General features: G+C 42.2%; 9 protein-coding genes and 1 non-coding gene across 15 annotated transcripts in view; 3 read left to right on the forward strand and 7 right to left on the reverse strand.

Annotated features, from left to right (window-relative positions):
• LOC139331555 (F-BAR and double SH3 domains protein 1-like) overlaps positions 1-12,662 on the reverse strand; it is a 15,997-nt gene extending 3,335 nt beyond the window's left edge. The window contains exons 1-13 of the mRNA XM_070963059.1: positions 12,573-12,662; positions 11,874-11,971; positions 11,700-11,745; positions 10,421-10,494; positions 9,542-9,686; positions 9,215-9,351; positions 7,170-7,233; positions 5,747-5,875; positions 4,434-4,556; positions 3,441-3,536; positions 2,834-2,950; positions 1,923-2,027; positions 737-892 (exon numbers count right to left, since the gene is read on the reverse strand). Of these exons, the coding sequence (XP_070819160.1) occupies positions 737-892; positions 1,923-2,027; positions 2,834-2,950; positions 3,441-3,536; positions 4,434-4,556; positions 5,747-5,875; positions 7,170-7,233; positions 9,215-9,351; positions 9,542-9,686; positions 10,421-10,494; positions 11,700-11,745; positions 11,874-11,971; positions 12,573-12,593 (1,311 nt within the window). The 5' untranslated portion in view covers positions 12,594-12,662. The remainder of the gene's footprint in view (positions 1-736; positions 893-1,922; positions 2,028-2,833; positions 2,951-3,440; positions 3,537-4,433; positions 4,557-5,746; positions 5,876-7,169; positions 7,234-9,214; positions 9,352-9,541; positions 9,687-10,420; positions 10,495-11,699; positions 11,746-11,873; positions 11,972-12,572) is intronic.
• Positions 12,663-38,929: 26,267 nt separating this feature from the next.
• mmp17b (matrix metallopeptidase 17b) lies at positions 38,930-51,100 on the reverse strand. Of its 2 annotated transcripts, none has more exons than XM_070962947.1 (12): positions 51,081-51,100; positions 47,592-47,812; positions 46,710-46,842; positions 46,407-46,560; positions 45,935-46,043; positions 45,620-45,797; positions 44,273-44,449; positions 41,971-42,064; positions 41,012-41,085; positions 40,759-40,908; positions 40,212-40,484; positions 38,930-39,370 (listed from the first exon to the last, which is right to left on the reverse strand). In XM_070962947.1, the coding sequence occupies exons 2-12, from the start codon at positions 47,739-47,741 to the stop codon at positions 38,985-38,987; spliced, it is 1,878 nt and encodes a 625-aa protein (XP_070819048.1). In that variant the 5' UTR covers positions 47,742-47,812; positions 51,081-51,100; the 3' UTR covers positions 38,930-38,984. The 2 variants fall into 2 exon arrangements, with proteins under 2 accessions (XP_070819048.1, XP_070819049.1); XM_070962948.1 differs by having other exon boundaries at positions 39,065-39,195.
• A 4,006-nt stretch (positions 51,101-55,106) lies between these two features.
• Positions 55,107-55,178, reverse strand: trnaa-ugc (transfer RNA alanine (anticodon UGC)). The gene has a single exon. It is a non-coding gene; the product is annotated as a tRNA-Ala (tRNA).
• Positions 55,179-56,026: 848 nt separating this feature from the next.
• LOC139331060 (alpha-1,3-mannosyl-glycoprotein 4-beta-N-acetylglucosaminyltransferase B) lies at positions 56,027-81,748 on the forward strand. The gene is made up of 15 exons (XM_070962337.1): positions 56,027-56,268; positions 62,405-62,578; positions 62,726-62,860; positions 63,803-63,936; positions 65,856-65,902; positions 67,280-67,393; positions 67,706-67,781; positions 68,344-68,458; positions 69,000-69,130; positions 69,371-69,478; positions 72,233-72,426; positions 75,092-75,170; positions 78,818-78,893; positions 79,823-79,935; positions 81,601-81,748. The coding sequence occupies exons 1-15, from the start codon at positions 56,178-56,180 to the stop codon at positions 81,616-81,618; spliced, it is 1,605 nt and encodes a 534-aa protein (XP_070818438.1). The 5' UTR covers positions 56,027-56,177; the 3' UTR covers positions 81,619-81,748.
• A 189-nt stretch (positions 81,749-81,937) lies between these two features.
• On the reverse strand, positions 81,938-87,737 carry LOC139331062 (short coiled-coil protein B). 3 transcript variants are annotated; one of them, XM_070962340.1, is made up of 5 exons: positions 87,586-87,721; positions 86,843-86,911; positions 86,609-86,689; positions 85,433-85,571; positions 81,938-83,191 (listed from the first exon to the last, which is right to left on the reverse strand). In XM_070962340.1, exons 2-5 carry the CDS (start codon positions 86,856-86,858, stop codon positions 83,161-83,163), a joined length of 267 nt encoding a protein of 88 aa, XP_070818441.1. In that variant the 5' UTR covers positions 86,859-86,911; positions 87,586-87,721; the 3' UTR covers positions 81,938-83,160. The 3 variants fall into 3 exon arrangements, with proteins under 3 accessions (XP_070818441.1, XP_070818443.1, XP_070818442.1); XM_070962342.1 differs by lacking the exon at positions 81,938-83,191 and having other exon boundaries at positions 85,166-85,571; positions 87,586-87,737; XM_070962341.1 differs by lacking the exons at positions 81,938-83,191; positions 87,586-87,721 and having other exon boundaries at positions 85,166-85,571; positions 86,843-87,000.
• Positions 87,738-87,757: 20 nt separating this feature from the next.
• On the reverse strand, positions 87,758-93,102 carry mgst2 (microsomal glutathione S-transferase 2). The gene is made up of 4 exons (XM_070962339.1): positions 92,861-93,102; positions 91,763-91,862; positions 90,780-90,932; positions 87,758-90,691 (listed from the first exon to the last, which is right to left on the reverse strand). Exons 1-4 carry the CDS (start codon positions 92,919-92,921, stop codon positions 90,583-90,585), a joined length of 423 nt encoding a protein of 140 aa, XP_070818440.1. The 5' UTR covers positions 92,922-93,102; the 3' UTR covers positions 87,758-90,582.
• A 1,651-nt stretch (positions 93,103-94,753) lies between these two features.
• On the forward strand, positions 94,754-101,892 carry setd7 (SET domain containing 7, histone lysine methyltransferase). Of its 2 annotated transcripts, none has more exons than XR_011602192.1 (9): positions 94,754-94,860; positions 95,179-95,338; positions 96,295-96,424; positions 97,555-97,756; positions 98,024-98,235; positions 100,106-100,187; positions 100,287-100,404; positions 100,657-100,814; positions 101,114-101,892. XR_011602192.1 is itself a non-coding variant. In XM_070963328.1 (9 exons), the coding sequence occupies exons 2-9, from the start codon at positions 95,299-95,301 to the stop codon at positions 101,304-101,306; spliced, it is 1,113 nt and encodes a 370-aa protein (XP_070819429.1). In that variant the 5' UTR covers positions 94,754-94,860; positions 95,179-95,298; the 3' UTR covers positions 101,307-101,892. The 2 variants fall into 2 exon arrangements, 1 of the variants encoding a protein (XP_070819429.1); XM_070963328.1 differs by having other exon boundaries at positions 98,046-98,235.
• A 1,190-nt stretch (positions 101,893-103,082) lies between these two features.
• On the forward strand, positions 103,083-107,259 carry LOC139331561 (uncharacterized). Of its 2 annotated transcripts, none has more exons than XM_070963066.1 (6): positions 103,083-103,247; positions 103,569-103,628; positions 104,714-104,845; positions 105,217-105,363; positions 106,888-106,945; positions 107,056-107,259. In XM_070963066.1, the coding sequence occupies exons 1-6, from the start codon at positions 103,083-103,085 to the stop codon at positions 107,163-107,165; spliced, it is 672 nt and encodes a 223-aa protein (XP_070819167.1). In that variant the 3' UTR covers positions 107,166-107,259. The 2 variants fall into 2 exon arrangements, with proteins under 2 accessions (XP_070819167.1, XP_070819168.1); XM_070963067.1 differs by having other exon boundaries at positions 107,059-107,259.
• Positions 107,260-107,523: 264 nt separating this feature from the next.
• On the reverse strand, positions 107,524-113,116 carry rab33ba (RAB33B, member RAS oncogene family a). Its single transcript, XM_070963065.1, has 2 exons — positions 112,620-113,116; positions 107,524-111,592 (listed from the first exon to the last, which is right to left on the reverse strand). The coding sequence occupies exons 1-2, from the start codon at positions 112,845-112,847 to the stop codon at positions 111,092-111,094; spliced, it is 729 nt and encodes a 242-aa protein (XP_070819166.1). The 5' UTR covers positions 112,848-113,116; the 3' UTR covers positions 107,524-111,091.
• Positions 113,117-133,438: 20,322 nt separating this feature from the next.
• The window catches only part of LOC139331217 (SUN domain-containing protein 1-like), a 12,550-nt gene continuing 3,655 nt past the window's right edge, over positions 133,439-142,333 (reverse strand). The window contains exons 6-20 of the mRNA XM_070962598.1: positions 141,759-141,908; positions 140,755-140,835; positions 139,135-139,210; positions 138,502-138,554; positions 138,239-138,390; positions 137,820-138,068; positions 137,470-137,562; positions 137,318-137,385; positions 137,081-137,225; positions 136,466-136,753; positions 136,175-136,259; positions 135,942-136,057; positions 134,854-135,021; positions 134,688-134,780; positions 133,439-134,301 (exon numbers count right to left, since the gene is read on the reverse strand). Coding sequence (XP_070818699.1) covers positions 134,185-134,301; positions 134,688-134,780; positions 134,854-135,021; positions 135,942-136,057; positions 136,175-136,259; positions 136,466-136,753; positions 137,081-137,225; positions 137,318-137,385; positions 137,470-137,562; positions 137,820-138,068; positions 138,239-138,390; positions 138,502-138,554; positions 139,135-139,210; positions 140,755-140,835; positions 141,759-141,908 — 1,934 coding nt within the window. The 3' untranslated portion in view covers positions 133,439-134,184. The remainder of the gene's footprint in view (positions 134,302-134,687; positions 134,781-134,853; positions 135,022-135,941; positions 136,058-136,174; positions 136,260-136,465; positions 136,754-137,080; positions 137,226-137,317; positions 137,386-137,469; positions 137,563-137,819; positions 138,069-138,238; positions 138,391-138,501; positions 138,555-139,134; positions 139,211-140,754; positions 140,836-141,758; positions 141,909-142,333) is intronic.

Below are 142,333 nucleotides of genomic sequence, written 5' to 3' on the forward strand. Positions count from 1 at the left end.
ATTCTAGGCCTGCCGTGAACATGTGTAGTTTATTTTCACTCAGTCCCACATACACCACCCTGCGGCTGCAAATGCTCACCAGAGCATCAAATGTGGATTTATCCACCACTGAAAAAAGTCGTCCACAAATGGACTATTTCCTCCTGTTTGAGTAACGTTTGATAAAAAACTACAGTGACCAGCTATTTAAGGGAATCACTGACCTTTTATAAAAATCAAACCATGTATTTGTGCTGTTTAAATATTTATGTCGTCAGTTGGTGGGGTTGGGGCTGAAAGCCACAGACTGGATACTTTCACTGGCAATAACAGGGACACAGAATATTGGCAGCCTTATCCTTTATTTGCTCATTTTAATATACAATAAATCACAACATTGGCTGACAGCATTCTATACATCAGGCCTATTCTAATTATATACTTTTATGCCTTTAATGCCTGAGAATCAAGAATAAGTTGACAGGGAGCATTTCCTTCTGAGCTCCTCATCTCAGCTCCTCCTTCACAATGAAGGGAGCTCAGGTACAAAGTGCATGTGCAGCTGTGCACGTGCATTTAGAATGAAGCTAAGGGAACCATGTCACAGCGGGGGAATGGGATGTGACAAAGGTGTCAGGCCCTCATTAGCTCCACCTTAGGCCACTGAGCCACCAGAGCTTCATACGAAATTCTGCAGGGCTGGTTTTGTGTGTGTGTGTGTGTGTGTGTGTGTGTGTGTGTGTGTGTGTTAGCATACTGAAAAGTCCTCGGTAGACTTCCTCTGCTCACTGAGGTGTCTCTCTCTCTCCAGCTCCTCCTCTGCCTGGGTCATGGCATTGTGAAGCCATAGATCAGTTCCTGTGACGCTGTCTGACAGCAGAGTGAGACGGGCCTCGGCCTTCACCCTGCTGAGCTGAGAGGAAGTCAAAACAAGACACTTAGACGCACAGGCAGACATGTGGTAGCTAGGTTTTGTTCTAAGTTTCACATTTTGATCTGTCAAATTAACGGTAGACTAGCAAGTTCAGCACTACGTTATATGAACTCTTTATTTCCTTCTTTTTGCAGATGACCATGTTTTCAGACTATCTGCTGAAAGGAAGCATTTTGTCTGAGGGGCCCCACGAACTGGCTGTATGAGATATCATACTATATCATAAACACCATTTGCATGTTTCACCTTTGACCTCTCACAGGTGAAGGTTTGGATGGGATCCAGTGCTTACACTTTCTGGAAGTAAATACATCATACAACAATGAGAGTAAAACTAAAACTAAACTGTTTGGCAGGAGGGTTGCGGCTATGGAGATTTTCTGTGCCTGGACTTGGAATATTGGTTGAAGTATATATGTTAAACAAAATGATGAGAGATTATAAAAAACTGAAGTCCCTGAAGCTGGTTTGTGATCTGTCTTTTTGTGTTAATCTTTTATTCACATCAGATCAATAATTTGATCTTACAGTTGGAATATTTCTGAAGCAGTGGCCTGTTGCACCAGCTACAGTATATACTGTATATGTTTTCTCTTCAGTGCAATTCAGCTTAACACTTCTGGCTGTAAGTGGAAACTATCCAAAATATTGTTGCAGAAAATGATATTTTCACTTTCTGTGGCCAATCAATGAAATCCATTATTCTTAAAGCAGCGTTTATTACCTGGTTATGTGATAGTGATAGTGATAGTGATAGTGTTCGTGTTCGATAGTGATTTTTCAAGTTAGTTAGTGATAGTTTTCCCTCTTGAAGATACTGTGATTCGATTTGTTGATTGGAAATGTACAAGTTTATAAGCGTTCTTCTGTAATTAAAGACAGGAGAGGCTGAGAGCAGAATAATAACAGATGAAGTAAAGAGGAAAAGCAACACTGGGCCAAACTCACCTGTTTCAATTCTTTACCTGTGGGGGAAAAGCACATTTAAAAACCAATCAAAATCAAGTACCTTGGCTTTCCTGACGCTGTCCTGCACCTCTGCTATCTTCTGCTCCACACTGAGCCCTGTCTCCCCTGATAAAAGCTTCAGCCGACTCTCTAACGTCTGCAGAGCCTGAGGGAGTAACATGGTGGGGATACATCATACAAGACAGTCCTTTCTGGAGAGGTATTTTAAACATGCAACACTTTCATCACTGACTTCAAATTATATCCATCCATCCATCCATCCATCCATTTTCTATACTGCCTATCCCTTTCGGGGTCGCGGGGGGGCTGGAGCCTATCCCAGCTGTCAACAGACGAGAGGCGGGGTACACCCTGGACCGGTCGCCAGTCGATCACAGGGCAACACACAAGACAAACAAACATTCACACTCACACTCACACCTAGGGGCAATTTTACAGTCACCAGTTAACCTAATGAGCATGTTTTTGGTCTGTGGGAGGAAGCCGGAGTACCCGGAGAGAACCCACGCATGCATGGGAAGAACATGCAAACTTCACACAGAAAGGCCCCTCCCGAGGATCGAACCGGCAAACTTCTTGCTGTGAGGCACGCGCACTAACTGCTGCGCACTGTGCCGACATCAAATTATGTCAATAACTACTTTTTACATTCCACAGCTAATAGTTTTGTTTGATCCATTCACAAAAACTGCATTGACACAGAAAGCCTTAAATATTTGGTGGATACCAGAACGCATGATGTGTGACTTCTCTCAACACTGTCAGCACTAGCTTCATCAAAAATAATGGAAAGGTCAATCTGTGAATGGAACCCGATGAAGTAACGTTGTTGCTGCTGATTGTTCAGTGCATTTCAAGATGTAGCTGTAAAATATCTCAATCGAAACTGACCAATACAACCAGTGTCAACATTTCCTCTGATACAAGCGTGAATCAGCTCAGGAGACTCACCCTCTCTCCATGGGTGATGATCTTGTAGTCTTTAGCAGCTTTTGTAGCCCACTTCTTGGCCTCCTTAACCAAACATCCCTCTGCTTCTGAGGCACAAACCTCCTGCAGAGCAGCCATCTGCTCAAAAGAGAGACAAACATCCTCAGTTTTTCACTCTGGAGCTTTCCCTGCGTCATCTCATCTTCATCAGCATAATGCAACTCAATGCAACAGCTTAACGTGTAATGACAGTGTGTCCAGAGAGGTGTTGATTCAACTGTTTAGTCTTTTTTGAGGCTGCAGGTTATGTTGTGCACTAGACTGCACTAATTAAGAATTTTGTCCATGTCCATCCCTGTTTTCTCTTAATGATGAACAATCTTGTGAGTTTTCCCTTTAGCTGTTTTTTACTGACTTAAAACATCTTTCATCACATAAGAGACAGATTAAAAAATCATTTAAATCAATTTCATTGTATGTTTCTCCACATGCCAACATTTAAAACCAGTTCCTGCGCTCCATGAGCTCATACACACAAACACACACACACACACACACACACACACACACACACACACACACACACACACACACACACACACACACACACACACACACACACACACACCTTGTCATGTGGAGCTGGCTGGAAGCTGAATTCAGGTGTTCTGCCGAAGGACACAGATTCTTGAAGAAACTGCAGAACGTTTCTCTCTCTGGTCACCTGACAATGCAGCAACTCATTAATGTTAACCAGGAACAAACAAAGCAAAACATTCCTCAAACTACCCTTTCCAAGACAAAGTTTATCAGACAGGCCATGGGAAAGGTCTGTGTGCAGCACAGTCTGCTGCAGCTTTGGCTTCAGTGTCTTCATGAGTGGTACTGTAGGTGTAGATTCGAGGCAAACAGGATGGTTTCACTGGTGTGCGGTTGAACTTCTTTTGAGCAAAGAAAACACCAAAGAGGTGCAGATGAACAAAACCCCAGTGTTCTCACCTGTGCCAGCTTTGAACCGTCACTAAAATGAAGACCTAGGTGTTAAAATGTTTTCTACCCACTCACATTTAGAAGGAAACAGCTTATGAAGTGTCCACCCTCAGATTCCACTCAGTCGCTACATTCGTTCAGACATTTTGTCTATGTGTTGAATTTCCGTCTGGAAACTGTTCCTTCTAAGACCTAGCTGTCCCAGCAAGCCTCTTCATGACTCCCTCCATTCTTTTTCCATCCAATGCACCTATCTTGACAAACTCTTCTTGCATCTCTCTTTATCCTTACTTTCAAACATGGTCTTCTCATTTGACTTTTTCTCTGTTGTTTCATTTCTTTCTTCATTTCCAACTTTCCACATTCCTGTTTTCTCTCTGTCAGTCCACCTCCCTGTAACCCCTCTGCCCCTACCCACACCCCCACTAGTAACGAAGTGAGAAATGTCTTATGTCTGATCTCTCCCCACTGTGGGACACTTTGCATGTGTAAAACTCAGCCAACAAAAGGTTGATTTTTGGAGGCCTGTCACCAATCTAATACATTTGGAAGGAACCTCAAATGTGGCTGTCAGTGGTTTGGACATTGAGACCAGCAGTTAAGAGAACTCAATACACATACTCACACATACCTTAGCAACACTCTCCCATATGCTGCTGTACTGTTTGTGTGTGGTAAGACAAGTGTCCATCTCTGTCCCACACAGCAGGGTAAAATGTCCTCTCAAATCCTTGTAAATATCACTGTCCATTTGCTAATGAGGGAAGCACAGCACAAGAGTCAGTCCCATACAAAATCATTACAGAGTGACTGTGACTGTGTAACAGCAAATTCTTTTTTTCTGAACATCACAAAAGCCATGAAGTGATTATCAGAATTTGATCAATTCAGTCCAATAATGGACAGTCAAGAGGAGGTGAATCATTAAATGACTTCATGTCATTCTCACATGCAGGGACAGTAAGAACAAGTCAGCCGGCTCAGCCAGCAGAAGTCTGGGATGTTCATGCTCTCACCCAGCACAGTCAGAGAGGGACTGTAGTGGACATGCTCTATGGACCCAAAAACACTGTATGCACTGAGCAAGTATGCACTGAGGAAACAACTTTCATGGGAGTGAATGGACACCATCTTGCAATGCAGGATGCAGTTCTTCTCAGAACACCCACAGTTAAATTATAGCTTCAGAAATGCAAAACACAGCCAGTTTTTCTATGCTGAGATAATACTACCTGACCCCTGGTTTTCTGTGCTGTCAGTTCATTTCTATGTACTGCATGAGCACAACATAAACTCAACTTGTCTTTTGACAAAGAGGTTTAAATTATACTGTAGTGGTGCAAACTAACACATTTGTATTCTTTATAGTGTTATTTTCATTGTGCTGGCATGTAGGCCAGGACTGTCCCAAAAAGGATCCTTTGATTTTATGCAGCTGTAATAGCAAATAAAGACTAAATAAAGATGTACTGTAAAAGTATATTTATTTCAGTTTGGAGGGGTGGATCAGTATCAGTCAGTTTTCTCTCCTGTGAACATTTCTACCTCTTCTAACACAGTATCTGTGAGGACTTCAGTGTTAGTGGGCGACAGCGAATTATGAGGAAAACAAACCAGAGGAAGCTGGTGAGATTTCTTTTTTTTGTTTGTTTGAAAAAAAAAACAGAAAAAAAAAGCAAAAAAAACATCAGAGAGGAAGTGGTGATGACAGCAATTCCATTTCTGCAACACAACTTTACAGAATGAGTGGATAAGCGGAAAATACACTGAGCATGCAGAGCAAACTCATCAGACTGCAAGATGAAACGATGTGGCCAATGTTTTATCAGATACAGCACTGATACAACGTTTTTTAGCTTCCTTCTCTCCAATTTGTATGGTGTGTGTGTGTGTGTGTGTGTGTGTGTGTGGGGGCGTGCGTGCGTGTGTGTGTGTGTGTTTTACCTCCATAATTTGTGGCAAGTCATCAGTGTAGTAGTGTTGGTGGTGGGCATTGACTGCTGCTAACGCCAGCAGATACTCATTCCGAACTTCAGTCAAACGGTCATCACACTCTTTCAATCTGGCTCCGAGCTGTGACGAGTGAAGCATGAAACAGACATCACAAACTTTAACATGAAATATTAGCAATATACATGCAAACATAACATAGTAAATGTTTAGTTTTTTTTAAGTATGTGTTTTTTAAACACACTGTCAGCCTGCAGTTTATGTTTAAAGCTGGAGTGCTGGACTTTTACTTTTAAATGAAATCTAATCTATAAATATATCTGTTACATTCAGGCTCTTACCAAACAAATTCACACAATGGTAATTAAACCTATTCTTGCAGGGGTGGGCAGTATACTGGTTTTGTCACCATCACCAGTGTCACATTCTGCCACAATGTGGATTTTGCAATACCATCTTTACCATGATAAATGTTTTAGCATATTTAAAACAATGTGCTTTAATGTGACTGTAATAACATGCAGGTAGAGAGCTATGCATGCACTCATAGAACTGGAGTTATATCAAGTACCTAGGGTTTTCCTTACTACAGTATCTAACTCATGAAGAAGAGGAAGAGAAGATCCAGTGAATTAACTTGATGGAAATGTCCCCACAACATCCATCCATCCATTTTCTATGCCGCTTATCCCTTTCGGGGTCGCGGGGGGGCCGGAGCCTATCTCGGCTGTCAACAGGCGAGAGGCGGGGTACATACACACAACCATTCACACTCACACTCACACCTAGGGGCAATTTAGAGTCACCAATCAACCTAATGAGCATGTTTTTGGTCTGTGGGAGGAAGCCGGAGTACCCGGCGGAGTACGGGAAGAACATGCAAACTTCACACAGAAAGGCCCGACCCGGGAATCAAACCTGCGACCTTCTTGCAGTGAGGCACGCGCACTACCTGCTGCGCCACCGTGCAGCCCGTCCCCACAACAAGAACTGAAAAACTCTTTGTGTGTGATAATTATTTTACTTTGGACTCCTTTGAGGGCCAATACAAAGCAGGATTTGCTTCAAAACAGAAGCTCAAGGATGGATTGATACCAACTTCAATCTCACAAGCTCTCAGTTTTGCCATTTTTATGTTTGCTGTTTTTTTGCTGGTTGATTTTGTTGTAAGTATGTGTAGTAGATAATGTGGCTAGTTGCATCTATTGTAGTCCACTTGAGCAATGTTGGAGTATTTAATATTGACTATCTTTATCTCCACACTTCACACTGCAATGCAAGCTCAGCTTGCTTTGTTGTTTCACAAAAGCCTCCCAAAAACACTTTTCTTACTTTGGTCTGTAGAAATAGTTAATTTTTGTTTTGTGGTGATGTTGTTATACAGACAATTATAACGTATTTAATTGCAGATTCATACCTTAGCAGCCATCTTATGTGGTCCTGTTTTAAAGTGGAAAATCCCATGTTCACTTTTTCTGGCCCTGGAAGACAAAGGTAAAACATGCTGATAAAAGAAGACATACAGAGTGCTGCCACACATTATACCAATGTTCTGTTCTAAGTATTGACTATGAACTTAATGTTTGCTTTAGAAAGCATTTCATACCACAACTGAATCTGTCAGTATTGCACAATGGGTCTGATACATCAGTTTGATGGTTTATAATAACAATATAACAGAGCTTTTAACGTATTTGATGTTTTGTGGTCAAAATATTGGCTATAGGAAACTTCAATCGGTGTCACAAAAAAGGTGTCAGCCCTGAATAAATCCTCTTAAGACTCCAACAGTCCACAGGCTGCCAGAGTGTGGTCTGCCCGTCTATTGACGCATATGCTATGTATAATTTTGTACTCATTCCATTCTTCATTGGAAATCTAAGACTCTTGTGATTCGCCTGATGCAAGCCATTTCAAGATACAATCACAACAGCAGGTACAATCAAAGGCAACAACAAACAAATAATTAATTATAGAATTGAGGCAACTCAGCAATAAAGTCTCATAGTAATGCACTGATCAGTAACTGACAGAAATGGTCTGGTTACATCGGCAAAAGTCCACACGATCCAGTCCAGTAAAATATTTAGTCCAAATCAGTGTAATAATCAATGGAAAGCTGTTTTTGTAATGTTGAAACAGCCAGCGATGCGCTAATCTTCCATGTTTTCTCCATTCTAACTCCAGTAGGCATGTACACAGAGGCTGTTGGTCTCAAAATGCCTGCTGTGCTCTGACCTTCGATTGACACCTCACTCGACCAATGTTGACCATGACTTGACTTGACAATGTCATGTTCACACCTGACAATAGCCTACAAAAGTCTGCTTTGAGTGGAATGTCTTGTTCTCTTCTTTTGTGTAAAGATCGAGCCAGTTACAACCAGTTGAGCAGATGACTGGCTCTTTGTTTAGCCAATGAAATTCCAAAAATGAGAATTTTTTGTTTCAGTGGGTAATCTACTGCCAAATCAAGGAATTCGACACAAAGCAGGAATGATGAATATAGTCAATGGTCTCAACATAAAGATATATATCCTAAATATAAATATAGATGCCAAAATGTGATGGATAGGTGGCCTAAATACAGATTACCTGAATGTAAATATTGATATTAATTTTGTTAAAAAAAAAAAAAAAATAGCTTTTTTGGAAAATGCTTACTTTTGAAACATTTGAAAAAGTATGTAAAATATTCATTTTCTGTGGAATTATTATCGATTTTTACTGAGCTTGGACTAATGTACGGGTTCGTGCTGTCGTCTCATTATATTTTCTAAATAATAAGTCCCAGATCTACAAGCATTTATTTGCAAAATAAATAAATAAAAATCAGGTGGAAATAAAAACCATCTACTTCAGTGTGTTCAAACTTCTACTACTCAATGCCATATCACTGGAGAACAAGACCATGGAAAAACTACAAATGGTTTAAGAGTAGGTATCAGTTGACTTTGGATATGCTTTGGATAGGCATTTTAGGTTCATTTTACTGGAATGGGGAAGGGGTTAAAAGCATATTAGTTGAAACCTATCATTCACATTTTCAGTGGAAACATGATGCTAAGATCAGATGTTATCTGGGTGCAGCAGGAAGTTCATGTCACAGAAGAATTGGGGCCCATCAATGGTTTTACTGCCCTCATGTCCTCATTAGATTTAACTGGTAACTGCACCATCCTTGTCACTGCTCTCAATCCTAGCCTCAGTCAAAAGATTTGCCTCAGTTTTTTCTGTCCACACATTTTCAGAAGTGTTTTGAAAAGCCTGCTTAGGCCTTGGGATCTTCTACAGAATTCACTATACATCTCAGACCTCTTAACATGAGTTGAGATCCACAAGCCTTGTTAACACATACAGTATTGCTTTAATGTACAAGATGTGCCTTAACGTAAATGAAGCCAATCTTTTTCATACACACACGCAGACACACGCACACACACACACACACACACACACTGACCTGGTCTGTGCATCAGCAGCTTTCTCTCTGGCAACATTGGCGATCTGACTGAGTTGATTGTACCTCTTCTTGAGCCTGTGCAGCTCTCGCAGAGCATCCACCACTTCCCCCTGTATCCTCTGGAGCCTCTCCAGGCCCTAAAACACACACACACACACACACACACACACACACACACACACACACACACACACACACACACACACACACACACACACACACACACACTTCATTCAGCCATCAGTTTCTTCATGTTTCATGGTCACAATATGTTGCAATAATGAAACTGAGAACTGTGTGTGCGTTTACTGTGTGCAGCTCTCTCACTCTCTTAGTTCTAATGTCCTTTGCATTGCGAAGACTTTTGGAGGCTTGTCCAATCAGGTGGCGGTATTCCTCTGCAGCAGCAATTCGTGATGCAGCAGAATGAGCTGTTGCATCTATCACTGACCGCCACATGCCAAACACACTCCTGAAAACAACACCAATCACTGACAATCACTCATTATGTGCACTTTACACTCTGTAAAAGCTAACAGTGCACATCCAAGCAGCTTTCTGTAAATATGTGTGAAACAGATCATGCACATAATACGAATACTAATACATGCTATGAAGACACATTCTTGTATTGTGTTCCTATTATGTCATAAGGTCAATAACCATAATGCACTGAAGAACAAGACATATAAGACATATTCCGGCACATACTGTATGTATACCTCAATTTCTACATGGGAACTATGCATTTGCTCATTGCTCAGCTGTAAATGTATCACTGAAGAACCCTATTGTGGTGCAACTTATGTAATAACTATTCAAATTTCATTTCATTTTTTCAATTTCACTTTTTGCGCTTTATGTAAATGGCTTGCTTACGAGCCACCAAATGGCAACATGTCTCCGATGTAGTCTACAGATCAAGAGGTGTGAGTTAGCTTATCAAATACAACCTCCATTACTATTTATTTCCTTTAAGCTCGTCCAAATACAGGAAAACTTGATGACTCAGGGCCAAACGTTGCTCTTGGAAAAACTATTAAAATGAACTCCACACTGGCTAAAGCAACCTTCTGCCTTCTTGCTGAAAATGACATCAGAGTAGCCAGAAACACAAGTCTAGTGGTTGGTTTTGGAAAATTAAATGACCCTCAAAACAGTGAAACAGAAGGCAGCAGGCTGTGTACAGTATGTGTGTGCAGTTACCCAGAGGCAGTAGCATCTGTATTTCCTCTTTGCCAGTCTCTCTTCTGGTATTGGGCAGCTAATCTCTGAAGAGCCTGAAAATGCAGTTTGTAACTGATCACAACTGAGAAAAGACGGTCAAATGTATTTTACTGAAGACACAATTCAGGTTTAACTGAGAACCAGGTGGGCATTATTTGGTTCATTCATTCATTCATTCATTCATTCATTCATTCATTCATTCATTCATTCATTCATTCATTCATTCATTATCATTTGCCTAGACCCAGTTTAGTGTGACTAAGAACATTTCCCACAATGCCTCATTACAGAGAACATTTGGTTTTCATGTCATTTCATTCTGACCTCATTGTTTCTAAACTTTTATTAAGCTGTACTTAATTAGCATTCATGATAAGAATCCAGTTTTTATTATTGTTATTGTAATTATTTGCTACTTCTTTGACTCGGTATTACACATTGGCCTCGTTTTTCTATCATCAGTTCAAAATTTCAGCTTGTTCAATATTTTGGTTCACAACCAAAAACCAAAACCTGAAGTTTCCATGAGCCTCAGCTGTACTTGGGATAAGTTGGTGCTAATTAGCAAGTGTTAGCGTTTAGCTGAAAGCACAGCTGTACCTAAGCACTGTCTCTTAGAATCACTAGTGTGGCTGAAAAGAGTACCTCCCAATTTTTCTTATATATTCCTCTTTTGTCTCATAGCTCCAACATCTTGTAAAAATGTGGGTTCTAGGGAGCTCTGTCTGCTTGTAATAATGATAAAAATAAAATCTAAAATTATGGATTTTCATCAATGTAAATGATTTAAAGTGCCAGACCTTTTCATGACTCAGTTGGGTCACTGCAAGTATTTTAAAGTAGCTTATAGCTTTTCAGGAAACAGCATGATGCTTTCTTTATTCCTCGCCTATAAGTTTGGGTATGCATTTGTCAGCATTAGTGTGGATGCACATGTATGTGACACATTCTCCACCATGGTGAAAAAAACACATAAAGCTCTCTCCAGAGTTTTGCAGGAAAGGTGGAAAATGGAACATCTAGTCGGAGAGTTCAAAAGAAAGTATGGAAAGAGAAGAAAAACACAGATAAAGGCATCACATCCGAACTGTTCACACATACTGACACACATACTGTACAGAACTGTGTCGCAAGACAGAGCACAGCACAGCACTCAGGTGCTCATGGGACCTCAAATCAATAAAGCATTTCCAGTAAAAAAATGAAAGGTTCCAGTAAGAGGACTAATAGTGGACTAGAATAGCTTCTGTGAACTCACCTGACCATACTCTTTCTCTATAGTTGCTCGCTGCTTACTGAAGGACCTTTTGGAAAACAGGAAAACACGCCATTAACAACATCAGCAGACACATAATTTATGCCAATCGATGAATGCAGCTGGAGGATTTCATGCAGAAATCCACAGTCTGGTGAGGCACAGAGAGGACAGTACCTGATCTCCTCCAGCAGCTCAGTGTCCTGATGTTGTTTGGTCTGCAATTTGCTGAACTGCTCTGAGAATACCTGTTTCACCTGCTGGCTCTCCTTTACCTGGACACACACACGGGCACACATGTGCACACACACGCACAAATGCAGTTTATATCTTGTTAAGTGCTCACTGAAAAAATTACATTTACTTTTAGTGAACGTGTTCAAGCACCATTTTCTGCTACTTCATACTTTTACTCTGCTAAATTTTCAGAAGGAAATGTACTTTTTTTTTTCTAAAGTTGACTGCTCTGACTGGAGAGCAAGATGTAATGTCACAAATGTCTGCAAGGTCCCAAATACCTTAGAATAAACACGCTAAATGATCGTGTCCAGTACATTTAACAAAATTTAACAAATACCTTGAAGAATCAACACGTGTACTATGGAGTAAATTCACACAATGGGCAAAAATACATTTTCAGTACTTGCGGATTTGCAGACTTGTAGAGAGATCTTATCCATCTCCAAGACATATTTGGAAGCATACTATGTGTCATGTCTTTGTTGTTTCAGTGTTTTCACTGAAATGAAAGTAATGTGGTCTACAGGAAGACTGATGGAAGTCGTGGAGTGCAGACTCAAAATGTGAGTAAGCAGTAAACTCTCTTTCTATCAGTGTCATCTCTCTCTCCACATCAGACTCGCAGTGCTACCTTACCTTTCTGGGTGGTGGCTGCATGGCTAGATGCTGATAATGTCCAATATTGTCGCTGTTATTGTGCAAGTTCCTGCTTCCTCACTGTTTTCACATTCTGTATGCACAAGTGCAACTCTCTCTCTCTCTTCCTCTCTCTCTCTCTCCCTCACTGCAGTGCTGTGGTGAAGACAGCCTATAGAGGGCAGCAGACAGTCACAAACTCTAAAAGAGACACTGAAAGAAATGATGTCAAACATTGCATATTACTATGTTGCCTTGAACAGATCACATGTTTAAAGGATACATGAACATTTGTTACATGAAGAGTTTAGGTCTCCTGTCATTGTGCTCATTCTGCCTCAGAGACATCTCCCTCAAAACAGTTTTGATGGAAGTGAATGGAGACAAAATCCACAGTCCTCGTTCAGGGTAAATATGCATTTTATAGTTCAGCTGATTGTAATAAAGCTAAAGGGCCACCTCCAAAGTGACAGTTTAAAATGTTGTTATTTGGTACCTAATCCCCCCTTTGTGTTACTTTCCATCTACCATGACTCAGCAAGGAAATACTGTCCTGTTCAAACTCATTGGTTTGTCTCACTCACTCTGACTGTCGAACATTGATATTAACTGGACTGTGGTTTTAGTTACCATTACTGTGACTGAAATCACTATAGGAAAGGATCTCTGCGCAGTCAGTATGGGCAGATGAAATGATTACATCAATGACTTTTTGAATGTACATGTGGGCAGATGGCCACTCTGTATGGAAAGTGTCCTAAGACAACCTCTGTTGTGAATTGATGCTGTACAAACATATTGAATCAAAATGAATTGAAATGAATGTGTGTTCTGTATTAAGAAAGACTTGAAAAAATGTGAACCTTTTAATGCACCACCTTTTCTGGAGAGCATTCCAGTTGCAAGTCTAAGCAAGACAGGAGCTTCATCAGCACACAGAGTGGATTATATCAGCGCTTTTAGCAATAGCTAAAGCACAGACATCACATTAAATGTAAAGTTTATTCTGTAATCTTGACCATAAATCAGATATGTATGAGAACTATGTGATACTTTTTACTCAAAGTGCTGACATTAATCATTAATCAATGTGTTCGCTGAGATTAGCTATAACACTCTCCTTTATAACATCCATCCATTTTCTATGCCGCCTATCCCTTTCAGGGTTGCGGGGGGGGGGGGGGGGGGGGGGGGCTGGAGCCTATCCCAGCTTCAATGGGCGAGAGGCGGGGTACACCCTGAACCAGTCGCCAGCCGATTGCAGGGCAACATGCAAAGACAGACAACCATTCACACTCACAGCTAGGGGCAATTAAGAGTCACCAATTAACCTAATGAGCATGTTTTTGGTCTGTGGGAGGAAGCCGGAGTACCTGGAGAGAACCCACGCATGCACAGGAAGAACATGCAAACTTCACACAGAAAGGCCCCGCCGAGGGATCGAACCGGCAACCTTCTTGCTGTGAGGCACGCACACTACCTGCTTGCGCCACCGTGCCACCCTTCCTTTATAACATATAAATGCTAATTAGGGTAAGAAGCAATAATAACAACAAACCAACAAAGTGGATTCATAGCAATAATAATTTTATTTGTGTGGCACTGAGTTGACAAAGTACTTCGTAAAACATGAAAAGAAACAGAAATGAGGTCACAGAACAGCCCAGGAGCGTTGACAAAGATGTGGTCATTTGGGTGAGATGTGAACAATGAGTCTTCAAATTGCAGCAAAATCACATCTCTGTGTGTGCGATACTTGTCTTTACAGCACAATTACAATTACCATTTTTCCCTGAAAGGGAAAATACTATGTTTTCCACACCCATATGGAGACAAATAATAATGATTTGGTAAATGAGTTAACATTTATCCTTCACACAATGATAAATCATAAATAAATAAAATAAATAAAAAGTCTAAAACGATACATCTGCAAATGTAAATCTTGCTTCAGCATCAAATGGGTTGAACTCACGTAAAGTACTGCTGTCATCCATCTCAATGTCAATCATGCACCATATCAAGAGATAGTGTCTGATGCTACGTTTGTTTTTGGGTTTCAACAATGACTGACTGATCTGACTGATTAATTGGGTTATTAATAATAGAGTGCATCTGCAAGTGATTATTGATCAAACATATGATGCATGTTCATGAGATAAATTGATCGCATTCAGTTATTGAGATATATTCCTGCAGATAATTGTTACATAATATCGCATCATCCATGGCTTTGTTTGTCTCTGCAGTTTGAAAAGCACCAAATCAAATATATCAGAATATATATGTGGATAAAATATAGCAGAACACTGAATGGAAAACTAAAAGCACAGTGTTGCGTGTTCATAGCTCTTTCTAAGCCATCTAAACAACTGAACAAAAACTGTCCTGGGAAATCATTAAGCAAGTGATTTCAAATCAATTGGACTAAGTTGCCTGCCAGGTTTTCTGACTTTTCTAAAATTGTAATCTTTCTATATTTCTTAATCCATAAATGAAAATCCAGTAAACCTTTCCAGTCTTATCCCAGATGATGCCTACTAAATTGTGAGAACATTTTAACAATGGTGAAATGAATGGCAATGATTCAGCTGCCAGCTACATTTTTGAAATACTGAAAAGAAATCAAACAAATTGACTTGAAGCACAGAGCGATCACACTGGTGGTAGTTAAAATTCTGTCATCGATGCAGGTTCACAGTTCACCACTGATGAACAAAGTTATTGAGTTGCGTTGTGAGGAATGGACATCATCAGCTGGATCATGTGCTGTAGTTTCATATGGAGGCTTTTTGGTGAAATGACAGGTTCATACATCATAGCCTTTGAAGAGACTTTGATCTGTTTCTGCAGGGAGAAACACATGGACATATATATTACACATAATGCTGCATTAATCAGTGTAGTTTTTATTTTTTTTATTTTAACGAAGAATCAAATGACTATGTGTAATGTGAAATGGGTTCCAGTGATGAACCCAGATAAAATCATCACACAACTCTGAAGCTACACAGCAGTTTAGCCTGTTGTAGCTCATTATTTTGCTTTAGTGGATATTTCTACCAAATTTGACAGACACAACAGAATAACAGATGTAGATTTTCACCCATCATTGCATTGAAAGCTCATAAAAAGCTTCTTAATAGCTAATTTGAACACAAGGAATGAATATGTTCTTACGGGCACTTGACTATCATTTTAAGAGAAACTTGAAAAAGGTGACCGTATATTAATATATGAACTTACACTAATATATTCAAATGTAAACAACAGCCTTTTGACTGTGAATAAGTACAGCCTCCTTGAGGCTCTGTCTCTGATATACTAAGCTGACAAAATACTCCTGGGAGCACAGTTAAATGCTAACAACATCACTCTTATTTCTTTGTTATTATATTTACACGCAAACACAAATGATCACCCATGATCATTTACCTCACACGGCTGAGCCATCCGTTCCAGGAAGTTGATCAGCCGTGTGATGGTATCAGGTTTGGAACTAGTGGGGAGCAGGGACTGCAGGCCTGCCTTGAAATAACCAGGAAGAGTATATTCCTGTCCAGAGGAGAGACATAGCAACATTAGTACACTAATACACTCTAAAATTAGGTTTGGTTGATAAAAATTGGTTATTGTGTGGCTTTATTTTAAAAGAAACAGTCCCACAGGTATTATTAAATTGGCACCAGTTTCATCTCTGTGCAGTAATCAGTACTCAAGTGTCTCTTACTTTACAGGGCTGTGGCTACCATGAGGGAACCAGATTATTAATTCCTTCATTCTAACTGAACTCAAATCTGTGTTTTCCCATGAACGTTGAAGTACAGAGCTTGATAAGCAGCTTCTATCTGCTTCCAGTCTTTGTGTTAAGCTAAGTTCAAATTAGACTTCTCTGTGTAGCAGATACTCAGAGATGAAAAAACCCATCCCCTCATCTTACTCTGTGTAGGCTATTCCAAATAGTCAGACAGCTAACACATTCGAAAAAGTCTGAGCAGCACATATTATTTGAAAAACGCTATGTGACAGAATACAAGCAAACCAAGTCAAAGGATCATTTTCCATCACTGGCATCCATTGCAGGCAACCATTTATTTTCCATTACGTTATTAATTCTACTTATCACTGTCGCACACTCAGACACAAAACCAAACTCCACTTACCCCCTGCGACATGCTGAGGTTTAAGCATTTGCATCTGCTATCCTAAGGAGACAAAGAGATCATCCCAAAATGTTATCAAACATTATGTTGAGTTCATTCAACCAGCTCCAGTGTCTGTTTGCTGGAATCAATCTTTTCCACGATCAATATTGCAATGTAACGTTTTTTTGAGAGACAAACTTTAAACCTTAGAACAAATTTTTTGTACAACGAACATGAAAAGAATGAAATTCTGCACACTGTCGAAAGAAAGTGAAGAAATAGAAAAATAATCTACCAGCAATGCAAGAGTAACAGTTCAGATGAGATAACGGCAAAGCAAAGAGGAAGTGGTAAAGATCTCATGGTGCTGACGCTGTCTGTGCACACTGCAAAATAGATCAGCAACAACTGTCATTCATTTTTCACTCTCACACACAGACTTAACAGAGCGAGAAAAATAAAAGAACACTGAAAAAAGAGTGATGGAGCAAAGAAGCAGAGCAGATGAAGAGGTGAGGTAAAGACTGAAGTCGGCGCTAGAGCAACAGAAGATATCACAGGGAAAAGAATGACATCACGGCAGACTTACAGTGATATGAATTGAGCTGCAGTTCGTAGAACAGTTCTGTCAATCCAAACAAGAAATGAAGTCAAATTAATTACACCAGTCTCACCAATATCAGCTAATCAGGACAAACAACAGCTAAAAGGCTGCTTGATTCATATTACAAAGGGGGCCTCTGGATTCACTTCTGACACACACACACACACACACACACACACACACACACACACACACACACTAGACCAAGCTTTACCCTGAACAAACTATAGTACTATACCAAAGTACTATGAACTATTGAATAAGCAAGAAGGAAAATGTGAAAAAAAGAAGAAAAAAAAGATTCAAGGCAAATTTTCTGACTGCTCATTTATTAATTTGCCAGTTGTTAAGCAGGTGATTACTGCATCAGATATCATTAAGTAGATGAAGGGTCAGTAGATGATCCCGACTCAATTAAGAAAAGTAATTCCTGAAACATCTGTGTTTGCCTTATGTTGTGCTTAAAAGGAAATGTACCCCCAAAAGGAATACGTCTGGAAGAACAAAGTTAGTAAATGTAATGATGAAAGTAAAGTACCACCACATCTAATGACTCACAATACTATGCCCTGGCCTGCAGAACACTGTGCTAACCTATGTAACCTATGTAACATACATTCTAATTATTAGAATTATGTCGACTTACCGCCACACTGTCTCCCAGTTTTTCCAAATGTCTGCTGAACTCATGCATACCTTTGCATTTTCCTGCAGACAGATGAAAAGAGATGGAAAGAAGCACCAGCAGGAGAGGCAGCTTCCATGTAGAGGACCCAATCATGGCTAATGGAGAGGTTAGGATTATTATAGAAGTCCTAGTTTACAAAGTGGAGCAAGATTCCAGCAATGTTACTTTGTGCAAATCAATTTCTAATCTCTTGACTTTAGTCTAGGCTGTTTGTCAAGTCCAGATTTGCTTACTGTAAAGGCGCAGTCAGTTATTTCTGCCTACACATGGACTGCTTGACACTTGTCAATGGATGGGTTCGACGGGTTTGCAGCTTTTAATACACCAGGATGTGACATTTCCATACTATTGGGAAATTCCTGCACATTTTGTCCATGGTTTGTCATTGTCAAAATGTTCCCACACAGGACATCTTTACTCAATAGGACCCTGATATGGCGGCAAAAGTGATACAGCATATGTGTGCTCATGTTAGCCACATATCAGTGAGATCTGACTGCTTATGACTGTTGCGGCATTTCCTCACCTCTGTGAAGACCTGGCCGTCACTGCGCAAAGGAAAACAACTCACATGCTTCATCCTCTGCAATTAAATGGCTGCAGACTGAACTCAAGTTATATTTTCATCCAGCCAGTATACATCCATGGCTGGCTGTCCACATAAGCCTTAAGTGTGCCTGATTATTTTAAGTAAGTAAACTTTATTTAAAAAGTGCCTTTGAAAAATGCACTGTGCAAAAGTTAAATTAGTAAAAAAAAAAAAAACTATAAACACATTAAAAACACAAAAGCAATGCACAAAGGAAAACACAGTAGTCACACACACAAGCAATAAATACAGTAAAAAAATATCCTGAAGCCAAATTGCTTATGGAAGATGAAAGATGGTTCCAGAAGGTGGGAACCACAACTGTGTTCAACACCTTTGTTTTTAAGCCTACGTTTCCAGGTCTGATTGCCAATTCAACAACTGTACAACACATGTTTGCTTATGTGAGAAGTTATAGTGGATAGTAGGATATTTAAGTTTAGCATTTTGATTGGCAGTGTATTCCATGTGAACACAAGAGGTATTATCATTATTATTTATAATAAAACCATTAAGTGTGGTTTAGAACTGCAGTCTCAGTGTAAAGCATGAAATGTTCTTGTATTTTCAACACACCCTCATAAGACTGAAAATGTTATGACTTGGTGTTGTGGAGCAAGGAAAAATTAAGGCGTGAACCCAAAGGTGCAGACTTAAACAAAACCAGCGGAGAATGTCAAGGTAATTGATTTAACAAAAAGATCAGGCAAACCAAAATCCACTCAGGACAAGAATAAAGAATACAAAAGATAAGGCCAGCAAAAATCAACTATCCAAAAACCAAAATGGGAAAAACAAGGACTGGGCCAAAATACTCACAGTGAAACCAGGGATAAGAAAACTGCACACAGTGGGAATGATCCCACAAAGACAAAAGAAACACACAGACTTAAATAGAGGGGGAACTAAACAGACACAAGAAGACGCAATCACAAATCACAAAGGAGGGAAACATATAAGAAGTAAAGAGAACTATGACACACAAAGGAAGGCTACCAAAATAAAACAGGAACTCAGGATACAAAAGTAAAACAGGATCCTAACAGAAAATGACTCCCAAAACAACATATATCATTATTCCCAAGAGAGTACCTGTGACAGGTGTACTGGACCTTCATCGTCATGTTTTTAATGTTGTGAAATTTTTTGCGGTTTGTTTAGGTTTAGTTGAACCAGACCTACATCATACCAGACCTTTGTCTTCACGTAGTTAACACTGTGAAACAGCTGCAATTTGGTTTGGTTTAGACAACAAAACTACTTGGTTAGGTTAAGGAAAAGATCATGGTTTGGGTTAAAATAAGCATGTTACTGTTACGTACATGATGTAACTTAACAATGACGTTCAGTTTCACAAAGGACATGGACATTTCACACTATTCCACTGATCTACAGGTGGTGCTCAAAGATATGCAGCAATGCTCCAGCAAAGGTGAGAAAGAAAAAGATCACTCACAAGTAAACATGGACATAAAACAATTCAGGATTTAAAATACTTCAAATTCAGCTTTGCATTTAAAGAATAAGGAAATGCATCTAACATGTTTATTACAGCTGAATGATGCACATAATGCATTTTGGTGAGTATCACTGAATGTAAACAAACTCTGTTTACAAGGAAACTTCACAGGGCACCTTAAAATAACTCTGGTCCATTAGAATCACATTAAAAGTCTGTCAACTCCTTGTAGACCCAATGTGTCATTGATATTGTGTGCTGGTAATGGACCCATGATGGGTTACAGATACTCAGGTGAGCAGTCGTCTTCACGTCTGCCTTTGTCCTATTTCTCTTTACATGTGTGATGATACATAGGCCAAGTCAGGAAAAAAGTGGCATCCATGTGGGCAGAACTGGAGCCCAAAATGGGTTATCTTGGTAATGGCTGCTTGATAATATGTTATTTTAAATAACACACGTGACACCGTCCTGTTAAATAATTCTATTAGATTGTCCCAGAAAGACCAACTAATTCAAAAAGTAACTGTAAGTGTGGGTTCAAACCTCATGCAGGATTCCCCCAACACAATGAAATGAAATTACGTGCTACTTTGTTTTCCAATGTAGCCTTTGTTCTTTGAGATAAGAAGAAAAGTGATCCAGAAACTTGCTCTGTGAAAGAAATGACGAGACTAAAGCTTAGAAAGGTCACTTTACTTCTAGAGGAGACAATACTATTGACCAAAAGAGTGAATGTTACTAATTCCCATATCAAGCAGCACAAACAAAACTGCTAATAGGTCATAAAAACCAGTATTAATCAATATAGGAAGTGGGAGGCTCAGAAAACAGCAGTGATGCAACAGATGAAGAGCTGTGGTGGTTTTCTTAGAGAGTAAAACCACCCTGCCACATCTGAGACATCTGTCACTTTCAGCTCACAAGTATAGTGTAGACAAGACCACTGGAGAGAAGTGTGATATCTTCAGATAAACTGTAACTCAGACCTCAGAATGCACACTTTCCTTGTGAGATTAAGTGTGTGTCTCTAATGGTTCAGTTTTCAGGTTATCTATTAAATCCCTGTGCACATAGACAGTAGCATATCTTTGTAGGATCCTTTATAAAAAACTGAACATGGAGATAGTAAAGGCATCATATCGTACAGGTGTCGCTGTAGCTGTTCTGTACGGGCCATAGACTGTATTTAAATCATGTGGACATAGTGTCCGTGATGTCCCTCACAGCTTTCTGAATAGCCATTGTGAAGCTCAGTGACAGTGGCTACATCAATACCAAACTCCCAGCTAATCCAAAAATTGGCAAAGAGGTGGAGTGCGGGCGACGCTGAGGCTGGTTGACTGAAGCCTGGGTGCTGAAACCTAATGACTAGCTGTCATTCAAAGCGACCACGCCCTTTAACTTTAAGCCTTGATATAACTTAAATGAGCGAGAGAGGACATTTTCTACCAGGCTGTAAACATGTTTATTTCTGAAAAGTTGGGCATTTTAATATGGGGGTCTATGGGGATAAATTCACTTTTGGAGCCAGCTTCATGTGGCCATTCAAGGCACTACATTTTCCAGCTGCTGGCCTCATTTTTCAAACCTGAAGGTTGCTGCTTGGTACAGACCCAGATATTTGCATATACTATTGGTGTAATCCCAGATAGATAGATAGATAGATAGATAGATAGATAGATAGATAGATAGATAGATAGATAGATAGATAGATAGATAGATAGATAGATAGATAGATAGATAACGTTAACGTTCTTTATGACCAGTGAACTTGTAGGTTTTTATAAGCTGTGGCCACTCCTAGTAACGTTAGAAAACTACAGGATCTGATTGTGAACCGGAAACAAAACAATATGCCCCACACACGTTTTTGGTCTTGCCTGCTTGCTAGAAAAGAGTAGGCTACCGGTTTGTGTGGATGTCAAGCGCAAAACGCCAAAATGGATGCGAACAAGATTCTGAATGGAAAGTTTAGTTTCATAAAGTTGCCAGATGGGTCGACTGACAAAACCAAAGTTATCTGTGTGTATTGTCGGTGTGAACTGAGTTATCACCGTAGCACATCCAGTCTGAAATACCACTTGATGGACAAGCACACGGCGAATGCGAATTCTCCGCCGCCTCCTTGTCAAAACCAGGCGACAATGGATGGCTTTCAACAGAGGCATATGGATACCACAACTAAGAACAAGCTTACTGCAGTCATAGCCAAGTAATGTTCATTGTTTCTGGAGAGAAATAAGAGGCTGGGTTGATAAGCCTCTACTCCTAGTTTACAATGATGTGCACTTTGTAACTTTATCTTGTATCACCCTGTTTTGATCCCTTAGAAAGGGTTGTTGAAGGGGCTTTTTTGTAACCAAGTATTTATTTTTTTGTCATCTGTTTATTGACAGTGTTAAATTGTGTGAGATTTGATTCATTCAAATGTGAATGACTGCTCAAAGTGAGAATGTTAGTGTGAAATATAACACTACACATTGTTTTCAATAAAAAACATTTGCACAAAGCAAGCCTATCCACTTTTCCATGTTGATAAGAGTATTAAAATGATAATTAATAGGACATAGAATAGATAAAAATGTGCGATTAATTTGTGATTAATCGCAAGTTAACTATGACATTCATGAGATTAATCACGATTAAATTTTTTCATCGATTGACAGCATATATATACACACACACACACACACACACACACACACACACACACACACACACACACACACACACAACAAAGGGCCAAAATGCATAGAGAAAAACTATATTTAAAAGATACCTGAATACATGTGAATTGATCAGCATGTGATGCACTCACGTCCATAAATCATGACATATTTCTCCTGCATCGTAGTATTATAGACTATTTCTTGGAGTTGTAATGCATTTCTGATTTATGCCAATGAAGGAACAGTACAGAGATTTTGCTTAGTTATATTAGTAGTGAGGCTAAAATGTAAAGTGTGTCCTGAGGGTGCACTTTACAAAAACTGTGGAGTCTTGAAAATCAAACAGGTTTCTCCATAGAGAATAGAGAATATGCTCAGTAAATGTTATGGCAGTATGACAGTCACACTTTTCATGCATGTAAGTAGAAATTTTGGCCTGATTATTGTCCAAATAAAGGTCACATGATCTCTAAAAACATCAGGACTCCACTTCTGGGGTCTATGAGGATTCACAGCTAATTTTATGGTCATTCATTTTTAGACAGTGTTGAGATAGAGATAGTGTTGTGTTATCTGAGTTTCTTACCATCCTAACATAACAGTTACCGTGTCATGGACCAAAGTGATGGTCAAGGTAAGATTTGACCTGATGGTGCTGCTGAAAGAAAGGTGGGGGGAATTTTATCACTGAGGCCAGTAACTGACTTGACATTTTCAGCTCACTGAGGTTAACCTCTCCTTCCAGCAAATGTAAAAATGTTATTACGAAATAAATACAAGTGAAGGAGAAATGAGTAATAAGCAAAATGTGATCTCTACTCCGACATAATTTAACCTCTTGCCCAGAGCCAGAAGATAAGATCAAAGTCACTTTCATCTCAGCGTGTCCAGTAAAGCAGACTGTGGTGATCTCAGTTGGTGTGGAAGCTGAGCCATAGTGTGTCTGCGAAACTGGGTCAGCAGGTGACGACACATCTAGAGGGAGACAACGGAGGGGGCAGCTGTGGCTCAGGAGGTAGAGCGGCCGTCCACTCATCAGAAGGTCATTGGTTTGATCTTCAGCTGTCTACATGTTGAAATATGCTTTGGACAAGATACTGAACCTTGAATTGGTGTGTGAGTGTGTGCAATGCTCTAGCCAGTGAATGGGTGAATGCAGACTTGTGTTGTAGAAAGTGCTTTAAGTGGTTGTCAGACTAGAACAGTGCTAAATAAATACAGTCCATTTACAAACACAAGTGGTAAGCGCATTTAAGTTTAACAAAGTTTAGCATGCCATTCCATTTTTTAAAAAGGGGGGGGGGGCTGGATAGAGAATGCTTCCTTTATTCCTGCTAGGATGTATAGGTAACGTCCACATGAATATACTGCACAGGTCGCTCTACCTATATCAAATGTTAAGTGGTAAATGGACTGTATTTACTGTATTTGTATAACACTTTTCCAGTCTGAAGACCACTCAAAGTGCTTTTAAAACTGAAGTCTGCATTCATCCGTTCACACACACATTCATACGGTAGCCAAGCTAAGCCACCTGCTCATTATGAGCGTTACACATTCACACACCAATGGCATAGCATCAGGGGCAGTTTTGGGGTTCAGTATCTTTTTTTTGTATGCCAGTATAAAAAACTGTAATGATAATATGATTTCACTGAGAATTAAAAAAAAGGTCTAAAAAATATGGTGTGGCTGCAGAAACATAAGACAACAAACCTGTGGTTCAGATCTTTCCAAACTCTGATTACTGATAAAACAATTTTAGTATGAATGTGAATATACATTTTACTCTTTAATCATATATTACAAATTAACAGTGGCATATGATGCTTCTAAACCTCCAAATACTATTATGTACAGTTGTAACTGTGGCACTGAAAGTTCCTTTAGCAAAAGCAAAAACTGAGATGTAACGTAAAATCAAAGACTACTGATTGGCCAAAATGCATAAAGTACAAAGACAAGAGTTTAGACGAAGTGATGTACTTACATATGCTAATATTTATGTTAAACTACCACTACCACCTCCCTGGACTTCTGATTTCTTCACTGGGACAAAGAAACAGTTGGTGGAATGAACATAATGTTATGTCATAATAGTTTATTTTCATCCTTATATTGTCTTTATTTTTTCAATTAAACATCCATCCATTTTCTATGCCGCCTATCCCTCTCGGGGGGCGGGGCTGGAGCCTATCCCAGCTGTCAACGGGCGAGGGTACACCCCTGGACCGGAAACTTCACGCAGAAAGGCCCCGCCCGGGGTTTGAACCAGCAACCTTCTTGCTGTGAGGCACACGCACTACCTGCTGCGCCACCGTGCAGCCCTCAATTAAACATGGATCATGGAATTCTACAACTTAAAAAAAATCAGATGAGCTAGCAAGCACACCTGGCCTCACCTAACTTATTTCCACATTTCTATTTGTTCTTAGATTTAAGCAAGATATAATAAGCAAATAAGTCTGCCTTAGAGATGTTTTAAGGTGGATTTTTCTACTTCACTATTGATACAGCTAGGCTAGCAGTTTCACCATTCTTACAGTCCTTTTGCTAAGCTAAGCTAACCATGTCCCAGACCTATTACAGCTCTGGCCACCCAGAGATAAAGCTGATGTGAGTTGTTTTGTTTGATTCCAGATGTATGTAAAATGTGCAATAAATGCAATGTAAATCATAAATGCTTGTTTATTGTACTTTTTGCCAGTTACAGATTATGGTTTGAGAAATATGATCATATTAGAAATGCAATTTTATAGATGAAAATGTTCAGCCATGATTATATAATGCATTATGAAACATAATCTGAAACATGGAATGAGTCAGCCACCTTAAGCTCCAAAGCAGAAAATGAGATTTATTTGAAATTACTCAGCAATTACAAGGTGAACATTAAAGCAACACATCTTTCATCATTTCTCTTTCCTTTTCCTTTTCCTTTCCTTGGCTCCTCTCACCTCCTCCCATCTTCTTCCTCTCTATTCCAGGAACTCACTTCTCAGACTCCCCTCGCTGTCTGAGAAGTTGATCAGTTCTTCCACCTCATCACACTCCTCATCCTCATCTTCCTCCTCAGCCTCCCGTGATGTCTGTGCCTCCCCCTCTCTTCCGCCCTTCCCTCCCAGCTCCAGGTAGCCCTTGGCAGTTGGATTAACCGCTTCACCGCCTTTTGGTCCACCTCCTGCTCCTCCTCCTCCTGCTCCACCCTCAGCTTTGCTTTTGACGGGCTGAACCATCAGGATGCTGTCATCCAAAATGGGGGTCCCTTCAGGGCTGACTCCCTCCCCTGCATGGCTGGCTCGGTCTGCTCTCAGGGTATGAGCGCTGGGATCTAGGGTGACAGTGGACTTGCTTGTGCAAAGACCCATGATCAGTGCCTTCTTGAACTGACTGGAAGCCCTTCAGAATAAGTCTGAAGTCTGTCAGGTGGCTTGGGTTTGTCAAATCAATTGTTTTGCAGTCAATCAGAATAAAATGAAACTATCCACAAGCAAGAATATAGAAGTTGATTCCTTGCTTGATTCGCAGTTCAAAGGCAGCGAGGCCTGTCACTTCAATTTTTCAGGCTGGCTGATCCAGAAGATTGACAAACTTGGACAGTCCTGGTGAAAATCCTTCATAAGCCTTATACCTTGATGACTGTTAAAGGTAAGTTAGCTGAAAAGCAAAAGAAATATGTTTCCAGGAATCTTCTTAAAGACTGGATTGCAGTTATCAAAGATAATTTGTGAATAAAAGTGAACCTCTTGTTAATCTTCTGCAAATCATTTCCGAGTCCCGAGGCCCATGGCCAGCAGAGATGCTCCCATCCGTACAGTCTGGCTGAATTTGCTCATCTGGTTTGAAGTGACCGTCCTAACTGAGCTGTCGGAGGTAGACTTCTCTTTCCATAGAATAGTCCACAGAATGGAATGGACAGAATGGGCTTTACCTCCGCTGCTGTCTGGAGTTCTGAATAGAGCCAAACCCATCTGGTATATCTGTTCTCGTCATCCTTTGAGCAAGCAATGAGCCACCCTATTGAAGTTGCTGAGTGGTCAACATCAGTAAGACTCCTGTGTGAAGCTCGGCAGATCTGCAAATATCAGATGAACTTGACTGCATGTGAAGTTACCCAAAGTGTGTCTGTAGCCAACATTACATGTCCTTCCTGTTTCCAACCTCTGCCTATGATTGTCTCTGGGTGCTTTGCCACATACGGTTTTAGCAGCCTGCATTGTTCTCTCTGTCTCAGCTGGTCATCTGAGGGTCCTTGATGTTAACCCACAGAGCACACAGACAGCGTCAGAAAAGGACAGTCTGTTTGTGACAGGTTGGCAAATTTTAATGGCCAACAGTGACAGCAAATCACATGAGTAGAGGACAGTCTAGTAGGCTTTGATGAAGATGCCATTTGTCATGACAAAACACTCCACTAAATATGCTGCACTGTCATTTGCTGCTAAAATAAGCTACACAAATAAGAGTTATTTCATTAACGTCACTGGATTGTCCAGGAACTGTGCTGCTATCTGCTTAAGTCAATTTCACTTTGTTTCATGTATGAAATCTTTGACACACTTCATAAAACACTGACAATATTTTACATAGAATCTATTTATCTGTCTACCCAAATGTAATACAGTACAGGCCAAAAGTTTGGACACACCTTCTCATTCAATGCGTTTTCTTTATTTTCATGACTATTTACATTGTAGATTCTCACTGAAGGCATCAAAACTATGAATGCACACATGTGGAGTTATGTACTTAACAAAAAGAAAAAATGAAAACATGTTTTATATTCTAGTTTCTTCAAAATAGCCCCCCTTTGCTCTGATTACTGCTTTGCACACTCTTGGCATTCTCTCGATGAGCTTCAAGAGGTAGTCACCTGAAATGGTTTTCCTACAGTCTTGAAGGAGTTCCCAGAGGTGTTTAGCACTTGTTGGCCCCTTTGCCTTCACTCTGCGGTCCAGCTCACCCCAAAACATCTCGATTGGGTTCAGGTCCAGTGACTGTGGAGGCCAGGTCATCTGCCGCAGCACTCCATCACTCTCCTTCTTGGTCAAATAGCCCTTACACAGCCTGGAGGTGTGTTTGGGGTCATTGTCCTGTTGTGAAAAATACGTAAATGATCGTCCAACTAAACGCAAACTGGATGGGATGGCATGTCGCTGCAGGAAGCTGTGGTAGCCATGCTGGTTCAGTGTGCCTTCAATTTTGAATAAATCCCCAACAGTGTCACCAGGAAAACACCCCCACACCATCACACCTCCTCCTCCATGTTTCACAGTGGGAACCAGGCATGTGGAATCCATCCGTTCACCTTTTCTGCGTCTCACAAAGACACGGCGGTTGGAACCAAAGATCTCAAATTTGGACTCATCAGACCAAAGCACAGATTTCCACTGGTCTAATGTCCATTCCTTGTGTTTCTTGGCCCAAACAAATCTCTTCTGCTTGTTGTCCTAGCAGCTATTTGACCATGAAGGCCTGATTCGCGCAGTCTCCTCTTAACAGTTGTTCTAGAGATGGGTTTGCTGCTAGAACTCTGTGTGGCATTTATCTGGTCTCTGATCTGAGCTGCTGTTAACCTATGATTTCTGAGGCTGGTGACTCGGATGAACTTATCCTCAGAACAGAGGTGACTCTTGGTCTTCCCTCCCTGGGTCGGTCCTCATGTGTGCCAGTTTCGTTGTAGCGCTTGATGGTTTTTGCGACTCCACTTGGGGACACATTTAAAGTTTTTGCAATTTTCCGGAATGACTGACCTTCATTTCTTAAAGCAATGATGGCCACTTGTTTTTCTTTAGCTAGCTGATTGGTTCTTGCCATAATATGAATTTTAACAGTTGTCCAATAGGGCTGTCGGCTGTGTATTAACCTGACTTCTGCACAACACAACTGATGGTCCCAACCCCATTGATAAAGCAAGAAATTCCACTAATTAACCCTGATAAGGCACACCTGTGAAGTGAAAACTATCTCAGGTGACTACCTCCAACTTTTGGCCTGTACTGTATATTCTTCATGCTGCTTTTTATTGATGAATATTTGATTTCACATTCACTGACACAGCCTGGTCATCTGTTGGCCAATCACTGTGAACATAGTGAGGAAGTTCAGTCATGAAACCTGATGTTATCTGTACCTTCTCTTAGCAAAGGAGTTCTCTTTGTGCTGCTGAGCTCCAAAAAAGAAATGTGAAAAGACAAAAAGAAAAGGCTTTGTTCAATTTAGACAGATATGCAATCTGTGGACAGCTGGACAAAGCTGAGAGGGCCAGAGACCATCTTTGAACAGAGGAAAGCAGTCCAATAACACCACAGACGACAGTTTGCACAGCTTTATGTTACTTGGACTCCAGTAAAATACAGTTTGTAGTGAGGATGAGTGAAGCCTTAGCCATCTCACAGAATTATTCATCAAAGTAAAAATGCACTCTTCAGACCCCAGTTTGTTTGAAAGCTCCTGAAGCTTGCATTGGCTGATTATTTTGTTTGTCTTGATTTGCGACCTGGCACATAGGTTGCGTGAGTGAAAGAGCCCTGTAACCCATCCAAAACTTGAGTCAATCTGAAAATTGAAAAAGTGATTTATGTCTCACCCCTGAAATGCTGACTAATTTAAAGGTGCAATGGGATTTATGTGGTCAGCAACAATATGATGGCTGAGATAGGCAGAGAGAAGCAGCTGGCTTGTCTTATCTTTGCTGTGACTGATAGGTCTGAACACAACAGCACAGTTTTCCACCACACTGTCTGTTTATGAAAGGGAAAATTCACGGTGTTCCACTGCATTTCCACAGTTTACTCAATGCCTCTCTTTATGAGAATGACTCTGTCACACAGAGCGATTGGGACTGTTAAGATCTTAGGTGTTTTTATGTCTTATCATTTTATAAGCATCTATAAATAAACTGTAATTACACAGAGAATTGTAAATGCCTTTCAGTCAAGGAGTTTTGGTTTTAGTGGCATAGCTGTGAGGTACAGTATGTTCCATGTTTACCCTGAGCCGCGTTTTTCCTTAATGCTATCTGAAACTACTGAAGGTGAAGTGAGCGTGAAGGAATGCAGCTTATCTTACTACCGGTGTTTCTGTGAGTGTATTGGGGCAACCACAGCAGCCTCTGTGTTGAGCTTGCAGTAAATCACGATGATGATGTGGAATCTGAGGATTCCCCTTTTCAATGCTAGGTAATCCAGCTGGGGGAGTTCCAGTGTGTGAGGGCACAGCTTTGAGACAAACCATTGATCAAAAACGTATGCAGTTTCTTTGATGTACGGAATATTATTAGATTTTTTTTTTCCAGTTTTTAGAATTCAGAATATAATTTATCAGTCATTTCCATCCTTCAACCCCAGGCTCTGACAACTACAACCACGTGATCCAATAAAAACTCATATCTATAGTCTATAGCACACACTGGATGCAATATACAGAAATAAAAAGTTGTTATGATACGTGCCCAGATGTGCCAACCCAGACTTAGATTCAGCAAGCAAATGCGATGAAATTGATGAGTTAACGCTCACTGGGCAGTCTACGCCAGTAGACTGTCGTACTTTAGTATTGCCTACGATGTGTACAACTGGAAACAAATGGTTTAAGGTCAAATCTCTCATTTTTAATTGAGGTTTCAAAAGTGATGGCAGACCGTTGCCAAAACGGTTGCCTTTTGTCGATTAACATTTCAACCAAAGTCATAGATGACTTGATCTCATCCACTGATATTTCCACCTTTATGCAGATGACACACAGATTTATCTAAGCTGTGACCCTGCAAACCACATTAAGAAAACTGCACACAGCACACAGCGCATTCACAGTGAATTATAATTCTCATCATAATAAATCATTATGTATTATGACTACACTCATAATGCTTTATGGTGCACTATATCAACGGTTCTGAATAACTATAAATTTAGCTTAGAATGACTTATAAATCCAAGGGTCTTATGAGTGCCCTTGACATAATGACTTCTGATGCAGCATAGATTCTTTTAAATGCATGCAAATGTGTTACCCTTTACTTAACACCAACAATGAAACATTACAATGAGGTATGCTGCATTACAAATACAACCATATGAACTTCACTTTACTTAAAGCATACATTGATAACTCATGATCGTACATGGAGTAATATAGCATCCTATGAGCCCTTACAACAGTCTATTGTTGAGGTGTGTGTATAGAGGGGTACAAGTAGTCAAAATGTATTATAAGCCCCATCAGTCAGTCTGTAGTTTATAACCTGTCAAGAGCACTCATAAGACCCTTGGATTTATGTCATTATAAGATAGATTTATAGTTATTCATAACTGTTGATATAGTGCACCATAAATCATTATGAGTGTAGTCATAATATATTATGATTTATTATGATGATCATTATAATTCACTATGAATGCGCTCATAATGCACTATAGATGTGGTCTTCATAGAAAGTGTTACCCTAGCTTTTTCATAACAGTTTTTACTGATTTATTTATGCTTCATTGTTCTAATTTAGTTTTATCTGTTGTATTTTTATGTTGTTTGAATTTGTTTTAGCGCAAAGCATCTCATGACTTTCTATTATAAAGTATATTATTTAGAGAATTTCTCCACTGGAGTACTTGCCTTCAAATTATTCAAGTCTTCAAAAGAACATTGTCTTTCTAATCAATGCTTTGTTGCATTGTTGTCACAACAATAACTCCCACAACCTAGGTGATGCACTAACTTGCTAGTAGAACCTGTAGAAAAGGCCTTCTCAAAGTCCAGACCTCGGTCCACATCTGGACCAAACTTTTAAGTCAATCCAGACCCAGCCCATATCGTCAACAGGCGGCCTGCAGGTCACATCCAGCCCGTCACATTCCCATCCAGCTTGCAGAACAGTAATGAATTCAGAAAATGTGTGCATCTAATGTTAGTCACCAGTGGAAGAGATCCAGCCTGTCCTGAGAGTTTTGGTTGATCAGCTTGTCAACCTGTGGCAACGAGCCAAGAAGTCCACAATTCATAGTTCATCCACTTTACGGATAGTCACAGAGAATTACAAAGCTTGTCTATTAGATGCAAGAGGCCTCACATGGGTTTATTTTTATTGGTCAGCTGTTGTATTGTCTTTTGTTGAGATAAGGACTCACACTGACATAGACTCATAAAAACATCATTAATTTTGTTTATGATGAACTGTGATCCTTGGACAAAAGGAGTTGAGGAACCCTAGTTCCACCTGAATAGACTACAATATGTCATTGTCTATTAAAAAAAAAAAAACAAAAAAAAAACATTCTATTGATCTGTATATTTTTAGTGATCCCATCCCCAGATGAATATGGTTTAATGTGACTTTCCCTCTCACTGACATCTTTGTCATTGATATCGAGTGCATGTTGTTGCTGCAGAGTTCACACATTAACATTACAACAGAGAATTTACTATTATTATCCATCCCGACTATCCCTTTTCGGGGTTGCAGGGGGGCTGGAGCCCATCCCAGTTGTCAACGGGCAAGAGGTGGGGTACACCCTGAACCAGTGGCCAGTCGATCGCAGGGCTACATATACACACAGACAACCATTCACGCTCACACTCACACCTACAGTGTAAGTGCAATTTTAGAGTCACCAATCAACCTAATGAGCATGTTTTTGGTCTGTGGGAGGCCCGAACTGGCGACCTTCTTGCTGTGAGGCATGCGCACTACCTGCTGCTCCACTGTGCCGCCCGAATTTACTATTATTATAGTTTTTTACAATTAATTTAGACAAGAAGCATGACTGCTACTTCAGAAGCTGACAGTGGAGAGCCATCTGTTCATATTTTAACACTTGAAACAACTCTGCAAAAAACAGAGAAGAAAATACAGAGAAGACCTTTGGAAGATAATCACACTATCTTGACCATCGATGGTCAAGATAGTTCGAGAGCCTTACTGATGTAACCTTTAAGTCATGGTTTAATAACAATGGGGCACTTGAAAGGTTTGCAAGTCACATTTTAACAGGTTTATCTCAAAGTGAGAGTGTGAGCCTGTCATAAGTATCCACACAATGCTTTAATATTATGGTAGTAAAAACAGTAATAATAGTAATAATCACACTTTGCAGTGTGATAGCACTGTGTCAGACAGTCCAGACCAGTGAGATGACCCACCATGAACATCTGGAAACAGAGTGACTTATCTCTTTCTTTGCAAATAAGTAATTATACTCTCACAATAACAAAATAATAACTAGCCCAATAATCCGTTTTTAACATATTCTCAATTGAAAAGGTACAAAGACAATATTTAATGTTTGACTTCATCAACCTCATTTATTTGTGTAAATATATGCTTATTCTGAATTTGATGCAGCAACATGTGTCAAACACATACAAGTTGGGACAGGAGCATCTAAAGACTGGGAAAGATGTGGAATGCTCCAAAAACACCTGTTTGGAACATTCCACAGGTAAACAGGTTGATTGGTAACAGGTGATAGTGATTGGGTATGAAAGAAACATCCTGGAAAGGTTCAGTTGTTCACAAACAAGGATAGGGAGAGGTAAACCACAGGAGATTACTACAAGGATGCAGGAACACTTTGTAAAACTGTTGGTGGCAAGCACAGTTCATTTACAAATGATTGCATTCTGTTTTTATTTATTTTTCATGGACACACCCTGGTTACAGGACTAAAACTCCATTTCCTAAAAAGTTGAGAAACTGTGTGAAATGTAATTAGAAACGTAACCATGACCATGTTTGCAAAACACTGGAAGCCCGTATTTAATTGAAAGTAGCACAAAGACAACATGTCAAATGTTGAAACACAAATGTCATTGTTTTAAGAAAATGATATCCTCATTTAGAATTTGATGCCACAGCACGTTTCAAAAAAGTTCATGGAACATCACACAATGAATTAGGTGAATTGACAACACGTTAGTAACATTGTTGGGCATAAAAAGAGCCTCCCAGAGAGGCTGAGTCTTTTTGAAGTAAAGATGTGGAGGGCTTCACCGCTCTGTGACAGACTGCACTGGTAAATGGTTCAACAATTTATGAATAATGTTTCTCAATGTAAAATTGATCATCAACATCATGTCATTAAAAGATTGAGAGGATCTGAAGACATCTCTGTACACAAGGGACAAGGCTGAAAACAAATACTGGATGGCTGTGATCTTCAGGCCCTCAGACAGCACTGCATTGAAAACAGACACGATTCTGTAGTGGACATCAATGCATGGGCTCAGGAAGAGTTCCAAAAACCATCGTCTGTGAACATAGAACATCGCTGCATCCACAAATCAAAGCTGAAACTCTACCATCACTCGACCAAACCGCATATAAACCAGTTCCAGAAATGCCCCCAACTTCTCTGGTTCTGAGCTCGTTTAAGATGGACTGAGGTGAAGTGGAAAACTGGCCTCTGGTCTGACGAGTCAAAATTTGAACTTCTTTTTGGAAATCATGGAAGCCGTGTTCCCCAGGCTAAAGAGGAGAGGGACCATCTGACTTGTTATCAGTGCACAGTTCAAAAGCCAGCATCCATGATGGTATGGGGGTGTACTGGTGAATGTGGTATGTATGAAGACACCATTAATGCTAAACGATATATACAGGTTTTGGAGCAAAATATTTCACCGAACAGTTGGTTATTTCAGCAACACAATGCCAAACCACATTCTGCGTGTATTCTAAACAGCATGATTCTGTAGTACTGGCCTGCCTGCAGTCCCAAAATGTAAAACACGACAAAGGAGACCGTGAACTGTTGAGCAGCTGAAATCGTACATCAGGCAAGAACAGGAAAACATTCCACTTTGAAAATGACAGCAAGTGGTCTCCTCAGTACCCAGAAGCTTACAGAGTTTTGTTGGTGATACAACAGAGTGGTAAACATGACCCTGTCCCAACTTTCTTGAAAGATGTTGCTGGCATCAAATTCTAAATGAGGACATAACTTTCAAAAACTGTTCTCAGTTTCAACATTTAATATGTTTTTGTATATTTGTGCTATTTTTATGTATTTCATTTATTTATGGGGTTTCAATTTTGTGTTTGTTAAAGATGTAACAGTATTGATATGTTTTTATGAGTTAAAGCACACATGAATCTCAGAAATCAGTGTCACCAGCAACATGAGAAAGGTTCATGTTTTCTGTTGGATTCCAGAGGATATATCACATTACAGTCTGTCTCACCTGGTGTTACAAGGATAATATTAGCTTCTCCAACAGGCTAAAATCACCTGCATGTGTTAAAGAGCAGGTTATATTTTTCAGGGAATTTACCATCCCCCTTCTACAGCTGCCTCAGCTGTTTGATGGTCATACACGACATTACAATAAATACCCATTAGTTAGAATACATACAGTAATGAATTGATGAATGAATTATTAATTACTGGTAAAATAAATAACCTGAATCAACTGTCCTCTGTCCATGATGACTTAGCTGTCACCAAACAATCGATGTCTCTTCATTTCCTCCACCTAAACCCCTACTAAACAGAAATTCTTCCAATAGGTCCTGATAACTTTTCCTCTGCTGCTAGGAACCATTGTATCATCTCTGATCAGGATATGACTTGTGACCAGCATGTTATAAGCTTGTCCAGTCCTGTTTTCAGCTAAAAAATAAAATAAAACTTAGATGTATGTTATCTTCTACAGATCATGAACTATTGATCCACACTTTCATTTTCTCCCATATTGATTATTGTAATTCCCTCTAAACGTGTCTCAATCAAGCAGCTCTAAACTGTTTACAGTTGGTTCAGAAAGCAGATTAGTAACTAGCCAACAGTCCCACATTGCCCCTGTTCTTGCTTCCCTCCACTGGCTTCCTGTAAAATTCAGAATAAATTGCACAATCCTGTTGATCACCTATAAGGCTCTGCATGACTTTGCCACCAGTTACATTTCTGATCTCCTTGTTCCATATTCCTCTGCTCAGCCACTCTGATCCTCTAATCTCAGCCTTTTATCCATCTCCACCTCCAACTGTAACGAAAAGTGATCATGCCTTTGCTGTTTTGGCCCCAGCCCTCTGGAATCATTTTCCCCATCTATCCCCATGAGTCTGTCTCTCATTGTGCTGTGTTCTATATTGTAAGCTATTTTTATCTTATTTATTTATACTTATCTTTTGTTTCATTTGTGTCTTGTTGTGTGTGTAAAACTGTGTTTTAAAGGTGCTTTATAAATAAAGTTTTACTTACTTACTTACTTACTTACAGTGTAAGATACAGTAGCTTATTCTATTTAAGTTCTTGCATTGCTTCCCCATATTACCTAACAAGTTCCCTTATGCCTGCATGTGTGTGTCAGTACATCCTGTACTGGTACACCGTTCACCACCACCAATCATACTATAGATGTTGTTTGCCATCCTCTAAAGTGTTGCCCATTTTATTTAAGTGAGAGAGATAACAGAAAGTTTCCCAACAAGGTAAACTTGTTTCACTTGTGTCGTCAGCAATAGATTTTCCTTTTCTCTATCCATACCTCCAACCATGTGGTCTTCTTCCAGTTTGATGTGTCCCACCGCCCTGCATGTTTTAGACGTTTCCCTCCTCCAGCACACCTGATTCAAATGATCGGCTCGTCATCAAGCTCTGCAGTGGCCTGATAACGAGCCGCTCATTTGAATCAGGTGTGTTGGAGCAGGAACCATCTAAAACATGCAGGGCAGTGGGGCCCGAGGACCAGAATTGAGAAACACTGCTCTAGAGTACACGTTGAGGTTTCCAGGAAGCATCCAAATCAGACACCTGAACCAGGCTGGATGTTTTCAGCACAAAGGAGCAGCAGTTCTACCCAAAGTGTCTTCTGGATGTCTGAGCTCCTCATTCTTGTTTTGAATGGGCTGGTACTTTGAGAGCTTCACCTGCAGGCTCAGCTCCTTCTTCACAACAACAGGCGGGTCCACGCGTCAATCTCCCGCTCCATCTCACCCTCACTTATGAACAAGACCCCAAACTGTCTGGTGAGCACGTATGCAATTGCATATGAATACCACAATCATTGGATGCCACTGCCATCCATCAATCCATGATTTTGTGTTGGATTCACAGTTAAATGAACATTCAGTGTATAAATTGTGTCACTAAATATGAAAAATCAGATGTTGAACCTAAATGCAGACAGACGTGAAGGCAGGGTTTCCTCAGTGGAAACACTGCGGAAACGCTCTGTGGAGCTGAGGGGAACTGCAGAATCAAGTGGGTTCAACATTATCAACAGTCCTTTTCACATTACAGTCTCTTGATCAGTTTTTAGTTTAAACATATTGATTGGTACAAGTTTTAACATGCATACATTGTCCTCAATTTGTTCTTGTGTGCGCCAAATTGTGGCTGTCATAGAGGAAAATGTAAATACAAAAACACAGGGAACATCCTAAAATAGAGCTAACTGGCTATTAGCTACATCTGACTCCACCTCGAACCCAGAGAGCATCCCGTGTTCTCCTTACTCTCCTGTGAGCATGGCTTTTAACATTATATTGATATCATGACTAAAATGTTTCTCGACCTGATTTTATTAAGGATTGACATTGTATGGACAGACATTTGCACAAAAAAAACAAACATAATATAAATAAAATTATGTGATGTAAACTACCTCTACATGCTAAGAATGTCAGAAAAACAATGGAGCAGATGTTGCTGTATGTATGTATGTATGTATGTATGTATGTATGTATGTATGTATGTATGTATGTATGTATGTGTGTGTGTATGTATGTGTGTATGACTGTGCCTTGGATGCCCTTATGCAACATAAAGAGTGGTGTGACGACATCATGCTTACAATATGCTTGGACAAAAGATCACAAGCTTAAACCTCTTCATCTTAAATCCTTTAAGAGGGCATAGTTCATTATGATCATAACCACCCTTATATCAGATGAAAAGTCCACATATGTACATATCAGCTCTGACCAGCACCACTGAGGTGAACAGAAACATCGTCTTTAGAGATCAAAAATCCCATAAGTATGTGCAGCGTAGTAGGAACTGACTGCGATGCTATCTCTATATCAGCAAGAACTTCTAATAACAAAACATCTTTGTGTGATTCACAATGTGAAAGCACTTTCATCCAAGAAGATCAGTTTCTGAAAAAGCGTTTATCATTGTGATCTAAAAACTTACACATTTTTGATAAAAGGGCTTCATTGGGGCCAGAATAGCTTTAAAATGACACTTCATCACAAATGAGTCTGCTGTTTTTGTGTGCTCAGGCAATCGCAGTGTGGATAAGTTCAGTCATTTTATGTGTGGGGTTCTTACCATACCAGTGACCATACCTAATACTGAAAAAAATTATTGCTCAAAATAATGACAAATATGCTTAATTGCTGTCTTTGAGAAGATGAAAGAAACTGGATATCTTAAACTGGATATGTTAAGTTGCACGGAGGTACGGTGGTAACACTGTCACCTCACAGCTAGAAGGTCCCGGGTTCGATTCCCACTGTGGGTGCCGGGAGCGTGTCCTCCACCATGCCTTCGTTGCCTGCTGCTCAAGGAAAAAGGGGCCTTTCTGTGTGGAGTTTGCATGTTCTCCCCGTGTTCACCTGGGGTATCCTCCATGGGGTATCCACTGTCTGCTGGCAGCCCACCGCTCCTGGTCTGCCGTGGAGGAAGGACTACCAGGATGGGTCAAATGCGGAGAAAATAATTTCACTAAGCATGCCATGTGTGCAGTCTCCCCCCTGTAGCATGTGTTTGCTGTAATTAATAAAGTATATCTTAAATCTTAAGTCTTACAGGGGAACTCCACTGACTTCACACGCAAAATTGTGTCTCCTTGTGTTTGGGAGCTCTACTACATATGTAAAAAGCTGTACGAAGCCTTTGTGTGAGGGAACTGTGTGAAGTCTGATAAATGTCCTCAAGTAGTGTCACTTTTTTCAATGGAGGTTGGGCCTGAAGACTTCATGTTAGAAAATGAAAAAATGAAAATAAGTCTGCTGGTGTGGAGATGGTTAGAAATTAGCATAGCAGACCTCTGTAGCCTGCTCCTCAAATCTGCAAGCTAACACCTGCAGACTCCATACTGAACTGAACCTGTACTGAGCACACAGATGTGAAAGTGGTATTGATCTTCTCTCACTGTCAGAAAGAGAGCAAATAAGGGTAAATGATGAATTATTCCTTTAAAGGGTCAGTATAGTGAATGCACATGGTGAGTGTTTGTAGATGAGTTGCTCTTCTCTTACATCTACCTCTTGATTTATCCTGATCAGACACTTCATTCATTGCCTTGTGCAGCTTTACATAGCCAGCACTGTACATGTAATCAGCAAGACAGCAATTGCAGATGTTGTCCTGCAACCAAGAGCTCCATTCTGGCAGGTGCATTGAGTCCAGATGTGTGAACCTCTGTCCTGTATGTCTTGTTGTCTATTTCCAATTCTGTCCCTCCTCCTTCCTCCTGCTTCCTCCTTTTCTCTTTCCTTCCTCAGTTGATCCCTGAGCTCCTGTCTTCCTACAGGTGGAGACAGAGACAAGGAGAGGTCATCTGCCACAGGGGAGAATGAAGAGGAATCAGAGCAGTCCAGCCAGTCTGCAGCAGAGGACCGTGGGTATCCGTCCTGCAATGAGGAGCCTGGAAATGTAAACTTCCAGTAGGAGTCTCCTCTGAAGAGATAGATGGAGCCTGGAGAAGACGGAGAGAACTTTTCAAAGCCAGCAACTTGCATATTTGTAGATCTTTTGCAGGTCTCTATAACTTGGTTTGTGAGACAGTTAGTATCAGCTACAGGTAGTAACAATAATCCCTTAATCTGTTTTTTTTTTAGCCTTCTGGCTCACTAGCCAGTCCTGATTTGTGATAGCATAGCATCCTACTGATGACTTTCACAGGTTATCTCGTTTATATGTATATCTCATCATTCCTTAAAAATAACGCCTCATCCTCAGTCAGAAGGTTGTGCAAGAGGTAATGTTCTCAGGTGAGATGACAGGTTATTTTTCCTTCATCAAAATGTATAAAGATGTAATGGAAAGATTTGTTCTCTTTCATATGTACCTATCGCTCTTCAACTGATTGACAGGTCTGTTAATACTGTTACACTGGGCCTATTCTCACTTTTAGTGAGCCATGCATATTGTTGCCACCAGTTGGCAGTACAACCACATTATCAGATTGTGTTCAGTTACTCCACATCTTTTTTTTCCACCTGTAATTCCTGTAAACAGCAGCATAAAATAAACAGTATAAGCCAGGGCGTTGTTTCAGTTGTAAACTTGCACTATGTATGTGAATTTAGCTGAAATTTATGGCCAAGAATTAAGGCTTTCGCTAAAGCTCTCAGCCTTAAATAATCTCACCTAATTAACTCTTGCATTCACAAACTGAACCCTTGTCAAAGTGAGAACCAACAGAATGCTCTCACCTTGGAGGATTTTCTTCATCTTTTTATGCTGTACAGGACATGTGGTCATTATAAGGAAGCTGAATCTCACATGACAAATACAAACATGATTCCTGTCCTCACCATCACTGTCTCTGGTGATGCCACTGACACCCTCTCTAAGCAGCTGAGTCCAAGTGTCTTCTTCTTTCTCTTCCTCAGCACCTCCCACCTTGCCCCACACGGGGCCCTCCTCTGGGTCCCAGACCAGGCCCCACCTCCCTGCTGCTGCCTCGAGCTCTTCCTCTTCCTCCTCCTCATCTGTTCCAGCTAAACTCATCCCCATTCTAAGGACAGACAGGGGCTGAGGGTAGCCTTCCTGCAGGGACAGATCTCTGAACAGCCAGAACTGGGAACCTGCAGCAAGATAAGACCTGGAGATGTTAGTTGGTCAGTTTCCCAATTCAGTCCACATTTAGCAAAAAAATTGCTTTGTTTTGTCTGCTTTGAGCCCATATGTAATTTAGTCTCCTTTTATGTCTATTTTCATCTATTCTCATTCTTCTGTTTACATTTATTGATTCATGTCTTTAATGAGGGAGTCTCAAATCTCTAAACTGAAGCTCCAAATGATTGTATATGATGTCAACACAGTTCACATTCATACTGTATTGACATTATTGGAATATACCACTAATAAAGATGATGGCATGATCTGACTGTCTCTCCAGCACAGCGTGAAGAGGACGTAGGTCAGTTGGTAGACCCCTCCACAGCCTCCTGACAGAAGCACCGTGACCGGACACCAAGCCACCGCCGTTGACTCGCCACATCGTCAGACCTGGAGGTATGACACATACAAGATGGAGAAGATAAGGAATGGTTAAGCACCACTGACCATTTTCTGATCTGACATGCCTAATTGAGTTTCTGGTGTCTCAGACCTTTGAAGAAGAAGGTTTCTCCTCGGATCCTTGCCACAGCATCAAAACTGGTGTTACAGCGATTTATGAAGGGACTGAAGTGAGAAAACACAGAAGGAGACTTAGCTAGTCATAGAGTTTCATGTAGGATAAAATCAAAGACAGTATTTAATAAATAATACTATCTCATGCAGTGCTTCCTCAGTAAAAACTGAGTAAATAAATCAATCATTTCCATGGCAAACATGAGTCATTGATGAGATGAAACTGACTTAAAAAAAAGAGGTGATAATCACATGATAGCAACAGATGGTAGGAAAAAACAGATCACCATTTGGACCCACTTCAAAAGTGAGTGCGTCATAATGTTATTGTCGGGAAAGAGGCCCTGTAGCTACAAATTAGCTGGGAAGAAAACCTGTAAATGTCTCAAGGCGTACCATGAAATAGCTGGGGTAGTGTGACGGATAAGATGCTTAATAATGTTAGAATACTTTTTAATTTTGTTAACATAAGCCAACAAAGTTACAAAAGGCAGTGGTGTAGCATTGTGTACTGTATTATTGGCAAATTGCTTGCATGAGGAAGCTGAACTTGAAAGCAAGTAGCCCGGCTGTCTAAATTGGATAACCTCTTGCTTGAGAAAAGTTTGTGTCATTTGGACTGTTTGACATGCTATCCATGCTAAGGTGCACAGTATGAGTGCTACACACATTTGATAAGTTTATCGTCGTTTCTGATAACTTATCTTTTGATGAGGGAAATGCCAACAGCTTTAGTTACCCATCAAAGAGGAAGAAGGTGAGGCTAATTAAATATGACTCAAACTAACATGGACTTTTGACATCAGGGCTAAGACTAAACCTGAAAATAGCTGTAAACAATTTTGTACTGATGTGTTTGGCATTTGTTAAGAGATCGTGTGGCTCCACCCTGAAGATAAAATAGATTATATCTGAATCTTAACTTGTCAGTCATACCCATGTTTGTGATGATGGTGGTGGCTTCTGTGGCGCAACTGAGGCTCTGGAGCAAGGCGAGGAGCATCAGTGGCCACTAGCTGGTTCCTTTTACCTAAATCAAAAATAACATTTAAACCTAATGACAATAAAAGCGGTTAATGACTCTCCAGCTATAAAAGACAAAGTAGATGTGACGGCACAGTCAGATCGTAAAAATATACAGTCACGGATCATCGGGCTCATGAAATGGTACAGTGGGACGCTCAGATGAGACTGCAGACATAACCACAAACAGTTGTGGTTGATTCTTATTGACAACAGTTGCCAAGACCTCCAGCTCTGAAGTATATGCAATGTGCACTGTTTTTTATCCTTTGTAATGCTATAATTATTTCATGATTTCTCCAAACGTCCTATATTTTTCAGTGATCAGTGGATTAGAAGGATTCATAGATTCTGATGTCCTAATCATTCATAATGACACAATCTCAAGATTGCACATTCATTTGGTCACAGTACTGTTGACAACAGCCACTTTTATATGTGAGTGCCAAAATACTTGGCAGAAATCATCTTATGTGTCTACAGATTATTGATGACCAACAGGATCAATTTGTACATATTTATTACAGTTTAGCCAAAGATCGTGAGTTAATGATTATATTATGACAAGAAAACAAAGTTTGTAGTGTTTCTGAGGTAATGGTGGGATCATGAGAGGGGGAAAAAGATCACAAAACAGCTGTTCCTTGATTAACAGAAAGTAAAGTCTGTTATGTTGGGATGACGATACAGTTAAACAAAACTTAACAAGACTCAGAGTCTGCAGCTCTGTGAGGCTATACTGAGTGTGTGACTTGAGCTAAATGCTAACATCAGCATGCGAACATGTTCACAATGACAATGCCAACATGCTGATGTTTAGTAGGTAGAATGTTTACCATGTACAACATCTTCACCATAGTACTGGACAACTTAAAAATGTGACCTGATGATGGCACAAGATGAAAGGTTAAGGGATCATCAGCTTGTGGTGGCACTGAACAAAAAGTTTGGGGATCTCCAAAATCCTTACTGGTCATCCTCTGGGAACTATGAATGTCTGTACAAAAAGTTGGTGCCATTCCATTCGGTAGATGTTAAGATATTTCACTGGATAAGTGAAAAATTTTGACCTGCTGCTATGCTGCTGTCAATAAAAAGTCAGGGATGGGCCATGAAAATAATTCAGGGTATCACTCAAAGTCAGTGTGATTTATCCTCTGGTGACCATGAATATCTGTACAAGACTTCATGGCAATACATCGAATAGCCATTGCGATATTTTTGTCTGGACCAAAGTGGTGGACCAATGGTCCAATAATTACACTCAGTGTCAGCTTCCATAAAGAAGAGCAACTGTGACAAAACACCCTCCAGAAACTGCAACTTGGCCCTGAAGCCAAGTAGGAGTATGTATTAAAATTAACAAATCAGCTGCATGGCCCTTGTGCTGCTGTGACTTTTGAACAGCGGTTTGCATTTCCAAGTCCACAGCTGTCTGTCTGGAGAGCTGTTGATGGGCTGGAGGAAGCATGCATCACATTATGGACAGGCAAAATGAATGAATTATTAACAATGAGTCTTGTTAAATAAAAATGCAGTCACACATTTGATTGCAGATTTCCTGGTTTTCCCCTTTGATTCTTTACAATACAAGGCTTTCACATGAGCATCTGAGCTAATGAAACTGACAACAAATGGCACTTTATATCTGTATTTCCTCAACAACACACCAGAAGTCAGTCCATGCAACTGGTTCACAGCTGTCCTCATTTATTCACAAAAGCTCCACTGTTATGTCTTTTGTGTGAAGATGTTAAGTCATAATAATGAAGCAAACCTGCAATCACTGATCATGTACTGCACATGCACATGGACATGCACATACAGACAAAAGAACAGATACACACAGACAATCATACCCACATGCTCATAAAGACTGCATGCACTCAGACTCATGGACCTTATGCACATACACATACACACATATTTATTACACGTTTGATTTAACTAATGGACTCTTGGTAATGATGATATGACTCTTTTAAGTAGAAAAGCCAAACCAGGGATTAACCATGTTATTTGCATTGTCCCTGACAAGTAAACTCATAAAAGGAGTCTTCTATCTGTGATGATTTTATAATCTATGGTTTGCTTCTTGAACTATATGCATCCTTACATTCCAACAAGGATTAACCCTCATGTAACCAAAACAGATTCCAGCCTAAATTCTCATGAGAGACATTCTGACACACAGGTGGGAGAAAGGGCTGTGTACCGTAGAGCTGGGTGATGTGCTCCAGATCTTGGGGTCCCAAGCTGTACTGGAGAGGGTCTCCAGCAGGACCCTGGTAGTACGGCCTCATCACTGAGTGGCGGGATGAGGAGTGAGCAAGGCCCAGTGCATGGCCAAACTCATGGACAAGCACAGTGAATAGATCAGTGCCTTCAGAGGCTGGGAAGGAAGAAGAGGGACAGGGAGAAGGACAGAGAGCTGATCAGAAGGCACAGTGGTGTCTGATATCCACATTTATCTTTTATTTTTGGTAGGGGTGATTGTGATGGGGGGCAATGTCTGATTTGACCTGAAGCCTTGCAAGCAGCCTCTAAAGCATGCAATGTTCATTTCACATAACAGAGCTGTTGGACAAACCACACAATCACACTCATTGTTGCCTGAACTTGAGTAATTAAACAGAGGCAAACACTCTGAGTTGTGATAATGTGGCATAAATATGCTACTTTCACTATGACTAAGTAAAAGATTTTCAATTGGATAAGCTCAAAGCATGAAGTCAAGAAATTAAATTAAACCTCCTCGCTCAAAATTGTGTTGCCTTAGAATTTTCCCAATGTTTATTATATCATCATTATTATTATTTTTTACAGTAATTTTTATGTTATTTATTATTTGCTGTGTATAGTTAGACAAGAACATCATTTCTGCAAAACCCTGCGTTACATTCAATGACAGTATTTTCTATGTCCAATGGCAACGTTATTTGATGATAATTTCCTCAAAATAGTAAATATGGTATGGCTTGAAAGTACGTGCACAACTAACACGCTCAACCTCCAAACCCTTAATTCCAACTCGCCATAAAGAGTACACAACTCCCTGCACTGTCACTGAACACTGATATGATCATAATGCCTCTAGGAAACTGGAGTGAATGATTAAATGAAGAACAGAGATCATGTAGCCATTATTAGATATTTTCTGTACAAATCAGAAATATGTCCTGAGGACAATAGAGAGATTGCCAAGGAGTCACCAAAATCAGTAGGATTTATCCTCTGGGGACCATGACATAGCAAATGTTATGAAAATCCTGGGATACCTTGCATTGGACCTGAAAGATTGGACAGTAGAGGTATTGCTGTTGTGAGACATGATACAGAATCAGGGAGGTCAGTTATAGAAGGATTTGTTGAAAATGTTTCAATGTTCATTTTTTTTCATTGCTAATAAATCTAATGAAAATAAAAGTGCATGACATCCATCCCATCAGATGTGGAAACAATTACCAGCAGAATGTGTTTAGAGCTTGGAGGTCACTGTTCACTAAACATGTAATAATATTAGATGATGAACTGTACAGATGTTTTCTTAACGTCGTTCCACCTGGCTGTCTGAATGTCCACTCCTCCTCTGCATCCAAATGAACTCCTCCTGCCCGTGCAGGGTCTGATGGGAAAAAAGCGTGGCCGACTGCACCGCCTGCCCCATCAAAGGGATAGCCATCACCGTGGTAACCATGGAGGAAGTCTATCTGTAGGTCAGCTGCCTCTGGACTGCCAACCTGAAGACAGAGGGAAATAGAATAGAGGCATGATGGTGACAAGTATGTGCAGTAAACCATGGCTTTCTACAAGACCTGTAGGACATTCATACTCTATCCCTTATGCCATTAATGCAGCATCAAACAAATGTACCAACCTCATGGAACTCCAGGGGTGTTGGTTCTGCCCACACTCTTAAAGCATAAAAGACCAGTGAGCGTATCATTTCCCGCGACAGATGTGAAGAGGAGGGGTATGAACGCAATCTACAAATATAACAGAGTGTTTGTGTTACACAATTAAATCCATTTCACATACAATTACAATGCAGTCCTGAGATCCCTCCCCCAGCATCTTAACACCCATTCACACCTTGACCCTAATGACTCACATGATGGTTTTGTGGTCAACAACTTACATGTGACCTCAATGACTCTCAAGGTGTGAACAGTCCTGCAAGAGGATAAATGCCTGTGACTCCCCGCCAGTCAATTAGAACTGAAGAGGTCTCTTCGCTTCTCGAAATGTCTTCTAGAACCTCAAGTTGCCTTTTAAAGTACTCAGAAGAAAACCTTTTTGGGGCAACTAAGCCTAAATTCAACATTCTAATTAAAATAATTTCACCCAACCTCCAGTTAATGTTCCTGCGTGCCCACATGGAGATAGCCCTCCTCCTCCTTCTCTTCATGTTTCTCCCTTCTTGATTGGCTGGTGATTTGGATGGTTCATCCTGGTCAGGTAAAGAGCAGCGTGGACTGTTTATCAGCGCGGTTGTCTCCTCATCTGAACACATCAAGGCATGGAAAAACCAGAGGAGAGTCAAGAAGTCACATATAGAATACCAGATTCAAGAGGGAGGAGCTTAAACATCAACTAGTTGGGTCTGACAGCAAAGCATACAGCTTTTCACTGCCACCGTCTGTAATCCCCACCTATAAGTCCAGTGTCTTTGAGGCCTGCAAACCTCTGCATGGCTCTGACAGCGTTTGTGACAGCTGTCCATGCCTGTAGCTGACCAGTGGAGGGGTCCGAGGGTGGGAGGTAGCCATACTTCGTGAGCCAATCCTATGAGCAGAGAAGAGCAGATAGTCATTTTCAAGAGGGTCTTCAAAAATGTCAGTCCTGCATGTAAACTGAGTAGAAAGTAGAGTAAATCCAGCATTACCTGGTAACCATGAGGAAACATATATTGAAAATGTCTGCACTGTTCTGTTCACTGCAAATACAAACTGTAGTTTATGTTTAAGCAACTCAAAGCACAGTTCCAAAACAATCATGGTCCTGAATCCATTCTGGGATAGATGGCTGAGCGTACAAAACACAGGTCTGAACGTAAGTACGTAAGTTACGTAATGGAGGAAAGTACTTATATGAATCCAGACCATGATCTTTTCCTGAATCTAATCAAGTACTTAGCCAAACTGCTTTCCAATGATCATATATTTTGTTTTGTGAACGATCATACAGTATGTGTCGTTGAGGTATGAGGAGGTGTTGACAATGAGAGGAGGCTTATATTATGCCCAACCACAAGTACATACCACAAGCAAGTTGTACTTACATCATCAGGTGAGTTGGAATATCTGAGACCCAAACTCAAAATCCAGACTCAAAATCCTGTAAATAGTCACCCTCTTTACATTTTGTTGCTTGTGCTAGTGCTAATTAGCATAGATCAAGTATATTTAGGCTTGTCCTCTTTAAATGATTTGATATAAATAAGCTCAGCGTCAGATGTGCACACTGATTCACACTGATTCATTTCAGAATTTGCATTCCTTTTCCCTCATAAATGTTAATGCTGTTTATTTTACCACCAGTTGGGCGCTCTCATCTTCAGTGGGTGTCACTGGTGCAGAGGACGGGGTGGGGGTTACATCAGCTGAGGAGGCTGTTTGCATCCATCCGTTGCTCAGGCACAGATAAACAATCCACATCTTCATCTTGGCTGCATGTTTTTGCATGAGATATTCACTCAAGAGAAATCTTCATTGCCGCTTGCAAATCCATTGAAGTCAGAGATGACTTTCTATCCCTGGAGTGAAATTTAAAAAATAAAATACCCTGACATTTGAAAATTAACAGAAAAGATTGCAACAGACTACTGACAGACTACAGCAATAAAAGAGTCTAAAAATGGAAAATGTAGTACTGACTGATTTTAACCATGACCAAATCCTTTCCAAGTAGTGTTTCAGTGGTTATTGCACACTAGCAGAATGGCAATGTCAGTCAGTTAGTAGCTGGGTTCACCACCTCAGTCCAAACTCATATATTTCAATATCTATTGAATGGACTGCCATGGAATTCTGTACTGATTTAGACTTTGGTGATATACTGACTTTTCATCTAGTGCAACAATTAAATCAAATTTCAGTTTGTCTAATACTTTGGTTTACAACCAAAGATGTACAGTTAAATAGTCAGCATAGAATAGAAAATATTGTGGCCTTATGTCCTATAGGATGAAGAGGGACTGCAATAAATTATTCAAATATTTACTCTCTTTTAGCTCTATTTTTGTTCTCCACCAGCTCCTGAGAAAAATATTTGGCTGTTAAGCTGCCAAATGCTCCAGTATGTTCACCAGCTGGTCTCTAAGTGTGTCTGTCTGCTGGTTGGTGCTCAGCAGATAGTGTACAGTCGGTTTTTAGAGCTTCCTCTCTGAAAACTGCTGCCTGCTGTGGCCAAAAACAACACTTTGAGAGTGGTGAGAGTGAACCAAAACAGAAAAGTTGTGGGCCAGACAACTGTGGGTTAACAATGAGCTGAAATTCCATATAAGGCTCCAGAAAACTGAGGAGAGCTGCAGATTCAGGAGATAATTATTTGTGATAGATTGTTAAAATATTGATTACAGTCAAACTGAACCGAATCTTACCGTAGAGGTGGCACATTTCGTAACACCACTGCAAGCTCTCTTAAAAATGTATGTTTTACTGCCTTACAAGTGCAACATTTCAAGCCCCAAATCTGGCCCGAAAATCATTTCTACCCAAATCCTCTCTGGATTTCTGTAAATTCCATTTAACATCCGTCCATCAGTGTCACTAACCCTCTGACACCAAAACACCCGCTGACTCTCCACCATCACCCAATAATACACAGTTTTAACATGTGCAGTCATCACCCAGCGTCACTGTCAACATAAACACCTGCACATTGTAAATTTCATTGTATACATTATTACCTCATCATTCTTTGTCTATATTATTTTTGCACTACTTAACTTATTGTTCAGTCTTTTGGTTTTCTTTTCTTTTTGTCCTTGTTGAGCTGTATGTTCTTTTTTTTATGCAAGTGCAATGAGTGCAATGTTTAGTCAAAATCCTTGTTTGTACACACATAAAGCTGAGGCTGATTCTGATTCTAATTACAAAAAAAATCCTGAATATAGCAGATGCAATTCTAATCAACAATGTGTTCACTGACATTAGCCAAGAAAGAATGCACCAATGAATTTAATGAATGCCTTTAACCTGCTTTGGCTTTTGCTCAAATTATTCCTGACATGACTGAATTCTCTCATTGTAGGATCAGTAAACACACCATGACATCCAATGTCACAACAGCATGAATGAGTTAAAGCGTCAGTGAATGAAGGTGACGGGAAACATCCAAACTGTATTCCCACTGGGGAGACAACATACCAGATGCAATCAGAAGATGGAGGGAAATTACCATGAAATACAGAGGGGAGGGTACCACTGACTGCTGTACAGGACACTGGTGGATGTGAGTGTGTGTGTCCATGTCAGTCAGAAGATGCTTCATTTAATTAAGTTAGAGGGTATACCATTTCACTTAAGGCATGGGGGCAGAGAAGACAGAGTGAAAGGGAGAGATGAATGGATGAGGAGAACAGTGTTAAAGTAATGAGATTAAAGCAGTTAAGAGTAGAGGGAGGAAGCCAAGAGGGGTAGACTGATACAAAACCAACAAACAGTCTCTCTGAAATCAAAGGTAATATGAAACTAATTTGGCGAAATAAATGTTTAAAATACACCATGTTTCTTTTGTGGAAAAACTAGAACATGTGGGTTTTAGACACACACACGAAATAAGTGCATGTTGTCTGGTTGGCCATGACCCCTGACTCACTGCTCTAGAGCTTCATCTGTCACTAAGTCACTGAAAACAAAAACTGGTGAATCTCACATGGAGGTACTTCTATGTAAGCATTGCTGAATGGGATTTATTACATGAAATCTTTTTGATAGTTAATAGAGATTTTATTTCTTAAACAAAGTAGGTGTTACAGTGAGACTGCTTTAGCTGGTGTGTTTCTGACCGCAAACATAAGTTCAGTATTCACTCTTTTAGCTGTTTTTGGAAGAGTGTCTGGCTCATTAGCTGCTAAGCTCCTCGAGGCGCAAACTTTGTCACTGTGCTGTTTAACGCTGAGCAGTGCAGCACATTGTCAGTTTATTAGCTTGATAGTGGTGAGACTGTCCCAAAATAGTAATAGTGTGGTCCATAAAACCAAAACACTTTGCTGAAAGAGGCTAAAATGCTCCATGGAGCTGAGGGGAACTGCAGAGTTTGTGATAATCCTGTCTGGATTCATCACGTTCACGTTACACACAGCCATTTTCTCCACAGTTCACATAAAAATAGAGTTTATTTGTTTATGCAATTAGCTTAAGAAATAATTTACAGAGCAAGAAACGAAAAGAGTAAAAATGTTTTGTTTTGCATTTTGTGTTTTTTCTTGTCCTTCCCATTAATAAAAATGCACCAAATGACTAATAAAAATTGTAGAGGTCATTTTCACTGAATGTGTTGATTCAAAGATTAAAATCACTGTCACGTGGCCATGGCTTGAGGATGCTGACTAGGTTTATGGCAATACAATTAAATAAAAAGGTCCTCACCAGAATTCAAATCTTGGCAATTACCATGGCTACATCTAAAAGATTTCAAGCTTTGTGTAAAATGAAATTTACAGACAAGAATTAAATGACTTATTTTCACCTTCTATTTGGTGTCTGGCCAAATCTTGTGGCACACATTCTAAAACTTTTCCTTTCGCTCTTCCTTTGTGACTAAATAGCTGAACAGAACCCCTGTCGCTACTTCACTGCACGAGGCTGTACAGTAATTCTGATGATACTGACCCTGACACATGCAATATTGTTACCATCTGGCACTGGCCTCCTACATTCAACACCTTTAACTACAGCATACATCAGATAAACTTACATGAAATGTGAAACACATCTAGTCCAACAGATAAACTGCACACAGCATTAAAAAGTTAAAAATTCACTTCACAATAAACAGAAAGATGTTTTCACGCTTACCTTCCTCCTCCTCCTCCTTTACATCCGTCCTCGGCCACTATAGGAACAGATGGATCCTTTCTCTTCTCTTGCTTCTTCCCTCAAAGCCCAGCTCCTAACCCCCACCCTCTACCCCACCCACTGCCACACTGCCATGACAAATGTAGGCTCGCATGTTTGCAGAAATGGCGTCTTCCACTCACTTGAGAAGATTTGGATTCGTGCTTCAGTTCGTTCCCTCTTTGTCACTCTCTTTTCAGCTTCACACCCCAACAAATCTTTAAAACAAATGGAAATGAATGCTTTTAATTCATATGATTCCTCTGTTCTGAGAGTAAAGCAATTAGTTCCAGCACGGCACTCTGAATCTGGAATCCTGTGTTTGATCCAGGGAGGATTACTGTGTGTTACACAGCAAAGATGGGTTTAGATTTTGTGTGTGTGCGTGCCTGTTTGCCCGCAACATCTGCATGTTCATGTGTGTCTTCTCTCATGATGGCATTAACATTTTACACACAATCCTCTTAATGCATGGATTAAAACTAAAATGAAGATGGGGAGATTTGTCTTTCTCGATCTCTCTCTGTGTTTCCTGTCTTTCCTCACATCCTTTCTTTGTGTTTAAGCCATTGGACCATCTGTTAGAGGGTCAACACTACCAACATTTTGACCTCTTTATTTAAGTATAACAAAATCATTCTAGTAAATTCTCGCCATTAAGGCATTCATCCCAATAAATTCTAAGTTAAAAAGCAGCGATCACAATGTGAAATCACCAGTTGGAAAGCTTGACAAGAGCATAACATATGTTGCAATACTTCATGCTTTCCATGTTGCTGCATGCCGATTCATGTCAATAGTAATATTCTTTTTTCTTTGCTGACTCCTGTTCCTATTAGCGGCCAAAGCGATCCCACTGGGATCATTAAGTTCCATCTAATCTCCTCTTTGTCTGAGGAGGGACAATGGCTAATAGTAAAAGCACATGTAGGGCTGATGTGATGTTTTTGCAGGAAACCTGACTCCTCTGAGCTGTTTCTGAACTAGGACAGGCAGATCCAGTGACTGCCTGATGCTCTTCAACAAGCCTTCTCTGAGCTGCTCACATTTGCTACAGCTGTTTGCGTAGATTTACTTCATTTATCACAGGCATTCTGATTAAAAAAAAGGTTTTTGTCCATTTTTGAGTTCTGTGGTTTTACCTTTAGAGTCCAAACACATTAGCATTCATGGTTCATAAGAGTGGAATCACTGTGACCAGTGGGTTTGTTCACAGCACTGTGGTCTCCACTCACTCCACTCAGTTCTGGTGTTGTCACTGTGTATTTCTAATAGATTGTTATGGTGATGATGTGTGTGTGTGTGTGTGTGGGGGGGGGGGGGGGGGGGGGGGGTGCCAATGGCCTCCTCTACCTCCAGGGCTTTCCACTTTCACTGTCATACTAACATGCTTTTGAACATGGGGGATCATTCTTGACCTTGCAGACTGTATGTGTGACAAAATCTCAACCCACTACCACTACTACCTTTTCAAAGCTTTCAGCCACATCTCGCAGTCTTCCTCAGTGAATGACGCTAGCTCGGGTGTCATTACCAAGCAATTCAAGGTGCTTTACATGAACCTTAAAAGCCATTAAGAAATTCAATGGACTATAAAAAGAGTATAGAAAATAAGTTATAGAATAGCAAATAAATGCTAATGTTGCTCCGTGTCTATTACATGTTCAAGGCAATTGTTCACCAACAAGTTCACTACATCACCATCATAATGTGATATTATGTTAGCATTGTGTTTCGGGCTCATTCTACTATCTCCATGTGGCATAAGAACAATCTGTGAATGCAGCTTTAAGTGTCTCTCTACTAATCAAGAAATTACTATCAATGGATTAAATGACTATTTGTAATGTGAAAAGGGTCATGAGGACTACAGAAAATCATCAACTGACTCTACCGGTCTATGGAACTTTAGTCTTGTTTGCTCATTGTGTAGGCTGTATGGCTCACGGACTCGTGCCCTTCAACACCTGTCCAGCTTCTGTAGGCAGCTGTCTTTATTGTAAGTCTCCAATAAACCTACCAAGAGGAAGAAGAAGACTGCAAGCGAGTAAATGTGCATTTAAACAATGCAGGTTTCAAACCCGCAAGGAGAAAAATCTACTTTACTGACGGAAATGTATTTATCACATTTGTTAGACCTTAAATATACACACAATGCATTTTGGTCAGTAATACTAAATGTAAACATAACGTCTTTTTGTGTACTAGGAAACTCTGCAGGGCATCTTTAACAAGCAGCAGCAAGTGGGGCAGTTTCTAAGTTCCTGGGGCAAATGGAGATTAAATGTTTCCTATGTCACTGTGACAACAGGCTGCTTCCTCATGAATGCAGCTGCTGGGACAGGTCAAAGGTCACTCTGGGTAACGGATGATGGATGCTGGGTTGGTGACTTGGGAGGGGATCTTGGTAAATATATGAATGGAGCTGTGTGTCTGGGACTGTGTCTGTGGGCCTCATCGTGCTGTTGTCCAGAGCAACATAAATGCCCTTTTTAGACTGCATGGTGTCTCTGTTTCTCAGATTGACCCTCTCTGAAGTACTGCACCCATGGGTGCACATCCATCTGTACGCATCTGCATGGCAATACAGATCAGATATTTTGAGGTTGGAGCTGCTCTGACGAAGCTTTTTTTTTTTTTTTTTTTTTTTTTGCCCTGATGCTGGTTGATGAGGCTGACCTGTGGTGGCTGGTGATCAGATGGTAGTAAACCACAAAAAGGGCATTGGGTGGAGGAGAGGAAAGGTTGAGGCTCCAGGTCCACAAAGAGATCAGTGTAATACTATGATTACTAATGTGGATGTCATAGCTGAGAGGACAGTGATGATGCACACTGGTGGGGTCTTCTTTATGTCAATGCTCAGTTCTCAGAGAAGAATTACTTAAAATGGAATTTGGTCATTCGGCCTTATGATCAAATGCCATCTTATTTAGTGATTTAAGTAGAAACCCACACAGTGCTTACGTAGAAAATGAAAAACTACGATGTTTTTGTCTTGGCATTTGATAAAAAGAAAGATTCAATGGGTATTTCACTCAAATTACTTACCTTTAGTGGCTGTTCACTGGGTAATGATTGAAGTAGAACAGACAATCCAAAGAAAAAGACAGCCCACATTTTCCACGGACACATGTCCACTGACCACAGACATCACTGTCAACAGAGGTAGCTGGGCAGCAGTAGATGAAGTAGTTATGGGATAATAATACAACACGTGTTTCAGTAATGGTCAAGCTAACCTTGCTTTGTTACAGTTAGACTGTCTACAGACTGCTTATACAGAGTTACCCACACCCCTCTTCATATGTCCAATACTGGAAATTATAGTGATGAATGCCACAGACATTTCTTTTGCAACACATTTTGCACCAAATTACTTTGTGACTCTACAGCTGAATTACATGGTGTACAGCTCAAATTCAAATTCAAATGCTTTAAATGTATGAATGCTATAATATAAAAATACTACATTACAAATAAAAGTATTGCATTGAAAATGACACTTTGATTAAAAAAAAGTGAAAAGTATTATCTACTAATTAGAGTATCAAAAGTATGCCAATTATGCAGAATGGTCTATTTTCAGAATGTTATATTGCTATAGGCCCATATTAGCCTGCATTAGTGCATTAATGTGGAAGTGGCCTGGTCAATGTAAGGTCAGTTTTTAACTACTTTATATACTGTTGGGCAGTATAGTATCACATATACGTATTTTCTATGCATGTATGTAAAATCTTAAACTGCAAACTAACTGCAAACCACTAACTACTGCTGTCAGATCAATGTTTTCCCTCTAAAATTTTGGCTGAAAAGAAACGTGCTAATCGGGGAGAAGCAGAAAGTATCAGAAAATTGAAAAAGAAATGCAAACTCTGGAGAGAGTATGATACTTTAAGTAGGCTACTATGTAAGCTGGCTTTTGGTGGATAGCTAATAGCGAAAAATAAAAGTCGATATGAAAGCATGAAGTGATTGGTCAAAACGTGGAGATGCCGGGGATTGAACCCGGGGCCTCATACATGCAAAGCATGCGCTCTACCACTGAGCTACATCCCCTGGCGGTGAAAGCGCGGATACTAGTATATTTATATAGGCTAAATATTCATATTGTTACAGATCATTTTTGTTCAAGGTAAATCGTGCTGTAACCACAACCCTGTGGAATCTTGTTTTCATCACAACTTGAAGTTATGTTATGGTATTTAATACAATTTTTTTTTTTGTTATTGTTTTCAAAAAACGAGCATCTCACCAGTGCTTTTTGCTATTAGGTTTAGGTATTTACGATTATTCACCGGTATAACTTCATTAACAAGTTCATGTTCTTGTTATATTATAGACAATATAGACAATATTTCAATATTTCTGTGCAATATAATTATGGAGGGATGGTTTTTAATTACCTCTTATTTGTGCAATAACCCCCCCCCCCCCCCCCCCCCCCAGCTGCTATAATGTTTCTGTTTCCACAGTTTACATACTGGTTATTCTGGTTTTCTGGTTATTCTGTTTTTGCTTCATTTGCTTCATTGCTTTATTCTGTTTTATTCTGTTTTCTGTTTTTTCAGTTTACATACTGGTTATTCTGTTTTTACACTACATTGTTTACACTGTTTATATACTGGTTATTCTGTTTTGCACTATTTATTTATTCTGCTGTTTACATTCTGTTTATCTATTCTTTCTCTATTGCACTCATTATTATTTAGCTCTTGTTTTCTTTAGTCTTGTACACCTTAACGGGACAAGCGTTTACTCATTTCACCAGCAGATGTCGCTATTGCTCACACATGAATATTGCACCTTGCTGTCACTCAGAGTGCGTTTAAATGAGCTGTCATGATGTGACCGTGTGCCCCAGGGTCCCCACAGGCGGAAAACGTATAGCCAGGCATGCTTTTGTTTTGTTTATTTTGACGTATGGTGGAGTCACAACTGTTAACCTATAGCGGAACATTACCTGCGCTTCACCTGAACCGCCCACACCCACCTGCTGCCTGTGAACCGGCGGCAAGTCGGTAGACAAAAACAGACGGACTGTGAGTGAGCAATGAAATGAGGTTTTTCTCCTTCAGATTTGGATGTCTTCTTGCTTTCGCTTGTCTTGCGTCGGTCACTTGGTTTAAATCGATCCCCAGTGATGAAGGTAAGTTGTCAGTGTTAACCTGATGTTACTACCGAGAAAAGTAGAACTTTAGACTAAGACTAAGTGAATTTAGGCTTAATTGACATGCTGCTGGAAAAGAGAAACTAACGTCAGTGCGTTTATAGCTTGTTTGTGCCAGTTGACGGTGGAGCTCCTTGTAAAATGTAAATATTGTCACATTTTATTTGACCTACGCAGAAACTATTATTTGTCAGTGCACGCGAATGTGTAGTTTGCACGCGACACATTTGCTGCTGTATGAATACATGCTCAGGGCCACTTTTTAACCATGTGACAGCTTAGTTGAACTGAAGCTACTGGAAGAAAAAGCAGCCTATGTAAATCATACAGGTGAGCCTACCTGCTGTGGCTAACTGAGCTCAACACCAGAGGCCTGTACCATAAAGCTTGATTAACCTAGCCGGGCTTCCTCTTACTTATCGGGCTTCACTTAACGAGACATCCGCCCTCCGGATTTTCGGTACCATAAAGCCGGCTATCAACTCACTAATTCAATTCAGGCTTGTCCAATCTGGATCTGTGCGTGCTCACATTAAAAGGGCGGAGTTTGCTGCATGCGACCAATCGCAAACATGGAAAAATCAGCCCGAGCCGCATATTTCACTACGGAGGAGCAAACAATAATAATTAATAAATACGAGGAATACAAATCAATAATCCAGGCAAAAAGCAACACAGTTGCAGCTGCCAAACGGCGCAAGGATTGCTGGCAAAAAATCACAGACTGTGTCAATGCGTAAGTTAGTGTCATTATAATATTACTTCCCCACTATGACTGCACTTGTATATCTGACTACAGTAACATTTGTGTGTTCCGTAAATGTATGTATGTATGAAATTTTTCGTTATGGCATGTGATCGTAGCCTTATTATTTCAGATGCAACCCGAGTGGAGCAAAGAGAACATGGGAGCAAATCAAACATAAGTATAAAAATATACTTCAAAGTGGTCAGTACGCTTACTATATCTTATACATGTAGCATATGTATATGTAGGCCTACATGTTAGAGGCTATATACAATACAATAAACAACGGCAAACATCCCAGGGCTTAGTCTACATTATGCAAATTACACATCAACCTTGCTTACCTGCGATGTCATAAAAGCCCTCTTTGATGCACTGCGTGGGCAGGTGGCCGGGAAACACCACGAATGCATCGGCAAGCTCAGTCAGGGCCCCCGCGACTTTATGAATAGCTCTACATACTGTGTTTTTCCCGAGGTTTTCGGCATCGCCAACAGAATACATAAAAGTACCTATGAATGAATGAATCAATCCATGATTTACTTAAACAAATAATTGATTAATGGCATTTTATCTGTGGCTTGCTTGTAACCCATCCAACGAGGGATTTAAAGACATCATGATAATTACAAACATCACTAAGAAATATATTACCTGTGGCAAAAAACCTCAGTGCAATGCACACTGTCTGCGGGACTGTCAGCGCGTGGTTGCGGTGCGTTACATTACTGATGTAAGGCTCCAGCAGCTGACAGATGTATTGTAACCCCTCTCCCGAAAACCTGTACCTTTCGTACAGTGATTGTTCAGACAGTTCGAACGGATTACAGCGATCTCTAAATAGTCTCTCGCGCCTGAGTGCTCTTCACACAAGCTGTGCACCAAGATCCACCGGGTTCTCATCAAACAGACAGGCCATTCTCCAAGAGAACTGATTGGTCAGTAGGTGGGGCTTTTATACCTGCTGAGCTCTTATCCTGAACTTATCCTGCTCCGGAGCAGGTTAGGTGTTCAGCATAGGTTACCACGGCAACGTAGCCCGATATAAAGTAAGCCACCTTTATGGTACTGAAAAGCCAGGGTTAAGCCTGAAGTTATCTCGCTAAGCCGTAATCCAGCTTTATGGTACAGGCCTCTGGAGTTATTCATGGAACAGCATCCGTTTATCTCAAGGTAAACATCATCGAAGAAGCCCTGGGAAAAACTTTCTGAGGAACATCTGGGAAAGGTCATCAGAATTCCTATTATACAGGTGTAGCCTCATACTGTCAGCCAAACATTATGAACTCAGATGAATGGAGAAGTTTCCTTTGGTCTGCCAGCTTCAGCTGTGTTTATTGGCAGCAGATTTGTGGCCCTACATGATCTATTCATCAGCTTCAGGCGCCCGCGATTGATTTTGCCATAAAGCAGGTGCAGCATGTTGAACTTTGAGATCATCAGATATCTTAAGCATCCTTGCATGACGACTGCAAAGGAACAGCTCATCTAAATAATGTAGTATTGTGACATACTGAGGCATTCCGTGCATGTTTTACACAGGTTGAATGGATGGTCAATAATGGGATTTTTTTAAAACAATTTTTAAAGTTGAGAAATGATAGCAGGACATATGATGGCCCAACACTGGCTGAAACCACAATGAAACCAAAACAAGCTGAAACAATTAAAACTCCAGACTCTCAGAATCAACTTTTGTTTCCACGATGACACTCAATATCTATTGACAATAAAACATATAATAACAATAAACATAACAGGTAGCATTACAATCAGGATCACTGTCTTTGTAAAAGAAGCTTTTATTTATTTATCAGGACTCCGAGACAGCCGTGGTTGGAGGCGTTATGTTTTGGTTTGTCTGTCCGCCTATCCCATTGAATGAGAAGTCTCAGGAATGGACACTTGGATTCAATGATGAGCTAGAACTTTAGGGTCAAAGGTCACTGTGACCTCACAAAATATGTTTTTGGCCATAACTCAATAATCCCTTTGCTAGCTAATTATGACAGATTTCCTGACAAATGTCTCAGGATGAAATGATGAAGTGATGACATTTTCTAACCAAAGGTCAACAAAAGGGCAGATTGTGACCATTTTTCACATTTAATCAGATATTGAATTGGTGACGCTAATCTTGGGTTTCCACCTTGAAACTGTGCACAGTGTGCCGATCTTCTGTGCTGTTGGGTTGAAGATGTGTGTGTTTTATAGTTTTGCAGCTTCTTTGCATTCATTGGTTCTGCTGATATTGAGCTTATTGTTGCACCATGTGAGCAAGCAGCTCTTTATCAGTCCTCTGCACTCCTCTGGAAAAACAGTCTGTAAGTGAAGACAGCATGTTTCTCACTGGAAATGATTCACTGGAATCATCCGTGTCAACATAGGGAGAACTTCAATTTAAACAAAAATGCGCCTTTAATACCTTTTTTTTAAAAGGCAATCTGAGTCTTCACTACATATGTAAGTCTGGACAGACGGCATGTAAACTGCATCTTGACTGGTTGGTGGAGGCCAGTTAGTTTACCTATTTAGCATAAACCACAAGCTTAGTTCAGCAAAAAGAAGGCCACTTGTTGCATGGATTGTGTTACCTTACAGAGTATGCCTCAGAAATGGTGCAGTATAGGCTTCTTCTTTTTTTGCCAGTTTTTGCACACTGACTCAAAGTGCACAAAATGAAACTATGTAAACAGAAAAATGAAGTGTAAATATCAGTGACGGCCCAGTTCTGTAATAAGAGGCTTCTCTCTCAGCTCCCAAACCGCTCTTCAGTTAGAATCACCTCTGGCTTTTACAATTCAACCAAATGTAACAATGTAAGTTTTACTATACCTTTTACTGTTTCTGGTCTACAACAAAATGTTATAGGATCCTTTATTATTCTGTCTTATTGGCTCCTATACAGCCAACTGGTTCACAAAGGACTCATCACTTGTAAAAACACAGAGCTTTGGTGGAGGTTGATTTAAGAGAGAAAATGATTCATGAGTTTTTGAGAAGTGTGGTCACTGAATGCATTCCGTGTAAAAGCAATGAAAAGTGATCCACAGCTTAGCCCCCGTTGACTCTGCTGTGCTGACTGTGGAGACTCGTCAAAAAGTGATCTCTTATAGAGAAACGTGACTTTGAATTATTGTTGAATTTTAAAAGGAAGCGGTCATTATCAAATAATTCTGTCATGGAGGAACTCATTTTCATGAAAACAAAGCAGTACTAAGAATTTGAACTGATGCAGAGGAAGAATGACTTTTGAAAACTTATTTACTGAATACAGCGTGCGGTGTTTCTCAGACGGGAGGAGGACTGTGGCTGTTCCTCACTGCGTCAGTTTGTTGTTTCTGTTCTGCTTCGACCACAGCATTTGTTTTTATTCAAAACACTATCTGAAATATGCCATTATATCTCACATACAGTGAGCTACAGTAATACAGTTTACACTTCTGTACCAAACCACTGGATACACAGCAGCATGTCGACAGCAATCCAAAGGAAAGCAGTTGGACTTCTTCTTGTTTTTTTCCTTTTCTATCAGTACCATCCATCTGACATGTATGTATATATGTTGTAGTACTGTACATTGGACATATATGGTGAGGGTAGTGTTGTTAAAATAAGGAGGAATTCTTGCATTGCTTTATTGAGCTCTGTGCAAAGGAATAAGCACTGAAACTATCTGTATTGTTGTTTTGGTTGCAGTTCAGGAAACAGTGTAGGTCAAAGGAAAACCTGAACATTTTCCCCAAGCATGTTCTGAGCAACAGATAAGATCTCTGCAGTGCTTCCTCCTTTTTTTTTTATATGTGATCAGGTCCAAAGAATGTCTGATAACACCCAAGCTTTATATCTAACAAAGAGTGTCATTTACTGGAAAGCGTCAGACTACTACTTCGGTCTCTATCAAGGAAAGGAAAGTTTTCACTGCTTTATATGCTCTCCCTCTGTTCTTTTCTCATTCAGACACTGTTGTACTCCTCCTTCAGAGGGTAAGAGCGCTTGTCTTCTGCACAAAAGAAAAGAAAGAAATAGACACTGAAAACGTGACTAAGAGCTCAAGGACAGTGGTTTATGGCAGTCAGGGAAGGGTAATGGTATGTGACAGTAAAACATGATGCTAACAGGCCAAGGTCAGATCAGGAGCAGCAAGATAATGTGTCTCCACATGGGAAAGTCACACACCTTGTCAACAAAATTGTAGACGCGGTCATACATTACAACATCAGCAGCCAGACAAACCTCAGGTTTTGCTTCATTTGTATCCGGGAAGTAACTCCTGTGGGTAGATTAATATTAGTGTTAATCTGAGAGCCTCTATGTACAACTTGAATAGGCAAAGTCAAAATTTGAATTTCTTGTAGATTGGGCTTGAATAATTTTCTTTCCCATCCACCTCAATGGGTTGGTTCTATTCGCTAATGCTGTGAGAGACTACCTGGAAAATCATTGCATGCTTTCTGTAAAACTGAAGATTTGTCTGGTGCAGAGACAACTAAGAAAGTGTGCCGAGCAATTTGCAATGCATGTACAAGCAATTAAAGATGTTAGTTGAAATTCACCATTTTAACTCACAACAGTTGTAATTGTAAACAATGTAAACAGGTTGAAGTGTAAATGAAATATTATGTATGCTTCATGTAGGTTGAAGTGCAAGCATTGATAACAGCTGGACTTTGAAGTTTAAACCCCAATCATCAGTTTGTAAACTGTAAATCTGTAAGTAGCCGAACTAGCAGCTCAAGAATAAGATGAAAACAGCAAAAATGTAAGGCGACACATGAGCCCTTAAAGTAATGAAAGAGTATCAGAGATGAAAGCAGTTGAACTGTCATTGGAGGAAGAGGAGGAAGGAACTAGAAATTTCAGTTACAGTCCACACACTGGAGATAGTTGAAGTGTGTGTTCTATAAATAGTGTGTGTTGGTATGGAGTGACAGCAGCTGAAATGTCAGTGTTAAGGGGCAGACGTGCCGGTTGACATGCAGGTACTGAACCATCAATTGTCAGGCAGAGTTGCCAACATGTAGCTCAATCCCGCTTCTAAAATGTGATAAACTGCTGCTTTTGGGGTTTTGGATTGTTGTTGGACAAAACAAGATATTTGAAGATGTTACTATGGGTTTGGGGAAATGGGCTCTAGAAAGGGTTTTTGTTTTTTTGTTTTTTTACAAATTTGTAACATTAATGTAGTCTAAACAATCATGAAACGAGTTTAGTGCCTTGTTGAACTGTGTCTGTAGCATTACTGCTACATACACATGCTGCATACTCAACTCATGCCGATGCTAATGAACAGCAGCCATCTGAAATGCACAGTGAGAATTCTGCTCAATAGTTTCAGCTTGTCTGCGTGTCTTTTAATGTCTCCAGGATCAACAGTACCTCCAGACCTGCAGGGCTTGTATGAGCGTCTGTTGGTGGCTGAGCAGTTGGGAGGGCAGGTCAGCAGGGATCTCACCAGCATCCTGGATCAGCTAAAGAACATTCCTGAAGCCGCCAGCATCAGAGGCCCCACCAGTAACACTACCACCAACATCTCCACAGGTAGTGTTTTTATCTTAGTGAAGAGCATGTGGTGAAATTAGATATGTTTAATGACTTTTGTGGTGAGTTTAATCATTTCTAGTTGTTCTGTTAGACTGTCAACAGCAAACTTATGCATCGACCTCTCCCCTTCCCTCCTGTGGACAGAAACAATACAGCAGCCGAGTAGTGGTCCAGGCCAACAGATCTTCCAGCCCAACATGTACTTCTATATGCCCCACCTCAGACAACATCCTGACAGCCTCCTCCCCAACATAGTCCTGGGAAAGGGACGCCGTGGAGGTATGGAGCACTCATACATGAACACCCCCAGAAAATCCCACACCCCTACTATCATACTATTGAATGAAACTTTTGTGATTCTTTGTATTTCAGCTTTATTTGATGGATTCAGGTTTTCCTTTCAAAACCAAGTTGATAAGAGGAAGTGCTGTGTAAAACATGAAACAGAATGTGATGACTTAATCATCCTTTTGACATATCCTGAATTGAAAACAATGTATTCAATGTTTTACATGATCAACTTCATTGATGTGCTGGTGTCACATGTTCTGGATGTGTTACACGTTTCAAACAAGTTGGGACAGGAGCAACCAAAGACTGGGAAAGTTGTGGAGTGCTCCAAAAACACCTGTTTGGAATATTCCACAGGTAAACAGTTCAGAGAAAACCAACATTGACTGGCCATGACCTTCTGTCCCTCAGACAGCACTGCATTAATATCTGACATGGTTGTATGAAGGACATGACTAAATGGGTTAAGTTAAGAGTCATGTATCAGTAACATCCAGAAACACTGCTGACTCCTCTGGGCCCAAGATGGACTGATGCAAAGTGGAAAAGTGTGCAGTGGTTTGACGAGCATTACAGCTCGTTTCTTAAGTCAAGGGCGTTATGTCCTCCTGATTAAAGAGGACAAGGAAATTAGATATCTTGTCTTTCTACTATATTCAGTTGAAAATAGGTAAAAAAGAATTTGCAAATCATTGCATTCTGTGTTTAATTCTGTTTACACAGTGTCCAAAGTTTTTTGGAATCGGGCTTGTGGATTCCTCCCCAGCAAAAAGACCTCACATCATCAAGAGATAGCAGTCTTATATATGTCCAATGATGGCCATGAAAGCACGCAGAGCGCTGTTCACTGTTCAGTTTTTATTCAATCATTATTTATCTTTACTTATACTGTGTGCGTGCGTGTGTGCGTACGTGCGTGTCCCTCCTCAGTGTCCATAGTGATGGGAATTCCTACAGTAAAGCGGGAGAAGCAGAGCTACCTGGTCAGCACACTCAGCTCTCTGTTCTACAGCCTGACTCCATCACAACAGCAAGAGCTTCTCATAATTGTCTTCGTTGCTGAGGTTGCACACACGCCCCACCCTGCCATTCTGTTTTGTTTGTCACACACACCTCAGAGCCACCTTGCAAAGTTCTTGAGGCCATGTATACTTAATGTTGCACAAGAATGAAAGTTTGAAATGTTTTACCACAGAGAAAATCAAGGGCTGAAGGAACAGTTGGACATTTTGGGAAAGTTGCTTGTTTACTTTCTTGCAAAGAGATGCTTGAGAAGATAAATACCACTCTTATGTTTGTACAAACATTAATGTAGAGCCCGCAGACGGTTAGCTTGGCTTGTTATTTACATTGTTTGGTTTTGTACATATCAGATATAACATGCTAATTAGTAAGCTGTAGGTGTCCCTTTTTTTAACTTTTGTCAGAGACAGGCCAAGTGTTTTCCCCCTGCCTCTAGTCTTTATGCTAAACTAAGCTAAACCTTGCTAACAATAGCTTCATATTAAGCATACAGACATGAGAGTGATCCTATCAGCTAACTCTGAGCAAAAGGGCAAATTAGCACATCTCCCAAAATGTCAAAGCGTTTATCAAGGAGAAACATGACACAGGCAGTATAACCAGATTTGTTTGAGATTTTCTTGCTCAGTGTTGCTTAAATTTCATCCACTGTCATCAAATCTGCCAGAGTAGTTCAAACTGAAAAACTGGGGATGGGATTTACTGCTGTCATAACCTCTTCCTTTGAGGTTGATGTCATAGCCTCACAACACCTCATTACTTTTCCCGTAAATTACTCTTGTGTCTCTTGAACCAGGGATGGGGAACCTTTTTCCTATCAAGGGCCATCTCAGTTTTTCTAACACCCTTCGAGGGCCGTACTGAATTGCTGAGCACATACACTACTCACAAAAAGTTAGGGATATTTGGCTTTCAGGTGAAATTTAGGGAAAATGTAAAAAGTTCATGCTACAGTTTTCACGACAGGTTTTCCTTCATCTCAGTGAATTATTCCAGACAGAATGACACTTCGGAACAGTTTCACTGTGTCCTGTTCTAGCAGCTCCACAGTAGCAACAAAAGACACTTCTTTGCAAATTCTCTGATATCAACCACTTTGTGTGTGTTGCACTCAAAGATCACTTGCCAGAATATGTGAGCCTTTTATTTTAGATTATGTTCATTAGTGCTGAAGAGAAGTAATTGTTTTTATGTATGTATAAATTGCCTCGAAGGCCGGGGGTTTCCCATCCCTGTCTTGCATCATAATCAACAGAAGAAGCCAGGATTAAGTCTTTTCTTCCTCAGCTCCGGCAGAATCAACTTTATTCTCTCTACCTCCCTCTCTCTCTCTCTCCATCACACACTGAAACACACACTCACAGCACACATGCTCATGAATGTGCACTGCAGAGACGGGCACAAAGCTTTCAGACTGGCCAGGTAACTGGATTTATACGTCTTTTGTGAGTTTGCACTGAACACAGTTCACATCAGTCTACTTCATTAAGATAAATGGGGGCATATCGCTGTTCTGTGATCATGTAATGTAATATAATGTAGTCGTTCCAAAACCACCTCACGCAAACAAAAGAAACTCCGTCTAGTGGGAGCAAAAAGGGGACATTTTTACCGTTCAAGACCTGTCCAACTCGTTGCTGTGGTACACAAAAGATTAATTACCCAGGTTGTGTGTGTGCATGCGTGTGCGTTTCAGATTGTGTTTGTGAGGCTAACATCCTCTGGTTTGAGTGAATAACATGATGAAGTGAAATAGTAGAAGCAACATTACTCTCATATCAAATGAAACTGGTTATACAAGGTCAGTCCTTGGAGGGATGAGCACAATGAGGCAGCCTCAAACCATAAGACCTCCATACAATGTGCATTGTTGCAAAAACACTCAGGACCTCCTGTTTGGTGTTAACTAACCGCATCAGAAATCCCCTGCATCACTGTCTCCGTTTTGTCTCCCTCCCAGACCAACTCAGACTATGTGAGCAGCATAGCCGAGACCATCAGGAAGAAGTGAGTGGCACTAGATTGCCTCCCTTGGCGCAGTTTCATTATCACTGTTACTGTTTGCTTTGGTTTCACGTCTTCTGTTATCTGTGGTTTCTGACAGCAGCCAGTTTCTCATGTCTACGCTTTTAAGTAAAAGTGGAAAAGAGGTGTGTTCAGGTACAAAATGATCTCTTTGGTTAAATTTGTAATAGATTAAAGCAGCAGGGTCGTATGTAATCATATTCTTGTCTTATTGGCAGCCTGTATCACAAAGCAGGGCTGCAAATGAGAAGGGCATCTCATCCCACTCGCTTAGAGGTCACGCATTTCCCCTGCATGTGAGACAGAATACCTTCACCAAATTGTGGTGTTGGGAGTTTTATATCAACCGTTAAGAACAAAGCAGAATGTCAAGAAAGACATTTCTATTTCTTTTGCATCTGAAAAGATCATTTCATTGCACATCAATGGAATGTAGCACTGTACTTTAGTACAAATTCAAGGTATTTGTACTTTACTAGAGTACTTCCATTTTATGCAACTTTATGCTTTTTCCGCCACTTTTTCTTTTTTTTTTTCTCTCTTTTTTTTTTTTTGTTAAAATATGAGAAAAGCCCCACCCAGACTGAAACCAGGGTTGTTGCAGTTACATTGTCAGCCTCTTAAGCCTGACAGCCCCCAGGACACCTCATTGAGGATTTGAGGATTTATATTTCTGAAGAATGTGACCAAATGTTTCTGCCTGAGATATGACCACAGAAAAACACCTACGGGTGTATTCTTGCACCTTATGTTTTCCTTCACATGATGAGATATCCAGACGCATCACGATAATATCAGGTGTGAATGCAGTCACAAAGTGAGTTTCACTTTTCATGTAATCTTTACGCCTTGTGTCATGTAATGCATCTGGAAAGTCTGTGGATGTTCACCGTCAAGGAATATCTGATGGAAAAGTTAAAGCAGAACATGAACTCATGGTGATCTGAACTTGACATGAATCAATAGCATGTCTGATTTCTACCTTAGGAAGATGTGAGAAGAGAGAAATGTGTTTTTCAAGATGAGTACAAGAAGTGTGGGGAATGTTGTGTTTTGCCACAACATTAAAAGATTCAAATAGGAAAGACCTTGGTTATTGCAAGGTTAGTATTCACACATCCAAGGTGGATTATAGGAGCTGTAGTTGCTGAGTTAGTCTTTTGTTTTAACAACATATGCAAACTTCACTAATCTACTTCTCCTGCTGCATTCATGTCCTAATAACCCGACAGTTAAAAGCACTAGCTATGTAGGATAGTTTAACTTGGAATGATCTTATATGAGTTAAATGCTGAATTGTTGTGTTTTCCCTTTGTATTATTCTATGAAGTCTGTAGTTAACCAGCTGTTTCTTTGTAGTTTTCCCAAGGAGGTGGAGTCCGGGCTGTTGGAGGTCATCTCTCCTTCACAGTATTACTACCCCGACTTCAACAACCTCAGAGAGACCTTTGGAGACTCCAAGGACCGAGTCAAGTACAATTACCATTTCTGTTGTTACTTGTTTGAAATTATGGAATTATTGGTTGGGTTCATTTAGAAAAATCTACCTTTAATTTTCTTATCATTGTGTCCTGTACTGGTTGCTGCTGCAGTGGGATCCTTTACATTTAATGTAGTCTTCTTTACTGGAGAAGAGAGAGGACTTTGGTATATAGAGAATATAAATAGACAAGATTTTTGAGAAAATGAGTACAAGTGGGTGAACTCAGCTGTCTGGTGAATTAAAGACATAAGTAAAAGACCCTAACAGTCTTGGTTGTGTGTGCGCACCTTGTCTGTCCCTAGATGGCGAACAAAGCAGAATCTGGACTTCAGCTTCCTCATGCTCTATGCTAAAGACAAAGGAACCTATTATGTTCAGGTAGGAGTCTCACACACACACACACACACACACACACACACACACACACACACACACACACACACACAGTATATTTAAATGAAACTAGTTTTCTCCAAATGCAGTTCCTAGGAACCTCTGTTGTCACTTCAGAAGAACGTTTAGTTTTCAACTGTGTTCCAGATCTGTGAAAGGAAAAGAGGAGGGCCAAAAGGGCTGCATTTTACATATCCTGCAGTTTGTTTGGAACAAACAGAGGCACAGCTGGGTAGTTATCATGAGCTGCAGTTCACACCTTGATCAAACAGGCTCACAGATCTCAAACTTCAGCCGAAGACGACGTCACACACCCACACTGTTTAACTGGTAACTGATGACTGACTGGCAAATGCAGAGTGAAACCACAAAGGGAAGGGCACTTAGCACCAGAATGGAGATAACATGACAGAAATGAGGAAAGTGTGTTGCAAGCTTTTGATAATTGTTAAGGATTGTTGTGATGGATTAGTCGCTTGTTCAGACCAAACCATGGCTACTTACTGAAATGAGCTTTGAAAATTAGTTTTTGTGCTGTGTTTTCCAGTTAGAGGATGATGTTATTGCGAAGGCAGACTACTACAACGACATGAAGAACTTCATCATGCAGACAGCTTCCAAGAAATGGCTCTACCTGGAGTTCTCCCAGCTTGGATTCATAGGTGTGTGTGTGTGTGTGTGTGTGTGTGTGTGTGTGTGTGTGTGTGTGTGTGTGTGTGTGTGTGTGTGTGTGTGTGTGTGTGTGTGTGTGTGTGTGCGCACCCATGTGTTACTCATGTTGTGGGGACAAAAACTTGTTTACACAGTCACATGGGGACAAAATACAGGTCCCCACAATTTAAGTCATTACATTTTAGGCTAAAGACTGAGGATAGGGTCATGGGTAAGGCAAGGTTAAGATAGGTTTAGGGTTAGGAATAGGTAAATAGTGGTTATGTTTATGGATAGTGTTAGGGTAAGTCTCCAGGAAATGAATGTAAGTCTGTGTAATGTCCCCACAAGTGATGAAAACCCCCTCTGTGTGTGTGTGTGTGTGTGTGTGTGTGTGTGTGTGTGTGTGTGTGTGTGTGTGTGTGTGTGTGTGTGTGTGTGTGTGTGTGTGTGTGTGTGTGTGTGTGTGTGTGTGTGTGAAAATGGTTGGTTAATCCACATATTGAGCCTTGCTTGATGTGTATGCGTGCCTGTCTGTGTGCAATCCTCCAGGCAAGATGTTTCGAAGCTCTGACCTCCCATTGGTAGCAGAGTTCTTCCTGATGTTCCACAGAGACAAACCCATTGACTGGCTGTTAGATCATATTCTGTGGGTGAAAGTTTGCAACCCAGAAAAAGACGCAGTAAGTGAACATCTTAATCTGTCTGATAAAAGCAATTATAGCAGGCATAAAACACGTAACTATCCATTATTTTACACTTCGGTGGAACTGTAAAGCTATTTTATTGTTGATCTTTTTCAACCTTTGTTAAAGAGTGTGCATAACTGATGGTGAGGCTTGAGTTTATGTGGCTGCAGCACCTTCACAAACTCTGCAGCATGCTGTGTAGTCACCTACGTGCTGATGTGCTGTCTTATCCAGAAAGACTGTAATGAGCAGAAGGCATTGCTCAAGCAGAGGCACAAGCCCTCCCTCTTCCAGCATGTAGGCCTCCACTCCTCTCTGTCTGGGAAATTACAGCATCTGAAGGTGAGTGCACTTTGGCTCTCTCTGTTAAGAGTTCCCAGCGAGCATTTTTGCATCAGATGGATGTTGGTTTGCTAAAAACATGTGTTACTGAGCCATGATGAAAGTGAAATGACCTCCATAGTCGGTGTGTATTTTGAAGATGGTCACAACTAGATTTTATTTCATATATTTTAGTGCTGTCAATCAATTAAAATATTTAATCGCAATTAATCTCGTTAACTCACAATGAATCGCAAATTAATCATTAAACATTTTTATCTATTCGAAATGGGCTGCACGGTGGCGCAGCAGGTAGTGCGCGCCTCACAGCAAGAAGGTTGCTGGTTCGATCCCCGGGTCAGGCGGGGCCTTTCTGTGTGAAGTTTGCATGTTCTTCCCGTGCATGCGTGGGTTCTCTCCGGGTACTCCGGCTTCCTCCCACAGACCAAAAACATGCTCATTAGGTTAATTGGTGACTCTAAATTGTCCGTAGGTGTGAATGTGAGTGTGAATGTTTGTTTGTCTTTGCATGTGGCCCTGCAATCGGCTGGCGACCGGCTCAGGGTGTACCCCGCCTCTCGCCCATTGTAGCTGGGATAGACTCCAGCCCCCCGCAACCCCGAAAGGGATAGGCAGTATAGATAATGGATGGATGGATCTATTCTAAATGTCCCATTAATTATCATTTTAATACTCTTATCAACATGGAAAAGTGGATAGGCTTGCTTTGTGCAAATGTTTTTTATTGAAAACAATGTGTAGTGTTATATTTCACACTAACATTCTCATTTTGAGCAGTCATTCACATTTGAATGAATCAAATCTCACACAATTTAACACTGTCAATAAACAGATGACAAAAAAATATATACTTTGTTACAAAATAAATACTTAGTTACAAAAAAGCCTCTTCAACAACCCTTTCTAAGGGATCAAAACAGGGTGATACAAGATAAAGTTACAAAGTGCACATCATTGTAAACTAGGACTCAGCCTATAGTGCAGTTAAACCATGGCTGAAACTTTCCTTTCTTAAGTTTCCTTTGAACATACAAGCAGTCAGACTATGATGCTCTTCTGTTTATTCACCAGAGGCTGATCAACCCAGCCTCTTATTTCTCTCCAGAAACAATGAACATTACTTGGCTATGGCTGCAGTAAGCTTGTTCTTAGTTGTGGTATCCATATGTCTCTGTTGAAAGCCATCCATTGTCACCTGGTTTTGACGAGGAAGCGACAGAGAATTCGCATTCGCTGTGTGTTTGACCGTCAAGTGGTATTTCAGACTGGATGTGCTACGGTGATAACTCACACTGACAATACACACAGATAACTTTGGTTTTGTCAGTCGACCCATCTGGCAACTTTATGAAACTAAACTTTCCATTCAGAATCTTGTTAGCATCCATTTCGGGGTTTAGCGCTTGACATCCACATAAACCGGTAGCCACTCTATTACAGCTAGCGAGCAGACAAGACCAAACACGTGCGTGGGGCGTGCCTATTGTTTTGTTTCCGGTTTTCAATCAGATCCTGTAGTTTTTCCTAACATTACTAGCAGTGGCCACAGCTTATAAAAAACTACAAGTTCACTAGGTCACAAAGAGTGTTAATCGTGCGATTAAAAAAAAATTACACCATTAAAATTGATTTGCTTTAACGCGTTAATAATGCGATATTTTTGACAGCACTAATATATTTATGACACTAAATACACTAGTGCAGTATGTAGCCACAGATGCAGTCAGAGGTATCTTTCAGTTTAAGGATTTTATCACCCAAACGTTGTGACATGACATTAGTTGACAAAATGTCTCAGTTGGTTAATTTGAGCTTATCACCTCTCACATGCAGACAATGGAGACCACCATATCTAATATTTGGCAGACAGGGTGAATCACATTGATCCACATGTTGTTATTTAGACTTAATGCAGTTTAATTTAAGAGAGAGTTGTTTTGTAAGGTCAGAGATTCAATGGTTAAAACTAGTGTTGCTTTCGTCAACGAAAATTATGACTAAAGACGAGATGCAATGTAAATGCTGGTCATGTGACGATAACTATAATTAAATATATAATGCAATATTGTTGATGAATAAAAACGATACTAAATGTGGTTTACAAAATAAAAACTCTGCTGAAATGTCTTCATTTTCGTTGACTAAAACGAGATGAAATAACATCATAACATTTCATCTCGTCTCGTTTTTAATTCGTCAACAATATTGCTGTCACGTGATAATGGTTCGTTGACGACAATATTTAGTCAGAATTTTCGTTGACAAAAGCAATACTAGTTAAAACATTGATCAGAGATAGATCAGCCAGTTATAGATAATGACCCAAGTCAAGAGCTGTAAGACAGCAACATAAAGGACCAGCGGACTGTGTGGATAAAGAGGTGTGGAAATGTATTTACTGAAGATGTGAACCAACAGGTGTCAGCCTCTTAAATTGTAAGCCAATGGATCATAATTGTCTCTGAGTTAACTGAGGTATGTAATGCTGCCATCAATGCATGATGTAAACAGTAATTACAAGACACACACAACTTGCACACCGGGCACCTGATGCTGTTTCGCAAGCCAAAAACTTACTAATTAATAGGTGTATAATACGTATGCCATGTATGGTATGCAATTTAAGATACAGAATCTTTTTTTTTTCCAACAACATCTGGACATCCAACAGATGAAAATGGATCAAAGGTATTCGTAGATGTTTTAATGCTACTCTGTGGGTGTGTGCGTGGATGTGTGTCTCGTCCCCTTCAGGATAAGGACTTTGGGAAGCAGAATCTGTACCAGGCCCACAGTAACCCAGCAGCAGAGCTGAGCAGCAGCCTGAAACATTACCAGCAGCACAGTCTGGACAGGGCTTACAAAGGACAGGACTTCTTCTGGGCATTAACACCCACCCAGAATGACTACATCCACTTCAAATTCCTGCAGCCAATCCACATATCCAGGTCAGTTTGAAATGTCTTTTGAAAAGTTGATAAAACAAGTCATTTTCTTAGATCCACAAAGATTTAATCAAGGCCAATAAACTAATTTTGCCAGACCTTATTATCCATGAAAAAGTAGAGAATGGGTCTGAGAAATACATTGTACAGGGTTTATAGAGAAACTACCTCTGTCTGCTGCTGTGTGACTGCTTGAGATACACCTGATTCAGAAAAAAGGCAGCAAGCCATCTTACATTCACATCAATGACTCATCAATGAGCCAGTGTCCCCACATGTTTAGGATGTTTTTTTTGTTTAGGCCATTAAGATGTGCAGTTCTGCTACAGCTTGACAACGTGCTTTTGGTCCCCATCAACTAAAGGGACATGCAACTGTGACACCATCTTTATTTACATAGACACAAAGACGCACAGTGCAAATGCCATCAGACCAGCACATTTATTTGCACTGGTATTTGCATTTAGACTAAATGGAAATACTGGAATTGAAAAAAAAAGAACATTGGTTGACAGTAAACATTTACTCTCTGACAGACCTTCAAGAACAACACGGTCGACTTACAAACAATTTGCATCACCTCACATCACCAACTGAAAGTTGCACCACAAAGCCCACAGCTAATATAGTGCTTAAAGTGCAATGGGCAACAATTGAACCACTCGCCAATAACGAGCGCAATGGCATCGGACATAATGAGCTAAAAGCTCCACATGGAGCCGAGACATGTTCACACACACGTTTTATACTGCACACCATTGTACGCCCAGGGGGTGCTGGAAATGAATCAGCATTACAGCATTTTCTGCAGGATTTTCCGCCATTGGCTTTTACTTTCTCCAGTGACCCACGGTTAGCCAAAGTCTCCCGCCACAGGCTAGATTTTCTAAAGCATGAAAACAGAGCCAAGAGGACGCGCAGAAGTCAGCTGGCTGTTGCAGTAGGAAAATTGCACTCTTTCAAATTGTCTTTTCGATACGAAAGATATGAAAACAACAAAGCCGCAAGAGAAAGCCAGAACCTCCCTGGGGGATGAATTTGAGTCAGAAATCATGCTTCTTCTCTGAGACTTAACTTAGTTTAATCTGAACACACTGACTTTTCGATTCAGTCTGACTTGCACTTCCCTCATGTATCTCTGGAGGTTTTATCTCTGATGTTGATTGTGAATAAACTCCTTAAAATCACAGAAAAAAGGCACATCAGAACTTGCTTGACATGCATCACATTTTTAAAAAATGTAAAGTAATCCAATGATAGTTGTTTGTACGTCCTGTGGGTACATTACAAACAGGAACTGCTAATAGCTAATTCATCATTCTTTTAATGGTGTCAATTTGCCTAAAAAGACAATAGCAATACCAGTACCAATACCAGGATCTTGCTCTCCTGATGTTTTTTTTTGCTCTTACATTGGTCTCCAGATAGGCCTATATGTTGGTGTGGGCATATTGCCACCTGGAGTAGGGTTTAAAATTCACCCACATACACACTCTGGGTGGAATTAAAATCACTAACGAGAGCAGGTAATGTTAAAATCACCTGACCTGAGACATGTATCCAGTCATAATGGGGCTCAAGAGTCTACAAGCTGCACTTATGGACAGCAGTGCTTTGAGCTAAATCTGTACCTTAGCACGTTAACGCTAACATGCAGATGTTTAATAGGTATAATGAACCATGTTCACCATCTCCATCAGTTTAGCATGTTAGCATGTTGCTGAAAAAAAGGCTGATCTGTTTGCTTGTATTTGGTCATCAACCAAATTTTGATAAAGATGCTTGATGAAAGGTCAGCAGATGACCAAAGTCAGTCATCTTGACATAAATATCTGTCCCAAACTTCCTAACATTTATTTAATAGTTGTGAAGATATTTCAGTAAAATTCAAAATGTCAACCTCATGGTAGTCAGGGCATCGGCAAATTCATTATGGTTCAGACTTCTGGAATGTTGAATAACTACCAAATTTCATGGATATCCATCACATAGTTGTTGAAGTGTTTCAGTCTGGACAACATTGGGATCCTTAAAGCTATTCTGCTAGCTAAAAACTACAAATGATGGTTGGCCACATATGGTCAGCTGATGGTCAACGGTTTGGCGTGTCAGGACAGTAACCATTCTGTGTTTAACACACACCTGCTGAACACACACATACTGAATAATAAGCTTTGGCTCTCTGGGTGGGTGCTGAGTGACAACAAAAATGCTGTGAGGTGTGTACAGTGTGCTTATCTCTTTGTGGTCATCTCTGTTTGCACTGCTTCAGCTCAGTCTGCCCCTTGACGTTTAGGGTCTGTGTTCCCATGTCGAAGTGGCTGACTACCATTCACACTGCTGTTTACCCACTTTCTGTCAAATCACTCCGCCTTTGACTAACACACTCAAGTTACCCTTCAATATTTGTGTAGTCTTTGAAGTTAACGACACCATTGAAGAATTATTTCATAATATAAAAGGCCATGAAATGAGAGATTAGAAAAGGAAATTCCAGTTTGTGTGCATTGTGTTTTATTGGCTGAGTTTCTAGTCTCTTATACCTTTATGACATTTTGAAGGACACACTCATTTAGAATTTAAATTGGCAGTTGATGTGACACTTTTGATACATTATTTTAGCCCTGATGTTGTGGCTATGACACCAGTGTTGTCTTCTTCACCTTAGGTACCTGTTTCGCAGTGGAAATGTTGAGACCATTGGAGATAAATTCTACAACACAACAGTGGAAGTGCTGCCCAGCAATGTGAGTAGCCTGCCTCTGTCTGTGTGTGTGCATGTGTGCATGCGCGCATGTACTTTGGTTCCATTACTGCCGTCGAGCAGGTCTTGGTTTTCATCTCAGGTGTTGATGCCTGGGGAAGGAGTGGTAAGGCAACAGGAAACACCCACCACAACAAGCTATCTGCTATCTGCCTCCCTCTGGCTCTCTCACACTGTGTGTGTGTGTGTGTGTGTGTGTGTGTGTGTGTGTGTGTGTGTGTGTGTGTGTGTGCGTGCGCGTGCGTGCGTGCGTGTGTGTCAACTGACACTCCTGTCACACTAAAGGGGAAAAGTGGTCATGCCGTGGATGACCTTTGAGTAAACTTAGACAGACATGGAATCCCTGTGAGGAAGATAAGAGGGGAACCACATTACACAAGATGAGTTGAGATCCAGAGGCTTCACATTGCAGGTGAAACACCAGCGGAGCAAAGGGTGAACCATCTGTGACAATGAAAGTGATGAGAAGTAAAAATATCAGCTATGTTAGAAATGTATAAAGATGTATTCATTGAAGTCAAGTTGAAAAATAAGCTCATTTTGTTTTTTGAAGGTGATGTTTTGTCATGGTGAATATGGCAGAACCATGGACAGCAGAGACTGTGTTAGGTCACTGTTGCCGGTTAATGATAACAAATAAAAAAAAAGAGAAAATACAGAAAATGGATAATTAGATTGCCATCAGATGTGCATATTCTGGCTGACAAGTAGGTCTGGTTTTCTGTTCAGAAATGTTCAGTACTAGTGCTGATGAGTTTCCTAACTGACACAGTGATAGCTTTTGTGATACCTAATAAATATGAGATGAAACATGATTTATATAAGCAACCTTTCATTTTAAAGCTAATATTTACCTCCAGCTGCAGCTGAATCTGAGGAGGGACACTCGCGCCATCAGCTTCAACATGGCAAGTGGCATATTTAACCAACTCTGACTTAGTGTGCATAAAAAATAATGCCAGAAGTTTACTTACGTGATCATTTTGAACCCTGTATAATATTTTTTATTTTTTTTGCCCTCAGTGGTGCGGTCATGTGGTATGTGTCTTACAGGAGACAGGACAGAGTCAGGACATCCCATAATTCCCCATCCCATAATTTACATTGTTGTATGTCATTTGTACACCCCTTTAACATTTTAGAATATTCCTGGGATATTTCTCAGTCATCAGTTTTATACTTCTGACTTCATCCTTCATCCACATTTACAGCAATTTTAAAAATCCTATTGTAACACATGTTGTGTTGTAGCTGCTCAATACTGAATTATCAGTGCAAGTGGGAGTATCAGTACAATATTATCAGGCCTGTGCGTTTGTGTATTCTGTCCAGAGCCTCTCCAGATAATGGGGGTGTGGGACAGTATTCAGAGCACACCCAGTGCAGCCTTGTGGACTGAACAAACCGGCAGCCGTAGTCTTAACAGTAATATACCAGCAGTTTTCAGTTAGTAAAAGGTGGCAAAATACAGCATCAGCTGGAATGAGGACATATAGAGTGTTTTTGCTATATAAGGGTTTAGTTTGGATTATTACAGATGTAAATTGAGCTTTGATTGTCCATTGATATTTACACAAATGTTTAATGTAGTGTGTAATGATGTCTCTGGGGTTATCAATTACAGATTGTTGCCATAGTACGCTTTGCTGGCTGTTACTATTCGACCTACTACATGGAGGCTTCTCTCAGCGTAATAGTGACCTTGGAACTTGGCTTGATCGTAGAAGTTAATGATTAAATAGCCACAGCACTGCGATGTGTATGACCAGTATTGACATTGGGAACTTGCATTCTTATCTAACATTCTTGTCTGATATCGATCATGGACAACCCATCCCACCCCCTGCATGAGACAGTGGGAGGCTTAAGCAGCTCCTTCAGTAACAGGCGGCTGCATCCAGCCTGTATAGAATGCTACCGCAGGTCCTTCATCCCAACAGCTGTCAGACTTTTTAACTCCAGCATCATGTAATGTAGCACTGTAATGATGCTGTCTTTCTCAATTCTACATCTTAAACCTGTTTTTGATTTTGTACTACTGTTCAAGGCTAATATATGGTCTGTTGCTAATATCTGCTTACATCTATCCTTTTCACCTGATGCAACAAGTTGTATATTTCTCTCAACTGTGCAATAACACTGTGCCTGCTTTTTGTAACTTGCTGGCTGTAATGACTAAATTTCCCCGGTATGGGATCAATAAAGTCCTATCTTATCTATCTTATCTTATCTAAGCCTGGTCTCACAGGTTTGATGGCTTCAAGGTCAGAGAGGGGACGTAAAGCACAAGCTTTGGACAAGATAAGTCTGGTTTGAGAGTAATCACAAACATACAGAGTGAATGTTTTGATATTGACAGCACCAAGGAAACCATTGACGGACTCCAGACTGTAGCTGTTTGACACACAAAAATGTAGCTCAAACCTTGGTGAGACAAGAAGCATCAGCCATGGAAACAATGGGACAAATCTTGGCAATGTTTCAGAAGTGGAAATAAGCAGTCTTTGTAATTTGAGGAGACTGAGATTTCTAATAGCAGGGTTTTGTGAAGCTATGTTCAGAGTGAGATCACAGAATTTTTTTCTAATCTGTTTTGGACCAACAATTAGCATTTCGGCTTTCTCAGCATTTAAGTGAAAGAAGCTGGGTGACGTCCATTGTTACATGCATTCCTCCAGTTTCACCAACTGATGAAAGTGCCAGGCTTAATGCAGATGGAAAACTGAGTATCATCTGCATAGAAAAAGCAACTGGGTGTGTAGGTATTGATTAATGTTCCAAGGGGCAGTATGTAATTAGAGAAAAGAGTAGGACTGAGCACAGATCCCTGTGGCACGCCATAATTGACTTCTTGTGGTTTGATGAGCCGGAGTCTAAAGCAAGTTAACAAGTTTAAAGTTAAATCATTTCATCATTTGTCAAAGCGGTTTCTGTGCAGTGGAATTTTCTGAAGACAGTTGGAAGAAGTTAATATAGGTTGGTGGACAAAAGTTGATCTATGAGTTGCTGAGCTGCTGCTTTTTCAAGGACTTCAAGGCCGATATGTGAATTATCTGCAGTTGTTGATCAAAATTATCACCAGACTCTGAAATTCCCCTTGGCCAGTGTCTTTCCGCTCATTGTTTTGGTTTACGGCCCCCAAATTTGCAATTCTGTAGTCTCACAGCTCTTATCATCCTCATTTCCAACAACAGCAGGCAGCTGTTAGACACAGTTAGCAACAAGCTGATGAACATAGGGGATGGATATGGATACTTTTCTCAGGAGTTGAAAACAGAGCTAGAAGAGAGTGAATATTAGACTTACATTCATCAGGTGAACACAAACACAACTCCAAATGAATGCTTTTGCATCTTGTGTGTTGATAAGCCATCGATGCAAGCACCACAGCACTGGTCATGTTGGTTTTTCAGCCATGTCATACTCTGTTTTGCTGAATCACTCGTCAGCTGAGGTCTGATGTTTGTGATGACGCACTTTTTTTTTTTCTTGTATTCAGAATGATTCTTATCAGTTTATGTTGGGAAGACATTACTGTTTGCTTTGTGCACATAAAAACACATACTGAGGTTGTTTTTCCAGGAAAGTAAAATTACTGCCTGCCTGACATTTGTTGTTTTATTCCTTCAGGCATCAGCACGAGACAAACTAGTGCCTGGCAGGACGTCTGCCTACAAAGAATCTGATAAGGGTTTCATCATTGTTGGTAAATACATCACACAAATTCACAACCCAATAATAATACATATAATATAAAACTAAGAAGCCATCCCAGCGTGTCACACATGCATGTGTGTCACCTACACACATTCAGCACACACTCTGAAACACCAGTTCAGGAGACGAGGTGAAACTTTTAGTTACTGAATGCTCTCATTAGAGAAATTAGGAAGTACTGAACACTGAAAATATTCTCATTTGTGGGGAGCTGTGAATACAGATATACCACACAGGTACAAAGGAAAATGTTCATTATTACACAATCATAACCTACAGCCCTGTCTGACATGCATGACAGAGATGGTTGTGAAAGCAAACAGAGTCCGCAGTGACAATGATGAAATGAAACCTGCCTAACATCTCACCAGGGTTCCATTCACCAGTTCATGATAGGCAGCTCCATTATTTGTTGTCTGTACAAACTTTCTACCAACATCTGATACTTTTCATAGTTCAGGTTTTTCGTGCTTCTGTCTTCCTGGCCCACAGGACATGAACCTCAGAGTCCTTCTGTCTCCACCTCAGCCAGCACACATGAATTTCACCAAAATAACATGTTGGCAACATTCTTGATGGCATTTAATAACAATAACAACTGAGTTAAAAGCCACTAAGCCAGCAGCACAAACATTGTATACTTTCAGAGCTTATATTTAGCCATCATAGCAGTGTAGCTGTAGAGTCAGTTGCTTGAAAATGATCTTTCTGGTGAAAATTGCAAAAACCTGAAAATGATCTGTGTTGTGACATACCAGAGGGGACTGATTCAAACGTGGTGGTGTTAAATGACAGATGATTTGAACATTGGACCCCTGTAATGTAAATGACTGAATTGTACATTTGTGAAAAACTAGAGCTTTAGCATTGTACACATGCACATGAAAAACAATGACTGTGTGTTTGTGTGTTTTTCAGGTGCCTTTGAGAATGGGGTTGCTAAGGGTGAGATTGAGGACACACTGCAGCCAATCTCAGCACTTCGCCTCGTGGTTCAGTCTGACGCTGACGTCTGGGCTCTCCTGAGTGAGGTCTGACCTGAGACTTGTGTGTATTTGCCTGTGCGTGTGTGTGTGGCTGTACTTATACACACTGCTTAATTAAACAGCAGCAGTGTTTAAGACATAATCCAGAACCTTATCAACATAGATGAAAAGTCAATGTGACATTATTGATCAAATAAAGAAGTACACTTACAGTTTATGCTAACATATTAGCTTGCACTGTTCAGTGTTCGTAGGTCGTTGGCATGAAACTCAGTACTGACACAGAGCTTTTAGTACTGAAAGGGGTTTTGTTCTATGTGATCACTTTAAAATCAGTCACACTCCTGTCTGCATCAGTGGAGCTAAAGTGGAGCAGGTGATTAGCAGGAATTAGCATCACAGAGAACAGAGTCAGAGACAACTCACATCTCCACCCTGGTGAACAAAGCTCAGAGATGACTGTAGTTCTTACAGAAACTTAATTCCTGTGCTTGCACTGGCATGCACATACACAGCCCAGGACAGCAGGACTCTGCAGTGGGTGATTGAAACTGCCCAGAACATCATTGGTAACCATCTACCAAGCATCCATGATGTCAGTGATGTGAGATGCCTGAGCAGAGCACAAAAGATAGCAAAAGACAGCCCCCACCCCAGCCACAGTCCGTTCACCCTGTTGCCATCTGCCAAGCAATACAGAAGTATTCACTGCTGTACCACCAGACTACAGAGCAGCCTCTTTACTCAGGCTGAGACTCCTAGATTCATCCGCCACACTCCACCATAAATAACAGTTCTTAATGATTTATCATTTACTTATCCATTCATATACATTTAGTTTTGTGAGCAGCATGAAAGGACTACAGGTCATCAGGACTTCATTGTCTGACTTGTGTTGTAGAATGATAAATAAATGAACCTTTCCTATTCAGCAACATGAGTAATTCAAACAAATGAGGCCACGATCTGTCATTAGAACTACATCAGCTGAGTAACCACATGTGCATGCATGAGTTTTAACATCTACCAGTCTGAGCAAATACTCTTCACATGGTAACAGGACCGTAGTCCTTCTTACTCGATCTATCCGATCTACCTTAAAGCTCCTACACAGGCTGGTTAGGCCTCACTCTGCAGTTACTATTGTTACATCAAGACGACTACTAATTTTATAATTGTCATTGGGTGCAGTCCATCAGGCTCTGCCAGTGTGTCGCATGGTGCATAGAGGCAAGTGCTGGGAAACCTGCTTTACATGGAGCACAGGTGGTGCATGAGGCAGCACAAATGACACCACAGCTTCTTAATAAGAAAAAGCTGCACTGAGGGGAACTAGAAATAGAAAGAAAGAAGGCAGCATGTCAGTCTGCTCTATAAGTTCACCTACAGTTTGGGAGGTGTATGATGTGTGTAAAGTACAGAGCAGCATCCAGGATGCTGTTTGCCTGGCTTTAGCATAAAGACTGGAGGTGAGGGAAACAGCTAGTCTGTTCAATGTTCAAAAATATTACAATCAACAGTGTGTGTGTGTGTGTGTGTGTGTGTGTGTGTGTGTGTGTGTGTGTGTGTGTGTGTTGTGTGTGTGTGTGTGTGTGTGTGTGTGTGTGTGTGTGTGTGTGTGTGTGTGTGTGTGTGTGTGTGTGTGTGTGTGTGTGTGGTCTTACAGCAGCTAAGGTTTGCTTAACACTCACTCTTTGTCTTGTCTGTCAGATACTCATTAAAGTTTGATGAGCGCAGAGGAGCTGAGACCACAAACACCTGCCATCAAAGGTGGTGCTTCACCTGACAAACTGCTCCCTCTGCTGGACAAAGGCTTTCAGGGACTTTTTTCAAATGAGGATTACATGAAGTGCCTGAACTGACTGACTACAACCTAATTTCTACTTCTCTTTCTACTTAATTGACTGCATTGCTGGCTCACAGTAGCTATTTAAAGACACTCCATTTATCATCATTCATTGTTAGAACAGCAGTGCTTCTCAATGACTAATTTATTACATTGTATTTTGTTGTACAGTAACAAATAAAAAAAAACACCTAATCTTTTGAGTGTGTAATATCAGCTCCTTTTTATTTGTTTTGCCTTCATTTACACAAATACAAAACTGCAAAACACAATCCCCAAATTATAAATGATAGTCTTGTCATGTGGACTCTACAGATTGTTCCCCTGTGCAGACGGTGAATGGAGAAGTCACATCACTTTAAATAACGACCAGCCAGACTGGTTTTAAGGTCAACTTTTATTACCCACACACTGGGGAAAACTGACGTTCTATCTACAAACATGATGTGGATACAGGTGGTTTGAATCTACTATTACAGGATAAGCTTGGCCATATTCTATAGTTTACTACTTATTGTCAACAAATCCTCTGAAAAGACTAATTACAGTGTGTGTATCCAAAGCCTCATATATCTTATTCCTCTGTGCCATACACACACAGTCGTTTGTATTGACTCAAGCTATGTGTTAGATGGTTTTGAAAGATTTCACTCTTCAGTAGGAACAGTGAGCATGGAGCTGACAGCCTCAGACACGGTGGGAAGTCAGAGAGAACTGAGGGACGGGTAGACACATTGTTGGTTTTGTGGAATTTGTCAGTAAATAGAACACTTTGGAAAAACTCCAGACCTGTCCTTTAAGATGGTGCCATTTTAAAACTGTCTTTTCAACATTTAGTCCCGTGTGTCACATCAGTGTCACATTACTTAAAGAACAATAACCAATTGTCACAAACAATGGTAGATATTTACAGAATCTTCCAATAGGGGCTTTAATTTCAGGGCCCACGGCTAATCTCTGCAGGACAATGAGAAACAAGGCCAGAGACCTGATTCTGCTACAGACACCACAGGAGAAACCAGAGTCTGGGCTGATCCAAACAGGATTATTCACTGTGTTAATGCTGAAAGGCTCAAACTGAAGGATGTCTGACTCTGGTCTCTGCTCTTTGTCCTTAAAAAGGTTGACAGAGAAACAATGATATACACCACTGGTGTGCCTACAGCCGACACCGCTTCCCAACATCTTGACACTTGGAGGATCTTGAGGGATTTGATCTACCACAGAAACCTACAGCTGGGTCACAAATGAAAGGACAGTTCAGCATAAAGTATGTTATGACGTCATCGTTATGCCAGAAGCTGTGCGCTGTAGGGATGCACACCCATTCTCTAACTAGTTAACGCAGATTTTCCTTTCACGTGTCACCCGCCTGTAGTTGCAGTGTATACCCGCAGTGAAAATGCAGTGGGCCAAGCAGTGGGTCACTGGTCCTTGCGAGCACCCTTAGTGACTCTGTGAGCGTGTGAAACATAAAACAGATGATTAGCTCCAGACACGACGCTGACAAGCATCTCATCAAAAAGGATCATCCCTTTATTAAATCATTTCAAATAAGCGACAAAAAAACATATATAAACAGTGCTGAAATGCAACAGGGTTTTTCAAGACTTCACAGGTGATGTTTATTTCACATTTATGCATATAATACAGTATGTATATTTGTTACGGCCAGTTCAACTGTAAGCACATGCACAAGACTTTCAGTTTAAAGACAATTTTCCACATGGTCTTGGCTAGAAACTGCAACAGTGACAGTCACTGCTAAACTAGTCATTCACTCTTTGCAAGAAGCAGCAACAAAATGGCAACAAAAAAGTGACATTGTACTGAAACGACACAGAACAAATTTAAAATGGGCTTTCAGAGCCCCCTCTCTTTAGAGAGGTGACAGGCAGTAACAATAAAACCATGTTCTAACAGATCCACTGTAGCTATGGCAGAGGCAGCAATACTGACTAATAAATAACAAAAGGACAAAGGGATTCTGAAACCGCCACATTCTCCTGCACCGCGCTCCTCTTCTGATACCGTGTCACCAGCTGCCTGCCTGCACCCTGACCAACCACCAGGAGTCTCTGTTGCAGTGAGAGGCATGATCCCTCACCAACTCCCTACCAGCAAACACTGAAAACCGTGTTTCATCGGGCTGGAGCCGCAAATCCCCGACAGCAAAAGGGAAGTCTAACGTAAACATCTGAACTCTGAACAGGGCTGTGGGGTTGGAGGGTTTTTTTTTTTTGTTCTGGGTGGTGGAGAAGAGGCAGCAACATCACCAGTTCCAAACATCTCTGTGAGCCAGTGAACATGTGACACTATGGCTTAAGAAGAGTCTCAGCGTGATCTGCACCACGACAAGCAAAACATGTTTTCCAGGATAATGAATATCTGCAGTAGACAGATTACAAGTGATGTCACGATGAGGCATGGGGGACAGAAAACTGACAAATGACCGAGAGCTGATGATGATGAGTACACTGATTTGTTGTTTGAGTTGACTTTGAATCATGAACTGCACAGAGTGCAAATGTAATACATGGAAAATGTTAAATATCCTAAGCAGGAATCTGCAGGCTCTCGGTGCACAGCTGTGATTAGCATGCAGCCATCAGGTCAGAACCCTGGATGTTGTTTTGCACAGGAGCTGGTGAGAAAGACGGCTGTTTATGCTGTGAAAGAACTACTGCAAACGTTTGTCAGGCTCTATGATTAATGCTAGCATTACTACAATAATATCCACATGTCTATTTTAAAGCTAACATAACTCGTGTAGGTGGGACTATGTGCTTTGAATCCATGCTGCCTGTCGCTGGTTAGGGACACAGACACAGCTCATGTCTCCGTACATACAGAGCTGACTGTGTGTCATCTGGGTTAGTTATTACTGACACTAGCTGCCTTATCTCGCTGGAATACTGTGTCCTGTTTGCCAGCCAGAGCTGACAGACGTCTGTAGTGTGCCACATGGTACAAAGAGCTTCAGCAGAAATGTACCCCTAAGCATTCATTTTGATGGTTTCTAACAAACTGCTTTATTTCTGAACCTCAATGTCCACGTGTAAGTTTTCTACCCCCTGCTGCGTGTGCATCCTCAATTTAGTTCTGATCCTTTCTTAAAGTAGATTCTTATTATTGCCATGAAAGTTTATGTATATTTAGTCAGTTCTGGCTAATGGGGCAATTCTATCGACTTTTCCATGCTGACCTGCTGTTCGCTCACACTCTGCTGTATGTTTGGAACTGGTCTGCTGCTGCTCAGTACTCAGGGTCCTGGGACTTAAGAAAGATAGAGTCTGACTGAAGTCTAAAACATGCTTCTGAAAAGATGCTTTCCAAACAGATGGAATCAGAGGTTTCAGGGTTACAGCAGCTCAAAAACCTGTGGTGCAGGTCTGCTGATGGGTTGAGCTTAACAAAAATGTAGGTCTTTGTATTCAGACTTTCCAAGACTGAAATCGTTTTTCTTTCTTTTCCCTGTTCTGATGTGATAAATGCAACACTGCTGCCTGGTGCACATACTGAGATAATGACAAACACCCCTATCTGCAGACTCAGAAACATGTGTTAGGCTTTGATACTAAGAGTCCATGATGTTGCTGATCAGAGCCCAGTCATCCAGGTTTGGGTTCAGGGTTTGGGTTCGGGTTATGGAATGTGTGGGGGTTCTACATCAAGGCTCTCCGGGGTTCTCCTTACTTTCGTTTGCTCTTGGTGTCAGTGGTCTGGAAGACACTGGAGGCCGACATGAGGTTCTCTATGTACTGACCCAAAACTTGGTTCTCCGACTTCAGCTTCAGGTTCTCCTCTTTGACAGCATCCACTCTGGCAGACAGGTCTGGACACACAAACACAGTCATCAGCATGTGCACCACAAAGACAAAAGCCCACAGAAATCAGAAAAAAAAAGAAACAAGAAACACCAGATCTCTGACTTAAAGCCGATGGGGCCGCTTTAGATCGCCATCTAGTTGACACAGGCCCAAAAAACTTTACCAAAAGAATCTGTTTTCTTTGACAAAAAAGACAATGCAGCGGTTCTGTTTCCTGTGCTGTGTGTGCTCTATCAGGACTAACCTGCAGCAGACACGCAGCACAGTCAGGACTCAGTGTCACTCACATCAACTACAGTGCTTTGCTTTATCACACGGGATGCAATGTGGCTGTAAAACAGCTGGTAAGAATACAGCAAACCTGAGGAGACACACTGATGTTCAACACACAGAAGCTGAGCTGGGCTCATGAAATACACACTGGTGGTGTTGTACACTGTGCTGAGGATCATCCATCCTGAATGATAAGACAGAATCTTCTGTGAAGAAGATTCTGTCTGTCTGTCTATTGGTTTGGGGTACACTAGACAGACTGATGACTAAAAAAGACTAAAATGTCAACAGGTTTCAAAGATACCTCTGAAACTAGAGGTGAGATTTGTTGTTTGCATTGTCAAACTCTCTCTACTGGTTGTGGTGCTAATACCAAATGATAAGAGTGAGCTGCAGCTGGCTGAAGAGCAGAGATGGATCATCTTCACACCATAGTCATATCTGGCTCTAGTGTGAAAATCACACAAGATAACACCAATGATGGGGATATTGATGTGTGTCGCTATTTGGCACGCTGCAGTCATAACAATCTGGGTGTGATGTCTGATGATGTGTCGCATTCCAAAAAATCTTATCTTTGATCTGAAAGTCCAGCCTGAGCATGCTGCACTGACTCTGATCACCTGACTGCTGGCGCTTGGTGGATGGACAGTTTGTCTGATATGTGTGTGTGTGTGTGTGTGTGTGTGTGTGTGTGTGTGTGTGTGTGTGTGTGTGTGTGTGTGTGTGTGTGTGTGTGCGTGTGTGTGCGTGTGTGTGTTTGTCATACCTTCTAAAGTATGTTGGAGCTCCAGCACCTGGTTGATGAGCCTCGTCTTCTCTTCCAGCTCAGCCTGATTCTCCATGTCACCTGCAGACAAGTAAAGGGCCAGGACACCATGCACTACCTGACTGGGATATGAAGGAGGGAAGACGTGTGTGTGTGTGTGTGTGTGTGTGTGTGTGTGTGTGTGTGTGTGTGTGTGTGTGTGTGTGTGTGTGTGTGTGTGTGTGTGTGTCTCACCATCGTCTGAGCTCATGGTGAAGTACTCGTCTTCCTTTTTGGAATGCAGGGCTGCGATTCTCAGGAACACTGCAAGATTTTGGAAAGATATACTATTACATCAAATTTTAGAGCTTTCTGACGAACCAGGAGACGCTATGGCAATTACATAGCTCATTAAATGCTAGGTGTCCGCACCAAAACTCTATGTATGTGATAAGATAGATTTTCACAAATAGCATTTAGTGGTAGGGCGAGTTTTCTTATGAAAACTATGAATTACAACAACAGTCCAAATATCATATATAAGCTGCGCATATTTGCCAAAAGGAAAAACCGTTTTGTCTTTATGTTCTTTTTAACGGAGTTCCACATTGCGATCTCAACATGCAAGAGATGCATCGTGATTGAATGACGTTAGATCACACACTACGGGATTAAGGGAAAAAACTATTAAAGCACAACTGCATGATTGACCTGATGTAAAGCTAATGAGAGCAGAGCCCCCACAGCCGACATACCGAGAGGTATCTGCGGTGACTTTTGCTTGCTGAAAGTATTGTAAACCACTGTTAGCTTGTTAGCTGCCTTCACTGCAGCCGGTGACAGAGAAGGCCAGCTGACGGAAACAAACAAACCCTGAAGCCAGGCCTGCTGGTGTTAGCATGCTAACAGTTAGCTAGCATGCTAACACCCACTGATGTTCAGCTTCACCTTCCGCACAGTACAGCGAATAAGCAGCAGTGTGAACTCGGGACACATACCTTACGACGTGGAAAAACAGTGACTGCCGCGCTGAAATGCAGAATTTCCAGAGGAAACTTGTGTAAATTCCCACAGCTTGTGTTTAGCACCAGCTGGGTTCAGTGCGTCCAGCTCGCCATCATCAGCCTAATACCGCACACAGCCGCCAGGGGTCTCAGGGCGCCGGGAGAGAACAAGAGCAACATCCCTGCAAGGAAACCATTCACACGAGACAGGCTTGGCTCTGACTGTTTCCATGCCTGTAGAAAAGAGATCTCAGCTGTGTACAGATGGCTGTTTTAACCTTCTCGTGCCTCTTTTTCTCCATAGTCGATCTACAGCATCCCAAGAGGTAAAGTAGAGGCACAGAGGCAAGTTTGATCTCCATCTTTGTGGCATATCATGAGTGGATGGCAAGTTGCACTAAATGTACATTGCTGTGTACAAAATATTCTGATAGAGAGGTGAAGGTAGGAAGGCAGGGTGGAATATGTATGGGATATTTTGTAGACATGCATATTTGTATACTGCATTTGCATAATGTATGAGCATCCATAAGTCTGTACGTGTGCTATGTACATGATATAGTGTGTATCTATTCATGTGTGTACTGTATGTATCCATGTACAGTTTATTTGTATATTGAGAACCTTTAAATGAAAAATCTGACAATCAGCCTCACTTTTAAGATGGACATGTGTGTTCAAAATGAATGATGGCTGCACAAAATGAGTACACACACTTAAGCGCGTGCAGGGGGAACTCAAGTCCAGCTCAGGGAGGCGAAGGAGCAGCGAAGGAAACTGGAGCAGAACGACAGCATGAGGGAGGTGTGGGACGGGATGAAGACCATTGCCGGCTGCAGATAGAAGCGGGGTGCCACCATCGAAGGAGATGTGGAGAGAGGGAACCAGTTGAATAACTTCTTCAACAGGTTTGACCACCCCAACTCATTCGCACCTCACAGTAGTACTGCAGCCCCCTCCCCACCCTCTGTTCTCTCTCTCCCTCTGGACACCAGCACAGAGGAGACCATCCCCCCACCCAAGATCACAGCAGCCCAGGTGTGCGGAGAGCTGAGGAGGCTTCAACCTAGCAAGGCAGCGGGTCCAGGAGTATCACCTTGACTGCTGAGGGCCTGCGCGTTGGAGCTGGGAAACCCCCGACAGCGCATCTTCAACCTGAGCCTGGAGCAAGGGAGGGTCCCTCAGCTGTGGAAAACATCCTGCACAGGGATGGAGTGGGACAAGGAATCGGCCCTGGCATTTTGGACCAGACCGGCCCACCACATTCGATAACACACACCTTTTCGGTCTTTTCGGTCTCTTGAATGTGTATACCAGCTGTGCAACTCTTTAAAACCACGTACCTTAAGTCATGCAATGAGTTAACGGGAATCATTAAATACTTCCAAAAAGTGTAATTTATTAACACTACAAAAAAGTACTCCACCACTCCATCACAGTCATGGATCTTTAAGCAGGATTCATCCTATTGGGTGTACTCATGTGTTTCAGGGAGGAAGAAAAGTGAAAGAATAGAGATGAGAAATGATGGATCAGACGCTAACTCTTCAGTCCAAAAGGATGAATGTAGCTGAACTCCTGAATGAACTCTGAACTCTGTGTGTGTATGTTTGAGAGAGAAAGAGAGAGAGATTTAATTATTGGTCAGAAACTGACTAGAATACAAACTAACCTGGCCATCGAACATTAGCCAAAAATATGTTACTGACGTTTTATCATTGTCAGATTTCCCAAGGGGTTGGGCTCACCGCAGGTTTTACTGCATGTCGCTGTGCAATGTGGCCACCACCACTGTCATCAGCCACGGGAGCTGATGAAGGCCCTGCTGTGGCAAACATAGCAGAAATTTTTGTGCATTTGGCAGCGTTGGCTTGAAGAGCCAGCTTCTTTTTCTCTCACAGTTTTTCCGCACCTCCTTTTCGTTTTCTCTCCATTCTCGCAGATCTTAACACATTACGTTACCGACACAAAAGGGGTAGTGTGTCATGATATGATTGGGCGAGATGAGCCCCGTCACGTGTCAGTGAAGAAAATAACCTATGGGCCTCAGACCAGCGTGTGTCGAGGGCCGGCCGGTGGTTATGAACAAACTTTTGCGCTGACTTTTTTTTCCCGAATGCATTACTGTACGCTGGCAGGACCAAAGTGAAAGGGGTTGGTGTTTAACGATGTGATTGGGCCAGCCCAATGTCAATCGTGCCGCTGATCAACTGTCTGGTATTATAGGCCGGTCAGACCAATCTTTAAGAAGGTGGGAGTGGAGGAGGCCATTGTCTGCTTGCTACACTGATCCCTCTACCACCTGGACAGGGGCAGCGGTGTGGTGAGGATTACATTTTTGGACTTCTCCAGCGCTTTCAACACCATTCAGCCTCCGCTCCTCAGAGAGAGACTGACAGAGATGGGAGTAGGCTCACACCTGGTGGTCTGGATTACAGACTATCTGACAGGCAGACCTCAGTATGTGAGACTTGGGAACGTTAAACATTAATGTCAACATTCCTCAATGTCCTGACTGGAATCTGTACAACACTCTGTTCAACATGCACCTTAACCTGCATTCTGTTTGCACTGGACATTTAAACTCTGGACATCTCATTTAAACTCATGTAAACACTTGACATTTAAACTTGCTTTCTGTTGCATTGGACATTTCTACTTTTACTTCTGTTTGGACATTTTTACTTTTAATTCTGAGGCCTGTGATGAAATGTAGGGAGTCACTGTGCAGCAGAGTGCAGCATGGTGTATGTATTGTAACATGAATTACATAGCAAGGTGAGGTTTACACTTTCGTTACTGCGAAACATGAGACACCATGTTCCATAAAGTCTGTCAGACTTAAAGGTATTTGCAAGGTTACAAACACAATGTGTTTTAGAAGAACATGATCTTGTGGATTAGAAATCATTAAACATATGTATACGATGAACAGTCCTATTTCTGAAGAACCCTTATCTCATAGGCCGACTCTTTAATTGCTTGAAATCTTCAGAGCTGGATTTGAAAGTACTTGAGCAGGATTCCCCGCAGTAGTCCAATCACAGTCAGCAGAGACATAATGGCAAAGTCACCCAAAGTCAGGTAAAAACCAAGTAACCTGCAAACCACAGAGCACGCACATTACAAAAAAAATCATACATTTAGATATTTTGGAAAAACAGCGAGGTGTGGGTCAGATTTGTTACCGTTCCTCGCCAGACTTGATATATCCTTCGAAATAGATCTGTCGGGCAACCATGTACACAAGTCCTCCTACAACTGCAGTCATTTCATTGAAGAACATCCCACAGGTCCATATCATCACCAGGAACAAAGGGTAACACTCCACACAGTTCTGACTGCAAACACACACCACAGCACACACAGCCAACGTTAATGTCACAACATCTTTGACGAGGTAGAAGAAAGACATGACATGGCATATTAGAATTTTGGAAAGGTGATATTTAGTGCTGACACTCAGTCTCTTCATTCAATACTCAGGGTATTTTCTAAAATCACATTCTTGCTCAGCTGCAAAAGCCTCTGAAACAGCTCTCAGGCCATCATAGAAGAGCAGCCTTTCCCCTTTCCTTATCACTGTATTCATGTATTTAGCAATAAATAAAGGTCATATTCAGTATATATATATATATATATATATATATATATATATATATATATATATATATATATATATATATATATATATATATATATAGCATGGTAATATTTGTTTTGATAAATTAGCCCTGAGTGCAATGTACAGCTGAGGCATTTAATTAGTTTAGCAGGTATTTGATTATACATAAACAAAACTATTGGGCAAATATATATTTTGATGTGATAAGTGCTAGATGAGTTGTCAGGTAATTCTAGGGGAGACATGAATGTTTCACAGCATGTCATAAAAATCCATCCAATAGCTGTTAAATGAATGTCACATCTGCTCCATAAACGTCAAACTCACTACATGTAGCTGCTTTATGCTTTTCTATCTGTGCCACTATATTTTGCAGTTGTAAGTGTTGTCAGTGTAAAAGCACGACTGAGAGTTGGTTAGCATGATCAACATGCAGTGTTGAAAATACTATTCAGAGTGTGACAGGCTGCTGATGGATGTCTTTTGAATGTCATTTTAGCAGCTTTGTAACTGTCTGGTATTTGAAAAGATTCTTAGTCCTCTTACTGTGCACGGAAAATCCTCTGAAACTCTGGGGGCCCGGTGACAGACGGAGGCTTGATATTAAAGGCCAACCTGCACAAGCCAACTCTCCGGGCTAACCTGGCTAGAAGGAGACAGTAACAGTGAAGTCTGAGTCTCCTCAAAGACTCAGACAAACCATGACAGTGTATCTTAACACAGAGTAATCCATGCAGCTCAAGGTTTGCAGCCTGTTTCAGGCCATCCTTCAATGGACACATTTTCAAACTAACACTTTTAAAACTGAAATCTCAATCTCATTGAGCTATGCGGTGAATCAGGCTGTATGTAATTTAAAAAGTTTTATAAAGTGTTGTTACAGTATGTTTCTTCTTCAAGTCTGACCCCCCCACAACACCAGCATGGTGACATGGGAGCAGTGGTGCCTGAAGAATGCCTTTGTTTTTTAAGCGACCCGTCCTGTGTTATTAACACTGACATGTGTGTCTGAACTACTTTTGCACCCAAAAATGTGCCAGTAATATTTGCACATTGTCACTTAACTTCTGCTGCTTGACTTCAGGGAGTAACGATCATGATGAAATTAACATTAGCCACAGAAGGACGGAGCAGCAGCACCAGATACATGAGCTGTTGGCTAATAGCACCAACGTAGCATCAGGTGCAGATTGTTGTTCGCTTCATATGTGCTTCAATTCCTTCTTTCTGTCATTAATTTAATCATTAATTTAACTTAATTTTCAAGCAGGGCAAGCTGATAGAACTCTGAGGACACTTAATTTCTGAGAATGGCATTGACTATGTATGACCCGCCCTCCTCTGCCCCAGATTGGGTTAACCTGATATTCATACCCAACCAACCAAAGAAGGCAACAACGAGTAGTAGCCAATCAGAGTCAGAGTAAGGTGGATCATGCCTTTGCTATCCTAGGAATAATAATTGTAGCACGATACTACATAGCGCGCATTAGAGGAGATTTGTAAGTGGGTATACGCAATGCCTACGGAAAAATAATTGGGTATACGCCGTACACCTGCGCATACCCTGCGCTACACCACTGCCTGCTACTCTTACTATTAAACAGGTATATTTAAGTATGTATACAGGCATTTTCAACTCACCCATTTGCAGGGCAGACAGAAAAGACACCGCAGCCAGCAAAATCGGGGCGTCGGTTTCCATCGTTCACTGAAAATTCAGCTTTCCGCACAGTTTCTCTAAAGTACAGCGTAGGCTATACATAACACGCAGGAGGTACCTTCTGAGGCAAGGCAACTGTGGCGCGTCCCTAAACAACCGCTCTCATGTTGTTTTCAAAGCCCTGCCCTCCCTGCTGCTGAACAGATGAGAGAGGGGAGGGCTCAGATATCTGCAGCAGCTCAGATCCTCAAGCTGTTCATCAGCACAATGCAGAGGACAAAGTGCAATAAAAACAAACAACATACACAACAACATTGTGGAGGTGGAAAACTTGCAGGGCATGAACTCCTCTCTCTCTTTTTCCATTCTTTAAAGAATCATTTCTGTCACTTGTTCACGCAAACAGTTATCACGTCTCCTCTTGGTAATGACTGTCTTTCACTTCCACCTTTGTAGCCGCTCACAACAGCTATTCATTTAACTTAGACTTTTCCTTCAGACATGGTCAAAGTAGTTTCTTTCAGGCTTGCTGTTGCCTAATGTTTCACAGCAGGTATGTTTGCTAAAACTGCCATGCCAGCTTTGAAAGTCAGGGATATTTGGAGGCAGTGATCGTTGCAGACCTAAATCTTTAGAGATTCCAAGATACCAGATATGACAGACAGAATTTGAATTGCACCTTTTATAGGACAAATCAGACGTAGTGTATTCCCATACTTGATGATGATGAGCCTGACGGTATGAGGTACCCCAGTATATTATTTTTGGAATATTTATTGAGTGTTACCTTACACTATTGGATTTGGTACTTTATGGAGAGCTGTGCACACTATTATGCATGTTGTTATAGGGCTCATTTTACTCACTGTGAATTTCTTTGTATTCTTGTATTTTTCTGTCCTCATGTAACCTGCAAATCATCTGACGATGACCTCCTGTGAACCTGCAAACCATGCTCCTTAGTTTGAACTCTGTGGCATTCCACTCGATAAGACTGACACCAGATGGGCCCACAGACTCCTCTCTTATCTGTCTGTCTTGTTCGATACATGCCTTGAAACCAACACATACACATCTTTTGTATTATATTTCAGTTAGTTCACGTGAACTTTGGTTGGCCTGTTCACGTCAGAGATAACTGGCCAAGACTGGCCAAGTGCAACCTCTGTATGGGACAAGTCCCAGCCCAAGAAGATACACCCGCAAGTCTGTGCTCGCTCTGGCTGGGATCCTGTGAGAGCTCTGTCACTTCGAGCCCAGCGCTGCCTTGCTTTACCTGTGACCTGAATAAACTTTACATCTGTGAACTAAAGATTTCTTCTGTCTTCTAGGGCTTCCAACAAAACAATCAGAGCTAACAATGTGAACACACATATATATACACATGGCTGCCATACATAGCTAAGCACATGCTTACTCATGATATGTGTTTTGTCTGTACAATGTAGGCCACGCTATTTCCATGTCACATTAGACGGATTGCATCATGTTACTGTATGATGTTCATGTCTGATGGCAGCGTGCATCGTCACTTGGAACATGATGAATGTTATTTTTCTCAGGACAAGATGAAGCTCTTAACATTTCTGCCCATGTTGATCAACTGTGCAGCTGAGATGGAGTGGAAATCTGAGAACAGAATAGAATAGAAACACTCGCTGATACAGGAAGAAAGTTTTTTGGTCTGATGACTCGTTGTGCTCTAACTGTCAAAATATTCTTCTCTTAGGATAGAATGACCCGCCCTGCACTGCCTGCGATTGTTTAACCCTAACCAATCATCAGTCCTCATGCCTACACCAACCAAACTAACGACGGCAACACGTACTAGCCAATCACAGGCGGAGGCATTCCTTTTCCATCCTAGGAAAAAAATGGACACGACGTGGCCTGAATGCTGCGAAACGTGCACGCTGGAGCGTCATCCCACAGGTTGCAGGTCGTGTGTACATCGCTTTTGCCTCAGCATCTGTCCTCTCTGGTTAATTCTCACTCGATCACTAACGATTCAGTGAAGGAGGGGGAGCACTGCTGGGCGCAGGATGGGGAGGCGGACGCCGTCTGGTTTACTTTGACGTAAAGCAGAAGCGTTATGAAATCAGAAAATGTGTCAAAGTAGCAAAAGAAAAAAAAACAACAGAATAATAACATGCATGGTTCATCCATTACCACCCAGAGCACTGCCTTAACTGCAAGATCAAACTGTTCGCTTCAGTTAAACTTCATTTAACAAAAAAACAAATAAACTTCTATTCAAATTTGTTCCAGTTTAAGTGTGATCGTGCATTTGTTGTCTCAGTGAAAGCTTCCAGGTGAAGAGTAAACTCGGGCTGGAGAGGCTCGTCACTTGCCATATCATGCCATTCCCATGACGGCCCGTGGGTGACAGGAGAAGCGGCCATCCAGCAGCTGCTGCAGCATGGACAGCGACGAGGAGAACATGGAGGAGGCCGTGGAAGGTAAGCGACGGCTGCCTCTCAGTTTATGTCTCCGGAGAAGACACGGCACTGGCTGTGGGCGATATTTCTCAGTTGTTTTGAGATTCGGCTCTCAGTACTCGGTAAATCTCCATGAGTCAGTGTGTCAGCGGGCCCGCTCGGTAACTTCCGAGCGCCTCGGACTTTATTTCAGAAGGGAAGCCGCTTGACAAGTGAGGGAGGGCGGCCTGGATGACACGAGCGTCCCGCCGGCACCTTGGCGGCTGGACGGACGTGGACAGGAAAGGTTTTGCAGTTTCACTCTGCTACACGTGGGCTCGCCTCAGGGATACAAAGATGGGTGTGGTGTTCTTTTTTTAAGATTTGAACTGCTGAGTATTTCATCAAGTTAATAAAAAATGTGCTGCGTTCCACACACTCCTGTGTTTGTCCAGGCAAACGGAGCCCAGAGCTGACACACTGGAGTCTGCTTTGCTTTGAAACGCTGGCATCTCGTTGTAAATGGAGCATGACTGAGAGCCATCAGTGTAAACCTGGAGAATCAAATCTTTCCTCCAAAAGTCTACATCTGACCATCACAGTCCTGCCTCTCCCCAGAGACACCCATGGCCACCGGGGGCCCTCAAAATACAGGAGCTCAGGAAAAGACTGAGGGTGAATGGACAGATTTGACAAAACCACTGCTGCTATAAGGGGTTATATGGTTATGTGACTAACGAGCAGGGTCCTGAAACACTTTTTAAGAATGCTGAGATGAGAGGAGATTGACAGTATTTGGACACGGCACCTCTTGAGTCCTGAAAAATGAAAAGCATTGGAGTGAAGCTGCACTGATTACAGAGGACAACATGAGCGTCTGGTCTCAGAACTATGTGGAGCCAAGAATGCAGTCAGTCCAAAGAAATCACCAGACTCAACTGTGTGTGTGTGTGTGTGTGTGTGTGTGTGTGTGTGTGTGTGTGTGTGTGTGTGTTCAGGTCCATTGGATGACGATGGTCAGCCACATGGGTTCTGCACAATAACCTACTCATCCAGCGATCGTTTTGAAGGACACTTCACTCATGGAGAGAAGAACGGAAAGGGCAAGTTCTTCTTCTTTGATGGAAGGTACTGTGAAGATATGGCAGAAAAAATATATGCAGATATTTCCCACAAACACTCGATTTCCTCCATTGTTTAACAGAGCAGGTCTTTGTCAACAAACTCACAGTAGTGTCTACATTCAGAAAGCATGTTGAGATGCTCTGAGGGCCACTGCAGTAAAATGACATTTCAAGACTTCAGTCAGTATTTGAGAAAAATGTGAAACTAATACAAATACTTGATTATAAAGTTAAAATAAGTTGCAAAAAATTGAGGAATAAAGTTTGTGTAAAACAAAAGAAGTAGAAATTTAAGTCCTGTTTTATAGTAGACAGGTGAGAGCAGTCTGTCAGTCAGGCTGTGGATCACCTCAATTTATAGCTTTCAACTGACCTCCATAGATTTGAGGATATTAAGATAAAGGTAAACCACTGAAATGTATGTAAATGTACTTAAATGTTCCTAGCTGGAGCACGGTGGACACTTGGTTTGTTCCATACTGAACCAAAGAGTGCAGAGATCTAATCACAGGTTGATGGGATTGGAAAAGGATAAATCGCAGTAGATGAAATGATATGAAAGGCAGCCACACTCGTTGCACTGCTCTGAGTCAACGTTAATGCTCTGCTGGTGTCGTGCTTATAGCCCATTTAGGCACTTAGCCCTGTTTGTGTGCTTCCCAAAGAAAAGCTCTGGGAGGTTCAACATTGCATTTAAGTGCACTGAGCAGTAATGCTGCCAAACAAGGAGGGAACCAGAGGTGACATACAGAGACAGACCCCAGCTGTGGACTGATCAAAGGACAGTGACGTTTCTGTCCAATACCAGAACAACTGTGACTGTACAGAGGACTGCCAGGAAGAGCTAAAGCATGCATGTTTAATGCAACCTGCCAATCTAATCATAGCATGCAGTGTTTGTACTCAAAGCAGCCTTTTTCTCAGGGTGTTCCTCTGCTAAGCTGAAAATATCAGTTTCATCCTAGAAACATTTTGATTTTTTTCCCCATAATACTGCATGTTTCATCTCAAAATATTCCCCTTTTACTCTCATAATATGACCTTGTAATCCAGGATATCGCTCCTTTTTTCTCATGACTCAATCTACTTCTCAATTTTATTTACATTTTTCTCAAACTGTCAACAATTCCTCAGCACCCTGGAAGGTTTCTATGTAGACGACGCTCTGCAGGGCCAGGGGACGTACACGTATGAAGATGGCGGTGTCCTCCATGGGACCTATGTAGATGGCGAACTCAATGGGCCTGCTCAGGAGTTCGATGGAGAGGGTTGCCTGGTGTTCAAGGGCCAGTACAAAGATAACAACCGCTTTGGGGAATGCTGGATCTACTACCCTGTGAGTCAGCTCAGTGCTCGCTACAGCTCAGTGCCTATGCATACATGTATGGAGAATTGACTGCGTTACATGAGTTCAAGCACTTCTGAGGCCATACTTTAAGTATTTCTCTCACCAATAGAAGTTCTGCATGGCGGGGAGTGTTCTTGAACTCTTTGTTTAAGAAAGAAGCAGTTATGATGCAGTGCCTGAGGTCTGCACACACTGAACATATTAGACATGACATAAATGAATGGTGTTTGTTAACTGTGTGTATTGTGCATGTTGGTGTGTACTGTGGTGCGTCTAGGATGGAGGCTGTGTGTTTGGGGAGGTGAATGAGGACGGGGAGATGACCGGTGACTCTGTAGCGTACATCTATCCTGACAGACAGATGGCTCTCTGCGGGAGCTTCGTGGACGGGGAGCTGATCGAGGCCCGCCTCGCTACCGTGATCTCCAACGAGAGTGGAAGACCTCGCTTTGACATTGCACCCAACAGTGAGTGCGCCTGTCGAGTCGAGCCTGTGTTTGTTAAAAAAGCCAGTAAATGCAAAACAGCAATGAATGGTCTCATATAAGAGATAGTTTGTGCTGTATAAACAGTCCGCTGTAGCAAATCATTTCAATTCTCATGTCAGGTTTAGGGCTGCACGGTGGCGCAGCAGGTAGTGCGCGTGCCTCACAGCAAGAAGGTCACCGGTTCAATTCCCGGGTCAGGCCTTTCTGTGTGAAGTTTGCATGTTCTTCCCGTGCATGCGGATCTCTCCGGTGACCGGTCCAGGGTGTACCCCGCCTCCCGCCCGTTGACAGCCGAGATAGGCTCCAGCCCCCACGACCCCGAAAGGGATAAGCGGCATAGAAAATGGATGGATGGATGGATGTCAGGTTTAGTCTTGACGTCCTGCAGTGGGCTGCTGAACTGCAACTAATATTGTCCGGGGGCTGCAGCATTTAAACAAGACTGCTGTGAAGCAAAGACTTGTGTTTGGTTTAATAGTGTCACACTGACGCTGGCACAGGCACTCATACTTACACTGAAATAATGTTTTGTCTAGCTAGTTCAGTGACTTAATTTTGTGGCAGTAACACAAAAAATGTTAAAAATATAACTTCTTAAAGCTGCAGTAGGTAAGATGGAGAGGAGAGCAGACTTAGCCTGAAAATTTGACCCAACACATGTTCCTCGTCACTCCCCCTCCCTCTCCGCTGCCCTCATGCCCTGCCTCCAAGCCCCTCCTCCCTGCGATGTCTGAGCAGCTGCCGTGACAACCAGTGACGTTAGCCTTAGCATCGGATACAAGCTAACTCTGCCCAGCCGCTACATCACAGTCGCTAACATACAGTACACGCTGCTGAGTGTTACTATAACAATCACCATATTAGCTTTCTAGTTATTAGTTGTCTTAGCCGTATGCTGTTGTTGGCAGCAGCAGTATAGGCAGTTTCTCCTTTGCAGGTGGCTGTTGCTCCGCCATAGCTTCCACTAGCCTCCTGACGCTGCTCACAGAGCTGTTTGACTGAGCGATAGCCAGCAGCATGAGCCGAGGGAGGGGGCAGTTTGCAGCGTTGAGTAGTGATTGACAGATGTCAGACACTCCCTCAGACGCTTCTCTGGCTCTGATTGGTTGTTTTGTGTCGGGTGCAGTGGATTCTTGCATATTGCAGTAGAAGCGGTCGGTGGGACCAATGAAGCCGTTTTTTTTTTCACACATAACATGTTTCATGTACTGCTGTCTGGGCATGGGGACACTTTTAGCAAATATGACAAAAAATATTTTAATACAAGTTATCTGCTGCAGCTTTAATCACTGAGTAGTATCAAATTAAATGGTGAGTTATCACTGTGAACATTCAAATGAATGCTGTGATGACTCAGTGTACTTCCAGATATTTACAATATTGGTCATGTGAGTTCAGGTACGCAATAATACAGACAGTGAATATACAAAATGTAGCACAGGGTGTCTCAATAAATACACAAAATTCAATCAAAGACGGCGATACAGTCCATACTGTGTGTAAGATCAACAACCTGTCTGCTGGCAGGGTGTTCAGGTGCTCCTGTGTATATATCACATTCAGTCATCAGTGTTGACAAGGATTTTTGTATATTGCTGTTAAACCTGTACTTTAGCCCGTGTCACATTAAGCTAATTCATCATATGTATTGTGGGTATCATAGTTTACTGCAGTCAAGACATTCAGGGTGACATCATGGTGTGAATCTTGGAGTAATGACATGAGATGTGCTGGAAGCTGGGTGAGTCATGCTGCACTCAGGGTATCCTCTGCAGCTCTGATTGCATTTGATGCACAGAAGCAAGTGTGCAAACAACTGGACATGAACATGACATGCTCTGTCTTTCAGGTCCTGTGTACTCATACGACAAGTCCACGTCCACCTGTATGGCCACCCACACTCTGCTTCCTGACCCCTACGAGAGCCAAAAGTAAGTCACTTTTGTCCCGTGCATGCTGCGAGCCAGAAAAATGACATCTGAACTCAGCATCACAGTTACAATGGACGTCATATTGTTTCCACGTGTCAGGGTGTTTGTGGCAGACTCTATGATCAAAGGAGCAGGACAGGGCCTGTTTGCAAAGACCGACTCTGAGACTGACACTGTGATGGCTTTTTACAATGGAGTACGCATCACGCACTCTGAGGTATGACCTGCAGAGCACATCCACTGGAACACCTGAACGCCACATGTTGAATATATTGAAGGGGCAAATAAGCTAGTTAGCCAGTGAGCAGACAAGTTGAAAAAGTTAAAAGTGAGGGATAAATAGTTCAAAGAGCTAAAAGTAATAGTTGTTAAATTTGATTGCTAAAAATGGTTTAAATGTGGAGCTACAAGTCCTGCTACATCCTTCAACCATTTGTCTCTTTTTCCATGACTGCATGTCACTCGTCAGGTGGACAGCAGAGACTGGGCACTGAATGGCAACACAATCTCATTGGACGAGGATACTGTGATTGATGTCCCTCAGCCGTTTGACGAGATGGAGAGATACTGCGCGTCTCTGGGTCACAAGGCGAACCACTCCTTCACCCCCAACTGCAAATATGACCCGTGAGTGCAAACTTTCACGTGCATCACACAGTCTTCCTCAGCACGTTAGCATGGAATCGTACATGTTGAAATTGCCTTTTTTTTGGAGCATCTGCAGGTCCATGTTGGCTTAACCTAACTTAACTACAACTAAAAAATAGATTTAAGTGATCTCTCTAAACTTAAGCAAACCCAACCAACTTAAACCTACAGCTGCTAGATTTACTGCTAGCATCGTAACATGACGCATAAGGAATGGGAAAATGACTATGGTTGTGTTTCCTGTCTGAATTTGACTGTTTGTTTTTTCGGTTGTGCAGGTTTGTCCACCCTCGTTTTGGGCCTATCAAGTGCATCCGAACCTTGAGGCCTGTGCAGAAAGATGAGGAGCTGATGGTTGCTTATGGCTACGATCACAAGGGAACGGGGGAAAATGGCCCTGAGGCCCCTGATTGGTACAAGCAGGAGCTAAAAGAGTTCCAGCAGAGACAAGCAGCTCCCACTGGCCAATAAGAATACAGATGAATTCATCTGGACTATAGAACAGTCCCCCTCTACCTGTGCTACCACCTTCCAAGATTCCTGCAGCATCATGGCACCTGATATCCCTTGCAGCTGCAAACCACACCGTAGATATTTGAGAAGTTACTGTGCTTGGTATGGTATTCAAATGGATACTGGTTGATCAGTTCAGTGTGAATGAAGGCCTTGGAGAGCCGAGGCCGAAGCTACAAAGGAACTATGCAAGAAACCAAATGATATTAGAGGAGACCTGTCTCTGGCCGGAGGTGCTGTTCTGCCTGATTACACCACTGTCCTCTTCATCACATATTACTCACATGGAAATCAAGATTTACATGCTTATGGTGCTTAAAAATTTAGGATATGATGAAAAAATTTTACCACTTTTCCCAGTTTTACACTTCATTGTCCGTCAGTTGTTTTACACAGCGGTTAACAGCAGGGCTTTCCTCCAGGTGATGAGTGTTTTGCCACACAGTATTTATCTTATCTGGTTAAACTGTGGAGCTCACCGACACATCACTGGAACTAATTCAGCTGGCTGGCTCCATACATGTCAGTGTAACTTTATAGGCCTACTCATTTAGCATACAGTATATACAGTATATATAACTGACTAATTTATTTATAACATATGAAACCTGTATTTCCTGAGCTTTGCAGAGGTGATTTGTAATGTAAGCAGTCTGGGAGAAAATAATGGGTGGTCTACCATAACAGGAAAGATCCACATACAGTGAGGTGGTTTGAATTTTCTAACCTCATTATCTGTGTTCATACCCTACAAAATAAAGTTCAACATAAAGAAAGTCACTCCACGTGCTTCACTGATTTTATGAGTTTGGGTGTTTGTAGCTGCTATCTCAAATGACTATCTAATAAAGACAGCGTAGTGTTGAGTGGTGAGATTGAAAAATAAAAGTTTCTGGAAATTGTAGCTGTACAAATACTTATTTAAGTATTTTCTAAGATGTTAGGATCAATAGTAAATATCTGAGACAAGATCTGAAAATGAAAAGCTGTTATGTGCTGTCAGTGCAGATGAAGTAAGATCACTGAAATAAAAGATAAGCATTTTAACAGAAATGCAAAATCTGTAGAATTTTGGATTTAGTGGATGCTTTTCAAATATCCGGTGATACAAAGGCGAGTATGCTTGAATTTGTCAAAGTTGTCGTAGAATTTATTTTTGTATGTATATTGTCCATAAAGAAATATTAGCTGGTTTCCTGCTAATGTTTGCAGGCAAATATCTAGAATTAAAAATCACGCTCCATGACCTAGGTAGGTAGGTTAGTAGCTACTAGAATACATATTAAATGTAGAGCAACAGGTTCAGATGAAAAACGTATTTAAGTCTGGCTCCCAAATCCCAAATATATGAGGTTAAAAGAAACAACGGTTGTGTGTTTAGTCGGATGACAGGCAGGCGGGGGGCGGGTCTGAGCAGCCTGACAGTCCGTACTCTGGGCATGAAAGCTCTTTGAAGCCACCTGCTGCCGTTCAGCAGGTTAATGGATAAACTTCTACCTGCTGAACCGACAGTGAAAGTAGTCTGCTGTCCGGAACACACACACACACACCCGGACATAACTGCTGTAAAGCTCTCTGGAATGAAAACAACAAGTTTTAGATTTCTGACATATTTAAGGCTGGTGTCACCACCGCAACTTTAGTTTTTGCACACAAAACGAGACCGAGCATCAAGCGGAGATAAAGTTTCACTCCACCTGAGCCTGACTTGGACTGGCCGGTGAACACCTGGACATGGACCGATACAGGTACTTCATTTTCCACCGGAAAAGCGTGCTCCTCTTCGGGCTCCTGCAGGTGGCTTGTGCGGGTCTTTGTGTGGTGTGTGGGTTCATGGACGCTGTTTTCCGCAAGGATACCCCGCTGAGTATCACCAGGACACCGGTGTGGGGAGGACTGGTGAGATATTGATCATCTATCAGAAACTCTTTCAATATTCAATCAATACGGGCTCGTTAAAGGACCGTCAGAATGTCTGGACTGTAGAGTCTCGTGTTGTTCTGTAAGGAAAATAATATTCAGTCAAATTTGGCGGCAGGTTTCCTCTTCATGTGTTCATCTTGGACCATGACGTGACACAAAGGCGTTGTCTTTAAGCAGCACTAAACGTCCAGAGTTTTGATCGGAGTCTGGTGTGAGAGCTGGACGCTTTCAGCTGCTGCTTCTGGCCTTTGTTCCTGCCTGTTGTCTGTCACTCAGGCCGCTCTCCCCTCCCTTTAGATCATGCTCTCTCCAGGTGTTATGGCGCTCTTTGCCTCTCAAAGGAAGAACCCAGTACTGGTAAGTGCCACAGAATTTATAATGTTTACAAAAAAAACCCTTGAAGCATTTTGATGGTAATCTAATTGCTTATCTGAGCAGATGTGTGCATAGACACATTAAGGCGCAGGGATGTTATGTCTAAGTATGGTCCACCATATTTTTCTCCCTAAGTTAACCTAAAACAAACATTAGTCATATTCCTCAACAAGTCATCTCTCTAACACCACCCTTACCTAACCTCAGCCCTCACCCCCTAACTTCAGCCATGGAGGTCAAGGCTGTAAGGAACATCATTTGAAGGGGAAACAGAGAATTTGACACTAAAGCCAGACATACTGGATTTTTGTGGCCGATATTGATGTTCGGGAGTTGCAAAATTCTTAAAACTTAACAAGCATCCCTTAGATTTTTGTGCTTTTTAAAAGAATTGTGACCAAAATCTAAACTGAGTAGAAAATTTGTTCCACAAGCGAAAAATCAAATTGTTAGTCCTGTCTGACAAATAAACTTTGTAATGTTCCCAAACGACCTCAAACCCAAACTGGCATCTCTGTCCTGACATTTCTCATTCCTCATTAGCTGACCTGCACACCAGCATTGATATATCTGCTCATGTATGGGTCTGGCTGATTGATCGGTCTTGCTCAGTTCCACACAAGCTGTTTCAGGAGAACTAGACCAGTGAGAGGTTTAAAGGAAGGGGCGATCACTCCCCTCAGCCCCCACTTCCATCATGGACTCAACTGGAATTAGGTCATAAAATGAGTCACTGTGGTAAATTATTGGATGGAGGCCTGAATTTTTAGACCAAAGGTCCTAGGTCCTAAGGTCTAAATACATTTCTCAACATTTTTCTTTGATATTTGTTCTCCATTACAACAGTTTAGTACAACAACAAGGTTTGGACTCATAGAAGGCACTGCTCATCTCTACGTGTTTCTAAAGTAAGGCTAGAATATTCTGATGGGATTACAGTCAGTACGTAATTGAATATAGGAATTAGATATAAGTGTCAGACAGAAAAGGGGAATACACACTCTCTCAGTCTGTCTTAAACACATTCATTATCACTGTCTTTTTCCAAACGTGTCTCGTCCCTGCAGGTGAGTGCGATGATGGTAGCAGCTGGACTCTCCTGTGTGGCTGCAGTGTTCATAGCAGGGTACTCCTGTCTGACGCTCACCTACGGGGAGGAGAATGAAGAGGTCTTCCACCATCACGACAGTCCTCAAGTGGTAATCATCACCACCACACACACACACACACACACACACACACACACACACATACAGGTTTCCTTTTGGTGTTGGTGATGAATTAGGTGGCAGCATTCCACTCAAGACAGAGCGTCAGGCCATTGGTATTGGATGGATACACGAAAGTACATGTCTGTCTGTCCATGTGTCCGTCTGTCCGTCTGTCTGTCTGTCTGCCTGCCTACCTGTCTGTCTGTCTGTCTGTCTGTCTGTCTGTCTGTCTGTCTGTCTGTCTGTCTGTCTGTCTTGGTACAGTCCTGGATTGCACACTGTAATGTGTGGGAAATGCAAGAACAGCATCACAGCTGTGACTGCTTCATCCATCTGTTACACTCTTTGTCTCTGCTCAGACGTTCGTGCTTCATCGGATGGTGAAGGGAGCCAATGCCACCATACTGCTGACCTGCACCGTCAGCCTGGTTCTATCCTGCCTCATCGCCTTCGTGGGCTGCCGTAGTCTTCCACGCTGTGGCTGCTATGATGCCAGAACTGGACTGGTAGGAAGAACACAGTCACCACAAATGGCTTTCAAATGAGCAAAACAATCTATGATGTTTTACATTTTGATGAACTGTATTGATCTTCGCTAAGCCCCACTTTTTGTGTTGTAGCTTTTTGTTCTCACGTGGCACATAGGCAGTTTCCTCTGATAATGGCAGCAGTTATTTTTGAAACAGTGGGTGTTTGATTTCAGACAGAGGCAGACAAAACCAGCCTCTGTCAGCCAACTGTGACTGCCGGCATGCATCGGTTGTAGCTACCTTGTTCGTTAAGATAATGTTAGCTGACTCATTTTAAAACTACAACCCTGGAAAGGTGTGTGAAACATGCATATGATGGCTACATCCATGTTATCATGGTGAAGGACTGTGAGGGAAGCTACATGTCTCATCCTCATCCTCGCCAGCTAATGATCCATGTAGAACACTTTCAGTTTCAAGCTCGTTAGCCTTGGTTCTGAAAAACAGTGGCTGTCTGAAGTTCAGATGTCATTTATTCCTAATAAAACTCTGTTCAGGTACTTACTTCACATTCTGATGTGAAATACATGCTTGGACAGGCAGAGTTAGATTTCTACTTCATTATTTCAAAGATTATGTTTAACTTTGAATGTTAGAAGAGAACCAGCTTTGAATGACGGGACTAACAATGTGACTGGCAAAAATAAATGCTATCTCTGGAGTGTAAACTTGCTCACCACAAAACCTGCTGCATTAACACTGTCTGTCAGAATGGGGTCTGTGAAAGCTGCTTGTTGAGGGTGAACTTAATTCACTTTGTCTTTGCAGCTCAAGATTCAGGTTGGCTTGTTTTTTTCGGTTATTTCCAACACTGAGTTCATCCCCACAAACTGACTTAAGAACACCGGCTCGCCTTTTACTTCAACAAAAAAATGATCTTTGGTCCATTTCTCTTTTGAAACAGGACACTCTGCATCTACTTTTGTTTCCTCGACAGTTTCCATGATGCATTGCTGTGATATCAACCGCTACATGCAGGTTGTGTTCAGGGACAACTCAGAAGAAAATGACAGTCTGTTTAATGTTAAAATTAATTGCTTTTTTGTATTTATGAATTTCCAGTGGGCCAGATCAAAGGCCTCATGGGCCGTACTCAGCCTGGAGGCGGCGGTTCCCCACCTCTGCCTTAAACTCTAATATAGTAGCATCCAGAATCAGTGGGATGACTGTATGCTCTGGTCCTAAACGGGCCTTTTTCTACCCCACAACATATTTTGTACCCTCACTAAATATTGTTTTTAGCTGATGATATGAGGCCAGCTGTGACTACTAAAGGGAAGGCAGGATTTGACGGTCACTGATGAGTAAAGGGTCGATAGCTGCTGTTACAGCCTGTGGTACAGTGTAACATTGCTGTCATGTAAGAAACTCCCCTTTGGTGGTTTTTAATACTTTGCCTCACTTGACTAAGAATAATTCCCTTCCATTCAAAAAAAGACATTATGTAGGTACGTGATATTATCTCCATGGATGTGATGTTTTTGTTTTTGTGTGTTACAGGAAACGCTGGTGCCTCAGTATGACCCAGGAGACACTGAGATGGTTTGTACTTGGCAAGGTAAAGTTTCTTTACACTAATCCTCACCACAGGTGCTGCTTTTATTTCTGTCTGGTAGTGACATAGCTTTTAGTCTGTCACTCTGTGATGTAGTTCTCATGAATGTCCAGCAGGTGGCGACGACAGTCTCTTCAACTCGCCTGCTCGGCCCACTGACCAGAGCACCGCTGAAGATGAGGAGCGTCCCTCCAAACTGCCCCCATACAGCAGACTGACCTGACACACGTCCACCCTGGAGAGGAGGGAGTGATGATGGAGTCCATTTCCTTAAATTGTGCCGACACTTTTTTTACTCTTATTTGTGGATGGACAGAGAGAAGGAAGGTTAGAGACAGATGAGGCGTTTCTGATCAGACTAAGCTCTTTGACCAAAGATTTCTGCCGCCGCTTGCCAAAGTTGATTACCTGTTTGTGAGACGTGAAGACTGAAGTGCTGTATTCCCTGCACGCTGTGTGAAAGTGACTTTTGTTCTCAGTGTATAAATTCCAAGACGTTTTAATGTGTATTTAAATAAATGAAACCCATCTGAGCTGTTTGAGCTGATCACCAAGTGACTTCCTAAAGAGATGAATCCACATTTTGAAATGTTCAAGGTAGTTTATTGCAAGGTTACACATGACACAACCTTTGCAACTACCACACCCCAGTACTTCCATTCATTATTCACTTTGTGAATTAATACCACTCTGTATTTTATTTTTTTTTCTTTCTGGGCATTTGCAATGACATACAGTTGCATTATTTGCTGTTCATGGCTGTAGTGAAGAAAAGTAAGGCAAAGGAAATCATAGTAGGCCCTGGTGTGAAGGTGGATGGAGGACATCTATCAAAAACAAAGGACACTTGAAGAACAAAGGAAAGCAGCAGCCAAATGTCCAACAAAGCACCCACGTGATGTCTTCACCGCTGTCACACTGCTGGCAAACCACAGAGCTGCAGATAACACAGCCAGCGTTCGTGCTCGGTCGTATTTCCATCCATGTGCATAGCCTCTGAGCAGTAAGTCCTGAGAGAAGGCCTTTTGGTTTGATTGATAGTCCACATCCTTCAAGGAGACATTAATGTGCAACGTAACCTGGGGTGACAGACGGAGCAGCCACAGGACCAGCTGTAGCCACAACAAACATCCACACCCACTGAAACTCAATGCTGCAGACTAACACGACACACGAAGGAAACAATGTCAGCTGTTATCATACAATGGTGTTTGCAGGACATGCTGGATAGTGTAGCACGAGCTTACATACGGGTGGTGAGTGTAGGCATCCATGAACATGTGGAGGTGCACACTGCAAAGCCTTACACACTTTGAGAGGTATGTGTTTTCACTGTTTGATACACTGGCTAGCCTACACAGCACGAGACCTCTAAATCTGCCTATTCTGCAGCCTTTCATGTACAGAGGAGATAATGAGAAACGAGGCAAAGACAATTCTCTTGAAATTCCATGTCCAAGTTACTTCCAGCTTCCCTTTGTGTCCTTTATCATCAGGCTAACAGACATTCCCCCATCGCTGAGTGCATGAATGAGCAGAAGTCACACTGCAGGTGTGATTTCATCGCATGCTGCCTGTATGCAGCGTTAGCTCTGGAGCTGAATGCTAACAGGCTGAGCTGATCAAAAGTGATCAAAGATGCTCTACAACAAAAGATCAGCCATTACAAGCTGCACCAACAGTGTGAGATGGTTTACACTTCCTGTCTCCTAAGTGGGCACAGCGGTCTCTCCCACCCATCGCCACTGGCCATTTCTAACACTGCTGCATTACTGATGGACTCCTGCTTGTCCGTGTCAGAACAACACAACACCAGAAGAAGAATAAGCCATAGTCAGAGCTCATGCTCACTTCTCTCACAGGAGTCAACAGACGTCCTACAGGGGCGGGTCAGTGACACAGACACAGGAAAAGACTCTCTCACTTTGGGCTGGGTCATTTGTTCCTCCCTCAGATTTTATCACCGTTTTGTTGAATAAAGTGTTAATTAAGAGAAAACATGCAGTGTGCTAACCTGCAGCTAACAGTCAGTTAGCATGCACACCCTGTCTCATAACTGTCTGCAAACTGTTGCTCTTTTGTGGGGCTGTTTATAGTTTGGCTCATCCAAAGGTTATCAAGTGACATCTGCAGTCCTGTTCTGTCCACCTGACAAACATTTAGCTGCAGTTTGGTCTCTACCGACGTGCGGCTCTTTAGCTTCTAAAAGCTCCACGTCTGACCGTGTGTGTCGACCGTCTGCTGCTGAACAGGTGCCGTGCAGCCGGTTTTAAAGCTCTTTCCCTGGAAACAGCTGCCTGCTGCTGCAGCCGAAAACCAGACTGGTTAAATAAGAAGCTGAAACTCACTACAAAGCTCTGTGAAGCCAAGAGGAGCCGCAGGTTCAGGTGATGGCTCGCTGCAGGTTCATCACAATGAGCCACCCCTCTCTCGTTATCACAGTCATGATGCACTGCTCTGATAAACATATCGATTACAGGGACTTTTTGTTGGGGAAATCAATCCATGGCATCTTCAATTTGATGGTTCAGTGCTGAATCCATCTGTGGCACTAATGTCATGAATCAACCCTCTGTGTCCTGACACCTGCTCCTGTAAAAATCACAACCATGAAGGGACATAAACTAGTGAGAGAAAGTGAGAAAATGCCTAGCAAAGATCTGCAGCTGCTGCTGTGATGAGTGACTCCTTCATTATTTTATCAAACGTTTCTTTCTTCTCCTGCTTGCCCCCATCAGCTGTTCACCCAACCTGACTGGACCAACCAAATCAGATTGTTAGCAAGTACTTTCAGATGAATCACCCTGACTCGAGCCTTGATTACCAACCTGGACAAAACAGGCAACTAACCCTCGGGCCCCAGAGGCCACTGGATCACTGCTTTTCTGTTCTGTTTGTTTGGAAATATGAAGAACTAAAAGAATTTCCACTGAGAGAAGGGCTTTAAGCTGGGTCCTGCTTCAAAATCTAGTTTTGAGACCTTAATAATACAATTCAGAGACTGGGAGGAAAAGGGGCTCAGAAGTTTTGAATAGAAGCCCCCAATCATACGATGCAGACTACCCATAACTCACTCAGCTGAGCCTGTCTGACCTTTCCACATCAGCCCAAAGTTATACAGAGAGTAAATAACAAAAACACACTAATTGAGTATTCCCTTATGATTCTAAGTAATGAAGTGTGAATGTGAAGGAATAACGTCCCTCAAGATGTCACGCACATCTTTTTAAGAATCGAGGTTTCCAATCTTTGGATTTAAAGCAGCCACACTTAAACTGGAAGCAGCCACTACGGAGCAGCATCTTTAAGAGTGAGTCCACTTTGTTTACATCTAAATGCTTGTCAACACTATTCAACCGACTGACAGCCGTTCGTGATGTCGCACGATAAATTTAGCAGTGTACTAACACAGGCTAGCTCGCAAACATGAGTATGACTGAGGCAGGTTTCAACGTGTATCATAGTATCGGCTATGCAAATGCTTTTTCAGTGAAGACAAACACAAGAGGAGGGTGGCGAAAATAACACAAACACCTTTGAATATAATGTGGTCAGAAAAAGATTTCCACAAACGACGGCCTAAAAATTGAGCAGTGAAACCTCCATGAGGGCCCCCACACAAACCCGGATGACGTGGCACAGAGTGTATTAGAACGCGTTCGTTCACTGTGTCCACCTGAAGAAAAGTCTGCCCTGCCATCTGCTCATGGAAAAGCTGCTTTGTAAAGAAAGAAATTTCCCTCCCTAAAGTCCCTCATGTATTAACGCCACTGTGCTGCCATGTTTTCTGTCCACGAGGACAAGTGAACTGAAACTGAAGATTTTTGGCCCCTTGTTAATTTTGATAATTGATCATTTTCACAAACCAGCAATCAGTTTTGGCGTTCAGAAACATCGATCATACTGTAAATATTACCACAAAACCATTTCAAGTCATTCATAAAGTTACACATGAGCATTGGTGAAAATGCATCCTCTTCTAATGGAGACATTCATCTATGTGTTGTGCTGATTATGAAGCCATTTTTCTTGAACCATGCTTTCTTTCTCAACCTCCACTCTCTCCTCCACTCCCTCCGTCTCCAGTCTCCTCTTTCTTGTGCAGCCTCAGGCTGAAGTTGTCTCCTGCTTTCCCTCCATTTTTCTCCATCAGCAGCTGCTGCAGCCCCAGCTCCTGACCCCGTCGCCCCCGTCATCCCTCCCCCTGCCCAGGGTGATGGTGCCCCCTGAACTCTCGGGCGGCTGGCTCAATATCAGAGGCTTCTGAGACTTCAGCTTGTGGGCCACCGTCATAAAAATAGCCTCAACGTGGTCACTGTTCCCTCTGCCATAGTTTCCATCTCCCTGGCTGTTGGGGTTCTTTGCAGAGGTCTCAAACAGGGGCATGGAGTGGGCGTCTGCGAACTGCTGCGCCACGTCTGTGCCCACTTGGATGGAGTCTTGGAGGTCGCACTTGTTTCCAACCAGGATCCTGGGCACCTCTGTGCCCAGTGCATGCTGCTTGCACTCCTCAATCCAGGCTGGGAGGCTGCGGAAGCTGGCAGCGTTGGTAACATCGTAGACGAAGACAACTGCGTGCACATTGCGGTAATAGTGCTGCACCATGGACTTCCTGAAGCGCTCCTGACCTGCAGTGTCCCACAGCTGGATCTGTGGGGGACAGTAAGGAAATTGATCAGCTGAAATGGATGAAATCCTGAACCAAAAATGAATCAATTTATCTAAAAATATTGTGTGTGTATTCAAAGACTGATACGTATATCTTCCTCTTCTGTGCCACAGAGCTGCACTGTTGTTGCTTAGAAGCTATTAAAAACCCATCAACAAGCCACGATGTTGTGTTGTATGACAACACGATGTTGGTTTTGGTCTTTTTTCATGGGATTTGTTGACATTGTTGGCAATATAGAATAACTAAAAAACTTCAAACCAAACTCCATTCAAAAATGTGTCAATTTAAATAAAACTGTTCCACATGGACTAAACTTAGACTGAAGCAGTCCTGAAATGTATCTGAGGGCTATTTTACTTTATTCAAAAACGTCTGTTTACTCATCAGTGGGACTCCCACACAGCATGTGAACATGATTTTATGAGTGCTGCTGTTTTAGCAGGCTAGAGAAAGCTACCGTGATGATGTCATCAGGGTTATTTCACATCGAATAAAGACTACTGGGGGCATTAAGTTTGGATGGGGGCATTTACCTGGCAGGGGGAGTCTAATTTTAGATGCCAAAAAGGTGTACTATGGGAACTGTAGAATATATCAAGCTTAGCTGGACTTGAACTATTCTTTTGTTTAATGTGTCTCTTGCAGGCTTCCTTACTTTGCTTAAGTGCTCATGTGGGCTTATAAGAAGGGTTAGGTGTCATTTGCCCACTGCTGCTTACAGTTAAAAGTGGTCATCAGGGGCCAGCGGTCATTGGACCAGAGGGAAAATGGGACAAGTTCCCTCGTTTCCTGCCATGCCCTTGAGCAAGGCACTTAAAACCCATTGTAATGGCACTGCTCAGTGGTCCAGACAAGACCGCTGATAAACAGGCAACACGAATAGCTGTGAGCCCCCATCTGTCCCTGCTCTCCCCTCCCTCTTCGATATATCTACGTTTCACTGTGTTTCAGAGTTGAATGACCATGTACTCCATGGACAGGAGAAACACAGAGGTACATCTGCACCTTGATTTTCTCGCCATCAATCTCGACCAGCCTCTCCCTGAAGTCCACCCCGATCGTGGCCTCGGTCTTGTCGGGGAACTTCCCGGCACAGAAGCGGTAGGTGAGGCAGGTCTTCCCGACACCGGAGTCCCCGATTACGATGATTTTGAAAATACGGGTCCGTGGCGGCGGAAGAGTCGAGCTCGTCAGAGAGCCGGAGAATTCAACCGACGACCCGCTCTCCGCCATATCAGGCCGACAGGCTGGATGCTCAGCAGGGAAAACCGTCTGACGTTACCGTCAAGCTACTGCCGCTGCTCGCTGAAGGAGATGCGTCGATAGAAAGCTTCCGCGACACCAACTACCGTTCTCTGTCGCAATTCAAAGACATGTGTGAAGATAACAGAGCATTTATTCGACGTTAAGATATTGTCAATACACATATAGCTTATTTAGCTAGACCAAGTGCATCCCAGTCAACGCTCCCAGTCCACATATGCGTAGCCACGTACAATGTTGTCGAAAGAAATCCTTTCTCGCGAGATTAATGCAATGTCGCATTCATAGTCCCGTGGGAAAGAACGTTAAGTCGAGCTTCACTAAAATGAACCGTTTTCCCCAACTCGGGGGATGGGAAGTACTGCTCACCTCACTTTTAAATTGGTAGTAACAGAGTATTATTCGCTTCAGTTCACATTGCTTAATACCACTTTCCATGTTCGCTACTGCTTTCAGGTGGTCATTTAACAGGGTAACGTCCAAATTCTGATATTCAACTGTTTCACAAAGTAAACAGACCTTGATGTCACATGTTGGCGTTGTTATGGAAGTCATCCCTTTAGATTCAGTCACGTTTCTGGACTAGTAGTTGGCAGATGAACAACGGAATCTGCCATCTACTGTTAAGTCCAGAAACGTGACTGAATCTAAAGGGATGACTTCCATACTGACAGGTAGACCGTCTACCTGTCAGTTTTTAATCATGGCTACACATTTTATTGTACTGGAAATTCTGTTTATTAATAACCACACATGCATCCACGTCTTTCTGTGATTTTTATGATCATGCATCTTAGAGACATTTGCTATTGTTCTGGTTCTTTGGCCTTGGGGTATTACTCTCCTCAGGGCACAACTCTGTTGGAGAAAAAGTAGAGGGATGACTATTAATGCACAATAAAACAGTCAAATGAATCCATCAGTTCACCATGCTTATTATTGATTGAACTGCTGTCACTCAGTATCCAGCACTATAAGCAGTGGTAGACAAACCTGCTTGTTTGTGGCTTTCTCCTTGTCTGGCAACAGCTTTGTCTTTGCTGTAAAAAAGACCAGATAAAAATGAGATAAAAGGGATATCATCTGTCAGTTATTTCTGGATGATTCCCAGAAGTGGTGAATGTAACTGTCTTAGATTCTGGACCTTTAAGCGCCACTATCAGAGCCCTTACACACTGTGTTAGCACAGAGAAAGAAACAAAGAAAGTGAGACAGAGTCTTTCTTACTTTAGAAAAATAGGAAAGGGCCACTTTTTCCGTTACGGCTACTAATGGTGTAGTGCATCATCAGACAGTCATCACAGGTCTTCAGGAAATACGCCTCAACTGTGGAATTATGATCTGAGAGGAGAGGGAAATAGAGAAGGGAGAGGTGGAGATAAACTTGTGCACTGCTCTGAGACAGCATATCCCAATACCATTATACTCATCTACCATGGAAGAGGAGCCTCTGCAAAATCCACCTGTCAAGTTTGGGCACCAACAATACTGTTATCTCTGTTAGCAAGATTTACTTTCCCTCTTCAGTCACTCCTTATTCATTGAAATGATGTACAATGGTGAATGAAATGCCAAGGAGCGAACAGAAATGCCAATAAAGGGAAGCTGAGAGAGGCTATTTGTTGGCAGCTAGCTCACCAACTAGCCCTGTGTGGTTACTGGTATAAGCCTGTATATATATCTACACATTTAAAACATTTAAATATGCTAACTTCTGGACTTACTTGATATTTGATTGACTTACAGGTATTGACTTTGATTGAATTTCCTACCACAGTGAAATTGACTGAAAAGTGGTTGCAGCTCTCATTTCTGGGGATACAAAAGAAACAAAAGGTAGCACAATTTCTGCCTTCGAACTCATCAAACTAAGGTTAAGGTAGAGAGTGTGTTCAGTGGTTTTGCAGTATGTGTATGGACCCACAGCAGGACTTACCCACTGAACAAGACAAGAGTTGAACAAATGTTCAGTGATTTAAACTGTCCAGTTAAAGAGTCCAGCGGCATAAATCTCAATCATTGTGGTGTGTGTGCACTAGCTTCATTTCCTTTCTCACAATTATCCATAAATGGATGTCATCATCATGTTTATGTGACAGGTAAGGCATATGCATGGCTTTTGTGTGCTACACATTGTTTTTGTACATCTGGGTATGATGTTCTCTTCCTTGGATTTTCTTTGGGTGAAGTCTGACTTTCTGTCACAGGTGGTCAGCCATGTACACCAGAAAAACAGACAACTGATCACATGAACACAATGCACATTGTTATTTACCAATACTTACGTCATGGCTACCTGCTTGCAATTGATTATCTGGTTATTCTCTAAAGAGATGAATTCAACGTGCGAGCTGCTGGAATTTTTCACTGCCCATTTGAGGTGGTCATGGCTGCTCAAAATGTAGACTTCATGCACGATCCACTTCCCGAAGATCTAAGACAAAGTAATGCTGGCTTTACACCTCTGCTGTTGAAAGATGATTGTATGCTGGCCTGTGCTGCACCAGCCTGCATTGAAGGACATCATAGTGGGAATCTTGCATCAGCAAAACGCTAACCCTCACTCTCTACAGAGTGTCAACAATCCTTCATGACTTCAACAGCAGCCTTCCTGTGTGCTTGCTGTGGATTTGACTACACTGTAGAGAGAGAGCAAGGGGAAAACGTGAGTCTTCTGAGAATGTACATATTAACTGTTGCAGACAATACTGCAGAGGAGATTCATGCTGCTAGAATTTATTGTCATTTTCTCCACACATAATATTCACTACAGAGGGTAACGACATTTCTTCAGTGTACACAATGGGAACAAATGATAAAAAAGACATAAAACAAGTATAAAGATGTATAGTATAGCAGTGGAGCTAACCGTGTTAAAGGCCCACGCCTGGTTAATAAATGTGTCAAGCTTTTGTTGGGCTGACACCTTCTGGTCATTGGTCACTTTATAATCCATTATTTTCAGGGGTGAGAGAGACATATGTAGACCTGGTACATTTTAATTTTAAGTGATAAGCTATATTGTGTGAGATGCAACACTGCTCATGAACAAGGTAATACTCAAATGTATTTCACTCAACAGATTTGTTTCTCTTTTAATGATCGTATGGTAGACTGAAGACTTTTAAGACAGGAAGTCAAAACACCCGTTTTCACAACTTCAAAATCAATCTAATGGAGACTGCTTGGCCTAACTTGCTGAACATTTTCCTTGGTATTCAGCATCAGAGGACAGAAGAGTTGAGTGAGTAAGGTTTTCAATCCAAACTAATGACTGTAAACAAAGATGGACAATGCATGTCCACTTCCTCCCACTGTACATAATGAAGGCAAAATATCCCAAATACAGGTGCTGCAGGTAAAGTCTGTGCAGTAGTGGTTGGAGGATGAAGCTGTGGTATCGAGGTAAGAGAAACTGTGAACGTTATGCCTCATTTAAAGTCAGCAATTAACCCATGTGACAACAGCCTTAGCTTTTGTTACTGTAATTTTTGAGCTTCACTGTGCTTAATGATGTGTGCAGAGTTTGACTGTGCTGTTTTCTCTCTGCTCACCTTAACTTAGTTTACTGCAAGCATTCATTTTTAGTACCAACACCAAAACCTGTTGCACACCAGTCACACTAGCCGGACTGCGGACAGCTTATAGGCGTATTTATGACAACTCGTTCCTAATTTGTTCAGGGAAAATAAATGTTAACATTTTGAAACATTAACTACTGACCCTGAATGCAGCAGAAAGTGGTTCCATGATCAGAGAGCTAAAACAAGAAGAATATTTTGGACCTGGACTGAAAATGTACAACGGATAAATGGGAGATTAGCTGAGCAGCTAGGTGTCACAGTAGTCTACAGTATGTCCAAAATAAGCGATATGTAGTAAAAAGAATATATGTGGAAAGCAGCATATCGTGGGCAGCTCCTCAGCTGAGAGGGTTTTGTTGAGATGGACACACTCATCAGGAGTTGAATCAGCTGCAGTCAAGCTCAGCAGCAGAGCAACAGCAAAGATGGAGAACATGGTGGGAACTCGAGGAAGAAGCAGCACCCTGAGAACCAATGTGCAGCATCCACCATTTCCTGATCCTCCAGGGTGAGGTCATGCCAGAGCTCTGGGTCATCAAAGCAATCTTCATTATGGACATCATCCTCTTGTTCACCAGGAAAGCACACAGTAAATGCTTTGCGCATGTTGGCTGCATTGTCAGTGATAATGTAGTCCAATTTATGTTTAGTTTCATAGTCATCACATATGGCCTCAGATTTTTTCAGCAGTGTTTGAGCCCTTGAACCTTTTACATGACAAGAGATTTGACCTCAGCTGTATCCTCTCATCTCTCTCTATCCAGTGCACAGTGACACCAAGGAACCCTCTCATTTTTCTCTGTGACCAAATGTCCACAGTTGCTGATACATAGTTGGTGTTGCTCAGCTGTGTTTTTAATTTGGAACGGCGCCGGGCGGTCAGGTTCTCTGCTTTTGTTGTTAATGTTCTGCGGCAAACTGGACTGTACTTGCTGTCAACAACTGATAGAAAGTGACGAAAACTCTTGTTTTCTGTGATGGACAGTGGCAAGTTGCAATCAATGATCAAGTCTGACAGTATAGCATTCGCTATGGCTTTCTGCTGTGGATGACTTGTGCTGTAATATCCTGGATGTGCGTCAAGGAAGATGTGAGATTGTAGGCTGTTGAGGGTTACTTGGGAGGCTTCTAAGCTGCTGGTACTCCTCAAATCTGCAAGTGGTAAATATATAAACAGATGCAAGAATTGTCAGTCTCACAACAACTGCAGATGACAGAAGATAAATGTTAACTTGAAATAATGTGACTTCAAACTACAGCACTGAAGTTAGCTTTTAATTTCATCATTACATGATAATACAATATATTTGTATCATATTGCTTTGTTTTTTATTAAAATGTTATTAGATTTTTTTTTTTTCCTGATGTGTCTATTTCTGTCTTCCTTTTCTAGACAGAAAAAAGAAAATTGGTTTGACCCTTTGGAAATATTCATAATAAACTAGGGATTTTTGTCATAAAGTGCTTTACAACATAGAAGTCCTCTATAAATAAAGTTTATTATAATACTATAACATAAGACATACAGTGATGGGAAAATACTTTAAAAATACTCACGCAACATTATGCATGTCACCCTTAACTAAGGTGATCATGTTTTGATAACCGAAAACCAGGACACTTGGTCTGGCAATGAGATATTCAAATGATACTCAAGGTTTACTCAAAGATGCCTCATAATTTAAATACATTTAAAGTATTTTTTAAATTTACTTTATTTTTGTTAAGCAGTTTTTTCCGTGTCTAACGAAAAAAGCAGCAAAAGGGTGGGGAAAACGGGTGACAAATAACTTAAGTTGGCAAAAAGGTTGGTAAAATTAGTGAAAAATAACTTAAATTGGCAATAAAAAAAAAAAAAGAAAGAGGCAGGGGGAAGTATATGTTAAAGTGCGGATCAATTTAATGCCTAATAAAACAATTAAAAACCAGGACATTTTCGTCACTTTATTAAGAAAAAAAAACAAAAACAAAAAAACAACCAGAGCCAGGACAGGACATGAAAACAGGACACCCTGGGCCTTAACTTTACAATTGATTTTTGCCAACTTCAGTGTCAGTTTCTCACCACTGTTGTTGTATATAACGGATGCTAAGCTAAAGTTACACAAAGCTATCTCTCAACAGGTCCAACTTACCGTTCTTTGTGCAGCTTCAGGTGCTGAACAAAGTTGGAAGTTGTCGCCTCTCCGTCTGTTATTCTCACGCTGCAGGTTTTGAAACGGGCGTGTTTTGGACCCAAATGCAGTACAATGGAGAGCAGGGACAGTTGGTAATGACCTTTATTAATACCACAGAAAAAGCAAGGTACGGAGCAGAGTGAATAGCTTACTGCAGCCGCTGATGACGAGGAGGGAGCTCCGCAGCCTAGGGAAACAGCTGATCGAGCAGCGGTGCCGGCGAGCAGAGAGCAGAGGAGTAGTCGGAGGCCGGCGGGGAGGTCGAAGCCAGATGAGCAGTCCACGGAAGCAGAAGTACCGATGGGGAGCAGGCAAGAGGATAGCTGAAGCCAGGCGGAAGAATCGTTTCCAGCAGAGCAGTCAGACACCAGGAACGCTGAGGCAGAGCACGAGGTCAGGGACGGAAGGCAGGTGAGTTTACCGGGAGGCAGACGAGGAGAGCAGGTCGGGAACAGGCAAAGTCGGCCTGCCAGCCGACTGGCAGTGGAAAGTCTCGCATACTGCAGTAGAACAATCTGGCAACGAGTGAGAGTGCTGGAGAGGCTTATATGCAGGGCTGATTGAGATGAGCTGCAGCTGTGTCGGCAGGTGAACAGAGTAGCGCTGATGAAGTGGGCGCGGCTGGCAGGTAGAGTGGGACAGAGGGAGAGTGGAAAAAACACTGCAGCTAAGTGATCGGAGGTGGATGAGAGACAGAGAGTGTGACAGGTTTTGCATACGGCAATTCGTTTTTTGTTTATGACCTCGTAATTTGCAAATGCAAATTGCACTGCTTCACATCTCTGGGTTGTTGCCGCTCTGCAGCAGTCTGGCGCTCACGTAAAGTAACGTGTAATCCACACCCTCTTTGTTTGTTCTTCTTAACCCTGATTGGACGTTAATAGATGCATTCAATGGGAAAGATTCTGTGGGAAACTTTAAGTCTTGCTGGAAATGACAGAATGCCGTTAGTCGAATACTTTGAATGGGGGTACATTTACACTCCTACTGAAAATCTCAAGTATTTTCAAGTCATCAGGCTAAAGTCAGAGTCAAGTCCTGAGTCACTGATCTCGAATTCCAAGTCGAGTTGCAAGTCTTTGACTTGTCAAGTCAAGTCCAAAGTCATCAAAATTAAGACTCGAGTCTGACTCGAGTCTAAGTCACATGACTCGAGTCCACACCTCTGGCTGCTTGTGATGAAGAACAGGATGTTTGCCTTTACTGACAGAGCCACTGTCATCTCCTATTGCCCCAAGAAAGGGAAAAATGTCCTGATGAGCACCATGCACAAAGATGGTGTCCTGAGTACCAGAGAAGACAGAAAACCACAAATGGTCTTGGACTACAACGAGACAAAGGGAGGGGTTGATAACCTGGACAAGGTCACTATGGGGTGCCGAGTGTAAAAATTCAGTCACACTTCTTTGGTGATATATTTCGAATATTTAGCTCACTTTTCTCACATTTAGCTCATTTTGAGGTAGAAATTAAATGGGGAATCTAAATGTTAAATCTAAATCAAAATGGTAAATCTAAATCCATCCATCTTCTATACCGCCTATCGGGGGGTGCGGGGGGGCTGGAGCCTATTCCATCTGTCAGCGGGCGAGAGGCGGGGTACACTCTGGGCCAGTCGCCAGTCGATCGCAGGGCAACACACAAGACAAACAACCTAGGGGCAATTTTAGAGTCACCAATTCACCTAAAGAGCATGTTTTTGGTCTGTGGGAGGAAGCCGGAGTACCCGGAGAGAACCCACGCATGCACGGGAAGAACATGCAAGCTTCACAAAGAAGGGTCCTGCCCGGGGATTGAACCAGCAACCTTCTTGCTGTGAGGCACGTGCACTACCTGCTTGCGCCACCGTGCCCCAAATCTAAATCTAAATGCTAAATCTAAATGTTAAATCTAAATCTAAATGTTAAATCTAAATCCATCCATCCATCCATTTTCTATACCGCTTATCTCTTTCAGGGTTGCGGGGGCCTGGAGCCTATCCCAGCTGTCAACGGGCGAGAGGCAGGGCTAAATCTAAATCTAAATGTTAAATCTAAATCTAAATCTAAATGTTAAATCTAAATCCAAATCTAAATCTAAATGTGTCGCCAAGTGTAAATCTAAATACTTAGAAAATATGCAAATAGCCCACGCCTCTCAGCGCGCACAGAAGAGCCCACACCTCTAAGCGCCCGTGCTGTGGATGCAGAGGCAAAGTGAGGGGAAAGACAAAACATGGCCGGTTCTCTCCAATTAGGAGATTGAACAGGCAGTTATGGCAGGTGTGCGTGCTGCACTCCAAGGTGCACTTCCGCCGGTACCGTCCACACCGTTAATGGTAAGTCACTTAGTTAAAACTTAATCTTTTCACTGTGTTCGTTGGGGAGCTATTGCTAGCTAAATGACCTAACAAACTAATGTTTGCCAGTGTGACTCGGGTGCCAGCTAAGGTTTTGTGATTCACCGAAAGGAGTTTCAGCGACTGTTATTCGGAAAGGTAATATAAGTTACCCATAACTTAGTGATTACCGGTAAGAAAGCTGACCGCGCTGAACGAAGCTTAAGCTGTGGTAGCTAAATTACGCTATGTGGCTAACTTTCCCAGATAGCTAATGTTAGCACGATCTCTCCCTACATTTTAGGGATATTTAGCTTTACACTTGGCAACACATTTAGATTTAGCATTTAGATTTAGAATTTAGATTTAACATTTAGATTTAGATTTAACATTTAGATTTAGCTTTACCATTTTGATTTAGATTTAGCATTTAGATTTATATTTAACATTTAGATTTAGATTTACCATTTAAAAGTGAGCTAAATGTGAGAAAAGTGACTTTTCTAGTCAGCTAGAAAAGTGTGACTGAATTTTTACATTCGGCACCCCTTAGGTCACAGCCACATGCAGCTGCCCGTTGGCCCCTTGTAATTTTCTTCAACATCATTGATGTGAGCACCTACAATGCCTTTGTCATATGGGGCTCTGTTTTCGATTCCGCCACTGGTGCAGCGCAGGCTGTGCACCTCGCGCAGTGGTATTTTCGTGCAGCGCAGGCAGGCGCACTTGGTATTTTGGCAAACCGAGGCGTACAGAGGTGCACCAGGATGGGTGTTGCAGTGCAGTAGGGGGAGGTGTCGGCATAATCAGCCAGCAGATTTGGATTTTCGTTCCATTTTGGTCTGCGCCAGTGGCATAAAAGTGCGCTGAAAGCTCACCACCTCAGACCTGGTCAACTCAGCGGCGCACCGGCGGGCAATGCATGAAAATACTAAAGTCTGTGCCACCACGCCCTATCGGCAAAGCGGACCTGACTTTTCTTTTTTTTGCAGACGCACGCTGACGTAACACGTCCGTGCACTCGGTCAGTGGTGTTTGAAAGATGGAAAATAGGAAGAGCAAAGGTGGTGCGGAGAAGGCAAGAATTAAAAAGAGTAAAGCTCTGGAAACAGACGCAGCCAAATGTGCTAAAATTGGCAACTTTTTCACTAAAACTAGCTCGCGGTTGGAAACGACAAATGAGGACGATGAAACGGGCACGGCAAGATGTTGAACTTTGCCTGCAAACCACCGTTCAAGTTAATTAATTATCATGTCATTGAATTGTGTAGCGTTGTGGCATATAACATAACGTTATTTAAATTACAGTATGATGCAACGCCACATAACTGGGAAACTTTGTCTTGTAGCCCCACAGAGTCAGAAGAGATGCAAGATGATTCAGCACCACATGAATGAAACTGACCTGAACTGATCAGAAGGCTTTGTAAAAAGGGGAAATTTGTGCTGAGAATTATGACCATTTTTAAAATGTGATTTAGTGTCAGAAGCAGAGCCAGGAGCCAGAAGTGATGACTTTCTCTGCCCAAACAAACACTTATTTGAATAGAATATAGATTCAGTACAATACACAAAAATAAAAAACAAAATACACACAAACACAAAATAAAACTTGGCTCCAATAAACAACTCAAGGTGCCATTGCACCACCAGGCATAGAAATCTAAGAATAACTTCAGTAAACATTGGTTAACATAAAAGTGCAGCTGCATGACAGCAAAAAGGGCTACAAAATAAATGAGTTGAGAACTTTGCATTTCTGCCACGATTTGACTTCGCCTAGAACTTTATTTTTCTTTTCTTCATCGTAGCAAATGTCTCAACAACATCGTTAAAGTTAGCCCTCTCAGTAAGGTCTCTCTCAATGAGAAGTAATGCCAGGTTTGAGAGACGAGACTCACTCATCGTTGAGCACAGGTATGATTTAATTAGTTTAAGGCGATTGAAAGTGCCTGAAAGCTCTGCCTGTGCACTGCTTATTGGAACAGTCGGATAGATCCTATATAATTTTTCAAGGTTCGGATAGGCCCGGTGCAGGTCATTTGCAATGAACTTAACTTGAACTGCAACTTTATTGTTTCATTCTTCAGCTCCGTTTTATATATTCACACACGTTTGTTTGCCTCTGCTCCAAACCATGGATGTATTATGGTCTAAATGCGCACCACCGTCAGAGCGTCTTGTTCCCATGACAACTGACCGGAGAAAGACACATGGCGCGTCATGCTTATGGGCTTCACCTGTGGCTGTGGCCACACCAAGCAGCTGGAGCGGATCCAGGTTCAGTCACGTTCAGATTACTGGTAGTGTCGGTTCTTGTGACAACCCTAGTCTCAAGTCTGAGGTCATGATAGCGCCGTGTTACAGCAGACAGTGCTTGTTCACCTGCTGTGGCCGTGCTGCTGCTTGGACCCGTGTCGTCACTGGCCTGGCTGCTCTCACCACGACAGAACAGATCTGTCAGCTTTGTGCATTTGGCCGCATCCTCAATTAACTTCTTTTTCTTTTTTGCCCTCCGCTTATCTGCACCACACATCTCTTTTTCTGGTGGCTTCTTTCTTTTAAGCATCTTTGCCTCTAACTTGCTTTTTTTTCTTTCTTTCTTTTTTTCCAGAAAAATAACAGTCGCTGTCTGCGCGGCTGAGCCAATCACAATCAATAGAGGCATGGATCAGTTCAAATTGGGAGGGGGCGCTCGTATCCCCCCTTATATGCAACACAATGCAGTGACCCAGTCTGACGTTATACTCTGAGCTACCTGCAGCTGCGAGGGTCAACCGCGGCGACATTACATTGCAAAAAAAAAAAAAAAAAAAAGTTTGACCACAAGAGGGCCCATGGGTTTACAAAACCCACCAACCCTACGTCATCTACGCCACTGCGCGTTGGTGAAACCTCATATAGAGAGAAGACGGCGCCTTCCAAGAGCATCAACAGCTGCTGCAACTGTTGTGAAGGACATCCAAACAGAGACACACCCCAACTCCTCCAGGGATTCAAACTGCGGGCATGAAACGTGGCAGGTGCCAAGTCTGTCCCAACAGAAATGACTCCAAGAGCAGCAGCACCTGCATGAAATGCAAAAAATACCTCTGCAAGGCACACGCATGCACTCTGTGCACATCATGTGTACAGTAGTGCAGACAAAAAGCTGGAATGTACCTTCTGATGGCCTGAAGGAAAAATAATGTGTTGTTCATATTCTGCCTGTTCACATTCTATAAAATTCACTTTAGTGATGATGTAACTTTGTTTTTTTACTATCTCACATATCCGCATACACAGCACTTAGAATAGCATAGAACAATCCCTGACACAATGCTCAAATGTACTTTTTTATATTTTTTTGTAAATAAAGAAATGTTGTGTGTTCCTTACATTAACATAAAAGTACCTGACACATAAACTTGGGGAATAATTTTAATTGAAATCATTTTCTGGAGGTTTGAATTGCTGGGGTCAAATTGACCCCGAGGATAAAAGATGCTGGTAAATTTGAAGGTAACAGGAGGGTAAATTAAATAGTTAATAATGGTCAGTCATTGACTTCTACCTCTGATAGATATCATGTCAGTTGAGTGGTTTCCCATGAAGGCTGACCAATACCACATTGTCTGTTCATTCTATGAGTAACTTTAATTATGAAAAAGTCACATTTAAGTTGGAATGAAAGACCAAAAATATTGATGTTCAATCATATATATTTCTATATAATACTAATATTGATCAAGTGGTTTTGAGCCATCTCGTGTGTGGGACCAGTATAACACTGATATGAACACTAATTTCATATGTCAGTAGTGAAATCTGCATTTACGGAAACATTCTTTTGTCCTCTCCCTTTGTCCTTAGCTTTGTCCTTCTTTCCTTTCTCACTATTTGTGTCCTTTCTTTATATGTCCCTCCTTTCTTTCCTTGTTTCTTTCCCTCCTTTCCTGCTTGAACTGATCTAAGAGAGGAAAAATCCACAAAATTGGAAATGGAAGGTTTTCACCTGACCATGAAAGTACTCTTGTCACTGAATATTTTCACTTTGGATGCTTGAGTACATTTTACTTCTGAAACCCGGTTGCTTTTACTTAGTTGGTGTTAAGTAATTGTGGGATTTTTCCTTGTAAGTTTAACTATCTTTTAACGTCATATTTTTAAATATGATTGCAGTTCGAATGTTCGGAGGCCTGTTGATGCCAACTATCAACTCATAGGTTTGTTTGACTTGGAGAAGCAGACAGGAGCAGCAGTGCTGTGCTGGTGTTCTGTGACTGTGGTCATTGGACCTACTGCAGGGGTATTGAAATGGAATGCTGGCATTTTTGCCTTTTGGACAAAATAGATCATTTGAAGACCCCAGATTTGACACGTTTGCTTTATTGTTTTTACACTGTAATGATTACCAAATTAATTTTCAAAATGGAATCAAGAGATTGACCAAAAATGAAAATAATGGTTGCAGCCATAACTTAGAGTGCTGTTATTAGATGTTCTCCTCTGAAGAAGAGTCCAGTGTCTTCTCTTCTACATAGGACACAGCTCTGTAAAGACAAAAGGGTGCATTAGATCAACTGATTTTATTTAAATCATGATGAAAATGAGTCCAATCAGGTCCATGCTGCAGCGATGGAAATATATTATCAACTAAAGCAGAGCAAATGGAGTTTAAAGGGATATTCCACTAATTTATTATTGCATAAAAGTGAAAAAAAAAAATGAAACAAAATTAAGAGGTAAAAAACAATGATGGTCAACATGGAAACAGCAGAGGCCGATATATCTTGTCTTTTAGTCTTTAGTATGAGGACTTACACTCTGGATCTGCAAAGAAATAACCTAAAATAACCAAATCATCTTATTAAATGAGGGAAAACCAGTTGACCATCAGTTCATGGTAGGAGGACACCAGCCCAGCCCAGCTCCTCCAGAGCCACAATTCCAACAGTCTTCACAAGCTTTAACCCGTCATGACAGGTAATCTGATTTTAATGTTTGAAAACTGGTACTTTAAATGAATCTGAAAAACCTGAAAATGAGAATCACATGGTCTTCGCCAAAGCCATAAACTGTAACAGATTCCAGCTAACCTGCTACACTAATGTTTTCCATGTGCCTGATTAAGCACATGTCTTTATCTGAGCTGTGAACATGTGTTTTATCTTCCTTCTATTATTTACTGATTGCTTAAAAGCTGTTGACACAAAGCAAACATTCTGCTGCTGCACCGAAAACTTCAATATCTTTGGACACACTTATTTATACCACCGTCATGCTTTTATACTAGTATACAATTACAATATGTCATTTGGCAGACGCTTTTATCCAAAGCGACGTATCAGATTTTCAACATATGTATAGACATAGAGCCATGAGGTGATTAGCGTAGCTTAGCATGAAGACTGGAAGCAGAGGAAACAGTTTGCCTGGCTCTTAAATCTGCCTTCCAGCACATCTCAAGGTTTAATCTGCACACAAACAGAAATGCGAAAATGACAAGTTGGTACCTCATTCAGTCCAATGCAAGGTGCTGACTGGGTGCATATACTGCATTTATGCAATGTCAGCAGAGAGGTAAGAACAGGAAAAACTGCCTAAATAAGCTACTGTTGCTGTGTATCCCAGGTCGCAGTGGTTGACTTGCGGCTGGGGAAACTGGAGGCATCCAGCTTGTTTCCGGACAGTTTCCAAGTCAGAGGCTGCTACAGTTGTATTCCTTCCTGCAGAGAGCAGCAGTCATTTTCACAGAGAAGCTGTTACTGTGGCTGAGTTCACTTTAATAGGTCATTAATGTTATGAGTAAGGGCTGTGCTTTTACTATGACAAGTCAAAACATCTGCTGGGAAAAGGACCAATCAAAAACAACCAATCCACACTTTTGTATCCTGGCAGGCCCAGCAGGTGGCAGTTTAACTAAATCTGACAGTCTTGCAACCTGTGATGTACCTGACTTATTATTCGGTGGCCTGCTCTTCTAATCCTCATACCTACCAAATAAGTAGAATGCTTGGTAATTGTTCTCTTTGGTGTAGACGTGCATGAGCAGGCAGTCAGGGCAGGTCTGCAGGAACCTGTGGTTAGTCGAGGAAACTTCCACTGGACAACACAACACAAAGATTCTGGATGAGGTTGATATTCTTGACACACTAAATATTATGTCGATCAAAATGTTTGAAAAATGTGCTTTAACACACTCTGTTAAGCTTATAACATAGGCTGATAATTAGATCCCATTTTCTGATATAAGAAGTACCTCTCACTGTTCATCATCCTTTATTTTTCATGTTACTGATTACTGGTATATATTTGTCACAGTGTGTCCCCAATGAAACTACTTACAGCGGAACTCTAAGGCTTTATCATCAGTGATGGTCACATTGAACGCAGCACGAAGGCAGCGATCCCTCCTAAAATAAGATCAAATGAGAATAAACTTTAGCGAGCCTTGTGGGCTGGGCTGCTAACAGCTCTGTGATGAAGCAGATGGGGGTGCTGCCTACTTTTTTCAACTCACAATTACTGAAAACTAAATAGAAGTGAAAGGATAAAAAATGGCAGATTGATTAACAAGCTTAGTTTTACAGTGTCCTAAGAAAAGCTGTGCTATGTGATTCTTCACTTCCTCCCTTCCTCCAGTACAAGTTAGCAATGCTATTGAAAACTAGACCATTGATCCTCTGGCTGTCTCCGCCTGTCACATAAGCACCTGGTAGATCAATAAATAACTTCAAGTTGAACTTTGTGACATATTGGATTCAGCATAAGTCTGAACAAACACTCCAACATTAGAGCCATTCCTCCTAATCACACACTGACCACATCCAGAGAAATGCTAAGAGTGTGGTTTTATGATAGCATTATCAAGTGCAGGGTTATATTATGTGTGTGTGTAAAGTGTAAGTTAAGATGTCCTCTACAGATTAGAGGTTAAAACAAGAGTGTTAGTGATCTGTGCTGAAAAAAATAACTGATAGCAGCTAGTAGAAAGACTACTTACATTGGTGTTTGATGCTGCTGTGGGGGGTTCTGCTGCTGTGGTGGGTTCAAATGAGCATTATGGGACTCACGGGTAGGCAGTGGGTTTGCCTGATCTAACAGCAGGGTGTGATTGTTTGCTGTTGCGTTCAGTGTCATCCACATACTTTCCAAATTCTCCAAGACGTAGTCAAAAATGTCATTATTGGAAAACCCCTCGATAAGGATCCACCTGCCCAAGATCTGTTCAGAAAGAAAAGCTTACACTGGGTTTCTGTCATGTTATTCATATTAAAGGACCAGTGTGGAGGATCCAGTGGCATCTAGTGGTGAGGTTGCAGATTACAACCAACTAAATACCCTTCACCTCACACTCCCTTTCCAAGTATGTACCAGTATGTATGGCACCAGTACTGAATTTACCAATTCTGGAGAGTTGAGTTGCGCAACCTTTCAGTGACAAAACAAGCAAATAAGGTACAAGGACAATTTATTTTTCATTCTACAGCACAGGGTTGTTTAATGAAATGCTAGCTGTAGTCCCTTTATGATACTCACAAAACAAAAATTACATAAATGAATGAATAAATACATAGAGAAATTAACTATTTCTTATGATAGAGTGCAGAGGATGAGTTGAGGAGTCTCACAGACTGAGGAAAGAAAGTGTAGTCTGGTAGCATGGCAGCAGATACTTCTGTATTGCAGTGATATTACTGATGTTTGGTAACTAAGTACCACTGATATTCTGGGCTGTTTGAATCACCTGAGATGAAAAGTTAGGGGATGACCAAAGTCCTGACATCCTAACATGAGTGTATGCCAAATATCATAGTGTGATCCTGTGTCTGCCTCTGCCGTCCATGTCCCAGCTGATCTTGAACGAATCACAAGTGATGTTGCTGATGTAACGGAGTTAATATTTTGTGAGATCCCACTTGCCATAAAAAAAAAAAACTCATCACACAACACGGAAACTTATTTGTCCCATGTAATTAAATACAGCACCCCTGTGGATTAGGGTTGTGCACCCGGGGGTCAGCAGCAGTCTGACCTCGTGGTCTGCACGAGTTATGAGCTCTGTCATATTTTGTATTAATTACTTTAATTTTAATGTTAAGGGGTGATTTAAGTTGTCTTTTATAAACATATAGCTCCCATAAGGTTGAGCACATTTTTTTTCATAAAAAGTTGACGGTGTTCTCTTTTCTTTTGTTTACAAAATGGCTAGTTACACGTGTAGCTAACCTGCACTGTCTTTTCATTTTACATTTTATAGCCGTGTATGTGTGTGTGGTGGAAAGAAACCGAGGCTGACTGTATGTCAATCCTGCTGCCAGATGTCAGATATAAATGGCGACATGATGGTCTTCGTTCTATGAGTTACACAACGCAACGAGACAGAGAGAGTACACTGCCGCTACACTGATCCGGATCTGCTGAGGAACCAGCAGGTCTGCAGACTCTGCGCCTGGAAGAGAGTCAGTTTACCTGCATGAACATACGGACATGTGCCATTAACTCAGGTACGTTTTATTGAGAAAAGTCACCCGGATGTGTCCGGTGTTTCAGCCTCTGTGACCTCTGATGCTGTCAGTCCTAACATGAACTGCAGTGAAACAGCAGCATAGGGACTCGTCCACATACAGGTGCAGGTGGTTTTGGACCTTTTATAACATCATATTTGCCTTTTTTCATTTATAAATTTAAATTTGAGACAGAAGAAGTATATTTTTGTCTTATATTTGATGTGATGGGAATTCATAAGCAGATATTCACAAAAATCAACGACAATCAACAGATTGTCTTTGTGCTGTCTTCGGTTCAGTTTATGCCAAAAACAAATGATCACACTCTGTTTTATTCACAATTCACATTGTTTGGTGCCACAATTGCAGCATAAGTTTATTTATGATGGATTAAGAAGAGCGGCGTGTCCCTGCGTCCATCTGAGGGACGATGATGATGATTGTTGCAAAGTGAGGTGCAGAGGACAAAAACATCATGCAGGCAGGGAGTGATGCTGAACAAATTTAGGCAGACTTTTATTCTCTAACACACACAAAAAAAACAACAAAGAAAACTTAACAATACCCTTTAGCTCCCATTACTCAGCTTAGAACAGAATCTGGTGCTGCTCTTCCTAAACCAGTCCAGTCTCTCTCCCAGTGCTCTCACATATATAGTATAGGAACCCGCCTTGCCAGTTCAAACTGACCTATCAGGTCAGCACTGCAGGAAAAAGGGTTGACAAGGTTAACCATCCATCCATCCATTTTCTATACCGCCTATCCCTTTCGGGGTTGCGGGGGGCTGGAGCCTATCCCAGCTACAATGGGCAAGAGGCGGGGTACACCCTGAACCGGTCGCCAGCCGATTGCAGGGCCACATACATGGACAGACAAACATTCACACCTACGGACAATTTAGAGTCATCAATTAACCTAATGAGCATGTTTTTGGTCTGTGGGAGGAAGCCGGAGTACCCGGAGAGAACCCTAGCATGCACGGGAAGAACATGCAAACTTCACACGGAAAGGCCCCGCCTGACCCGGGGATCGAACTGTGCGGTGAGGCACGCGCACTACCTGCTGCGCCACCGTGCAGCCCACACAAGGTTAACCACAAACACATAATGTCCTTCTTAGCTTGCTCACACAACAAAGCCTCATTTCATTCCTCAGTGTTATCACAAATATCATACATTCCATGTACCATACAAACTTTGATTACCCCATGAGTTTACCAGATTCTTAAAAAAAAATCATGCTGAGTACAATTATACATGATTGATTATTTCTCAGTTAATTTATTGAACAAAAATTTAATAAAGAAAACAAAGCAATTGTGTGTCTGTTCACCTTACTTGAAAAACAAGGGTTTAACAAATAGTGAGGGAGGTGAGGCTTCCTCACAATGATGTAAGAAGATTACAGAGTCAACCTGTCAACCTGCACAGCTGTGTGTGTGTGTGTGTGTGTGTGTGTGTGTGTGTGTGTGTGTGTGTGTGTGTGTGTGTGTGTGTGTGTGTGTGTGTGTGTGTGTGTGTGTGTGTGTAAGCTGTTTTTACAGTATCAGCGTTACAGCACAGTTGCATATTAACCCATTGAGGTTCAGAGTACACTGACCCAGATTCTGCGTCACACCGTCAGACCTCTGCAGTGACATAGCTCCACAGACAGGTGACAGGTGTGAATCAGAGACTGAAAGAGGCCTGAAGTGTGATGTGCAGACCTCAGGTATATAAGCCGCTGCTACAGTGTGAACCTCTTCTGAACTGTGGTCAAACCCCAGCGGACGCCTGAGGACGATGTGGTGTGAGCGCAGCAGTGCAGGCCGTCTGTATTCCACCCTGCTCTGTATCTGGGCCTCACTTGTTTACGCCTCTGTTTCTATGCACCTCCTCTCTCATTCCGTCTCCTCATCCCTCCTTCCCTCCCGCCTTGTATTCTGTCCAGATTTCGCCCCAGAGGACAAAAGGCTTCAGTCAGCAGAGACTCAGTAACCTGAACAAGGAGCCCGTTGAGGAGGCGAAGGACTCGACTGCCAGCGTAGCACCTTGTTACGACTCACATCTGATGCTTTGTCCACATTTCTCAGTGCGAACAGGAAGCTGATTCAAACGTCACATCAGGGATGTCCACACTTTTCATTCCAGAGGACACACAGAGGACAGAGTCCACAGCTCCGAGGTGATGAGACAACTTAATGAGCGACTTTCAAGAACTCTGCTGTATGCTTGAACAGCGATGGAGGAAGTACTCAGACCCTTTATTACAGTAAAAGTACTAACACCACACTGTACAAATACTGTATTACTGTCAAAGTCCTGCAGTGAAAATGTTCCTTCACTGAAAGTATGACAGTATAATGAGGAGAATGTACTTCAAGTATGAAAGTAAAAGTACTGAGTGCAGTAAAGTGTCCCCTGTGTCTGTTGTCCTCTTGTCTCTGGTCTCTTTAAATTATTGGGACTCGTCATGTCAAAGCAGGATTTTACTGAAGCGGACTCCCTGCTGACCTTCCTCCTCCTCCTCCTCTGGAGCTTCACCAGCCCTAAGCTGCCGCCAGATTTTAGTCCACACAGAACAAAACCTGAGACAAAAGAGTTGGCTCACGGCGTCCTCACCTGTCCACCTGACTCACCCGCAGATGCTGTGATGATTCTTATCATTTTAATATGCCGACACGAGGACAAACTGTCCTAAAACATGGATCCATCTCTGACATGCTAGAGAAAACAGAACAAATCAAACTGAAGACATCAAGTTTCTAAAAATGTGAGAAGAAACTTTGACTTCAAACGTTTGTTTGTGTTTCAATGCTGAGCTGCGATCATCATCATCATCATCATCATCATCATCATGTCTCTGCTTCGTCTCCATGTGAAGGATCAGGGTGGGCCCCTGAACACATCACAGTACTCAGTACACAGGATCTGTCCTCTGTTGTGAGGACGAGACCAGGGTAGAATCAAAGTCCTGTTTTTCAGCCTGTGGACGGTCCACACGTTTAGAGCAAAGGACACAAAGTCACCACTTAACAAAACTACACTTACAATGATATCAGACTTTACTTTGACACTTTAACGACAGTTTGGAGACAATCTGTACTTTCAAAGTCAAAGCAGGACTTTTACTTGTAACAGAGTATTTTCCCAGTGTGGTACTGGTACTTTTACCTCAGCAAATCCTCTGAGTGCTTCCTGGTCCACTGCTTGTCAGACAGGCAGCTGTTACTGTCAATGTGGACATGTAAAGATGGACGCTGCAGCTTCTATCCTCACTGACATCCTGATGTTGGACTGGACTTTGCACTCTGACTCTCATTAGAAAGTACTGGAAGCTGCAGTGACTGAACACACACACACACACACACACACACACACACACACACACACACACACACACACACACACACACACACACACACACACACACACACACACACACACACACACACACACACACACACACACACACACACACACACACCCTCTGCTCAGCTGCAGACTCTTCAGCTCCACGCTCGCACTGTTTGGGCCGCTGTGAGGCTCCATCATGTTCATCGAGACGACGGGAGACGTCCAAACCATCAGTTTAATTTCAGAGGCGAGAACTCAGTTTGAGTGACTGACTGACTGCAGCTCACTCTCCCTCTCTCTTAGTCCCCCTCTCTTTAACCGCCGCCCCCCCCCCCTTATCTGTCTGAATAAAACTTTATGCTCTGCTTCAGTCTCTCTGTGTTGTCTCAGGGAGAGATCCACCTGCTCAGGTGTAAACATGAACATTTTGTGTCTATTTTCAGGTTTTTGTGGTTTTTGGGATCCAATCAGAATAAGAGAGGGAGTGTCATCATCGTGTGTGGACTAAAAAAAATACTGTCGGCAGGAGGAGGAGGAGGAGGACTACAGGCTGCACTGAAAAGTGAATTAAACGGAGTGAATTAAACTCAACTCACAATACATTCCTCCTTTCAAAATAAAAGCTTGGTAGATATTCAGACACCAGCTCTTTTTTAAAAACATAAAGTTTCATCTTTATTATGTCCAGCTTGAAATCACATACAAACGAAAACACACACACGCACACACAGAGAATCTTATTTCAAAGAGGTCACCTTCAGAGGAGTAAACCTGTTTTCCATCAACCTGAGGAGGAAAATAAAGGTGGATTTTTTACAGACTGAAGTCCATCAGTGCAAAATCTGAGCAGTTATTGATCATTGGTCCAAGACAACTGTTTGACTCAAATGTCAAACATCGAAGTGCGCTGGACATTTCAGAGGACAGCTTCACATTTCCTCACACTCATCTGAACATTTGGCAGCTTTCGGTCTCGATGGCTCAGACTGGCCGTGAGGTGGAGGTGAGACAATCCAGTCTGCTGTGGACAGAAGACCAGTCAAACATTATCTTCCAAACGTAGTTTTAGTCGTGTGTTGCTGTACCTGTGCTGTGGCTCAGAGGAACACCTGGCTCTTTGTACGGTCATGTGACCGTTGTCCACACGGCCATAACGTCACCAAGTAAAGAAAAATGGGCTAAAACATGAAGGATGTTTAATAAAAGTCAAAACGTGACATTGAAGCCTTCAGCATCCTTAGTCCTTCGTCCACGCGTCACGTTTGGTCTGAAAGGAAAGAGGAGAGTCGACAGTGGAGTGAAGCGTGCAGGTCGTCGGGCTCAGGTCACTGAAGCAGGTCGCAGACAGACGAGTCCTCCGTGTCTCTGCATGGAATAACTCCACATCGTCTCGGCGGTGTCCTCAGGCGTCTCTGGGTCTTCCATGCACTCTGAAGCGGTACATGCAGGTGTAGTCCGGGTGGCCCCAGTTGGACAGCACCTGTACCTCGATGATCTGGAAGGCTCGGTCGCTGTCCTCCTGTCCAAAGACAAAATACGTGAAACACACCACGTATGTACAGCGAGGACAGTCACAGAGCAGCTGTTACACACTCTAACCAATCAGAAGGCAGAACTGAGGTGGCTGTCACTGTTGAGCAACTTCTGATCAAATGCAACAGCTGCTGGACTGAGACGTCACCGAGTGGACCGAACCTTGGCTTCTCTGGAGACCTGGTGTCCTCTCGGGACAGGAAACATTTAGACGTGTAAAATCTGGATCTGGATTCTGGTGTGGACGAGCAGAAAACAGTGTCCGCTTTATCCGTCTCACCTCCACATGACCCAAACCACCGACGAAGACACTTTAAACCCCTTATACATGCTCATCAGAGGAAGCAGCAGGCCAAGGCCGTCCTTACTCACAGTGACGGCGTAGGTCTGTAGAGCTTCTCCATCCTCGTCGTAGGTGTAGGTGCCCAGCAGCGTCCCTCTATCCTGACCCTCATCGTCCAGACCCTGAAACAAAGACCGACCATTCAGCCTCTCAAGGACGATGCAGACAGCATCGCTCTGCTGCTGGCTCTCTTACGTAGACGCTGAAGTCTCGGGGGGCGCTGCGTAGCGTCCCGCTGGGCGCCAGCGCTCTGGGGATGTGCTCCAGGGAGAAGGCGGTGGGGAGGATCCTCGTGGAGAGGCGGATCACCAGGAACCCCATGGAACCGCTGAAGGCCCAGCAGTTCCCTGGATGGACGTCCGGCTGCAGGAGGAGTCAGAGACACGGTGGAGCCTAGCAGCAGTGCGGTACTCTCAGTATCGCAGTACTCTCAGTACTCTCAGTGTGATTTCCTCCAACGCATCATCACACATTCATGAGCATACAGAAGGATGAAATCTGATGAAATGCATTCAGATTTTGTCCATAAAATTTAAACTGTTGAACAACAAATTCATTAATTCATTTGATGACCCCTCAGTTTGATGTGGTGACCCTTTGGAGGGGCCCGACCCATACGTTGGCCTAAACTAGCTCACAGTATTTGAAGTATTTAAAGTACCTCCACCAGCAGCAGCTCCATCAGTAACATGATGAAGTCACTGAGAACCAGAGATCAGACACAGGAGACATTTTACTGCACACAGTACTTTTACTGCATGAAGCTGAGAGTACTGCTGTACTTTTACTGCATGAAGCTGAGAGTACTGCTGTACTTTTACTGCACGAAGCTGAGAGTACTGCTGTACTTTTACTGCATGAAGCTGACTGCACTGCTGTACTTTTACTGCATGAAGCTGAGAGTACTCTTTTACTCCATGAAGCTGACTGCACTGCTGTACTTTTACTGCTTGAAGCTGAGAGTACTGCTGTACTTTTACTGCATGAAGCTGAGAGTACTGCTGTACTTTTACTGCATGAAGCTGACCGTACTGCTGTACTTTTACTGCATGAAGCTCACTGCACTGCTGTACTTTTACTGCATGAAGCTGACTGCACTGTTGTACTTTTACTGCATGAAGCTGACTATACTACAGTACTTTTACTGCATGCAGAAAGCACTTCCACCGGTGGAATTAAATGGACGTCATGAACCTGAAAGCTGCAGGTGAAAACTGAAAATGAAATAAAATGAAGTAGCTGGTAAGACATCGGCGTCGTGTGTCTGTTGACAGGTGTGTTACCTGGATTACAACTCGAGGAGACTGAGAGAAATACCAGAGAGGAAGTCCGAACAGACTGAGCAGAGCGGCCTTTGTCTCGTACGTCTTGGAGCAGCGAGTGCTCAGGATGCTGCCCCCTGCAGGACCACCATGGTGTTAGATATTCAAACGGTACAAAGCTGAATGTTCAGACATTTGACAGCCCTAAACAGCCCCAGGAAGTCATAAAGATGATCTGCCGGTTTGTTTCTGACCTCCAGACTCCAGAGCGAAGTCCGGCAGGCCGGTTTGGTCCTGAGAAAACAGGCGCAGAGCATTCTTCACGATCACACGTACGTCCTGGAAGAGACGAGTGATTGGTGAGCCCTAAGGAGCTAAAACAAGAGGCTTTATGACTGAGTCTGACGAGCCTCAGAGTTCACGGCTAGGACAGAAAAATATGAACACATGACGGCACATTTGAAAGAGAACCATCAGTAAACCTGAGGAGGGCTGATGAGGCCTGCATTTATCTACACTACACTATCCAGCCGCCACCCTCTTACCTCCTGGGTCACAGTGGCCCCGGCGGCGCCCGGGTCGGCCTCACTGACCATCTCCTCTGTGCGGCGCTGCTCCAGCTGCAGGCTGATGTTCTGCAGGATGCTGAGCTCCAGCGAGGCCAGCGACGTCTGCAGGTCGGCCCCGCTAACGTACTGCTCCGACAGCCACTGGAGGAGCGACTCCGGGAGGCCGGAGGTGCCTTCGCGGGCCCCGTCTCTCACCGTCAGCTGGTTGCCGTAGACCAGAGTCCGAACCTCCTCATGGACCTGAGCGGACACCTGCTCCGACATCTGCCAGAGGACATGGGGGGAAGATTGACAGTAACAGCAGAGAAAAAGGAAACCTGGGAGCAGCTCAGAGAAAGAATTCAGAATTAAACTCTGACGCTCAGTATGCTCAGCTGTCCTTCTCTATTAGAGCCAAGCTGACAAACAAGAGACGTTCATCTGTCTGTCATCGTTTCATCAGTGTCTGAAAAAGGCGTCACAAATCGACGGGGGACGGAGACAGCAGCTGCACTGTCTGCTGCACACCGAGGGACGGGGACAGCGAGCCAGTCCAGCATCGCTGTCTCCACTCTGTGTTTAAGAAATAATGATGTGAGGGTCGTCTCTCACCGTCTGCTGGATCCTGTCGAGTCGTCGGCAGCCGTCCCGACACCCAGACAGACCCTCCACGTCCTGCTTGATGTCCTCCAGAGCCGCCTCCAACCGTGCCACCTCCGCCAGCAAAGCATCATGGGACTGGCGGTCCACACCAACACTAAAGGAAGTTAGAACACAACTGTGCTCACACTGTGACGGCAGGTACGCGGGTTAAAGTGCTTCTTTTCACACCTGGAGGACGAAGGTTACCTGACAGCAGCTGGAAGTGTTGATGCGGGTGAGACTGCTGCAGCTGCGTCTTGTCTCCCCTGCACCTCCTGAGAACAGAGAACCAAAGCATATGACTGAGAGCAGCTTCAGGAGGTCCAGAGACGGTTGTCTCATGTCCTACATGTCTTTACCTCCGTCTGAGCAGCCAGCGTCTGCAGCCGCAGCTCCAGCTGGTCCAGACGAGACGCCTGCCTCTGCTGCTGCAGCTGATGCTGCTGACAACTCTGCAGACAGGAAGCAAACAGACTCAGCGTTCAGAGCAAAGTGTGCAGAGGATCCACAGCAGGCAGACCTGAGACCTGCTGAGAGGAACATCTGCATTTTTCATGTGTTCAGATTTGACTGATCAGGGTGTTTGAAGTAAACTGTTTTAAAGCGTCTTCAGCTCCATCACAACTCCTTTTAGGGTCCCGACCCCCCAGCTTTTCATTATCTCAGAGCTGAACCTCATGTCCACATCCTGATGTGTCCAGTGTCTGACCTGTTCCCTCTGCTGTCTCTCCACATCCAGTCCTGTCCTGAGCCGGTCCAGCTGCCCGTCCAGCTGCTGGTCCAGCAGGCCGCTCTGAGCAGAGACCACCTGCTGCTGGAGGTCAGTGTACAGCTGGAGCACCTCGCTGTGTCTCTGCTCCGCTTGACGCCCTCTGGCCTCCACCCGCTCCCACAGCGCCGTCAGACTCTGTTCCAGACGGACGAGTCTTGCAGACTCTTGTGCCGCCGCAGACGCTTCCTGTGAAAGTGAGATAAAGGTTATTGAGCGTTTTTCAGGATTTCTATCAACAAACAACAGTTTGTGACCATTAAATGACACAAATTAAACAGTGACAATGAAATAATTCAAAGACAATGAAAGTAGTTTAGATCTGCACAGCTGGTGGTGGAGGAGGGTGGTGTCAGTACCTCCTCTCCTGTCGGGGCTTCAGCCAGTGGAGGTGGAATGTACAGCGGCGCCTCCTTCGACTCCTCCGTGGCGCCCTCTGCTGATTGTCTCTGGGGGGACATGAGGACTGGGGTGTTGGAGAGGGATGTCCTCCACCCTGTGATGCTGAGAGCTGGAAGAACATCAAAAAAGACCCGAGAGATCAACAACAACCTTTAACTCAAAAGCTGGATGAGCAGCCAGGTGTCGGTCTCCACACAACAGACAAGAAACAGGAACCTACTGAAGAGGAGTAACAGCAGAGGGAGGAGAACCAGGAGGAGTCTGAGAGGAAGCCTGCAGGAGGAAACAACAACATGTGTGATTAACAGAGGAGGTGCTTCACCCTTCATCACAGTCTGACACTGAGCAGAATAAACCCTCTGCAAGCTGAGAGGCTTCTTTCATCACAACAGAAAAACAGCAGCTCAAACTTCTCCTTCAGCCTCAATCGTTTTCAGGTTCTCCTTCTTCGACGTTCTTGTTGTTTTCCTCAAACCCAATCATCGTGTCCACAGCTCAGCCCTTCCTGCACTGCGGGACTCGACCTGATGATGGCGGGCTGAAGCTGCAGCAGTCTGAGCAGCACAGTCAGACATTTCCACTCATCAGGTGTGTTTGTCTTCTGTTGCTCAAACTGAGGCTTTAGCCTGAGAAGCTAACGTAGCTTTCACTCCTTTGTGACAGCAAACAGCATGAGGCTGCAGACAAACCGATGGGGTTTACTGCACATTCAGACCTGACCAACAGACACATGAACCACCGAACACACAGTCTGAAGCCACAAGGCCCGACGCACACACACAACATGACAGCGTGTTTAACCAGACATCTTCAGCCTCACGCAACATAGACAAGAAAAAAAAAAACAACTTGCCGAGTCAGAAGGAAGCTGGAGGTCACGTGATGCCATCGACTGTTGAGCCAACTGTACACATCAACTGCAGCCTGACCTACACACACACACACACACACACACACACACACACACACACACACACACACACACACACACACACTTTTTTCTTTAATGTCATTTATGTGGTTTCCAGCATAATTCAGATCCATTTTCACTTGTGAGGCTTTCGTCTGAGGGAGGGGTCTTTGAATGCAGCGCAGCAGAAATTTGGCTACTGAACCATTGTTTCTGAAGAAGATGGAGACAACAGGAACAAGCAAGAGGCAGACCAGGAATAACTACAGAGAGGTCAAAGGTCAGAATCACCTGAGTCACAAACATTTCAAAAGGTCAGAAGAAGAAAGATCCAACAAGGAGCTCCAAACATGCTGCACGTCAGAGAGGAGGAGCGTCACAATCAATCAATCAATCAATCAATCAATCAATCAATCACCAGGCCTTAACCTGCAGAGCGGCCGGCGCTCCGACAAGCTGAACACAGATTTGTGGTCTGAGGCCAAACTGCTGAAGCTGTAGTGAGAGTCAGCTGACCGAGAGCCGAAGCTGAGGAGGCAGAAAACGCAGCTTTTAATGAAAACGTCCCAAATGTTCACTGATGTTCACAAGCTGCAGAGCTGGTTTTACTGTCAGTGACAAACAGTGAGCTTTGACTGAACCTGTGAAGACGGCAGCACTCCACATCAGCCCAAACACAAAGGAAGCCACTGAGGACCACGACCAAGAAGGTGAAGATGAAGGTGAAGGTGAGGTGACAGACTGCATCCCTGAGCGACGCCTCTCCTGACAGCCGTCACCTGTTGGCGTCAGCAGCGCAGGAGTGTGTTTAACTGACAGACGACAAAAAGCAGGAAGTAAAAGCTGCACAAACAGTCTGAAGGTTAACCTGCTCCAACCCCTGAACATGTATGTGTCATGTAAACCTCACACCAGCTGTTTTCATTGCTCGTCTCATATTTAAAGTCAGACAGTTTGAGGCGAGACAGACGAGACCAACTTCAGGCATCCACTGGTTTCTATCCACCTCAGTGAAGCGACAAATACAAATGTTTCTCAACGCTGACTTCCTGCCTATGGCTCTCAGCTCAATGGTTCGTGCTGAAGACGTAAATCTTAAAAAACTCCTGACCAGTTTCATGTTTAAAAGCTTCATTCGTTTCCTCAAACAGCTGCTCGCTGTAGTTTTAAATCAGTCTAAATGAACAAACAAACAAACAAAACAAACAAACAAACAATAGCATCTGTTGGGACGATTTTCAGAGGTGGATGAATCCACATGTGGTGCTGCCGTGTGTGTGTGTGTGTGTGTGTGTGTGTGTGTGTGTGTGTGTGTGTGTGTGTGTGTGTTCATGGCAGTGAAGGAACAGCAGTGAGGCTCACTAATGAGTTTTACCAGCTGTAACACACAAACACTGAACTGTTAACAGTTAGCATTGACTGCGGGTTTGAGCCTGAGCATGAAGACAAAGACAGAATGTGAGCTGATTTTTCATCAATTAAACTGTGTCTGTGTGTGTGTGTGTGTGTGTGTGTGTGTGTGTGTGTGGGTGTGTGTGTGTGTGTGTGTCCTGAACAGCTCACACAGGGATCTGTTGGGATGAAGCTCCTTCTGGTTCGTGGTGGACTCCTTCAGGTTCATGACTCCACAGTGACGGGATCGAGCTGCAACAGAGAGGAACCACAGTCAGGACTCAGACCAGCACCACCTCCTCCACCCAGATTTGCATGTTGCTGGGGGAACAGCCAAAGTGAAGGGGTGCAGCCCATTTGTTTGGGAGGGAAACATAGCAGGTGAGCAGTGAAAGGAAAACAGGAAAACCAGGACAGGATCCATATCGGAGTCAGACTGACAACAATTCATTGACCTGATGGAATCAGAACGTGGATTAAGAAAGACGTCGACTCCCAAACAGCTCATTCACCACCAGATTCAGTCAGTTTCCAGGGTCTGAGGAGGTTCTAGGGGGGTCTGGGTTCATTAGATTAGCTTTAGTTTTCCTTAATGGGGGTCTAGTTGTCACTGAGGAGGTATTAGTGGTTCCTGATGAGGTTCCAGGTCTCCTGTAAGGGGTTCTACTGGGCCTTTGTGTGACTGAGCTCAGGAATGGTGTTTGGGAGTTTTTAGGGAAAGTGAAGGAGGTTCTCTGGGTCTGGGGGCTTGTCTTTGTACTAACCAAGGATGTGATGAAGAATCTATGAAGGAGCACTGAAGGTTCTGGAGGTTCGTGGTGGAACAACAACTTACTGACACACTTAATGATGGGCTGTACTTTCAGCACAGCAGCTCCTGCAGACAGGAAGTAACTGTGATGTGGAAGAAGAAGAAGAAGAAGAAGAAGAAGAAAAAAAAGAAAAAGAGAGAGAGCTGGAGTGACGAAGAGGAAAGGTGTTCCAATAGCATGTGCAGGTAAAGTCCAGGTGGACACCAAGTGACGGCCCCATGAAGAAGACAGAAGAGTCCCTGTAAACATGTTAAACATGCTCTTGCTGAGCAGCAGAACAGATTCCTAGAAGTTTATTTTCACCTCCAGATCTTCACACGAGTGTCTGGGAGGAAAAGAAGTGGATTCAAAACACAGACTTACAGTCAGCACCTCCACGCCTGTTATCAGTCTGTGTGTGGACCTTAGAGGCCAGCCCCTGACACACCTGCCAGGTGAGCGTCACACAGCAGACTGCAGCTCTCCTGACAAACAGCAGACAGGAGTTCAACCACAGCTGCAGCACATCTGCACCTGAATCAAAGAGGAAGTGGTTAACCGACGTAGATTTCTGCAAATATCTGCAGGAAACCAGGAAATAAAACCTTCAGTGAAAGTGAGAAGAGGAGGAAGCCTTCAGCGTCCCAGAGCGAGCTGAGCTCACCTCTGCAGCTGCTGCATGAGCCACTGTTAGCACAGCACAGCACAGCACAGCACAGCACAGCACAGCACAGCACAGCACAGCACAGCACAGCACAGCACAGCACAGCACAGCACAGCACGTGGACTGAACTGTCAACAGGTCCAGTTCGGCTCCACCACACACACACTGATCTGATCTGAGGACAGATCCATCACCTCAACAACATAAAACTCTTTCCTCGTTTCCTGGTTTTGTGAATGAGAGGTGAGGACCAAGCATTAAACTCACCACAGGGGTCTGAGACGATGCTCATGTC

Source organism: Chaetodon trifascialis, chromosome 5, assembly GCF_039877785.1.
Source record: "Chaetodon trifascialis isolate fChaTrf1 chromosome 5, fChaTrf1.hap1, whole genome shotgun sequence".
In the NCBI taxonomy this organism is placed as follows: Eukaryota; Metazoa; Chordata; class Actinopteri; order Chaetodontiformes; family Chaetodontidae; genus Chaetodon; species Chaetodon trifascialis.

Excerpts from the sequence above, each read along its gene's own strand:
- mmp17b (XM_070962947.1), bottom strand. The coding sequence starts at position 47,741 with ATGCAAAAACATGCAGCCAAGATGAAGATGTGGATTGTTTATCTGTGC. Across the intron at positions 46,561-46,709 it reads CAAAGACACTGGACTTATAG|ATGAGGAGACAACCGCGCTG; the intron begins GTGGGGATTACA and ends TGATGTGTTCAG. Across the intron at positions 40,485-40,758 it reads TGCCATCATCTTTATTAGTG|GTTCCCAGTTCTGGCTGTTC; the intron begins GTATATTCCAAT and ends ATCTTGCTGCAG.
- LOC139331060 (XM_070962337.1), top strand. The coding sequence starts at position 56,178 with ATGAGGTTTTTCTCCTTCAGATTTGGATGTCTTCTTGCTTTCGCTTGT. Across the intron at positions 69,131-69,370 it reads GCAACCCAGAAAAAGACGCA|AAAGACTGTAATGAGCAGAA; the intron begins GTAAGTGAACAT and ends TGTCTTATCCAG. Across the intron at positions 69,479-72,232 it reads GGAAATTACAGCATCTGAAG|GATAAGGACTTTGGGAAGCA; the intron begins GTGAGTGCACTT and ends CGTCCCCTTCAG.
- LOC139331062 (XM_070962340.1), bottom strand. Across the intron at positions 85,572-86,608 it reads GCTCCAACATACTTTAGAAG|ACCTGTCTGCCAGAGTGGAT; the intron begins GTATGACAAACA and ends TTGTGTGTCCAG. Across the intron at positions 83,192-85,432 it reads GACACCAAGAGCAAACGAAA|AGTCACTAAGGGTGCTCGCA; the intron begins GTAAGGAGAACC and ends ACACGCTCACAG.
- mgst2 (XM_070962339.1), bottom strand. The coding sequence starts at position 92,921 with ATGGAAACCGACGCCCCGATTTTGCTGGCTGCGGTGTCTTTTCTGTCT. Across the intron at positions 90,933-91,762 it reads CAGAGGATTTTCCGTGCACA|TCAGAACTGTGTGGAGTGTT; the intron begins GTAAGAGGACTA and ends GTGTGTTTGCAG. Across the intron at positions 90,692-90,779 it reads ATCAAGTCTGGCGAGGAACG|GTTACTTGGTTTTTACCTGA; the intron begins GTAACAAATCTG and ends TGTGGTTTGCAG.
- setd7 (XM_070963328.1), top strand. The coding sequence starts at position 95,299 with ATGGACAGCGACGAGGAGAACATGGAGGAGGCCGTGGAAG. Across the intron at positions 96,425-97,554 it reads TTCTTCTTCTTTGATGGAAG|CACCCTGGAAGGTTTCTATG; the intron begins GTACTGTGAAGA and ends ACAATTCCTCAG. Across the intron at positions 98,236-100,105 it reads CTTTGACATTGCACCCAACA|GTCCTGTGTACTCATACGAC; the intron begins GTGAGTGCGCCT and ends TCTGTCTTTCAG.
- LOC139331561 (XM_070963066.1), top strand. The coding sequence starts at position 103,083 with ATGGACCGATACAGGTACTTCATTTTCCACCGGAAAAGCGTGCTCCTC. Across the intron at positions 104,846-105,216 it reads ATCACGACAGTCCTCAAGTG|ACGTTCGTGCTTCATCGGAT; the intron begins GTAATCATCACC and ends GTCTCTGCTCAG. Across the intron at positions 106,946-107,055 it reads GATGGTTTGTACTTGGCAAG|CAGGTGGCGACGACAGTCTC; the intron begins GTAAAGTTTCTT and ends ATGAATGTCCAG.
- rab33ba (XM_070963065.1), bottom strand. The coding sequence starts at position 112,847 with ATGGCGGAGAGCGGGTCGTCGGTTGAATTCTCCGGCTCTCTGACGAGC. Across the intron at positions 111,593-112,619 it reads TTGATGGCGAGAAAATCAAG|ATCCAGCTGTGGGACACTGC; the intron begins GTGCAGATGTAC and ends TGTCCCCCACAG.